The 110,589-nt window shown below is 37.1% G+C and overlaps 2 protein-coding genes across 2 annotated transcripts; both read left to right on the forward strand.

Moving 5' to 3' along the window:
- Positions 1-11,921: 11,921 nt before the first annotated feature.
- LOC129256617 (telomeric repeat-binding factor 2-interacting protein 1-like) lies at positions 11,922-68,006 on the forward strand. Its single transcript, XM_064097811.1, has 5 exons — positions 11,922-12,195; positions 50,909-50,964; positions 56,521-56,625; positions 62,011-62,067; positions 66,721-68,006. The coding sequence occupies exons 1-5, from the start codon at positions 12,070-12,072 to the stop codon at positions 66,851-66,853; spliced, it is 477 nt and encodes a 158-aa protein (XP_063953881.1). The 5' UTR covers positions 11,922-12,069; the 3' UTR covers positions 66,854-68,006.
- A 555-nt stretch (positions 68,007-68,561) lies between these two features.
- Positions 68,562-70,630, forward strand: LOC135153480 (uncharacterized). Its single transcript, XM_064096118.1, has 3 exons — positions 68,562-69,139; positions 69,222-69,559; positions 70,107-70,630. Exons 1-3 carry the CDS (start codon positions 68,713-68,715, stop codon positions 70,437-70,439), a joined length of 1,098 nt encoding a protein of 365 aa, XP_063952188.1. The 5' UTR covers positions 68,562-68,712; the 3' UTR covers positions 70,440-70,630.
- The last annotated feature ends 39,959 nt before the right edge of the window (positions 70,631-110,589 follow it).

A 110,589-nucleotide genomic window follows, 5' to 3' on the forward strand; every position in this document is an offset into this window, starting at 1 on the left:
CATTCAATCTCATGTATATGTGATAATTATGTAGGGGGCAGTTCTGGTATCCTGATAAAATTTACACAACTACACCTTTATATTACAAGGAGAATAGGGCCCTATATTGTCATTGCATCTGTTGGGCTATGCAGGTATGATATATGTTTATCTATAAGTGAATATAACATGTATGAGTAACATATTAAAATGGGTCATTGCACAAGAAATAGGCATTTTCAAAGCATTTCTTTGTGCTAGTGTAAGTGTACATATATAAAAGAATAGCAAAGTAGCTTTTTTAAAATATAAAATTCATAGGTCATATAATATAGGTTATGTCAGCCTAATTACAACAGGAAAGCTAAAGATGTTTGCTCGACCCAACCTTGTCATAAACTCAGTGAGGAATTTTCTGAAGAATATGGCATGAAAAAGGTCCATTATAATATGGAACCACTGTAAAGCAGGTATGGATCGCTTTGATTTTTTTTTTTTTTGGGGGGGGTGTGTTTTTTAGTTTTGTGTAGTTTTATAGAACTAGACTTACTCGGTGCTTCCTTTCTGTTTTTCTTATATTCCCAAATTTAGAAAGGGCAGGTTATATTACCATTGAGGCCAGAAGTTTAAATACACCCAAGAATTTTTTTTTTTTAAAGATGACACTTGCCAAACATCATAAAATTTACTGTATCTTATAAAATATTTGTGCTATCATGACGAATTTGATAGTCAATCAAATGAGTATTTCATGCCCCTGTCATCATAGCTGATAAACAATTTAGGTGCCATTTTCCCCAAAATCTTCATACTTTAGACAAATCAAAAATAAAATCATGACAAACACATTACATATCAGTGCTAGTTACTTCTCAACACAAACATTTCAGAGTAAGACTTTTTTGTTCAGTGGTGATTATTTCATGATAGAAAATGTAATATAAATCATATATTTGATATTTATTGTTTTATGAAAGAATGTTTGAAAATATAATATCAAACAATAGAATACATTTGGCACTAATATTACTTTTTTTCTTCAAAGAAAATTCCACTTGAAATATACTTTAATTCCAACGGCATCCCCATCATTGGAAAGAGCTCAATACACTCTTTCATTTGATACCAAATTCTTCATGGTAATATTTATATTTCTGAAGATATAGTAAATTTTTGCGATTTTTGGCAAGTGAACAAACTTGCCATAAACTTTTGGCCTCAACTGTATGTCGCTGTTAATAGCTCTTGGATAGCACCACTATATCGGCGGAACAATCGTGCGGGGAAAAAAGTGGGGGCCGAAATCCCCATCGCCCCCCCCCCCCCCCTCCCCGCCCGGTTCCTCGCGGCCCTGCATGATTCATGAAGAAACAGAGAGAGGGAGGGAGAGAGGGTAAGAGAGAAATCGAAACTACAGTAGAGAAAGGCGGGGGGGGGGGGGATTGGGATGGATTCCAGCCCCCCCCCCGGGGGGGGGGGGGGGCACTTCCATTCAGACGAGTGGATACCATTCTCAAAAAGCACCCGAAACACGTATTTTCCATATTCTGAAAATGCACCCCTTAACAAGTATTGGCGTGTAAAACCCTTCCCTTAACATGACAAAACGTATACCCTTGCCTTGGCAAGTATTCCCTGAATTGACCCCCTAAACAAGTACAGTGGTATTTTAATTGTTATAACACAAAGACGACGTCGGTCGTCGGTTTTACCTTATACCTACATAAAAGTGGGTATATTACGGCCCCATCTCGCGAAAATCGGACTCTAAACACGTAGTGTTGGGGCAAAAAGTACATCCTTTATCAAACTTTTAGTCTTAATTTTGATACCCCCTCAAATTTGACCCTAAACACGTATAGCTTTCCTAACGAAATAGATACCCTTTTTTTTTATATTATTTTAGTGTTTTTGACACCCTTATTACGTTACGTACGTAACGTGCCCTATCTTGAAAAAGACATCCTTTTTACGTGTTTTTTGGTCGCGCATGGTATCCACTCGTCAATATAAGTGCCCCCCTCCCCCCCCCCCCCCCCGGGGAGTCCAGCGTTTCCATGCGATGAGCAATTCATGTACGGAAAATATATTCGCTGGCCGGTGTCGTAGGCGAATTGAACCGGTCAGTCGATCGGGGCCGGAAGAACTATGCGGCTCATTTACGCCGATTATGCGACCGTCATCGCCGATTTGTTCTGACCAGGCGATACGCCGTTCATGCAACTTTGACACCCCTACAGCAAAAATGTGAAATTCCAGTTGTCCTCCAAATCAACCACACCCACAGAACAGACACAGTTAAAGAAAACCAAAACCCAAGAAGAGAAATAATCTTATTGGAAAGAGTAAAATGAGAGGAACAATTTAAAATAAAGTTCGGCATCAAAATCGGTTATGAAATAAGCAAGTTATGGGAGTTTGAAAACTCTTGTTTTACTTTCTATGGGCATCCTCAAATTGGCAAACGTGCTTCAAAATGGCTGATTTTGTGGACAACTCTCCATTTGTTTTGTACACAAATTTTCAGATTTTCCTCATTATCTTTCAAATTGCATCTTGCCTCCTTCTGAGCACAACATATATGACATGGGAAAATATAATCCACACCATATATGTCAAGGTCAGGAGGAGACAATGTGAAGTATGTAAAATAAAGGGGAAAGTCTGAAAATATGTGTACAAAACAAATGGAGAGTTGCCCACAAAATCAGCCATTTTGAAGCACGTTTGCCAATTTGTGGATCCACATAGTAAGTACAACAAGACTTCTTAATCGTCCATAACTTGCTTATTTCATAACCGATTTTGATTAAACTTTTTTTAAATTGTTCCTCTTTACTCTTTCCAATAAGATAGCTTCTCTTCTTGGGTTTTGGTTTCCTTTAATTGCCGATTTGAGAATCTTATTTTGGGACATAGAGATGTATATACGTTTTAGGAATATAATTTATGCATTATTTTAGCACACTCCAATTGATTACAGCCGTGTGGGGCCACGAAGCCATATTCACACTGATTGCTCCCGTTGTACGCCTGTGGTGTATTCGGGTGTGAACTTCGATTTTGTATAGATCTCGGTCTTCATTACTCAAGAAACCGAGACAAGAAATAGGATAGGATGGCGACTGGGGTGGGTAAATTACACTGCTGCGTGTGCTCATCGAAACCCCCAAAGTATAAATTAGAAAATAAAAATTAATATATCAATTTAAAAAAAAAAAACTAAAAATAACTAACAATAAGGCTGCCAAAACACAGGGAACTCTCATGCAGCGACACATCATTGAGACAAACACACACATGCACACATATATAATTATTATTCTTTATTATTTTTTTTTATTATTATTAATATTTTTTTATTTTATTTATTTATTTATTTATTTTTTTTTTTTTTTTTTGGGGGGGGGGGCTTTCGGGACTAAGGCCCCCGAGTATTCCAAAAGGAGTTGCTGAAAAGGAGAAGGATATATAGATGAAAATAAAAAGCAGAGAAAAAAGGGAGATTCGAAGAAGAGATCGTAAAAATGGGGGAAATTATAAAAGAGAAAATGGGAAAAAGGGAAGAAAGAATTAACGAGGGGGAGAAAGGAAATAAAGAAGGGGGAAAGAGGGGGAGATTTAAAAAAGTAATAAAAGAGCGTGGGCGGCCATTTGAAGTTTGACCTATAAGGAGGTGCCGAATTGATCATAATATATGTTCGACCTAAACTGGGTGGCAATTTGATGTTTGGCGTGGGGCGCATTGTTTCACATGGGGGGGGGGCAGGCAAATTGACATTAAACTTATTAGGGAGCATCACATTGACCTGTATAAATGAGGGGCCGACAAAATGACCTTAAACTCGGGGGGGGGGGCGGGGGAGGGATTTGGTGCTGATCGACATAAGCAAACACAAACACAGATGTATATATATTTTATTTATGACGACTAAAAACTGGTACTTGGTATGATGTTCCTCCGAAATACTCCAAGAAGAGTTTCAACAGGAGTTTTAACTGGCGGTGTGCCGGAGAGTGTGGTCTAGTTTTTGTAAATTATTGGGTCTAATTTAGTAAGGGCATTTTTTTTAAGTTGTCGTTGATGGCTGGTCTACAGTTTCCGGTAGAAGGTCATTCCACCGGTTAATAGTTCGGATGAAGAAGGAATTGGCAAATGAGTCTGAGTTTGTGTACTGCTGTTGGAATTGCATGTGTCCTAGCTCTTCTGCCTCTTGATGGCTTGGGCTTGATGAAGTTTTCATGATCTATGTCCAGTTGGCCGTTCAGGGTCTTGTAGAGGCAAGTTAGGCGATGGCATTTCCTTCTTTCACGGAGTGGGGCCCACTCTAAGTCCTTAATTAAGGGCCGTGGCACTGTTGCTATAGTGTCACGTCCGTATGGCAAGCCGTTTTATCATTTATTCCTATTTCTTGATATCAAGAAATAGGAATAAATGATAAAACGGCTTGCCATACGTCCGTACGTGTTAAGAGACAAATCTTGCCGCTCTGTTTTGGACTCCTTTACCTTTACCCGAGATTCTGGAAGAATGCTGATGATCCCAGCAGTCGTGCTTCCAGTTCAAGTCCTTCATCCTTCTCGTTAGTTAGGTATCTTCATAGCAGTCTAGCTTGGAAACCTGCACCGTCCTCAATATTAGTGTGGTTTATGCATCATAGGGTGAGCATGCAGTACCGCTGGTCTGCCCACACCTTGTCTAGCCTTATTTAACTGTTCACCGTCTGAGCAGTGACTACCTCTTCTGGCAGCGAATTCCAGTCGTTTATGATACGTTGGCTGAAAACATCTTGTCTGATCTTCGTCAAGCATCTGGGTTTTGAGAGCTTCAGACTATGCCCTCTTGTGTTGCCTGTTGCATACACAAAGAAAGTATCACCTGGAATGCGTTCAAATCCATGGATTATTTTGAACGCCTGTATCATATCTCCTCGTCTTCTGCGGTACTCAAGAGAAGGAAGATTGAGTGCTTTTAATCTCTCTGTGTATGTGCAGTTTCTGATGGAATAGATCATTTTTGTTGCTCTCTTCTGTACCTTCTCAATGGCTTTACTGTCACTCTTAAATCTAGGATACCATATAGAGTTGCTAAAGTCAATGATCGGCCTGACAAGTCCTTTGTACAGTTTTGGGATTGTAGATTTGTCTCTACATTCAAAACTGCGGCGAATGCATGAAAGTATCCCATTGGCTTTTTTGACAACATATGCAACATGGTTATGGAATTTGAGATCTTCGTCAACCAGTATGCCAAGGTCTCTCTCCACTGCGGTATGCTCAAGAACGTCTTCTCCGAGTGAGTAGGAGTGTTTGACATTTCCAGGGCCTATGTTTACACTTTACACTTTTGGGAGTTAAAGTGCAATTGCCATCTATTACTCCAGTCAACTAGTGCATCAAGGTCAGCCTGAATAGCACAGAGGTCTTGATTAGTAGAGGCTTTGCCATATAGTTTAGTGTCATCGGCATATATCTAGACTTTCCCCTGAAGGCCGTCTGGTAGATCATTGATGCAGAGTACAAACATTGCTGGGCCGAGAATACTGCCTTGCGGCACTCCGCTCCTAACCCTTGTCCAGTCAGATAATTCATTATTGACTTTAACTCTCTGCTGTCTTCCTCGGAGAAAGTCCGTTATCCAGGCTTTGATTTCGCCACCTATACCATAAGCCTCAAGTTTGGAGAGGAGGCGCAGATGAGGGACACTATCAAAAGCTTTTTGGAAATCCAGGTAGATTACATCGATAGGACTTCCTACATCCAGTATCACTGTCCATTCCTCCATAACCGTCAAGAGCTGTGTCACACATGAGCGTCCAGGAACAAAGCCATGCTGTTCATCACACAGAAGATCATTTTCTATAAGGTGGCCAACTATTTCATCCCGAATTAGTGATTCTAGGATTTTGCAAGGTACAGATGTCAAACTGATTGGTCTGTAATTTCGAACATCCACCTTGCTGCCTTTTTTGTGCACAGGTACTACATGACTGACCTTCCAGACACTTGGTAGTTTGCCCTCTTTTAGTGATGCATTGTAGATCAAGGCAAGGGGCTTTGCAATAGAGACAGCTAGCAGTTGCCTTCAAAACACATGGGTGGATGCCATCTGGTCCTGCACTCTTATATTTTGACAAACTCACTAGTTTCTTATAGACGTCATCTTCCGAGATGGAGATGGAAGTTAATGGCATTCCTGAATACTTTGATGCAAGTGAAGGGATGGATGTCTTATCCTCATCAGTGAAGGTGGTTGCAAAAAACTCATTCAAAGCATCTGCTTTTCCTTTATCTGAAGATATAGGGGTTCCGTCTGGCCCTCTGATTTCCCCTAATCTACATGATGTATTGAGCTTGCTATGGGCATACCTCCAAAATGCTTTGGGGTTGGACTTCACATTGAGAGCTATATCTTTCTCATAGTTTCTGCATAATTTCTTGGTGGTAATTCTCAACTCTTTCGCCAATCTTTTTGCCCTCATGATGTCAACAGGGTGATTGGTTCTCTGTGCTTCCTTCCATGCACGATGTTTCTGGTTCTGTTTCCGAAGCGCCTCTTTAGTCATCCATCTCTGCTTCTTACCGTACGACGGTGTTTTGGTTTAGACAGAGGTATGAATTTTTGCATTTTGTCTCTCAGGATATCACAAAAGTACTTCCATGCATCATCAACACTTTTACCATCCAAAGCAGAGTCCCAATTGTTTTGGTCAAGTTCTTCACACATCTCTTCACACATCTCTGTACATACTAACTATATTCTTCTTTGTGAAGGGGTCCCATGCAACAGCGTACTCAAGGTGGGGTCTAACGAGGGAAGTTGTACTGGAGACGTTTTCATGGATATCGTTGACAGGCGCGCCGAAACAAGTTTTATTAGGGGGCAAAATCCCGAAGGGGGCACAATATTTTTGACAGCGTGAGATACCGAAGCGATCGAGCGGGGGAGGGTGTGGGACCCCCCAAGGTAAGGACTTTGTGTAAAATTGGAGTATAAAAGTGAGCCTGACAAACGAAATTGTTTCAAACCAATGTGATATAGGCCTTTTATAGGCCGCCGATCGAGAGTGCAAAAAATCACAAAATTCACCAAAAGTGTGCACGAAATCCTTCAATTTTATTCTAGAAAATGCAAAAGCTCCCCCATCACAAACCGCCTCGCTCGAGGTCTTGCAGCCCCACCCACCCCCGGATTTTTTTTTACATTTTTGCAAACGTCCATGAATAACAAAAACTGGGATGAACCAGAGAACATAGTTGCCTCTCGATCTGATTAGTAACAGGTAATGGGAAGGAGTTTTGGAATCTAAAATACAAAGCATTTGAGCTGAAATAGTATATGAGCTGAAATAGTATGAAGGTATAGTATGAAAGTATATGAAATAGTATGAAAGTATATGAGCTGAAATAGTATCAGACAATGAAAAGGAATTATCGAGAAAAATACGGGACTATGAAATTATGTCATGATTTTTTTTTATAGCAGAGCAGTACTGTAACGCTTAGTTTTCTTTTATATTCTTTATTTACATTTTTATTCATATCTCGGATAATATGAGTCGGATCAAGTGGACACTTTCACAGATGATTTTATTTTTTCATGCATAAACATTATCTCTAAGTTGCTTTCGAGTGGGATTCACCATTTTCACAAATTATAGATTATAATCCTCTACACATAATTATTATGTGTGTAATTTTCTGATAACATGTCTATATTGAGTTGAAATGACCATGGTATTTTCTTTAGGGCACTGACTTGTTATCATTGTATTAACTCAATTTACATTTAGTTGAAAATGAAATAATTGAAATAAGTAATTTTCATAATTTAAATCTATATCTTTATTAATCTATAATTACTATTTCAGGGATGACTTACACAGACAATATATGAAATATTGACGAGCTCGAGATGATATGGTTGAGCGTTGTGGCCCAGTGGATTAGTCACCGGATTTTGAAACAGAGGGTAGTGGGTTCAAATCCCAGCCATGGCGTAGTTTCCTTCAACAATCCACATTGTGCTGCACTCAACCCAGCTGAGGTGAATGGGTACCTGGCGGGAATTTATTCCTAGAAATGTCGAGCGCGTAAAAGCTGCTTGAGCTACAGCCAGGGTAATAATATCCAAGTCCTTTGGAAGCGCATAGAGACGTTATTCATGTTATGCGCTATACGAGAACTGACTAAATATTATTATGGTTTCTGGGCTTGACAGCTATAGATTCCATATGTTGCTCGAGTAATTTAACTAGCGTTCACGCGCGTTAATATCGGGTCCAGTCTGAGCGTTTCTGTACTGGGCGACCGCGCGTTTGTTAGCCGACACAGCCAGCATGCATAGGTGAACCATGCACTTTCAATTTGCCATTCGGTTTTACAGTCAGACCGCAGGTCCCTATGCTAATGAGCAAAAAGACCAGATTCATCCAAATCATCTCGTGGCTGAATATTCCTCCTTGCAAAATCTCGTGATTCGTGAGATTTTCTTCTCTAAGAATTTACCTGTTTTAACCTCAAGTTAAATGAAATATTATTGCGTCATCAGATAGAGTAAATGTTACTCTTTCATATTGGTCATTTATTTTGTATTCAATATTTTGTTGAATAAGTAAATTTCTGGCCTGAAAATGTGCCTCAAAACTGAATTTTCTTCCTCTGTTTTCTTTTGCAAATTGTGCAAAACTTTTTATTTTGAGCCTCAATGATATCTATATCACCATAAAGCTGAACTTCTGTACTTTCTCACAATGCCACTCTTAATATGCGGCACCTTTTAATCGGGTCAAGATCACACTTTTCCCACCAAGGTACAAGACGAGATTTCTGAAATTTTGTACTTGCATGAAATCCAGAGTTCTGATTGGCTGGATAAGGTTCACAGAACAACAGGCGCGGGGTATTTGAGGAAATTACCACATGGGAAGTGTGTCCTTCCCATGAACCCACGCACTGGAACCGTTGGAATTTGCCAGTGTGTGGTCTATTTGACCAATCAGAGTACAGTATTCTTATTTTCAAGCTGCTTTATGTACTTGGCAAAGGAAAAGTGTGATCTTGACCCGATTAAACCAATTCTTATTTTGAAACCTATATCATTTTTAAGCATACATATTCAGCTTATCATGATCTAAAAATCATTTGGGCTCAAACAAAAATAAAGTGTGAAAATAGCAGCTTTTGTCAGGTGAAAATAATTATTTTGTAGCATATTTTAGATCAAAATTTTAACCTATATTACAAAATCTTGAAATAAATTCAAACACATGACCTGAAACAATGATTCTTCTTCTTTACAATGATATTAAATTCATGAAATTCGATGCACAATTAGAGCATGCAGCAATGACCGAATGAAAAGAGGTGTTTCGGTCCGCATCAAGCTCATTAAATATGCAAAACATCTCAAGTCATGAATATCACTTGGATGAAAGAAACCACTTTCTTGGGACCTGCCGTCTGACTAGTCTGAAATGTATTCATTAAAAGGTTAAACGTTATCACACTGTAATAAGATGGAAAAGAGGCTTATCAAAGGTATGTTTCTTCACAGAGGGACATGTTCGTCAAAACACGCGAGGCTTACTATTTAATTGCCCCGTCAGAGGCGAATTTTTTTCATTTTTGACAATGGAAATGACATTTTTTTAGGCAGAAAAGTGTGCCTTCATCGTTTACTTTTGTCCTTAAATAATTTATAATTTTTCTACTTTTAGGGGGGGGGGGGCACATATAGGGGGGGGGGCAAAATCTCGTTTTGCCCCCCCCCCCAATAAAATTTGGGGGGAGGCAAGTGTCCCCCTGCTCCCCCCCCCCCCCCGCTTCCGGCGCCCTTGATCGTTGATAAACATCAAGAAAAGATGGGGGCCGTGAACGGCGACTTGCTGGGCTCCGCTCAGGACAGGTGTCCATTCAGAAGGGATATACCATTGATGACCACCCTCTGAGAGCGATTCATTAAGAAGGAGGCTATCCAGTCCTTGGATTTATTCCTGACTCGTAGCTTCTTAATATCCATTTTTTTTTGCACCCGAAGCTTTCGATCATCAAATCTTGGCGCAATAAGAGATACTAAGCAGCTACAAGTGTAAAGGTGTTGTGGCTCAGTGGATAAGTCTTCGGACTTTGAACCACAAGGTCTGGGGTTTAAATCCCACCGCAGCACTACAGTGCGTATAAAAAAAAACGGGACAGATTTGAAAAGTCTATAAAATTTTAGTTTCAAATTATTATGTCTATATTTTGGTGTTAATCGGTGCTCTAAGGTCTTGTCTTTCAAATGCTATTAAAAAAATTTAGTTTTGTTCATGCTTGAGCGAACACGGGACGTTTTTGTTGGGGGTTCAAAAAGAGGCTTGCGCCAGAATTGCAGAATATGAGTAATATGATGATCGGACTTCTTGCTAATTAGCAGTCTTCCTCTTAACCTTTTCATTATCTTTGCCATAATTTTCAAATTATGTTGTCAAATTTCATTTACAAAGTTATTTATTTAATTGAATTATTTTGTATTTTCATTTAAACTTCTCTTACCTTTTAATTTTCCTTCATAAGTAACTGAGAAAAGAACATTTTTTTTTGTTAACCCAAGCAAGAAGATTTGAATTATTAATTGGGAAAACTTGTGATTATTCAATCGTTTTAATATGTGAAACAAATTATGTTATGTACCTTTAAAAGACATGAATCTATTTTTCAATGGGTCATTAATTCGTTGACCAAGTTTAATTGCTTGACAGGAAACACAGGAAGGGATTCATGTCTTTCAATGACAATGGTGTATTGAGTCAATTTTGAAGGAGCTAGATATGGCAGATCGGGTAAAATGTATTAAAAAGTTGCGCTCGCATTGTCTGTATAATGAATCCCATTCAAGAGGATTAAATGACACTTAATATATCCAGTTCTGAGATCAATTTGCAAAAAAATATTTTAGCTCGCACATCAAGCTTTCATTATTTTGTTTGATTTACTCAAATTGTTATATCAATTTTTTTTCCAAAATTCGTAAAAATGCTCCTTTATCATTTCAGTATATCAGAAAATTAAGCTCGTGCTTCGCGCTCGCATTTAATTGATTGAGACACATAGCTTGTTCCTTATTTAAATAAAAACGCGCTTAGATTGTCCAGTTTTCAGGTCGGATTATAAACAATTTTGAGCTCGCGCTTTGCACTCTCATTATTTAATTGGTGATATTTGTATCCTCTTCATTAATCACTAACAAACAGTCCTAATTGTGTCCCTTTTCACGTTACTATAATAACATTTTCGGCTCGCGCTTCGCGCTCGCATTGTTTAGTTGGATACTTATCTTTGTTCATGATTATAAAAACTGCTCAGAATCTTCAGTTCTAAGGACATAAAATATCAAAGAATTTTAGCTTGCGCTTCGCGCTCGCATTATATATTAAGACCACATGAGACACCTTATCTTGTTTATAACAATAAAAACTTACATATACTTAAAGCTTCAGTCTTTAGTTAGGACTACCCCCTGAAAAACCAACAAAAAAATCAGATTATAGCAACCAATCGAGAAAAATGTCGATGAAAATATTTTTCGGCCCCCCCTATAGCTATTGGCGAAAGCTGGATCCGCCCCTGGCAAGGGGAAAAAGGGGCACTTCCTCTTGAAAAGTGAATTTAAAACAAAGAACAAAAAAAAATAGTCTACTATCTACTACCCCAGCCGCGTATATAATGAGGCAGAAGTTTTGACGGGGCCAAGCTGCGAGCGAGCAAAATGTTGACATTTTTTAATTAAAAAAACATAACTTGTGACATATAGATCTTTCAAGCTCGTCATGCAGGGGGGGGGGGGGCACAGGGACACGTCCTTTGCATGGGTTGTGGCTCGTCAGGCAGACTGCCACCACCCCCCCCCCCCCCGTAGGTACGCTAGTGTTCCTATCGTTTCGGCCAAAATTTGAACCAGTCATTTAGCCGTTTTGTACTGGCGGTACTAATCAGCGAGCCGTTTTGGACCGCCGGTATACGTACCTGGGCCAAATTTTTTATGACACCGGCGCGGGAAGATACCTATGGTGCGCGTAAATTGAAATACGGTACGGTATAGCAGTCGAAATGGCCGGAAAGGAAAAGGAGTTCTGCAATATTTCCAGCATTTTGTTCACTGACAAGGATTGCCAACCTTTGGTATTCTGCATTCGTCCATCTGCAACAAGAGCCAGGTTGAAATTACTTATTGAAGTGAGTATACGTATAGACCCTGGCCTAGCTAACCCAGAGAGCTCCCGCCCGCGCAGCGGGCGGGAGCCCGCTGGGTTATGGCCTAGCTAGGCTAGGGCTAGACAGCTGGCAGCCGTCTGTTTCGAGGAGTTTTTTAACATTTTTTTTTTTTTTTATTTCTCCTCATACACAGACGGCTCGCTAGCGTGCAGCCACCATTAGGGGACTTGCAATGCAAAATCCCCCCGTCGGGGCTCTTCAATTTTTGTCTTTAATGAGTAAAAATTTTGAAAATTCACGCGACCAAAATGCAAATTAATATTCCCTCTTGGCATCAATTGCCAAAAAACGGAGAAAAATCAAGTTAAAAGGAACAAAAACAGTGACTTACCTCGGCTGTCGCGCAAATTCACTTCCCCGTTTTATCCGATCTTAAGTACATAAACATATGGCCATTGAGTCCCCTGTACAGATCGCGCTAGAACTTCGGTCTCTGTATTTGGTGAGTGAAGCCAACGGAGTTCAGCTGAACAACCAACATAACAGAGACCGAAGCTTTTGGTCTAGGCTAGGGCTAGCTCGAGCGAAGTTCGTGCAGCTGCAGGCTCCACTCCACTTCACTACCGCTACACTACGCTTCGGGTAGTTGAAGCTTAAGTTAGTGTAGCGGTAGTGAAGTGGAGTGGAGCTAGCCTCTTGTCGAGGCCCTGGCGGCTGCTTCCCGAGCGAAGCGAGGGATCCCGGCCTAATTCGCGAAGCGAATTAGGCCTCGCGCGAGCCAGGGCCTCTTGACATCTGAACTGAATTATATATTCATGAGGAACGTCTTCCTAATGAATATACATGAGTCATTACCGGTCACCGAGTAAACCAATGAAATGTCAGAGCTGTTTCGTTAAAACTTTTGGGTTCGGAATACTATATAGGCCTAGTACTAGGGAGACCGCGCGGACGTCAATTGCATTCCTCCTTTTGTTACACGCCGCACGGACCTTCAACGAGCAGCTCACAAAAATACGACATGTCTCTCATTATTTTGCCATCACAAAACAAAATAGTCAATATATATCAAAATAAGCCAACAACATCATCATCAAGTATATTCTCAAGCTCATCAATGTCGAAATAGAAGAGATCGTGGTGTTTTATCATGCTTTTGAAGCAACGAAAATGACCCCTCACTCACCGGTTTGAACAACGGTTCGTCAGCGCGAGCGCTAACACACGCAAATTCGCATAGGTTGCATTTCCCCTCGAAATGGTCAGAGATTTTGGAGCAAAATTCCACTTTGAAGCATTTTCGACACTTGATCCTCACATCGTATGATCATGATCTATATACCAAAAGAAAGGAAATAATTTGCTCTGTATACTCATATCGGATTACAACTCACTCGCTTTCGCCAAAAAAAGATATAATGAGAAGTAACATTCCTTCTGCGATAGCGAGAGTACGATTAAAGTAGGGACCCCTATGAAGAAAAACAAAACAAAGTCTCCTTCGTTTTACAATATTAAAATCACTTACTTGATTAAAATAAGTGGTACTAATCCATTCAAACAAGTCTTGTTATTCCAACATGTAAATGAAATGAGAAAAAAAGGGTTCAAACTTGGCCCAAAACGTTCAATTTCCCCATTGACTCCGTCCGCGCTGCTTTGTGTCAATAAGGCTTTGCGGCCAGTTTTAGACAGTTTGGGACGGAGATAGCTGCGCGAAAATATCAGGTGATTGCTGGCGCATCGCGTAAGTCCGATGACCCCAAAATATAGTCTTGTAAAAGACGTCGCCGTTATTCAATAAATGATCTCGGTCCCGAAATATTTCCACCCAGTTAAAGTCACTTTTAATGTACGTCCATCGAACATTGATAGAACAGAAAGAAAGCGTGAGTGAGTCAAGGAAATGAGAGAAAACAGAGAGGGAAAAGTAGTATTTAAATTGTTTTCAGATAGTGCTTGTGTTCCAATTATTTGTGAAGTCATCAAGCTCGAAGAAGAGCAGAATGCAGATATTTTGATCGTTAGATTATTGTTGCATTGTTATGATTTGATTCCTTACTAAGTTACTTTAAATTTGATCTAGAGTATGGTGAAATTTGACATCTAATTCATCGAACTGATAATCATGTCATGAGCTCTGTCTCTTAATTTTGGCAGCCTACTACCTCGGAACATTTGCTTATGCAAAGGCCGTCCGAAGAGTAGAAAAAAAACGCCCATTTTAACATTTTAAATAGCTCCGTGGTTTGAATAAAAATGAATAAAACGGCCGCCGTATAAACAAATGTGACCGAGGTAGAGGTCTGTTGTAGGCTCCAGTGGCGTACGCGGGGGAGGGGGGGGGGGGGTTACAGGGGCTCAACTCAACCCCCTTAAATTTTTTTATACTTCCCCCCCCCCCAATTTTGTTGTTGTTGCTTTTTTTTTTGGGGGGGTAAAGACCAAGTCGAAATAGTGATGATTATCTATTTTGCGATCTTAATTACCGCCCCCCCCCAGAAAAAAGACACCTAGCTGTTCTTACCAGATCATTCTCCCACGAGAATATGTCCCACTGAATGTCGACCTTACTCGATGTTCTCATATTTCTTTTTCTTCCCCCCCCCCCTTCGTACGGAACAAAGATATACGCTATAGGAGAATGCTCTGGTAGGGACAGGGAGCTCTGTCATGGGAGTGGGGGCGTTGAGGGACATTATGGTTGGAGGAAAAGAGTCAGATGTTTGGATTTATATAGGTTATTTTTGTTCCTCTTCCTTTTCTGTTATTTTCTGTTTCCTTTTTATATCAGATACACTACAGTCACATTTGCTCTATGGTGGCAGAACGGTGAATAAAAAAAACAGCCGTTTTAAAGATTAAAAAAAATAGCTTTATCATACTAGGTGGGTTGGTTACTATTAGTTTGAATAGAAATTAATAAAACGGCTGTGTTCGACCACCGTAAATCAGATCAAAATGTGACTGAGGTGTTACACGCTCGTAAAAATAAGGAAAGAGGGAGAGGGGGGGGGGTAGAGACAGTTATGATATTTTTATCGATCTGATTAAGTCGCCTTACCTCCCCCCCCCCCAAGAAAAAATAAAACTACCTCCCAGTCTCTACCATTAGCATTCTCCCGTGAAATTGTTCCCATTTACGAAAAGGATGGGATGTCGACCTTGCTCATGAATGTTTTTTTCCTCGGTAACTGCTATCTTTTTTTTTTTTTTGGGGGGGGTGAGTGGGTGTTGAGTGACATCATGCAGGGTTGAAGGAAAAGTTTAAGTTAATTGTTGGGATTTTGGGTTTGGCGCCCCCCCTATCCGTTCTTTGTTATTTTATATTCGTACATGATTTAAAAAAATCTCAGATAACGGTAAAAGCCAGTGATCTTATCTCTGTAGGCCTATATATAACGACGTAAACCGGGACGTATCTTCCCTTTTTTTTTTTAGAAAGGGTGAGTCGGTGTATGAGAAAAAAATGTTTTCATGGAAAAGAATCAAGTTATTAAGAACATTTAAAATTAATATCTGTATATACTGCAATTTAAAATAATTTAAGTGAGGTTTAGGGATGTTTATTTCGAATTCTCTCTCTATAACATAAAAATACATTAATAAGGTTTGAACATTTCCGCAGTGGAAAATAAAATTTGAATTACATATTAGTGCTGTAGCCGAACCGCCTAACCGAACGGTAGTTCGCCGAACATGGCACTTCCGAACCGAACAGAACCGAACCGAACACTAAGACTTGGTTCGGAAGTTCGGCCAAAAAAAAAAAACGGCTTTCAGCTAATAAATTTATAAGTTTACACCCTTTCTAATCATTATATTTGCGCATTCTCTATTTAATCTTCTTTGCAATTGTATGTTGGAAGTATGCGCTTATTTTGCGGTTACTAGAATTTGTTTTCATTCTCATGTTGACATTGTGGTTTTTACGGCCCTGATTAAGAAAGGAGATCCGATGAATGATGTTGCGCGAGCTTGCGCTATAATTATTTTACTGGCTTTCATCATCTCTCGCTCTGTGGCCGAATCGCCGAAGCATGGTAAAGAAAACCAAAACTGTATGAGTGTTCATTGGTTAAATCTAATTATCTAAAATATTGTTGTTTTTAGGTGGCGAACAAGATTCTTGTTTGAAAATCTTCAAAGTATTTTGAATGAACGAGCTCAATGAACTGAAAGTGAAAGATGAAGTACCATTAATATTACGAATTACGATACGATGTGATTAAGATCGTAACTCGTGTATTGTTGCGGCGGAGAATAAAGATCTGATTGAGGTGATTGACATTATTATTGAGGTGTCGGCTCGCTACTGTCTAGTTTTCATGATTTTAGAGAGAAGTAAAGAGTTTTGAAAACGAGAGATCCAGTGAAAGTGGGAAATAAAGTGAGTGACTGTTAGAGATGGAAAGGAGAGACGCAAAACAAATAATATAGAAATGAGATGAGGTGAAGTTATCTTTTTTATTATTAACAATCAGATGAAAATAAAAATCAAACACTCATGAATGATTACGGTATAGCATATAGCAAGATCCCCTTCCCCTCGTTGACAAGTTGAATGAAGATAAAGCCATGCGGAAACATTCATCTCTTGGGGGAAAATGACCCCCAATCAGGCCAATCTTTACTTTTTTTTCCCTTTCTTATCAACTTCTCAAATTAACCATAAACAATTCGATGATCACTCTACTCCCCCTGTCCCATTACAGTCGTAAAACTTTGCATCCCCTTGGTCTGTATGTTCATGGTCGAATGAAATCTGACCAATGAAATCATAGAAATCTCGGGAATTGCTCTTCAATCAGTGAGCTGAGCTGAGTTTCGCGAGCAGACAAAGCACGTGGCTGTATGTACCGATGCGACAATCAGCGACATGCGATTGGTGGTTTAGTTCACCCATCGAGCCAATTAGCGAAAGGCGCATTACATAAGCACGCTTTCTTCGACACGCCCCTGGCCCTACTATGCCTACAGTTCAGTGCACTGGCGCTGGCCGATGCAATTGCCAATCACGTACGTTTGGCCGGACTGTATATATAAATATTCATGAGCTCAGAGTCCCGCTAGCGCATGCGCTGGCCTAGCTGGTACGAGTGCGAGCGTAGTTAATTTGGCAAGTATCCAAAGTGTGGTCCAGGTATGGACGACTAGGAAGAGTCGCCATTTTAGAACTGTGAGTTACCCAATAAATCTGTCATCAGATAATCAAATTCGAGATAACAGTTGATTGGTTGAGCGCTATAACTTTCATAGTTTCATGTCAACAAAATGGTTTGATGTGACAGAGGTACACGCGAGCACATGCAGTCAATCAAGTACAAATTTTCTACCGGTACGCTACGTATACCTGAGAGCTGAATGAACTATAGCTTTATCAGTCTATCATTACCGAACCCCGAACCGAACCAATGTTCGGCAAATTTCTGCCGAACCTTGCCGAACCGAACCGAACCCGAACATGGCGCCTGACTTGCAGCACTATTACATATTAATAATTATGAATTGTAATGGATGACTCTTACCTGATGTGGTAAATGCCCTCGTCCATCTGGAGTATTCCCTGGACCGGAAAGGCAGGGGTACAACCAGCTCAGGGATCCCTGGGGTATTCTCGTGTTATATAATTCAGGCTAGAACACACTAACCCATCATGGGATCATTCAAAAGATCAATGGAAAGGGGTGCTTTTCACTGGTCAGCACATGAATGCTTTGACCTAATCAGAAGTGAAAACGCAAAAAAAAAACATGACTCATTTTATCTCATGAAATGTTCCCACCAAAGACGACGGAATGTCTGGCTTCCAAGACCTTATCGGACAGGCTGTTTCATGTCTGTCAACACCGCGGCAACTTCACAGAAACAAATTCTTTCACACCCTCCTTATTCCGAAAAATCCATGTAAATTACTTTCTTTTTGTTGTCAACACCCTTCTACATTGATCTTTTGAAGTATATACACCGCGGCAACTTCACAGAAACAACTTACTCTTTCACACCCTCCTTATTCCGAAAAAGTCCATGTAAATTACTTTCTTCAATATTGTGCTGTCCTGCATAAAGAGTTCATATTTTTTGGATCCTACCAACTGAAGAAATAAAACGTTGCTTTTTAATGCAGGTTCCCTCATGTTTCTATTCGCCGTATTATTCAATTTAAATAAATGATGCCATGTCTGATTTGTACGTCATGTTAATTCTTCTGATGTAATATGTGTTTGTATTATGTTCATGATTATGACTTGTGAAATAAGTGAAATAATACATATCTCAAAATTGACGAAGAGTTCCCCATAGCAACCTTCAGAATATTTTTCTTTTGGAAAACTCACCGGCACCGACCAGGGACACCGAAGGAGGGGGCAACTCTTTTCACTTAACAAAAAAAAGAATAATAATTAACAAGTGAGTATTCTCGTCTGATCGTTGTTACATGATGATACCCTTACCCCCACCCTAATTCAGAATCCAACCCCTGACCCCTACTGGGATAGCTATATAGAAGGGGTAATTAAGGGCCACCCCATCGATCCTCCATATAATATCCCATGTAGGAAGTTGAGACTCATGGCGGAAAAAGGAGTCAAATCGAGAAATGTAAACAAGCTATGTAGGCCCCCTCCCCGTGTAAAAAAAATCAATATAGGCCTATGCAGGGCTCCACACTAACCCAGTTTTTCCATTTTTTACTGGTCCGAACCTAAAATCTACTGGTCCCCAAAATAAAGAAAACATAAAAAAAAGGCGTGAGTTTATTTTGCTGTCCTTTCTTGTTACCCCCCCCCCCCAAAAAAAAATGAAGGAATGAAAGACAAAAAGAAAGCAAGACAAAAAGAAACATAGGAAGAAATAATAAAAGAAAGGAAGGAAGAACAAATAAAAGGTAAAGAAAGGATAGATGTGAAGGAAGGAAAAAAGAAAGAAAGAAAGAAAGAACAAAAGAAAAAAAGGAAAGAAAGAAAAAACAAAAGACAGAAAGTAATGAAAAAAGGAAAGAAGCAATAAAATAAGAAAGAAAGGGTATAAGGAAAGATGGAAAGAAGGAAAAAAGATAGAAAGAAAGAAAGAAAGAAAGGAAGAAAAAGGGTAAAGAAAGGATAAATGTGAAGGAAGGAAAAAAAGAAAGAACTGAAGAGGGAAAGGAAGGAAGGAAAGAAAGAACAAAAATAAGAAAGAAAGAACAAAAGAAAAAGAAGAAATAAAGGAATGAAGGAAAGAAAGAAAGAAGGAAAGAAATGAAGCAAGCAATATATAAAGAAAGAACAAAAGACAGAAAGAAGGAAAGAAGCAATAAAAAAAGAAAGAAAGGGTAAAAGGAGAGATGGAAAGAAGGAAAAAAGAAAGAAAGTATTGAAAGAAGGAAGAAATAAAGAAAGGTAAAATGATAGATAGAAGGAAAAAAGAATGAAGGAAAGAAGGAAGGAAGCAAGCAAGCAATAGAAAAAAGAAAGAAAATGTAAAATAGATGAAAGTAAGAAAAAAAAGAAAGACCGAAAGACAAAGAAAGGAAGGAATGAGGGAAAAAAAGAACGAAAGAAGAAAGGAAAGGAAGCAAGCAGTAAAAAAAAAAAAAAAAGGTAAAAGGATAGATGGAATGAAGGGAAAAAAGAAAGAACAGAAAGGAAGGAATGAATGAAAGAAATAGAGAAAGGGCTGAAAGAAGGAAGAAATAAAAAACAAGAAATGGTAAAGAAAGGATGGATGGAATGAAGAAAGAAACAAAGAATGAAGGAAAGAAAGGGTAAAAAGAAGGAAAGGAAGAAAGAAAGAAGAGATAAATATAGGATGGATGGACTCAAGAATAAAAGAAAGAAAGAAATCAAAAAAGAAAGAGAAAAAGAAATAGAGAAAAATGTTAAAAGGACAGAAAGAATGAAAGAACGAAAGACAAAGAATAATTAAAAAAGAAAGACAGTAACAAAAAAAATTAAAGAAGAGAGGGAAGAAACAAAGAAAGATTGAAAAGAAAGAAGGAAAGAAAGATAGAAAGAAAACAGAGGAAGAAAGCTAAAACTATCATAAATAAATTATCAGTTTCTTTTTGGCTCAATTAAGATATAGCTACGAAAGAAACCGAGTGTATCAACACACACACAAATGCATATGTGGGGCTATCATGTATTCAGACGATATCACTCGAAACCCGATCTCTTTGAACTAAAACAGAAGTGAAAATTTCTCCTTTTACTGCTTACAAATGACAGTTACCCCAATTTTTTGGAAATATGGACATTATAAGAGCTTTTCATTAGTGTGAAATGTGAATTTTGACCGTTCTGTGAGAGATTTCTGCCAGAGGTTTGCCAAGCTTCGCCAAGCTTCGTTCGTGCAGCCAGTAGAAAATTCACCATGTGGGCTGTGTGGCTGGCTAGCCATATGTACACTGTATGTTACCCTAGTAAAAATTGCATGCGATTCATTCTGTGTGTATTCTGTGTGTGAATGACCAAATTTAACGGGAGGAAAATGGTTTGCAATTTGAGTCATGGAATATTTTTTATGTTTATGTTGGACTAGTGAATTTGACCATTTCTGGAAAAGTTACTGGCCCAACAATGGTTTTTATTACTGTTTATGTCGGACCCATAAATCTTGCTATTTTTGGAAAAATTACCGGCCCGACAATGATATTTTCTTACTGGTCTTGTCGGACCAGTAAATCTTGCTATTTCTGAAAATCTACCGGCCCGACAGTGATTTTTACCGGTCTGGGACCGTCGGACCGGCGCTAGTGTCGAGCCCTGGCCTATGGCACATCCCTTGAAATCAGATGTAAATTAAAGTTGACAGTCGCATTGGATACCTAATTTATTTATATCGGGTTACATTGGTATAAAAGCCCCGTAATAGCGTGACCTTTTTGTCACTTTTTGTCAACGCTTTAAAAGGTCCATGTTTGAACCAGGGATATTGCATATCCCTGTTTGAACTATACTTTCACTCATGACAGGGCATGATAGACGAAGTGTTAGAAAAATGTTTCCATAAAAAAGCAGATTACGGATGTAAAAGTCAGCGGGGGTTGGGGGGGGGGGGTCTCTCACCGAAAACGTTTTTTTTCCAACTCTCCGCTCAATCATATAAATGGCCTCCAATTTTCAGGGTTTTTTTTTTTTGGGGGGGGGGGGTGTAAACGGGTTCTTTGCAGGTATTGGCAGAAATAATTATTGTAATTTAGGAGATAGGAGATACGTACGTTTTGGGGAAAATTTTCTCCAATTAGGAAAATCTTTTTTTTTAATATCCATTTATTTATTTTTGCTAAGAGCAAGGGTGCAGGACCGAGGGAACCCACCCCCCCCCCCTCCGCCTACATTAGAAAATAAAAAAATAACTGACATCTCGTCCAGTAAGTTTTGTATCCTAATTTTACAACAATCAGTACGTTACTGTTAGAAATTTAGAAATAAAATCTTAAATGTGTGTGATTGTGAGAGGGCATATATACATATATTGTGCGTAAACATTGCAACTTAAAACATTGATTTCTTAGATTTTTTAATAAACAAAATATACTTTAGTAGGCCTTAACAATAGATTACTAATCAAGCTATACACACCGGGGGATTCCCCTATTTTAATTTAGCCCCGGGATTTAGCCCCCAGAGCGAATGTCCAGTTGCAACGTACAGGTCCATGCTTTACACACGCAGTTTTTTAATCCACTCTAACTCCATTATTCCCATGCCACCATCTCGGTCACAGACCTTCTCACACACAAGTGTAAACATCCTTGTACAGAATTCCCTGTATCACACGTATATGCCGCCATTATGCCATGTGCAATATCTCACACACACATATCCAAAACATCTCTCCTTGTATCACGGCGATTACACGTGATTAAAACGGCGATTACACGTGATTAACATTTGTAACTGAGGAGGGGGGAGGGGCTGAATGTTCCTAAGAGAAAGATTGTGCTAGCCTTCATCCTTTCACATTTTAAAATTATTTTATTTATTTTATTTGGATGATATCCGTTCACAACGTTACAGAGTTTCAACGAACTTTACAAATCATGAAAATTATCTGAATCAAGACTAATACATGGTCTACGTTCGCGATAGGCCCCTCCCACCACTTCGCGCGATCTTCAACTTCATGACGATGATTACGTCACGTACATGTCATATGGAGGTTTTTGCTTTGCATTTTAAAATTTAAAAATAAATTCACTAATTTTGTTTTCTTAAATTAATCTAGATATAAGACTTCGTCTGAAAACCATCTTTTCTAAGAATGAAAAGTCCCAAAACGGGCCCCAAGATGTTTTAATTGAATATCTTTAAAGGAGAATGAAACCCTTGAAACCAGCTGAATCCATATCCAAGAGAAAAATCAAAGAAACATATTGTTGAAAGTTTGAGGAAGATTGAATGAATAATAAGAAAGTTATGAGCATTTGAATATTGAGATCACTAATGCCATGTAGATCCTCCCATTGGCAATGCGACCAAGATCTGTGATGTCACACACGTACAACTCCCTCATTACTTTAGTACTTATTTCACTTATATTCTCACTTTTAGTAGAGTCTATCACAAGGTGATGTGTTCTCTTTATGAGAGGACAAGTACAGAGGTTTCACAACATTATACCATTGATGAATCGTTTGTCATATGATTAGAACATAGAGATGTATAGTTTATAATGAGCAAAAAGAGATGTTTTGGGGTATATTTTCAGCGTCCAAAAGGGGAGAGTTGTTCATCTGTGACATCATAGATCTTGGTCGCATTGCCAATGGGAGGATCTCCATAGCATTAGTGATCTCGACATTCAAATGCTCATAACTCTTCTATTGCTAGTCCTATTTTACTCAAACTTTTGTTAATCTTATTCTTTGATTTTTCTGCTTTCACAAAAGCTAACTTGCTCCAAGAGTTTCATTCTCCTTTAAGTAGAATAGGGTGGGTCCTTCAAAAAGATTATACAGCTCAGCATGCACTTCCAAGACGGTCCCTGAGACATGAATTTAGGGAAAATCCCAAAAAATGCAGCAAATGCAGAATTTTTATTGGTCAAATTTTGGAGGGCGCCGCCCCCAAATCAAACTTAGCTCGCTCACACGCAATCCTGGTGACGTCATGGTGACGGGTCGCGTGTGCAAAACTTTGAATTTCCCCATTGACTTTATACACATACAAACTCTGCAGTTCATGTGGAATACAAGGACAAAGTACGATATTTTCCCATTCAAAGAACAAGTAGAGGTAAGCCATTCGAAAATATAGAATACTAAATAATTACTGACAAATAATTACCGATCCTTTTAATACCAAAAATATCATAGCTACCTGAAATTACTCAATTTAGGGTGAAATTATCAGTCAAGAGGGATGCATTATTGGGGCTTCGTAGGATCAACGGACGCGCTCGACGCACTCGCAATGGTATGTAGGGATTTTGATAGAGCAAATACCGAATATACCGTTGTCCCTAATTAAAGTCTCTGTACGTAAACCGAGTTCAGTTTGCACTTTCGACAATGCTGAATCCGATTATGACATCATTTTTTCGCATATCCCTGAGGATCATGTGTCGGATTGCAATTCAAAATACCCTTACCATGCGAGTTTTTGAACAGCGAAAAAAGGGCGTGGTAAACCCGATGACGCCAGATTAAATACGCGCTTTCTTAATGACGTCAAAAGTTCATCGCGGGTGTCGCTGTGCGCAATGCTATGGAGTTTCAATGCAATTTTGTCTACATGTACTTTGTGAATGATCGTGAGTGTATCGCTTACACACATGCACGTGGATGATTTGCATTTGCACGTACATGTAAACTTAGTGACTCATCACTGGTGTAATCATTCAACCGTGCATGTATTTTGATCTGTCCATTTATCATCCCCTGTTTTACATCAATTTTTGAATTATCTTTGGTCGATATATCAAAGTCTCGCGGCAGCAATCATATTCAACCAAAACAACAACGTAAGTGGAAGAAGACAGTCCAAATAATATTTCATCAAGATGCATCAAGGCCGGTGTGCTACCGAGACCTCGACATTTAAAAATATTTTTGTTAATGAATTTTCGAGCCGGCCAGACTTTGATATATTGACCAAAGATGATGCACCCAGAGAGAGGGGGGGGGGGGGGGGTTGAGAAGAGAAGAGAGGGAGCAGAAAAAGAGATAAGTTAGATGTAAGGGGAGAGGTCGGAGTAGCAGTGTGATGAGAATTTATGTAAATTGGGTAGAGACCTCGGGGTAGAGACAAGTTCACGTTATGTAATTGAACAAAAGAGATCAAGCAAAAAAAAAATTGAACGTTGACCATGCTAAATTATATAGTCCTGGATGATGTCAATATTACTTCATTTGATATGGCAATGAAATGGCATTTCTGAAAAGTCAGAAGGCAGGTACAATCTACCCCCCCCCCCTCCACCAACCTGTACCTTCATCGGCACAAGAATTTAATTGATAGAATAATAATTTTGCTGTCCGTCTTCGTATATATCCCTCGAACTTCAAAGGATGATTAAAAAAAAGCCGTCTCCAAGTCCAAATATTTTGCCCATTTCCCGGACTCATTTCAGTCATTATTTTTCTTCATCTTAATCTTTAATTTTCAATTTGTATACAATTCATACTTACAGTAGAAAGGCTCTTATAATCCTATATAAAATGATTCCACTTGACTTATTCCATAATTATGGAGAGTGTCCTTTTTTCAACCATGGTGTTGGAGGTATACCTCTCCATGATTCAACTCTGATCGTGATTCAGCTGTGCATGGACCTTTCGTTGGAATATCCGTTACCATGGTGACCGGCGGCCAAGATAACATGCAGGTGGTCATTGTTTACAAATATCTGGAGACTGAGAATGGAGGTTAAATGCCAAATCATTCCCAGGGGTCCATGTTCTGAACATGGAAACGATTGTGGTCGAGCCCCGTTCCCACGGTAGTTGCCATGACAGAGTAACTATAATCATGTAAGTTCTTTGGATCCCAGTTTTCAAAGCCTTCACAAATCATAGGAAATTTATCAATTACAACTAGCTATCTACGACAAATATAATAATGACTGTGTTGGAATCAGTTACAACCAAATGCTAAATAAAAAAGAGGGGTTAATTATATTTGAAGGGGTGAATCCAGGAATTACCAGAACGGGGGGGTACGCTGTTTGGACGAAAAGAAGTTAGCTGCCACTGTGAAGTTGACAACTCGATAATTTTCTGACAATCAAGCAAAAAGAAATCAAAATGGAGTGGATGGAAACTTGTCGCCCCCCCACCAGCCTTGATTAAAAGCATTTAAAAACAATTTTCAAGAAGAATCAACGGGATCACGAATAAGAAAGAGAATCACACATTTAAAAAAAATCAATTACATGCAGAATTAAATTCATAGAACAATAATTTTGCTGGGCGTCTTCGTATATATCCCTCGAACTTCAAAGGATGATTAAAAGCCGTCTCCAAGTCCAAATATTTTGCCCATTTCCCGGACTCATTTCAGTCATTATTTTCCTTCATCTTAATGCTTACAGTAGAAATGCTCTTATATAATCCTATATGAACTGATTCCACTTATTCCAGATCGAGAGTGTCTTTTTTTTTCAACCATGGAGGTCCCTCTCCATGTTTCAACTCTGATCGTGATTCAACTGTGCATGGACCTCTCGGTCCATGAACTGAACATACGTTGGAATGTCCGTTACCATGGTGACCAGCAGCCAAGATAAGATCATTGTTTACAAATATCTGGAGACTGAGAATGGAGGTCAAATGCCGGGTCATTCCCAGGGGTCCATGTTCTAAACATGGAAACGATTGTGGTCGAGCCCCGTTCCCACGGTAGTTGCCATGACAGAGTAACTATAATCATATTAGTTCTTTGGATCCCAGTTATCAAAGCCTTCACAAATCATAGGAAATTTATCAATTACAACTCGCTATCTACGACAAATATAATAATGACTGTGTTGGAATCGGTAACAACCAAAGTGCAAAATCAAGAAGGGGGTTAATTATTTGAAGGGGTGAATCCAATTATCAGAACGGGGGGTGGGGGTTACGCTTTTTGGACGAAAAGAAGTTGGCCGCCACTGTCAAGTTGACAACTAGATAAATTTCTGACAATCAAGCAAAAGAAATCAAAATGGAGTGGGTGGGAACTTGCCCCCCCCCCCTCCCACCAGCGCCTGATTAAAAGCATTTACAACAATTTTCAAGAAGAATCAATAAAATTAATAAAAAAGAGAATCACACAATAAAAAAATCAATCCCATGCTGAAAACTACATGCTGATTCTTCTCATTCTTTGCCTCGCCCCCCCCCCCCCGCCCCATCACGTCTCGCATTTTGGGGAATACCTTTTTCATGAAGTGATGATTAAACTTTCTCTGTCTTAGCAGATACGCACTCGATAATGCACTGCCACATCACATGCAAATCACAGAGGCTGTTCACACTGCAAGGGGGGACCGTGGGCGGACCGTGGATCGCGCTATCGTAGCGCGATCCACGGTCCGCCCATTGGCATTCGCCGGATTCACACCGGAGTGAGATAGCGCGGTCTATCGTAGCACCCCCTTTTTTGAGAGGTCCTGTTGCCATGACGCGTGACGTCATGAGGTCAGAGCGGTCAAAGATTTCGCGCGCTATTACGAACCCATACTAGTTAGTTGAGAGCTCGATATCGCTGTGCCTATTATGCTAGCCGGCCTACGTTTATTTCATGGCGTTGTATACATTGTGCATGTATTTCCGGCGTGACTTCCGGCGTGCTATCGTAGCTCGGGTTCACACCGGCAGAGATAGCGCGATCTAGCGTGCGCTAGACCGCGCTATCTCTCGTGGACCACCCCCAAGAGGTGCTCCAGTGGCACGCCGTTTTGGCTCGCCGTGGCTCGCTGTTGGGCGGACCGAAACGAAGTTGTACCTTCCACACCGCAGAGATAGCGCGATCTAGCGCGCGCTAGATCGCGCTATCTCTGCCGGTCTGAACAGGCTCACAGACAAATGCCAGACTCTCTCAGACCATGTCAGAAATAAATATAAACAAAGGAAATTTCCACGCCGTGTCGTGAGCCACGTGGGAAGAAGGTACATTGAATGGACACACTTTTGATGCACACAAATAATCCCAGACACATTTCATCATAAGCTTTTGTCTCTCTCATAACCTCTCAAGCATTGGTTCTGGACGCTACGATCGCGTCTCTTTCCCCCTCTCTCTCCCTCTCTCTTTCTATGCATTGCATTCGCTCGTGACATGGCTTGACCTAAACCTGACCTAAACGCACCCGTACGGGTGCGTAACTTTTGACATAGACGACTTTTGAAGACAGTCGGGGTCAAAGTAATACATATTCATGACCGTGCAGCGTAAAAATCATGGCGCGCTGACGTCATTAGCAACATTCGCGGAGACTCCTCCTTACGAGGGATTGGACGTGAACGCGTATCGTGGATGACCATATTTTGGGAGGTTTTTGAGCTATTATTGGCGGAAAAATGTCAATTTCTCTTCGCTTGTAAGTTTGCAGTAAAATGGAATAACTTCAAGAAATTCGGCAGTTGATATGAGAGAAATTTTCCCTATAAAATGATTACAGTCATAGCATGTAAGTCAAACCCTATCCAAAGATAAAAATTAGGTGCGGTCTGCGCGTTTCCGTTTTACACCCTGGCGAAGGCATTTTCCGCAAAAATAGCCACAAAGCGACTAGTGAAGAGTCTACACACGTCGCTGGTTGCAGCGTGCGACACAGGCGAGTCCCACACCACCGCATGCAATCTGCACAGTTACTGATCAGAGCATAGAGTTCCTCGGCACTTCATGTACAGAGAGCAGTCATATGAGTGAAATCCGAACATGCTTTTGCAGTTACGTTTTTTTAATGAAAAGTTATGAAAAAGTTTTTTTTTTCTAAATATAAATTATTAACTAAATGAATAGAATGACAGACAAAATAAAAATAAACAGATACATATATAATAGAAAGAAAATTGAAGTTTGATGGATTGAGACACTTAGATGCCGAAAGATAGATATAGAAGACTGATAAATAGATAGAGACATAGATAGATAGATAGATAGATAGATAAATAGATAGATATAAGTAGAGAGAGAGAGAGAGAGAGAGAAAGACAGAGAGATGGATAGATAGATAGATAGATAGATAGATAGATAGATAGATAGATAGATAGATAGATAGATAGATACATGTAGATAGATAGATAGATAGATGGGGGGAGAGAACTTGAGAGATGGAGAGATGTTATAGATAGATAGATAGATAGATATATGGACGGATTAAGAGAAATAGAGAGAGAGAAAAAAAGACAGACAGATGGATAGATAGAGAGAGAAAGAGAGAGAGAGAGAGATAGAGAATCTGAGAGATAGATAGATGTTAGAAAGATAGATAAAGAATGAGAGAGACAGAGAAGATAGACAAATTAACAGATAAATAGAAACTGTAGTTACATAGATAGCTAGATAAATAGATAGATAGAAGAGAGAGAAATAGAGAAAGACAGACAGATGGATAGATAGATAGAGGGGGGAGAGAGAGATAGAGAATTTGAGAGATAGGTACATGTTAGATAGATAGATAGATAGATAGATAGATAGATAGATAGATAGATAACGAATGAGAGAGACAGAGAAGATAGATAAATTACCAGATAGATAGATACTGTAGTTACATAGATAATAGATAAAAGATAGATAGATAGATATATAGATGGGGGAGAGAACTTGAGAGATGGAGAGATGTTATAGATAGATAGATATATATATATGGACGGAAAAAGAGAAATAGACAAAGAGAGAAAAAAAAAGACAGACAGATGGAGAGATAGATAGAGAATTTGAAAGATAGATCTATGTTAGATAGATATATAGATAGATAGATAAATAGATAGATATATAAAGAATGAGAGAGACAGAGAAGATAAACAAATTAACAGATAGATAGATACTGTAGTTACATAGATAGATAGATAAATAGATAGATAGAAGATAGATAGATAGATAGATAGAGAGAAATAGAGAAAGACAGACAGATGGATAGATAGATAGAGAGAGGGAGAGAGAGAGAGAGATAGAGAATTTGAGAGATAGGTAGATGTTAGATGGATAGATACATGTAGATAAAGAATGAGAGAGACAGAGAAGAGCGACAAATTAACAGATCGATAGATACTGCAGTTACATATAGATAGATAGATAGATAGAAGATAGATAGATAGATTGATAGAGAGAGAGAGAACTAGAGAAAGACAGGTGGATAGATAGAGACAGACAGAGAAGATTAATAGATAGATACTGTAGTTACATAGATAGATAGATAGATAGATATATAATTTGAGAGATAGATACATAGACGGATAGAGAGAAAAAGACAGACAGATGGATAGATAGATAGAGAGAGAGAATTTGAGAGACAGACAGACAGATGGATAGAGAGAATTCGAGAGATAGATAGACGGATAGAGAGAAACAGAGAGAGAAAAAAAGACAGACAGATGGATAGATAGAGAGAATTTGAGAGAGAGAGATATATATATATATATATATATATATATATATTGGATTTTATTGCAATAAAAACTATGAAAATACAATCACAAGCAGTCAAAGACTGAAATAAGTGAATGTTTACATACAAATAGAATCATAACAAAATATAAAGTAAACATTATAAATAAATATTAAATACAATACAAATTCATACAGATAAAAAAGAAATGTATCATAAATAAATACAAAAGGCCAAAAGTAAAGTGTCACCAAAGAAGAAAAAAGCGGAATGAAAGATTAAGAAGAAAGAGGTGAGAGAAGGGAAAGAAATTGGAATAAGACAAAAAAAAGGGAAAGCAAGAGGTGGAATTTGAAAGAGAATAGGAGGCAACCTTCAGAAAAAAAAACTCATTATGCAATACAAGACATTTAACAATGGTAACAAGTAAATAAAGTAGTAATTGAATCGAATCGAGCACAAAAAAGGGAAAAGTAGAGCTGAGGAAATAGACTCCCGAAGGAAGTCGCAGCAGTGTTGATATTGCACATGAGTAGATTAACAGATGGATAGAGAGAAATAAAAGAGAGACAGATGGATAGATAGAGAATTTGAGAGATAGATGTTAGATGGATAGATAGATAGACAGATAGATAGGTAGATAGAGACAGAGTAGATAGACAAATTAACAGATAGATATATCATGTAGTACCATAGATTGATTTATAACATAGATAGTGGATAGACAGATATGATAGATATAAGGATAGATATAATATGAAAAAAAAGTAATTATGTGTTTTATTTTTCAATATTTTAGCTATTATTCGTTTTCATTCATATAAACGATCATGTGCGATAAAGTAAAAAAAATCATGAAGCCAACGTATATAGTTCAGCGGAACAACCAAAATACAGAGACTGAAGCTTTTGGTCTATAAGCTCAGCTGCATTTGCACGTATGTTCTGCGGATATCTTTGGTGCGGACTTTTGGATCGCGCGCCCAGCTGATTATGTAAACAAACGTAGACGTAGACTCTTCACTAGTCGCTTTGTGGCTATTTTTCCGGAAAATGCCTTCGCCAGGGTGTAAAACGGAAACGCGCGTCCGGTCTCCCTAATAGTACAGTAGTCCATTATTCTGCAGGGGATTCATTTAATAGCGGGACACTAAAGGGGATATAACCAGTAAAATGCTACAAGTAGTGGTACTACTACTACTACTACTACTGGCCGTAACAGACCCATCACCGCCCCGAAACTTCCCGGGAGATACTGCTCAGCCGCTGGTCAGACTCGAGTCAACTCCCAGCAACTCCACCCCAGCTTCCCTCACTGCACTGCACAGCGGAGATCGATAATCGACGCCCCGGTTCGACCGGTGGAATCGCATGAAATATTACATTTTTTCCATATCCTGTGGGTAGATTTACAAAGACATCTCGTCCTTTCAGTGCAGAGTTAATTTCATCGACTTGCAAATCCTTAAATCGGTCAATATTCAGCATTTTAGAGTCATATTCAGCGCTCTTTGATATTTCGTTGTCACTCTTCGCCAAGAATCCAAGGGTCGCCATTCAAGATGAGCTCATGAATATTTAATATGACGTCATAGCAGCTCGCGCTCTCATTGGATGATTTTCACCGACCAGTTTTTGGTCGGTGAATTGGTAAAAACAATAAAAAACAAAAAAAAGTTGGTGAAATTCGGGTCAGATGTCAAGAGGCCCTGTCTCGCGGCGCTCTGCTTTGCTCTCTCCCTTGCTTTGCCATGTTCGCTCGGAAAGCAGCCGACAGGGCCTTGACAAATTGCTAGAGTGGAGCCTACACGAACTTCGCTCGAGGTAGGTGAAGCGTAGTGTAGCGGTAGTGAAGTGGAGTGGAGCCTGCACGAACTTCGCTCGAGGTAGGCTAACGTACCCAGAGAGCTCCCGCCCGCTGCCGCGCAGCGGGCGGGAGCCCAGAAGCTTACCGTGTATTTGACCATATTCACCGGACTAGGGTGATTTATGGTCTAAATATTTCTCCAAATGAATTGTGAAAACAGAAAATATACAATTACCACGATTATATGGATGAAGGTCTAACGAGTGGCAGTTTCCTGACATCTGGGCACAGACTGGAACCTCAAAAAAATGAAAAGTTCTCTCCTCTACCCCACTCCTAGTCCCAATGAGGTCCAAACATTACATGTATGGACCTCATAGGCGACATCAGTAGTATTTTGTGTTAGAAATCTTTGTGAAGATGATTATTTTTGTATTTTATCAAAAGTACGAGCTATCGTACTGTCTAATCATTACATTTCGATTTCATTTTCACTAATTAAATACATTGTTAGCAATAAAAAAAATTGAAAGAAATGAAGGGGAACTTACATTTTGACGAGTATTTCCAGATTTTATTGCCAGTTGCTCTTCACTTCTGACTCGCGATCGAAGCTGATATGCAGATCACGTGATACGCGTTCTCGTCAGCTGATCGGTTGGTTATTCTTTTCGCCAGACGTTGATAATTATAGATTTCATAATGCTAGCATTCGTCGCAAATTTAGGTGAAAGAGATTGAATTTAAACAGCGCAAGCTTTAATTTTCTAAAAAATAACATTTAATTGATTGCACAAGTTTCGCCTTGGACAAGTAGGATAATTTGGTCCCATGTTTGGGTAACTACGGGGGGGGGGGGGGGGGGGGGGGGGCGGGGTGTCCCTACCATACACCCACTAGCCAGCAATTATTGTTTTTTCTCTTTTTTTTAAACCAAAATACCTCCCCCCCAAAAAAAATAAATAAATAAAATAAAATAGGGTTAAAGAGAAAGAGAATTGAGGAACACAATATGCTTTATTTTTTCCTCTTACTGTTTAACGAGACTTATAATCAAATATTAAATGAGGCTTAATTAGAACAGCCTTTTTTTTAAAGTCAATTAATAAAAAATATTCCTCCTCTGGAATTGAGCTTTCATGAAATATCAATCTTTTTCATGACTACCGAAAATGCTAAAAATGTCCAATTTTTTTATTGGTATATAAAGCTTTAGCTCATGCGTTGCACCCGTCGTATTTTAATGTTATACAATTTTATGCTTTTAATGAATTTATAATTCTCAGATCTTGTCGCAATCCGATTGGTAGCTATAATGAATTATTATTATGTTTCATGAATTGTTCAAAATGTGTCTCTTTATCAGTTTTGAATATTTAAAAAAATGTCAGCTCATGCTTTTTGCTCACAATATTTTGATTAGTAAGAATTTCTTCTCTTGTATATGCGAGTTTGATAGATAAATAAATTACTAGAGAGAGAGGGGGGTCCCTCGGCTAATTGCCCTCGCTTATTCCCAATTTTTTTTATTATGCTGGTGTTCACAGTGTTTTCTGTTTTTTTTTACACTTTTTATTGTTTCGGAGCTTCCCTCTATTTCTTTTAACTATGATGTAGCCCTTTTTACTTGTTTCAATTCTTTTATGTCTCATTTCATTGAAAACATAATTATTAAACTGACTGACTTTATTACGAAATTTTGATATTATTTTGTCTTGTTTGTTTGGCTTTCTTTTTTTTCTTCTTATCCTTCTTCTTACTTTTTCCCTTTCCTTATTTTCTCTTTTATTTCATTTCATGAGGCATCCGCCAACTTAATAACAAACATATTTATTTGGTGGTGTGCCCCTCTAAAAAGGGAGGAAAATAGGAAGGAAGAAAAAGAAGAAGGGAAGGGGAAAAAATAAGAAAAAAAGAAAGATGATGATGATGAAAATTGTCTTGGTGATGATGATGGTGGTGGTGATGGTGGCGGTGATGATGATGATGATGATGATGATGGTGGTAGTGGTGATGATGATGAGAATGAAGTTGGTGATGATGGTGATGATGATGACTAGATGTAATTTTGTTATTTTGTCTTTGAAAAAATTAAGTAGTGCATAGATGAATTTATTTAAAGCTAATTATGAAAATAGCATAAAAAACAATTTGAAAAATTGGTATGCGTTCAAGAAAAATCCATCCCCCACCAAAAAAAAAATAAATAAAGGTGAGATTTTTTAAATAATTATTTGTGATGGCGTAGGCCTTTGCGAGCAGCTATATCGGATATAATTATGTTAAAAAGTAAATGGAATGTCAAGAAATACGTGATAATGACTTTTATTGTACATTCAGTATATCAATAGATAACTTCATACTCTCTCCAAAAAGAAAATAGTGGGTCATTACGGACCATTAAAAAATGGGAAATTTTGGCATTTTGTATTACATAGAATATAGAGCAACTGCTCGTTTATGACGTCACAAATCAAGCATTCGAAATTCTATTAACTCCATTTTTTTTAAATAACACCTTTACCGATATTTTGAAATTATTTTTCTTTGGCCTATATTTTCACAATCTTTTAATCAAGGTGAAATTCCCCTTTACAAAACAGTATCCGCATGATCAGTGTGTAGCGGTAAATTATTCACCTGATAACTATAGACCTATCTATAGGCCCCTAATTCATGCGGCGCGCATGAATCAAACTTTTGAAAATTAACACGTCCGAAATGCAAATTAATATTCCCTCTTGGCATTAATTGCCAAAAAACGGGGGAAAAATCAAATAAAAGGAACAAAAACAGTGACTTACCTCGGCTGTTGCGCGACTTAACCTCCCTGTTTTATCCAAACGTAGTACATAAACATATGGCCATTGAGTCCCCTGTACAGATTGCGCTAGAACTTCGGTCTCTGTATTTGGTGAGTGAAGCCAACGGAGTTCAGATGAAATAACAGAGACCGAAGCTTTTGGTCTACACTCCACCTACCCGAACTTCGGGACGGTGAACTCCATCGGATACTCCGAGTGACAAAGGTGGGATGGAAATGTTATTTATTGTAAAAATTATAGAAAAAAATATAACGAGAAAGAAAAATAGCTTAATTTCTTACTCTTTGTAATACCCGTATTTCACTCCGTGTCCATCCTCTGGTTATCCTCAAAATTGGTGATTTTGGGCTAGTATATTTCCCCACACGTATTTATTCACGGCCGATTTCAAAACATCTCATGTGATCGGTCGCAGGTCAAACAGCATAAATATTTATATATGGTGAGACTACCACATATCGACCACCTCTTTTGAAACCAACCACCTTGCGCGCGTTAAAATTATTGCGTATTACAAACGATACGCACGGGAGAGTAGGCGCAGTGTCCATAGAAACAGTAAGAATCGATTTTACGAGAAAAAAAGAAGCAACAAAAAGAAAATATTTAGTAGAATTAGGGCAAGTCCAAGAAAAGGTCACCCTAGAAGGCAAAATTTCATCTTTAATTTTAAAAGTTATCTTTGGTGGGGTAAGAAAGCCCAAATGTTGAATTTTAAAATTTCATTAAGAAAAATTTGATAATATGCATATTTATGCTAATTTGGGGCACCTAATTTGCATAATTGGTAAAATGGGCGTTACGTATGGGACAATTATAAAAACTCATAGAAAATAAAAACAAAATTTGTGAGATTTAGTCATAGGTGGGACATGGACCCCCTAACATCTTATTACTTTTTGGGGAAAAAAAGTGGTGTCATCTAATCAATTATGCAAATTAGGTCTTGTCCAAGGATGGAATGTCCCATACGTAACATTTTGAGGATGTTTTTTAAAGTTATTTCTCATAATACAATACTTGTATTGTTGCATCTCTGGGAAGTCCTAATTTATAAAGTATGAAAATGTTATACCCCAAAAAGTTTCAAAAATAGAGTTTAAAAATTGTTACGTATGGGACAACATGTTACGTATGGGACATTTACACACAATGTCAATGGGGAGATTTGTGTACAAAGTGAATGGAGAAAAACAAATTTCAAGAGTGCTCTAAAAAGTGATTATTTACCTTTTCTTTAGGTTTTAAAGACTGATTTGTTATAATGAAAACAATTGAAGAGTAAAAATTATGAAAATTGAAAGATGAAAAAAAACAAAAAAACAATAGAAATACATGAGAAATTCATGAAACCATGAAAAACAAAACAAAACAAAATGTTGAAATGGCTAATTTCCTTTTCAGTCATATCAAATATGTCTCAATAGAACATTTTAAAAGATAGACACTCTTTTGTTATTTCCATATTTTAAATTATTTCAATTTTTTGAATTATGGGGAAAATTGTGTACGTTCTCTATGGGGACAAAATGTCCCATACATAACTGTCCCATACGTAACATGTCATTAATTTTTTTAATTAGAGTCTGTAATTAGAGGGATTTGGCTTATGCCATGAAACTTGCCTAAGATATACTAGAGTATTGTGACTTCTATCACACTAAGTTACAAGTTGTCTAATGAAATACTTTCAGAGAATTCTCAACTTGAAAAAATGTTTTAAAAATTGTCTTTTTTCTGCGTCCCACATGTAACGGCCCATCTCTTCTCTCTAAAAGGTCAAGTTCAAGGTCATATGTCACCATTTTTTGCATGATTATTCTTCTAGATGTTTACCATCATGAGGGTATTCAATCTAATCAAAGCCAATGAACACTAGGATATTTCAGGTCATTAAAGCCTCTGAAATGTCCCATATGTAATGCGCGCAAATTCTTGGACTTGCCCATTAATCAAAATTGTATTGACCAGACCCTAACCCCGTTGAAAAACAAAGAAATCCAATAAGAAACAGCTTTAGAACAAATATCCGTCGTCAATCGTCGAATCATGTGCCGGAGCTCGCAGTGGAAGTAGTGAGACGATCATTTAACATGTTGACATCATAGAACTGATTTGGAAGTGTAAAAATATTTCGCCACCGCGACACGAATCGGCCGTAAACTTAGTGTATCGCGGGTGGTCGGTTTCAAAAGATGGGTGGAAATGAGCAAATTAAAATCGTTGTATTCGTTGTTCGTCGATATATACGCGGATTGAATCGGAGTCGCTGAGCGAAACATGGGAATCTGATCTGCTCAATTTTGTGCACAAATGAGACGAAAACTGGGTAAAATTTATGAACATTTTCGCAGATACGATGCTTAGAAGATTAGGTGGTCGATAAGGGGTAGTTCCAACCATATTGGATGGCTCAGAAAATACCAAAAATATTCTAAGAGTTTGGAAAAATATTCCACAAAATAATATCAGTGCTGGAAAGCCTACTTTAACTCGAACAACACATGGACGTACACAATTTACACAAAAGCTCAGACCGGCCCTGTTGACTACACATCGCGTCTGGGTTTGCTCCTCGGACATCACTATCACAAAGAAAATCTCTTCTGATTTGATGATAAAAGTGCATCATGTCCTTATAGTCCGGGTTATAATTGAGCAAGGTGCCACACGGAAAAGGAGAAATTTTCACATAGTGCTCCTAGACCAGTTTTTTACGCTGAATATGAATATATGAGGTAACCAGGCTGTATCCTGAAGATTAACCCGTGAGGGCGCTTTTTTCAAAATGGCCGCCATATTTTCAGAAAATTCAAATATTCGTACATAGAGTTTGAAATAAGCATTCAATTGCCACAAAATTAGTGTCATATGAAAGATAAATAAATTTGCTACAATTTGATACTATTTATATGGGATAAATAGGTCATTTGGCTGAGATTTTTGGTAGAAAACTTCATTTTTTAACATTTTTTTCCAAAAATTGAAAATTTTCAAAATACTTGATTTTCCATAAATCTCAGAAAAATGAAATAATTGCCACGAAACGTTCCAGAAAACTTTACTGATATACAATTATTATGTGTACAAATTTCTAAGTGGATACCATTATTAGTTGTAAACTTATAGGGTCTTAAACTTGAAAACTCTAATTTCAGAAATGTCGCATTTTGTACACTGTAGAGTCCATATGAATTTTCGTATACTAATAGACTACATGTACATAACGTATCTTGGTTTTAATTGAGCGAGGTGTCACTCGGAGAGGCGAAATTCTTATGAGGTTCTTCTAAACCAGTTTTGTACACTTAAAGGTCAAGTCCACCTCAGAAAAATGTTAATTTAAATCAATAGAGAAAAATCAGACAAGAAAAATGCTGAAAATTTCATCAAAATCGGATGTAAAAAAAGAAAGTTATGACATTTCAAAGTTTCGCATTTTTTTCACAAAATAGTTATTTGAACGAGCCAGTTACATCTAAATGAGAGAGTTGATGATGTCACTCACTCACTATTTCTTTTGTTTTTTATTGTTTGAATTATGCAATATTTCAATTTTTACGAATTTGACAATTAGGACCTCCTTGCCTGAACCACAAGATGTTAAAATAATGGAGTTCCACGTGTTCAGGGAGGCATGAAACTTCATTTCACATGACAGTGATGAGAAAATCAAAATATTTCATATTTCATATAATAAAATACAAAAGAAATAGTGAGTGAGTGATGTCATCAGTTCCCTCATTTGCATACCGACTGAGATGTGCATATAACTGTTTTGTGAAATGAAGCGAAACTTTAAAATGTCATAACTTTCTTATTTTACATCCGATTTTGATGAAATTTTCAGCGTTATGCTTGTTGGATTTTTCTCTTTTTATTCAAATCAAGTTTTTGTTGGGGTGGACTTGTCCTTTAATAAGAATATACTAGGTAAACAGGCTGTATCCTGGACCTTAACCCATGAGGGCGCTCTTTTCAAAATGGCCGCCAAATTTTCAGAAAACTAATTCTGTGGGTTAAATAAATAAAAATTAGGCATATTTGATAATCTTTTTGCATGCATATTTATTAGAGTGAACTACATACAATTTACAGTTACATCACAGACTCTAGAATAGTGGTAAAAGGAATTATAAGTATGAAAAGCAGTGAGGCGCTCTTCAAAATGACTGCAAATGTTGCTAGTATCACTCTATATTTATACACGTATTTAGTCATAAACTTTTAAATGGTTGTGAATTTGACATTTTTTTTGTAAAATACGATGAGGGTTATTCACAAGATATATGATCCATTCATTTTATTTAGCATTAAAAGGTGAAGGCACTCTTCAAAATGTCCGCCAACAATAACATACTTTAGATCTAAGTGATGTGGCAGCCAGAATTTAAGAACAATTGATCCTGTGAGTTAGATAAGTACGAAAGACGCATATTAATCACTTTTTTCATCTGCATTAAAGTGGATGGACAATTATAATCCAGACTCTAAACAAGTAGTAAAAAGGGGGTGGTTGTGAAAACTGAGGGGGCTCTTCAAAATGACTGCAAAATTTGTTGGTTAACATTATATATTTGCTCATATTGAAATGGGTGTAAATTTGACATTTTTTGAAATTGATTGTGATGAAAGTTGTTCAAGAAATGTATTATGTGCCGTTAAAATGTAATGCGCACTTCAAAATGTCCGCTTATATGTCAAATGATGTAGATGAGCCTGTTCATTTTTGTAAAGAAACATTAACGAGGCTATTTGACAACCTTTTGTTTCAATTTCGTGTAAAGTTATTTTAAAACAATATATGCAGCATTACAAATAATGTGTTTAGGGGCAAAAAAATGAGGGCGATCTTCAAAATAGATGCCACAATCCAATTCAATCCAGCTAAAAATCGAGCTAAAAACAATCAAAACCTAATCAGATTATAAGTTCTAATGTGTTGAGTTGTTTTGTATTATATGCAATGAAAGTATGCTTGGGAGATCCTTGAGGGAGTTTTCCACAAAAGTCGAAGAGCAGTGCTTTTGATAGTTTTAGTTTCCGACTAAATCGTTCTTGGTAATTTCCCGTTAAGACCATTAATTCATATGTACCATCATTAATCTTCACAATCGCTCAGATCACTGCACTCTGAAAAGTCCTCGCCTTCATTTTCAATGAAAAGTTCCTCCACATCTTCAGGCATTATTGTCTGTATCCACTTAGGTTCCATCTCTTCATTCCAACCATTAGCACAAGCATCTGTGCCTTCGTAATCTGCTTTGCCTGCTGAACGCCATTCTCTAGCTATGAAATGCGCTCTTAGTTTGTGTAATTGCAATGTTTGGAGACAGGGTGGTAGCAATGCTATATCTATTACTTTTTGCTCCCTCGTCAACTTTCGGTCGAAAATGACATGCCTTGCTTCATTGACGTTGTGGGTCTTTACCCCGTATAGCAGTGATACGTATTCATCAAGTTCCTGTGACACCTGTGATGTGAGATCTTCTGACGCTCCAAGAAGGCAGAACGTTTCAACAAACCTGGGTTTGTTCTCCAACAACTTCCAACACATCTTCTTGCCCTTGCGAAAGAAAGCAGAGTTGTAGTCATTGCCTGTAAAGGCATGAAACCCTACAAGACATAACTTTTGAGATGCTGTCAGATCAATGTCACTGAGTTTGAATGCTTTTCTGTGTTTTCCAGTGTTTGAGTCAAGGATGACCCTGTCCCCATTCTTATCAAAATATGAGAGGGCAATGATAGCAATGTCTGTGTCGCCAGAATGTGATCTAATTATTGCTATCCCTTCATCATTTCTCCTCAGGGCGTGGTCTGCATGCAATACTACCTTTGTGTCTGCTTCTTCCTGACTGCTGCTAAGATCTGGAACCAAAACAACATCATCTTTAGTTACAAGGATGCACTCTTTATAGGATGAATAGTAGATACCTTCACATCCTAGGTCATGAAGTATGCCCTCTTTATGTTCTATCAGCACATCATGAACAATTTCGATCATTCTAGTCTTGTTTTCGCCATTAGATAGAAATTTGTTAAAGTCCCGTGGCAGCTTGGAATGCTTGGAGCTAACGATGACCTTAGGAGCCATTCCTCTCTTGTTTCTTTCGGTGGTCTTGATACTCTGTGGCAAGTATGAATCGGCAACGATATCTATTCGCTTGTACCCTTTGGGGATACTTGCGAATATTTTTCTGGCAAGATCTTCATATGTGTCAGGATATGATGTGAAAGTCCTGATAAGGGCCATCAGGTCAACGACGTAAGCAATAGCGTGTTCTTTCGCTGGCAAAATACTCTCAGGTTCCATTGTGTCTCTTGCGTTGTTCTCAACAAGAATGTCCATCAGCGCACTTTTCTGTGTCACTCGCCTTGTTCCATCGGCATTCCCAAGACTTAGTGGAACAGGAGTTAGAGGATACTCTAGAGCTTTCTTGAAGTCAACAATTCTGCCGTGCTTTGTTGAAGTTGCAAGAAGCTTTCCTAATACATCTCGATTAGCTTCAATTACTTTGACCTTCCCCTGGGCCTGCAGATGAACTTTCTTTCCACTATTAGAAAACAGAGTAAGCTTGTTGCGTTTGATAGGTTCATGAAACTTCACTTTGTCTGTCTTGAGCCTGTCTTTTACAAATGTTTCATGTGCTAACCTGCCGTTTGGAAGAACTTGCAATATTGCATCAGCAATGACCTTGCTGACAGGCGTTCCAGAGCTGAGATTGTATATTTCTTCTTTATCTATGCTAAGATCAAATGGGTTCATGTATTCAGTGGTCATGACATCAACTAGCTTCTGCACCTTCATTTCCGATGAGAGGATATAAGATGGTCGTGCTTGCTTGTATGTATCTCCCTCAGGTTCAGCTTTGGAAAATGCTCGTAAAGATGCTGTATTTTCTGCTTGGTGTGCTCGGTTAAGTGTCCACTTCAGGATTGACCTATCATCTGTAGAAAATGACTTTATACCACCTGCAACTTTGGCATCTCTGTTGATGGTCTGTTCTCCACGTTGATCTACTGCTGTTCGCAATGCATATCTACCTTGCCCTTGTACTGATAGCCCTTTCACTTCAATCAACTGACGATTACCAGGGTATAGAGACTCAATATTCTCCATGCACTTTGTATAGTAGCTTCCATACCGAGCATAGTTGGTCTTATTGAGACCAAAGAAGAATGGCAACATGAACTCCCATCCATACCTTCTGAGGTCATACTTGTTCTCTTGAACTGCGGTGTGATGTAGGTGCTGACATTTCATAAGGTCTAGGTAATACATTAACCAAAACTGAGCTGTTCTTCCATGAGCTCCTTCACGCACAGCTGACCTGAAGTTCTCGTAATCTTTAAGAAATTGCTGGTTCTCCTCATCATGAAGTATATCATTCAAAGTCTTGTCATCGTTCACACTCGTCAAGGAATCAGGAATACGAGCATTCGAGTGGCCGAGGAATGCTTCTAGAAGCAATCTCTCCAGAGCTGCATGGAACAAATTGTGAATTGCCCAGCAGCGGTTGTAGTGTGTTCCACTTATAATTCCATTCAGACAACCAGAGGAGCATATATCTGCTTGAAAAACTATGTCTTCAAAGCCAGATCCAGCAATCAGACTTCCAATCACTGCAAAGTTCTCCTTCATGAAGTGGAAATCACCAAGGTGCAGCATCACATTCTTGAATTTCATCGGGAAATTCCACAAGAGCTTGTAGGCAGTCATTGCAGCTCCGACATCCATGGTGACATTCACATAAGGCATGTTGACCTCAGTACACAGTTGCTGAAGGAACAAAAACAACCTGTAAATTGTTCCATAATCAGTTATTGGTGTGGTCATCGGTGGGAGATATGTTTCGCATGTCCTTTGTACCAAGATGTCAGAAACCATATTTCTCATTTTCATCAGCCAGCCGGAGAACATTGGTAGTGTTTGGTCTCTGGATGCTACCAGCCTCAAGATACTCCACACTAACATCGCCTTATTGACTTTCCCAACTTCACTTTCATCAATTCTTTGACTAATCATGTTCTGAAACAGTGCTGGTTCTTTCTTGGAATCGACTCTTGGCTTTTCTGCTTGTAAGGGTTGGTCAATGATTAGAGATCTTTGCTTGATATCTTTGGTGACGCTTGTTCTTATTGTTTGAACAATGTGAACAGGTTTCTCTTCTTGAAAGGCAACAATGTTTGTAATATCGAGTACAGCCTTCTTAGAAATCGTATCCCGATGCATGTTGAAATTATCTGCCCAGAAAATGGTAAGTACTGGGTCATCATTGACTGGTTTGATGGGCAAAGAGACCCCTTGGATTGACATTTCTTGAGCTGCTCTTGCTTCTGCGGTTTCAATACTACAGACAACGTTATAGTCCAAAGAGTGGCCTAGATGTGAAAGAATCTGAATGGGTGTCTTTTGGCCAGTCAGGTTATGCATTCCCATTCCAACAAGAAAGTGTTTCAGTGTGATAACTTTGCCTTTTGTCACTCCGTGGATGAGATCATTTGAATAAGAACGCACAAGCAAGTTGACCCTTTCTTGATTAGGATGTCTAGGTGAGCACAAAAGGGTCTCTAGAAATGTCCTTACTTGAATTGGCATACCTTCCTCTTGTTGTTCAAGTTCATCTACAGATGGTGGCCAAGACAGATCAGGTAGCTGATTTGCATAACTCTGAATGTCTTCTCTAAGAAATTTAGCTGCAAGATTGATAATGATATCTTTGTTTTTTATTGTTGTTGTTTCACTCAGCCCCTTTGCGTTGATTATGATTTCAGGATTTATGCGATCAATTGCTACAAATTTGATAACATCATCTCCAAACCACCCTTGTACTTTCTGCTTAAGTCTATTCCTATACCTGGTGTCACCCTCATGACCATCGCTATATATTTCATGTACCTTTGCCATGGATACTGCCTGATTAAGTTCAATTACCGTTTCTTGGACAAATGCTTTAGCAGATTCAAAATCGCCAAGGATTTCTTCACCTGTATCTAAGATTTCATCATTTCCTTCTCTTACATTCATATACTCCCTATAACATATGTCATGCATTTGAAATTCTTTTGCGATTAAATCAACATCACTAACATGAAACAACATATCTTTGTCGTTTATTCTTTCAGCTTGGCATTTGATATTTGTTTCGGCTGCTTTTGTCCTGAGCAATCGACATGGAGTCATTTTCCCTTTTACTCTCTTGTTGACACATTTACAAAAGAAACAGTGTTTAGGAAATATTGACCTTGAATTTTCTTTACTCTGTCGACGAGGCCTTTGCTCAACTTCATTTCCTTCATTTTCTTCTTTTTTCTTCTTCGACTTTGAAATAAAGACGGTAAACTTCTTGTAGCATGGAGTCATATGGACACCAGAAATGCCAGGCTGGATTTCATTGGGGATAGTGGAGCATTGTTCTTCATGCCAATTCTCGCCTTTCCATTTCTCTCTTAGTTTCTTTGCTTCAGTTATTCTGGCAAATGTTTTTTCAGTCAAGGGTACTGTGGTGCTATACTTTGTGTCTGATTGGTAGTGGACAACACACTCTAAGCATTGTTGTGGGGCTTCCATTTCCTCATTTGGTAAATACCTGTGTGAAAAAATGAACACTACTTTGTCTATAGCATATGAAGAGTTTGTTGGAAAAGAAAATTTGATACCTTTGAATATTAAATCTGCTATCATATTTAAACATTTAAAATTCGTCATGTCAAAAGCATTCATTCATTTCTTTCACAACACAAACATACACATATATATTGTGAAAGAAATATTTAAATACAAGAGTTGCCGAAGCTGTTGTACGTTTATAATTTCTCACATTTATATATATATAAAAAACAATTGTAAATACCTAACTTTCTTAGGTATTTACTAAATATAATCGTGTTTGTTTTCCAAACAAATTCTTCATAACTATTTTTTGAATTGATATAACCTTCGTTATAAAGTACAATTAAAGAAGAAGTAAAAAAAATTGAAAAATGATATATTTTAATTAAGAAAACAATTCATTAAATGAATCAAAGCTAATAGAACAATACTGCATGCCGTATATCGCTCTATCAGTGTAACATAAAAATATGGTTAGTTGTAAAGTAAAAATATATGTGAATACACTCACCAAAAAAAATCCACTCAAGACAAAGTAAGGAGGCGCAAGAGCTCAATCGGTAGAGCAGGGGTTTCGGATTCCGGTGACCCGGGTTCGATTCCCACTTGGTGCGCTTTAGTGCCCTTTGGCAAGGCATCTATCCTCATTACCAGGTGCCTCATAGAGGACCTTAAGCCGTCGGTCCTCTGGTTGCTTGCTTACACGCATTCATGCTTCCTTAGCAATCAGGTGAAAAAAAATCACCAAAATCCAGGAATAAACTTAAAGTGTTATTTGAAACATTAATGCTAACAAATTAACTCAGGTTTGGCTTTAATGAAAATATTGAAACAAAACAAACAATAGTTGAATAAGTAAAACATTCAACAAATGAAAACAAATAGATTCAAACAACTTTTTAACAAATTTTAAATCATGCTTTGATGGAACTTGAAAACGTTTGCGATGAAATAGTTCAAAATACCTTAACTTCTGCAAATATCTCAGCTATTTTCCGTTTTATCTTGAAAAGTCTACACGAAGATACAAACTGTTAAAAGAATAATTAAATAATAGACACTTATGCAAGTTTTTCTATAATTATGCAGTAAAAACAAAGTAACAAAATAATTACTCTCATTTGAATTATTTCCGCAACTGATTGTTTAAGGATTAAAAACATTACAAAGCATACCGATCTATTGCAGATATGCTCTATTAACATGCACTTAATTAAGTACATGTTATCACAGTTGCATATTTTTTTTATTTTTTTTTTAGATTGATCACCTCCCCATTTATTTGAGTTCTGGGGGGCTGGGCGAAAGGGAATGATCAAAAGCGCCTGTACAAATAAATATCAATATCGTAAATAACTCATCTCATATTTAATGAAAAGAGTTGTTAAATTTGCCCCAATTCAAATGTTTATGATCAAATATAAATACTTTTTTAAACAAATTTGCAGCCATTTTGAAGAGCGCCCTCACTTGTTATCTTTTTTACCATTTTTACCACTCTTATATAGAGTCAGGAATATGATTGTAGATTGTATTGAGTTCACTTAAATACATATTTATTCAAGAAGTGATCAAATATGCATCTTGTTTACTTATGTAACCCACAGAATCATTTTTCTGAAAATTGGCGGCCATTTTGAAAAGAGCGCCTTCATGGGTTAAGGTTCAGGATACAGCCTGTTTACCTAGTTTATTCTGATTCAGCGTACAAAACTGGTCTAGGAGAAGCTCATAAAAAGTTCGCCTTCTCCGAGTGACACCTCGCTCAATTAACCCATATACATTATGTACATGTATTAGTATACGAAAATGCATATGGACTCTATAGTGTACAAAATGCGACATTTCTGAAATTAGAGTTTTCAAGTTTAAGACCCTATAAGTTTACAACTAATAATGGTATCCACTTAGAAATTTGTACACATAATAATTGTATATCAATAAAGTTTTCTGGAACGTTTCGTGGCAATTATTTCATTTTTCTGAGATTTATGGAAAATCAAGTATTTTGAAAATTTTCAATTTTTGGAAAAAAATGTAAAAAAATGAAGTTTTCTACCAAAAATCTCAGCCAAATGACCTATTTATCCCATATAAATAGTATCAAATTGTAGCAAATTTATTTATCTTTCATATGACACTAATTTTGTGGCAATTGAATGCTTATTTCAAACTCTATGTACGAATATTTGAATTTTCTGAAAATATGGCGGCCATTTTGAAAAAAGCGCCCTCACGGGTTAATCTTCAGGATACAGCCTGGTTACCTCATATATTCATATTCAGCGTAAAAAACTGGTCTAGGAGCACTATGTGAAAATTTCTCCTTTTCCGTGTGGCACCTTGCTCAATTATAACCCGGACTATTATTAACCAATCCTCGTGGTTCTTTCATGAGCATTTGCCTTACAATGTGCCCTTTATTATAAAACCAATGAAAATTCTTGATACCATCACTTGCCAATGTGACGACGGACATAATCCACCCGGGCACAATAAAAATGTCCCCAAAACCCATTATCCCAATACATATTCCTGACTTTGGATAGCTTTTAGTGGTTTTAATGTAATAAAGTGCCACATTTCCCACCCATTGAATGTAAATAATATTATAATCATCTGATAGAAGTTTGTTAATGTTCATTTCAGGGGGATGGAAACTCTAATTCTAATTCAATTCTTGCCCTTGGTACACATTTGTTTGTGAAAAAGGGGTATGATGCAAGGAAATTCTGCGTGTTATAAGATTGCACGCATGCAGCGAGGACCTTCTGTCCACTAGTTTTCCATATGTGGCTCCAGAGATCGAGTAATGGTTAGAATATGTCACATCAGCATAATGGACACCCATGGCTACATTGAGCATGCCTGCGCGATGTTGCCTCTTTGTCAGAAATAGTATAACCGTCAAACATTAGGATTAATTAAGGAGCAATTAGAGCCCAACTTATCATCCTCTTCTTCTTCTTCTTCTGATGATGATGATAAAGTACAGTCCACCGACTGGTGTATTGTCGTACTATATTTGGCAGGTCTGGTGTGGAGTATGTACAGTGCCATTTTAAAATATTCTAAAAAGTTACTAAGTGCAGCTAAAAAAAACCATGCTCCTCTCTTAGAGAAGCAGGATGCTCTGTACCTCTTGTTTGAAGAGGCTAACAGAGATGACATTGGGTAGTTCATCTGGCAAGGAATTCCATAACCTGATGGTGTCTGGAAAGAAGGACTTCTGATAGATGAGAGTCCTTGCAAAAGGTATTTGGAATCGCTTGGAGTGTCCACGGCTTGATGTCATCGGCGGAGTCAGGAATGTATGTCGAATTTCTATATGCTGATTGATGATACGATGCATCATCATCATTTTGTATTGTGCCCTGGGGGCATTTTCACGGCAACTGACATTACACGGCACAATGTTTTCACACCTTTCATTGTTTGTATCTCTAAAACAACAAATGATGGGAGTTTGCTTTTGATAGAGTTAGTAAAGTGAACCTTGCTGTATACTCTCATACTAAGTTTTCCTATGTAACCACATTTTTTTACGCATCAGCAAGCAAAAATGTGTCGGTAACTGACATTACGCAAAAGGACATGCAATTTCAGGGTGTTCATTCAAATTGAAATATCTCATGTCCCTGAGAAGATAGAGTAATAATTTGAATATGTAAATATACCTCCATTACTAGGTTAAGATGTGTCAAAATATTAAAAAATTCGTTTTTGTCTTTTGGGGGCTATGATAATTTTTCCACAACCATGCTGGTAACTGACATTATGGTGACTGACATTACACTTAATTTGCCATAGAGATAACACATGGAAGTCAAATGTGTGGAATCATTGCATTGTTTCTTCTGTGCAGGGCTTCACATGAAAGTGAGCTTGATGTGGAAGTATACCCGAGTTTCTAGGAACATTTCAATGAAAAAACTTTTTCTTTTTCTTACCGTAATTCCTTTCTTGATTTGAACATTTTTATCATTACTTGTCGGTAACATTTACAAGCGCTATATGATTTTCAAATATGTTTTCCTATAGTAATTTAATATTGCATTGACTGTACACATGGATTTTTCTGACTATAGGCTACACCCATAATATATTCATCAGTTTTATATTGACTTTTTAAACCTTTTCCTTCTTCAACCTCCCCCTCCCTTCAAAAAAAGGCAAAATGAATAAGGGTCTCCTCCCCTTAGGCTACATGTACCCCTCCCCCGAATCGCATGCAGCCATGTAGTTTTATTGATTTCTATTCTGGTCAGTGCAAGCAATGCTTGTTCATATCTGTCAGATTTCAATTCTCTTCATAATTTGTTTGATCATTTTCTTTGCTAATTTCTTTTTCAAGCTGTCAACAAAAAATAAACTCCAGCTTCTAAACTGAATCTGAATTATTTGTAAATTAGAAAAAAACCCACAGTTTTAGTAGATCCATGCAACATTGATCAGAACTGTAAAATTTCACTTTTCATCTATACTTGTAAACCAAAAACAAAAATTGTATCACACATCCACACTACTAACAGGCATAAAAACCAGGAATTTACTTTTAGCAAGGCAATGCTCAAAAGAATCCTAGAAACTAAAAAAGGGACTCTGGAAATCCCCTTCATCACAATGTTAAGCTTAAAAAATGTTGCAGATTTAGGCAATAGGTTTGGAAAAGTACCCCCCCCCCCCCGAAAACCAAACAAAAATCATCTGATACAAACAATTAGGTACTTGGTAAGTGCATGTACAAAACAATTTCATAGTAATTTTTTTTTGCACGATGGGAATGCAACTTCCATCACAATTTCATACAGTATTCCTTGTGAACTATACCTTTTAAAAGTCAATAGGAAGCTCCTTCTGGTGTGACTTTTAAAGTGAAAGACTTAAATAACAAGTATACAATATTTTTCACCATAAAATTGACCACATATTTGCATTTCAATATTGGTAACCAACGTTTTATCATGGTAACAGTCACAGTACATATCGGTAACTGACATTACATTTTCCACTTGGTAACTGACATTACATATATTTAATGGTACCCTATGGTTTCATTGTTAATTGGTAATCTTTAATTTTGGTGTAGAAGGGAGGGGTGTTACCTAGAGAGGAAATCTACCAAGTTTCATATAATATATCCTCTTTTCCAGGAAATGAGAAAAAAAGTTCATTTTTTCGGTAACTGACATCACATACCATATAACATACGTCATCAATGTTTTTTTATCAGATGAATGAATTACTGGTGTTTCTTTCTGTGGGATTTTAAAAAGTGTTATAATAGCAAGCTAAATCACAGGCGAAAACATCATGATCAAACCTGTTCTTTAAAATCTGTCAAAACAAAATATGTATCAATATACTATTTTCAACACTAATTTGTATCCATACTTTGGCAGCCATTTTGAAATAAAAAATGGCTGCCTGAGTCGGAAAAAAATTTTGTCTCAGAAACTTCAGGTCTTGTATTATTAAAAAACTTAAAGCATTTGACATGAATATCAACTTGATTTTTTTGCCTCTGTGTCCATCTGTGGTGTAAATGCCCCTACGCTCCTTGAGTGTTGGCCACTCGAGTTGACTTCGGTAAGCATTGATGTGATGCTGCTTGTGCGTTTGAAGTCACCAACAACAAACCTGGCAAAACGGCGCTGGACCATTTCCAGTCGATGGATATTCTCTTGGGTGTAAGGTTCCCACACAACACATGCATACTCTAAAATGGGGCGTACTAGAGCAAAGTAGCATAAGGTCTTAGTCTTTCTTGGACAAGGGCTAATGTTCGCTGAATAAATGCACTGACAGCGCTGGCTTTCTTGGTAATTGCTATAACATGATGAGTCCAGTTCAGGTTGCTCTTGAGATGGAAACCTAGATACTTAGCTGTGTCGGCTGACTCGAGGCTGTCCATGGATGCTATAAGTCGTCAATCCTAACCTCATTATGTTATTCGTAAGTTAATCCGAATGAAATGTTAGGCATCTTTCTTAGGAGCTGGGAGCACTGATCAATTGATGTGTTTATTCTGTTAACATAGTATTACCTCTATATACCCCAATACATTACAATAATTTCTGCTAAATGAAAATTTTTTTGTACAAAGCAAATGAAGGAAATACTTCTTTACTTATCAAAGACTAGTAAATTGAAAATGAATTGAACTTGAATTGAATTCCTAAATAAAATAAAAAAATGGAAAGAGCTGGTTGCACTTTCACATCATGAAGATGATTTTAAGGGCAATAGGGTTGTCAAGTCGTTTCAAGTTACATGTATTCCTGCAATACCATGATACCACACTGAATGTATTCAACGTCTATCTGTTTCTATTTTGTTCCTACATAAGCACATATGACCCCTTTATTTTCTTAGATAGACTTTTCAAAATAAAGAACCCACGAAAAATAAGACTTCTAAAATTCTAACTGCTTTTAGTGTATTTTGGCTACCAATGAAAGTTTGTTGAGCTTTTGACCTTGTCTCTGACCTTGTCTTCTGGATAAGGACTTCTGATGATGGACTTATCAAAATCGAAAATAAAAAAGTATGTATGTATAAAAAAAAGAAAAATGGGCTTTAACACCTTCAGTGTAATTTGCCATTTACCGAAAGTATGTTGACCTTTTGACATTTCCGGTCATAACTTTTTAACGGGAGGTCAAGTGTATATGGTTGTGAACACTTTCTTGTTCAGTATAACAAGACAATTTGATTTGTCACTTGGCAGAATTGGGGCAATTTCAAAATTTGACCCCATTTTGACCCCTAACATGGTCAAGATGATTATTAGAAATTTGTCACCAAGTTGAAACTTGTTCCTTGTGATGTCACCAATCACATAAAAGTGAAAAATCAGACTTGGCCAATTTCTCGAAGTAAATAATGACATATGCTGCCTGACTAACATTATTTCTAATTGAATTAATTAATATTTGACTAACAGAATTTTACTTCTGAATTTTACAGAGTGGTGGAGGGAAAGTTACAAGTCGACTTGATCCATCAGATACTAATGTTATCAAGTGAGTAATATGATTGTCATTCTAAGTATTTGAATTCTTCGTAGGGGTCCCCCATTGTAGAAATGTTATTATTATTAAACTTGCATGGAATCTTTGATTTTGATGGGCTATCGAGCATTGTTACCATATTGAAAGACAAAATTACCATAATATATTAACTTACAGGCAGTGAGGACCATGGCCCATATTCAATTCCATACTGCCAGAATTTGAACCATTTTACTCAGTAATCTGCTTAATCCTGAAAGGCTGGGGGGGGGGGGGAGATGGAGGCAGAATCCTCCCCCCTCAACATTTTTCGCAATACTAGTTAATCTGCTGCGTGAAATTTTTAGACCGCATCGTTCGCCAACTTTTTATTTTCAAGCCTGGTGCAACTTTTGAGACCAAATCTGCGAGGCATGGATATGCAGTTACGACATTATGCAACATTATCAGACCAAAATTTGCTCAAAAACATGAATTTATGTACAAATCCTATTCAAATTGTGTTTTTAGCCCAAATTTATGAATGTATTGATCATTATTTCTACTTTTACCGATTGAAATTAATCATAGAATAGGATCACTATTAACTTGGCATTTCTACTGATAAAACAGGAAAATGAACAATAAAAAAAAAAAAAAAAAATACATAAGAAATCAGATATAAAATTAGTCCTTCGGGCTAATTTTTTTTTCCATAATTTTTATATGCATAAATTAGCATCATATTAATTCATATAAAAAAAATTATTATTTTGGAAAAATTAACCATACAGCCTTGCTCGCATGATCCGCGGCTGAGATGGGTCCAAATAAACAACTCTATTAGGGTTATGTAAAACATGCTTAATCATTTTTGCTATTGCCATTTTAAATTCCTTAACCCTAAAAAAGAATGGGGGACCATAATTACCCCCCCCCCCTCGACGCCTTGCACATATTTCTGAAACGCCAAAAGATATTGCCACAAAATTTCATGACTTATTTCTTTGAAGTCTCGCGCAACTTTTGAAACCAAATTTGGGACATGTGGGTATAGCATCGCGACGCCACATGACCTTTTACAAGACAATGTCATGCCGAAAATGGCTCATTTTCATACTTTGTGTACAAAGTTTATAGGAGATTAAAGGGTGATTATTTTTCATTCTAATTGGTCTGATTTATTAAGGGTTTAATTTCGTTAAATGGTCTGTAATAATTTCCATTGAAAAAAAGAATGAAAACCAAAAGATGAAAAATACACAGAAATACATAACAAATTTTAAAAACAAAGAAATACATAAGAAAAAAAAATTGGCTTATGCACTTTATCTTTGAGGAAACCTTTGAATTAGATTAAAAAGATGACATCTGGAAAAAGAGAAGAAAATTTGAAGTGAAATTGGGTGTTAATTATGCAAATGTTTTTCACAAATAAATTTGCATACTTTATTCCTGATTTAAAAAAAAAGATTTTTTTCAGGATTTTTTCTTTATACTGGCTTCTAGTTTAAGCGGTGGAGAATGGGCATGCTAAATTTTGGTGTGAGTGTGAAAGACGGCCAAGGTCGGAAGGGGGTGGGGGCATCATGCCCCCCTCCCAGTTCTCAATACATTTCAAATAGCCTAGTCCTTTGGGTTAAATCTACGTCATCCCCCAACCTGGTTTGTATGCAGTTTATAATGTACTTATGTACATGTATAAAAGTCAATCATGCTGCACACAAATGGATAATTAGGCTTTATGATGTCTCACTGGAAGATGTACCAAACACTTCCACAGCATATCAGAGAATAATAATAATGCAATTTGTTAGGTCGCACAAGTGAAGGGGGGGGGGGGCAAACAAAATTACAAGTAACAGAACATTATTGGTAAAATGAGTTATAGACTAGTTCCGACATGCGTGCTATCCCGGATCTCTCATGGGAGGGATTTCCATAATAAGGGCCCCGCATGGATTATGCCCTTCCCCCCCCCCACTTTGTTTTACATTTTACAGAAAAGCTAAAAATAGTGTGAAACGCGTGCAGATATATGCTCCTCAAAGTCAATGCTGACATGTTTTTTGTGCATAAGTATGTCCCTGTAAAGAACAGTTAGAAAAGGTGAAAAAAGTGGCTTAAATTTCACTTTTCTGAACCTTTAGATCTGAAAATTCATCATGTCACAGTTTGATCTGTAAAAGCAGTCTTTGGAAATTTTGTTAGATTAATTTTTTTTAAAGTTGGTTTATAAAGTGCAAAAATGTAGAATTTTGCAAACAGAATTGTAACACCTCTAAAACCTTTGGTCATGTGACTAAGGAATTCATATTAAAGGACAAGTCCACCCTAACATAAATTGTTATGAATAAAAGAGGAAAATCCAACAAGCACAACACTGAAAGTTTCATCAAAATCGGATGTAAAATAAGAAAGTTCTGACATTTGAAAGTTTCGCTTAATTTCACAAAACAGTTATATGCACATCCTGGCTGGTATGCAAATGAGGAGACTATGACATCATCACTCACTATTTCTTTTGTATTTTATTATGTGAAGTATGAAATATTCTAATTTTCTCATTGTCAAGTGATACAACAATTCCTCCCTGAACATGTGGAATTAGCATTGTCTAATACTATGTGGTTCAGTCAAGTTGGTCCTTATTGTCAAATCTATAAAAAATGAAATATTGTATATTTCAAACAATAAAAAAACTAAAGAAATAGTGAGTGATGGACATCATCGACTGAGTCACCTACTTATGCATATCACTGTTTTGTGAAAAACAAGCGAAACTTTAAAATGTCATAACTTTCTTATTTTACATCCGATTTTGATGAAATTTTCAGCACTATGCTAGTTTGATTTTTCTCTTATTTATTCAAGTCAGCATTTTCCTGGGATGGACTTGACCTTTAATGAGTATGCAAATAGCTGCCAATGTACTTGTGTATATAGTCATCCAGATAACAATGAAATCAAATTATTTTATGGAAAATATTGTAATATTACAGTGAGTGAATAAATATTGATAAAAATATGCTAAGAAATAATTCAGACTCTGATTTTGTTTGAGAAATAAAAAAGTGAAATTTTTAGCTTGAACTTTTTTGAATTACTACTACCTTTTCAACCTTTCAACCTTTTCAACCTTATGTAGGTGAATATCTTTACTTTTTCACCACACAGCATCTTTGCAATAGGAAAGCTTTGCTGGGGACACCAATTGGCACTGGAATACTAAACGGGTCAATATTTTTGTGCGTTGTTAAGTGGGCGGCCGATTGGCAATTAGTGGTGAAATTAAAACCCCCGTAAAAATAACGGCTTCTACCGTAATTTACTTACTCAATACTTTGAAATTTGAATGAAATACTGGCCCAGGTCTATGCAGCGCTCTTGTACGTAATATTTACCGGTAGGCCTACACATTTCTTACCAAACAAGACATGCTAAACTGTTTTAGGCATCAGCCTAAAAATAGACAAGGATTCTCCATCATCTAAAATGCCGAATTGTGTGTAGGAGGAATAATTCTGCAGATACGGGCACTCTAGTTTATCAATATCATCAAAGGCTTGGTCCTACTGCACTTACAGATGCAGAGATGTAAAACGAAAAAGAATCTTGCCATCCATTGGAAAACGTTATGTATCCGTTGTGTACTCTTTGCATGGAGCATCCGTCCACTGTGATTTCATTGTTCGCCCATTTTGTCCATTGTCTGGAGCTAATGAAATCTGACGGAGCTACCCCGAAATTTTGCTTGTCTGCTGTATACGTTTTGTGTCCGTCGGCCAGTGGGACCAGGCCTTTAGATGAACTGACCTCAATTTCTTTCGAAAAAATAAGACTTTTGTTCTGAATTTTTATGATTACAATAAAAGTATAAAAAAACGCATTTAAGAGTTCCTTGTGACTCTAAGTTCATGTCTGAAAATTGATTTCAAGAAAAATGAAAATGTTATACATATAACTTAAAATAGCTCAGACTGGGCAACTTAAAACTTATATTCTTTGGTTTTGTTCTCGCCTGCACAGCAGAGCAAGACTATAGGCACCGCTTTTCTGACGGCGGCGGCGTCAACATCAAATCTTTAACTGAAGCTTAAGTTTTTGAAATGACAAAACTTAGAAAGTATATTATGGACCTATTGTTTGATTCTTGGACATAAGGTTAATCAATTACTAGTGAACATCCTTCCTGAGTTTCAGGTACAAGGTCAAAGTCATTTAGGGTCAATCAACTTGGACCATGTGGGGGAATTAACATTAACCTAAGATTTATAAGTTTTTGTCTCACCTGCTTAGCAGAGTGACTCTATAGGTGCCGCTTTTCCGGCGGCAGCGTCAACACCAAATCTTAACCGAAGGTTAAGTTTTTGAAATGACAGCATAACTTACAAATTACATGGACCTAGTTCATGAAACTTGGACATGTGGCTAATCAAGTATTACTAAACATCCTGTGTGAGTTTCAGGTCACATGATTTAGGTCAAAGGTCATTTAAGGTCAATGAACTTCGGCTAAGTTGGGGGTATATGTGGAATTACCATCATAGCTTTAAAAGTTAATCATTGAACATCTTGTGTGAGTTTCAGGTCACATGACCAAGGTCAAAGGTCAATGGACTTTGGTCATGTTGGGGTATTTGTTGAATTACCATCATAACTCTGTATTGTATAATGGTCTAGTTCATAAATCTTGGACATAAGAGTCATCAAGTATCACTGAACATCTCATGCGAGTTTCAGGTCACATGACCAAAGTCAAAGGTCATTTAAGGTCATTAAACTTTGGCCATTTTAGAGTTATTATTATATTGCTGTCATATCTTTTATATTTTATAGATATAGTGTATAAAATGTGGATATAGGGGCAATCAAGTATCATTGACAAGTTTTAGGTCATATGATCAAGGTCAAATGTCAATGAACATAGTACCGGTATTGTATCATTATATGAATGGTGTTTTTTCGTGAATAATTATTTTAGTTTTCAAAGTCAGCACTGCTGCTATATTGAATTGCGTGATGCAGGTGAGACCGCCAGAGGCATTCGACTTGTTTTGATGTTATGCCAATATTTTCCCAAATTGAAACCTTTATCTTAAGGCCTGGTCCTACTGGCAGACGGACACAAAACATACTCATAACAGATACAGAGGACAGGCAAAATTTCTGGGTGACTCCATCTATTTTCATTCGCTCCAGACAATGGACAAAATGGGTGAACGATGAAATCACAGTGGACGGATGCTCGATGCAAAGAGTACACAACGGATACATAACGTTTTCCAACAGGTGCCAAGATTTTTTTTCCGTTTTTCATCCTCTCTGCATCCGTAAGTGCAATGGGACCAATCACAAACTGGGTATTTTTAGGTCGCTTTTTCTGTTAGTGTTTTCAGATTTTCAGACTTTTAAAATGTATGTGACCATGTACAAGATATGGTTATGCACGAATCACCACCATGTTATCAGGTGAAAAAAAAGCATTGAAAATTGTTGTGAATCAATGTCAATTTCACCTTGATTCCAAATACTAAATGGTATTGATTCATGACAGCATTTTGGCACATTTTCTTTCCTTTTTTATAGGATATTAGCAGATGGAGATAAGCATTCGTCCCCAGACTATCTCTTGCCTTCATTTGTTGATGACTGTGTAGCTGCAAACACTCTTTTAGATAAATATAGTTACAGGTTTGTATATTTGGCATTTCATTTGATGTAAAAAAAAACAATCATTGTGAAAGATTGCCCTTTTTTTTTAATGGCATTTGCCCTGTTTACACATACAATGTGTTACAGAAAAAAAAGAGAATTTAAGACAAACTGACCTATTGTTTTCAAGCTTACTGAGTCCCTTTCATCTGGTATAACTTAAATGATTCTTCATTAATGCATGAGTGAGTAAAAAAAATTTGAAGAAAGGATTAAAAATGTCACTTGGTAAATAGTATCTGAATTTTAAAAAGAAAGCATGAAAAGAAATTGCATGTCTAAAACTATTCATAATACCATATCCGATCTTTGATAACTCTATCAAAGAAATTAATTTAGGAATGACAAAGTTTTACTTCCTTTTAAAATCATTTTTGCATTTCTATGATTTTGTCAAATGCATTTCATGAATTGCATAACATAGGTATTGCATTTTGAACAAAATACCTTTCTGATCATCAAGAAATCTGACAGCAAACCTGTAAAATGTCTTCGTTTAATAAAATTATTGAAATTCAAGAATTTGATAGATTTGATAGATTTGATAGCATTTATTCCATTCATCATAAAAACAAATACAAGGCACATACAAAGTTTACATAAATTACATGGGAAAATTGCAGATATTACAATGATAAAATCTGGGAAACAGTTGAATAAAGTACATGATTTATAAATGAATGAGGAGGCAACTAGAAAGGGAAAGCCTTATTAGCGCTGCCACCTTTACAAAATCTGGAAACTGAATATATATATATGATATTGTAAAATACATGATGTAATAAATACTGAATACCAGACATAAACATTAAACATAAAAGGGGGGGGGGGAAAGAAGGAAAAAAAATATAAAATAAAAAATAAAATAACCTGATCATACATTATTTGAATATTTACTGAGAAGTTGTGTTTTATATCTCCTTTTAAAAACATTTAATGATGGACTAGATTTAACAGAAAATGGTAACTTGTTCCAGATAACGGGTCCTTTGTAAAAAATACAATTCTTTGCTAAAGAGGTGCGTATTTTGGGTAAGTGGAAGTCTGCAGATCCTCGCGTATCATAAGAATGAAAATCGGCATTGTAACAAAATATTTCAGAGATATTGTTTGGAATATAGCTTTTGTAACATAAATGCATAAAAATTGCAATTTCATAATCAGAGAAATCATAAACATTCAACAAATTTAACTGACTAAACAGCGGCTTGGTATGGGAAAGAAAATTGGCATGTGTGATGATTCTCACTGCTCTTTTTTGTAGCCGGTATAAACGTTGCATTGAGTATGAAGTACAAGAACTCCAGGCAATGTTACAATATCGAAAATACGGTGAAATAATGGAATTATAAATCATTTGGAGAATCTTTTTTGGAAAAAACTTTAACTTGTTTAGAATACCTATACTTTTCGAAATTTTCATGCAGATGACATCAATGTGTTCATTAAATGATAACCTACTATCAATAGTCACACCCAGAAATTTTAAAGAAGTAAATCTATTAATAATGTTATCATTCATAGAAACAACTATATTATTATAATCAATTATCTTGTTAGAAAAAATCATGTAATGAGTTTTATTAGTGTTTAAAACCAATCTATTGGACATCAGCCATGAATTTATTTTGTTGATTTCGTTATTAAAATTGAGAATCAGATTTGCGATATTATAATCACTCAAGAACACACTGGTGTCATCTGCAAATAGTATATATTGAAGAATGCGAGATGAATTACAAATGTCATTCATATAAATTAAAAACAAAAGCGGGCCAAGTATGGATCCCTGGGGTACTCCACATCCAATGACCTGTAAATCAGACTTGTGGTTGTTAACTAAGACATATTGTATACGATTTGACAAATAACTTTTAAAAAGATCTAAAAGAACACCTCGTATACCATAATTATTTAATTTATATAAAAGAATTGAATGATCTAAAGTATCAAAAGCTTTGCTTAAATCAAGAAATAATCCAATAAGTATTTTCTTGTTATCTAGTGACTTACAAACTTTACAAACAAAATCAACTAAAGCAGAAGATGTGGAGTACCCAGGACGAAAACCGTATTGACTATTAGATAAAATATTGTATTGAACAAGGAATTTAAACAATCGATTATAAATACACTTTTCAAATATTTTGGAAAATACAGGTAACACAGAAATTGGTCGATAATTATTAGAACTTGCATGAGAACCGCCTTTAAATAAGGGTATAACTTTGGCAATTTTTAAGTTATCAGGAAAAATTCCTGTCAACATCGAACAATTGAAAATATCGCTTAACGGAAAACAAATAACATGAATAACTCTTTTAACAATAGAAATATCAATATCATCAAAGCCAGTACTTGATCGATTTTTAAGATTACAAACAATATTGATTATTTCTTTTGGAGTAATGGGCATAAAAAAGGCAGATTGGTCATTTCTATCTAAATATTGCACAAAATTACATGTGAAATCAGAAGTAATATTTTGCGTTAAAGAAGGTCCAATATTGATAAAATATTTGTTGAATTCATTAGCGATTTCATTATTTTCTTTAAATGATCGATCACCTACAATCAGTTCATCAATGAAGGTGTTTTTTGAAAAATTTCCCATGGATTTGTTAATTAATTTCCATGTTTTTTTCATATCAAATTGCACTTGTAAAAATTTGTTGTGATAATACTCATTTCGAATTCTTTTGATTTTATTATTACATTCATTTCTATATATTTTATAAGAATTATGATTTTTAGTAGTTGGAGATTTCATGTATTTTTTATATAAGCGATATTTCTTTTTGCACATTTTACGTAGATCGTCATTAAACCACAGTTTATCTTTTCTTGGCCTTATGGGTTTCTGAACCTTTGGAAAACAAACATCATATATAGACTTGAATTTGTTTAGAAAATAATTATAAGTGGCATTAGGATCTCTATTATTAAATTGCCAGTATTCGTCTTTAAGTTTGTCTGTAAATGTTTTAATATTATTTTCACACATATCACGTTTTATGATTGGAATGTATTCATTCTTATAATGACTTATAAAGGGGAAGTTCACCTGGACAAATAAGTCTATTGGACAAAAATGCAGAAAAAAAAATGATATAAATATTGGTGACAGTTTGAGCGAAAATCCATCAAAGATTAAAAGAATTATTAGGATTTAAAATTTTTGATTTTTGAGTGTGATGTCATATGCAAGCAGCTTTCCCATATGTTTAGTAAGAAAAAAATGAAATGTCATTACAAAAAAATGGAAATGGTTTTTACATCGCTCCAGTACATCAATAGAGTGAAAATGAAATTTGTGTATTTGAATTTTTACCAGTTGATACATATATACCTCAGACCAAACATTTAGAGCAGACCCTTAATAATACTATCATATGGACAGAATTACACTGTAGACAATGATTTCCTGAAAGATCAACTATATTGTACAGCATGTCCCACAAGAATATTAATGGCACTCTAAATGAGTATGATATGAAAATTACCCAATCATATTGTAAACAATTTTAAAATCGTAGACAAGCATTTATTTTATACAACTGGTTTATATATGATGTGGTCCATTGAACACAGAGATATGAGCCTTCTTTCAGCATTCATCAGAAAACCTCTCAAAGTATTAATTAGTATTTTATAACCTGAACCTTCTGAAGTTTACACCGGCAGGGCAGTAGACTGCAAATCACCAGCGTGCTGCTCACGTGTGGGTCAGAGTGTTGCTCTTAAACTTTCTACAGATATTTTTTTTATATTAGGATCCAATGAGTTCCAAGCTCTAATTGTTTTTGGAAAGAATGAATTTTTGTAAGTTTCTGTCCAGGCAAGGGCATTTCTATACGGGTACCACTATTGTTCCTCGTCTTCCTTGTCGAAATCACGTTCATGTAATCCCTTTTGTTTATATCAACAATATTATTCTGGATTTTAAACATCTTTGTCAGTCTGCTCTTTTCTCTTGTTGGAGATCTTATCCACTGACGCTACTTTCACGGCTATAATCTCCACAGCAAAATCTGGCACCCTTGCATTGAACCCGTTCTAGAGCTTTAACTTGATCGACTTTATGTTGATCCCATGCACAAGGGGCATACTCTAAAACTGGTCTGACTAATGATTTATAGGCTATAACTTTGACGTCCCTTGTACAAAACCATAAATTTCTCCTTAGTAGGTTTTGTGGTCTTTGCTAGCTGTTTTATCCATCTTTTCCATCCATGATAATTTATTGTCCAGCTGAACCCCCTGATATGGATGGGATGTTGTCATTTCTAACACCTGTCCACAAAAAGTATAGTTCCTGAGAGGAGGCGATCTCTTCTAAGATACTGCCAAATCGGTGCAATTTGAAGGATTGAAGCTCATTTTCCATGTACTTTGCCATTTTTCCAGAGACAGGAGATCGCCTTGCAAGTTGCACATGTCTTCCTCATTTGCAACTGGGGTATACAACAAGCAGTCATCTGCGAACATCCTAATCTGACATTTTAACTTGTCAGGCATGTCGTTGATTTATGCCAGGAACATCAATGGTCGGATAACTGTTCCTTGCGGAACACCCCATACATCTTTGGAGGATGACGTGTTCCCTTCAGTACCTTATCAAAGGCCTTTGTAAAGTCCAATATTGCCATGTGTTATAGTCAAGGTTCAGCTAACAAGATTTGTTACCTATTCAAGTGGTGCAAATTATGTCTATTTACATTCTGTCACTGGCGTAAATATGCGATAATATATATCAGAAGGATAGCTCATCCTCGGGTCCTGAACAATAGAAAATCCTCGCAGATTTACAACCGTCGCTGAACGTTAAAGATATAATTTTTACCACTTGAATAGATAACAAATCTTGTTAGCTTAACCTGAATACACATACTTCTTGATACAAAATATGGATGGAGAGGTTTTCTGATCCATAATGAAAAAATGCTCATATCTTTGTGATTATTGGACCATAAAAGTAATTGAATTGCAGTTTATGGGTGTAATGATATAAACAATGTAAATTGTGTAATTTTAATATTATACGGTACCCATCGAGAGTGCCATTAGCATTTTTATGGGACAGACTTTATATTTCAGGCAGAAGATTATAATGATACTCCATTCCAAATTTGTGCAAAGCAATAAACTGATATTCCAACATGTTGAGATCAGATATAAATCAAACCTACATGTATTCTTCCAATTTGTTTGACGGAAATTCCAATGTACATTAATATGTAATAAACATGTGTTTGATTACAATCTTCTCATTAAATGTTAGAATTTGAAATGTCCTTTTTCAATTTTTTCTGCTTTTGTAATGAATAAAATTGTTTAATTTTAAAACTTTGTTTGGTTCCTCAGAGTACCATCCCCAACAGAGGATCAGTCAACAGTTGTATCAGATGTGACAGCTAAAGGGTACAGTAAACACTTCTTTTATTGACTACCACTGATAAATATTGTAATATTTCATTGATGTTTCCTAATCAAGCAATGAAGAAATAGCACTATGCCTATTTGCAATACTTCTCAAACATATTTGTAACATTGCTATTTCAAAATTCATAAAGTAGGCATGTTTGTACGTGTAAGTTACTGTTGCATTATTGTGAAAAGATGGTTTGTACCATAAATTCTTGAACTTACCATGTGCCAGATGAGCTGCAGCTTTAAAGTAGAAATATATTGCAAATCGAAAAAAAAAGAGAATTATATATCAAATTTAAGGAAAAAATAAGAAGAACACGATGGTATTCATCATTTATCATGGAGACCGATGAAAGTCAGTTATTTGATAGTTTTAGAGTTCTGTCTTTCTGATGACATGTATGTGTGAACAAGAGACGTGATTGGATCTCCCACGTCAATCTCCACTTGCATGCAAAACCTGTTGCTAGGGTATGTTTCTTTACATTGTCACTGAATAATTTGATCACCATATGAAAGAAAACCCAGGTGTTTATCTAGATTCGGATTTTGAAATTGATGATTTTGAAGATGAAGTTTCTAGCTTTAGTGAACAAAAAAGTGACGTGGATGAAGGTAAATTAGGGGAATAACGCCGATGATGATGAGTCAGACAATTGAACTTGCATGTCGATTCGCTACCAACTGGTGCAGCTGCTAGCTGCACCGCGGGCCAAAATCCATGAAAATGAATTCCAGCGTAACCACATCCAGACAGAGTCTCTTCCCTCTATCAACAAAATTTACTCTTAATAAGAAGGAAAATAATGATATGACTGTACTTTCAAACAAGTGAAAATATCTGAACCTGAAGGCAAATCAACTCACGAATAGCAGCAGACGATGAACTTCATGTGGCTGGGATAGATTGTCACTCGTTCTGTTAGATCAAAATTCTATCTCATTATTTTGACAAAATTACGAAAATCTGGGATTTATTTTTCTATATGAAAATATATAAACTCCTGGTACTATTTTTTTAATTACGCTAAAACCTTTTTTGATGCAAAAGGTTTAGGTAAATTAAAATAGAGGTAAAAGATCATCCGCAACATGACTAACTTGCATGTGATTGTAAACAAACAGAGCCAGCTTGCTCGCCTTCGCTGAGATATATAGTAGATGCATCTGCTGCACAGCTCTCAATCAGCGAGGCAAGCAAGTTGGCTCTGTTTGATGCTTTGTTTACAATCACATGCAATCTAGGCATGTCGGGATGATCTTTTACTTCTAATTCTAATTTACCTTAAAGGAGAACGAAACCTTTAGACCAAGATAGCTTGTGTGAAAACAGAAAAATCAAAGAAACAGATCAACGAAAGTTTGAGAAAAATCGGACAAATAATGAGAAAGTTATGAGCTTTTGAATATTGCGATCACTAATGCTATGGAGATCCTCACATTGGCAATGCGACAAAGATGTGTGATGTCACTCTTGAACAACTCTCCCCATTACTTTAGTATATATTTCACTTAATTTGCCTCTTTTATTACATCTATCAGTAGAACGTGTATTCTTTCTATAGGAGGGCATGTAATACAGATTTTTAAAGAATACATCATGGATAAAGAGTTTGTATCACCATACGAAAAAGCAAAAAGACACATTTTCAGGGTATTTCATAGTCCATCAAAGGGAAAGTTGTTCATGTGTGACATCACACATCCTTGTCGTGTTGCCAATGGGAGGATCTCCATAACATTAGAGATTGCAATATTCAAATGCTCATAACTTTCTCATTATTTGTCCAATTTTTTTCAAACTTTCTTTGTTCTTATTCTAGATTTTTCTGTTTCGACACAAGCCTACTTGTTCCAAAGGTTTCATTCCCCTTTAACTATTTGCTTCAAAAAAGGTTTTATCATATTAAGAAAAATAATTGTAGGTGTTACTATATTTTCACATAAAAATTCCCTGAGTGTCGTAATTTTGGCAAAATAATGAGATCAAAATTCGATCTAAGAGAACGAGCGAGAATCTCTTCCAGCCACGTGAAATTAATCATTAGTGCATGTCGTCTGCTGCTTTTCGTGAATTGATTTGCCTTCAGAAATTATTTGGTTCAGATATTTTCACTTATTTGTAAGTACAGTTATATCATTATTTCCTGCTCATTAAGAGTAAATTTTGTTGATAACTGTCTGGATGTTGTCATGCTGGAATTCATTTTCATGAATTTTGGCCCGCGGTGCAGCTAGCAGCTGCACCAGTTGGTAGCGAATCGGCATGCAACAAGTTGAATTGTCCGACTCATCATCACCGGCGTAATTTACCTAATTAACCTCCATCCACGTCACTTTGTTGTTCAGTAGAATTTAGATAAACTTCTGGGTTCTTTCATTTTGTGATTGAAGTATTCAGTGACAGTTACCGCGTTCTCACTTAGCCCCAGCTCGCGAGTCAGACTTGCCTTTTCTGCCCCAGCAAAAAGGTAGGATCAGACCCGTGAGCTGGGGGAGACAGCAATTTTTTGCAGTATGGACAGAAATCCAAGTCTTCCCCTGCAATTGATTGCAAACTTCCGGTGTATCTCGCATGCTTTATTTGAGTTTTGTTATTGTACGCTCACAGTCCATCCAGAGTACAGTCCATTTTATGCAGTTTTCAGTCGTAATTTTCAAGGCAAGCGCACGCCAGAGTTTTTTTACATCATGGTTTATATACATGTATATGTGGAGGATTGTGGGTAATTGGTGGAGCAGAGTCGCCTTGCGAGTCTGCTCCACGAGCTGGGGGTGAATGTGAGGGAGAAGACCCCATGACCTGAGGCTGACTCGCTAGGCGAGTCTGCTTTGCGAGCTGAGGCTGAGTGAGAATGCGGTACGTGGAGAAAACGGTCCTCGCAACAGGTTTTGCACGCAAGTGGAGCTTGTGGTGGGAGAGCCAATCATGTCTCTCGTACACACATACACGTCAAATTTGAGTCAAATCAGAAACCAATGTGAGGCAATTTGGTGCTGTTTGATTTGCGATATCCTCATATTATATCCATATATTATTTTCGTTATTTTTGAATGACCTAATGATAATCCCCATATCATTACCTTTCCATATAAAGGCCATAGATTCATAATCTAAATATTTCTCCTTTAAGTGATCTATGAAGGGTTGTACAAACACAGAATTTTCATAAACTTTCATGGGAATTAAATAAACAAGAATTTTGTTACCAATTTTCATTGTGTCAATGCATGAACACGAATGCATAATGCAACATTTCTAAACATGATAAGGCTATAGTACTTTATATTCTACCCTTGAAATCAAAATCAATATTACAAATTTGAACTTTGCTAAGGACCCTTTTGTGATCATGAATAGCATATTATTATTTTTTTTTATAAATCACCTTTTATTCATAAAAAAAAGGGAATCGATTACAATAATGGGCCCAGGTTATCAGTTCTAGACGAATGTAATACAGGGCAACATAACATGAATGTAGTATGGTACATGTACACCTAAACAGACATAAAACAAGAGATAATAATTATTTACATATAAACACGTTGATTCAATTCATAAGAAAATTCATACTTAGAGTGATGAGAAGGGGGGAGGAGGGGATATGCTATCTCGTATTTTAACTTAGTTTGTTCTGATTTTAAAATGAGTTCATTGTACTAACATATTGGTATTACAAAAATATATAAATTATACAATTACAAATATATGAACAGATAAAGTGTAAATTCACATAATAACATGTAGGCCTAAATCTTGCGTTTGTATTTTATATCCAGGTGTGATTTTGTTCGGCACGTTTTTGAGCAAGTTTGGGTCTGACATGCACTACAAAATGTTACTTAATTTCGGAACTGCGTACCTGGGCGCCGCTAATTTAGTTTCAAAAGATGTGCAAGATTTGAAAGTAATTAGTCACCGAGCAGCGCCTAAAAAAAAAAAATGTGCGATGACGTAGTGACGAAATTTTTAAAGGAATGCTCGAGGCCCGAAGATGATATGATTTGAACAGATAAATAAAAATCAGACAAAAAAAACACAGAAAATTTATCAAAATAGGACAAGGAATAACAGAGTTATGGCATTTTAAAGATTTACATTATTCTAGTGAAACAGTTTTAGGCATGTCTTCATGAATATTCAATGAGCAAACTGAAGACTTCATATTCCCACTTTTTCTTTTGTATTTTATTACATGAATTTTAATTAGGTTTATTCAAATTTTTCTTTCAAGAGTGCATTAATAAGGAAGGGAGACATCATTCACAAATGTATGAAAAAATGAAACGATTATAATTTCATTTGAATAATATAAGAAAAAGGAAAGTGGGGATGTGACATCATCAGCCCACCTGATGAATACATGTATTTATGACGACATGCATATGACTCTTTTCACAGTATATTGCTGAACTTTAAAATTCAATAACTTCGCTATTTGTTATCAGATTTTGATAAAATTTTCAGCATTTTGTTTTGTGAATTTCACTCTATTTATTTAGATGTAAATGTTTTCAGCCTGGAGTGCCCCTTTAGAAGCAAGGGTTAATATATATTTAATTGAGATGATAATTAGTTAATTAAGGGTTAATATACATTGCATGTTATTTGTTTTTATACATGGTTGGATTTAATTACAGGAGATCATACTACTCTCCAGCTGAAGATGAAGCTATTCTTCAATATATAGCTAAACATCCTTTTCAATATTCAGGAAACAAAATATGGAAAAGAATGGAACTCATGAAGGTAAATAAAAGAATATTAAATTGAAAATAAAGGAAAATGAAATACTTGGGAAATTTTTTCATTTTAATGAAAGGAGGAGATAGAGAGCAGTAAAACAAAGGTTCCAAAACATTTAAACAGTTGAAAGTTTGGATAGTCTCAATTTATTTTCTCTATTTGATATTTAATTTTGTTATGTTGCTTCAATCAAGGTACTATCAGATAATTTATTTTTCTGATTATAAAAAAATAATATTGAGCCTAAACTGAATCTGATTTTGTGAATTCAAACTGAACATTTGGGTCGTTTATCAATAATTTGTTTTAGGAATGAAATAGCTGCTCTCACCTAGCTCTGCCTCTTGCACAAATACTAATGTAGAGGGCAGTCATATATCTTTTTGTCAAATGCAGCAACTAAAATGCAAAAGAAAACACAAAATACAGAAAAGGGAAATCACATGTTCAATTATTGTTTTGTCATGTTCAGTTATTGTTTTGTCAAAGCAAAAGTACAATCTATTACTAATTTGTTTTTAATTTTCTTGTTTTTTTTTAACAAAAACAAAAATGAAATGTTAAATTTCCATTTTGCAGAGAAGAAACAGACCACCCCCCCAAAAAAACAATCATTTTGCATTATGGTAAAGCAAACAAAAGAATAATTTGTTAGAATTTTTTTATTCGTCATTGTTCATTCCTGATTCAAATAATTGACCATGACCGTGTTTCCATTTAAAATCACAAAATTAGATTCAGTTTCTACTCAGTACTTTGGTCTTAATTTTTCAAAAACAATTTCAAAATCAGAAAAGCAAATTATTTGATATTACCTTGATTCTTGAGAGATAGGGGATATGAATTTTGTGTACAATATACTATGGCACGCATATAGGGAATCAATTCAATATATATTTCACTTAAAAAATATATGTTTCTCTTTCACTAAACCATTTCACTCAAAGAAATTTATATTTCACTTTTAAAAATATATTTCACTTTTAAAAATATATTTCACTTTTCAAAAAAAAAAAAAATTCACTTTTCAAAAAAATATATTTCACTTTTCAAAAAAAATATATTTCACTTTTCAAAAAAATATATTTCACTTTTCCAAAAAAATATGTTTCACTTTTGAAAAAAATGTTTTTCACTTTTCAAATTTTTTTTTGCAGAGAAGAAACAGACCACCCCCCCCAAAAAAAAAAAATCATTTTGCAGATGGTAAATACGGAGCCCGAGAGGGGACATGCATGAACATTTTTTTTTTAGTAAGTCGTTCCCACCACTTATAAGTCGTTACCACCACTTATAAGTCGTTACCACCACTTATAACTCGTTACCACCACTTATAAGTCGTTCCCACCACTTATAAGTCGTTACCACCACTTATAAGTCGTTACCACCACTTATAAGTCGTTCCCACCACTTATAAGTCGTTACCACCACTTATAAGTCGTTAACACCACTTATAAGTCGTTCCCACCACTTATAAGTCGTTACCACCACTTATAAGTCGTTACCACCACTTATAAGTCGTTCCCACCACTTATAAGTCGTTCCCACCACTTATAAGTCGTTCCCACCACTTATAAGTCGTTACCACCACTTATAAGTCGTTACCACCACCACTTATAAGTCGTTCCCACCACTTATAAGTCGTTCCCACCACTTATAAGTCGATACCACCACTTATAAGTCGTTCCCACCACTTATAAGTCGTTACCACCACTTATAAGTCGTTCCCACCACTTATAACTCGTTACCACCACTTATAAGTCGTTCCCACCACTTATAATTCGTTTACTGCGTCTGGACTAAATTCTTCGTAAGGCCTATGCTAGAGCGATTTAGAGTCGTCTTTTTTAAAACTACTGACTTTGTTCTGACCATTTTAGCCAAAAATGGATGAACGAGAGCAAGAACGAAATGCAGTGATAAAGATATGCTTTGAAATGGGACTCATGTACAAAGACATAGTTACGATTCTTGCCACAGAGTGTGGAATTGTAATTTCTTTCCGTCATTTGAAAAGGCTGCTCAGACAGCATGGCCTGTCAAGGAGAAAAAACTACAGTGACATCGGTGAGGTTGTAGACTTTATTCTAAAGCAGGTCGAGGGATCGGGTCGTCTGCATGGCTACCGATGGATGTTTGAAAAATGTCGGGCACATCATATCAATTGTAAAAAGGAAGATGTAAGGATAATCCTTGGAGTTGTCGACCCAGAAGGGACAACTCAGAGGAGAAGGAGAAGACTGAGGCGACGTCAGTATTCATCCAAAGGGCCAAACTTTTTGTGGCATCTGGACAGCTACGATAAAACTGAAAGCATTTGGAATATGCATTAATGGCTGCATCGATGGGTTTTCCAGGAAAATAATGTGGATGAACGCCTACCACACTTCATCAGACCCGAAGGTGATTGGAGGGTACTACATAGAAAAGGTGTCAGACATCGGAGGATGTCCATCTGTTGTACGTGGGGATCTAGGTACCGAGAATGGATATGTGCGTGACTTTCAAAGGTTCTTCCGTGAGGATGATGAAGATGGCATGGCGGGCATTTGCAGTTATCTAGAAGGTCCAAGCACTGCCAATCAAAGGATCGAGTACTGGTGGTCCTTCCTTCGAAGGGAGTGCATGGAATTTTGGATCTATTTTTTTCGCGATTTGCAAGATGACGGTGATTTCATTGGCAATTTCGTAGATGTCAATCTCCTACGGTTTTGTTTCTTACATCTTATCCAGGTAAGAGCAATGGCAATTTTTACCTCCATTTTAGATTTGCATGACCATCGACCAAAATTAAGAATCAGAAATTAAGATTAGAAGAAAATCTTTAACTTTACTTTATAATATCATATAGATCTAGGCCTTTAATTGTTCTTTTACAGTGATCAACTTTTTTGTTCGCACTGCAAATGAATTGAAGCAGCGCAAGGATCTGGTTCTGGACATTTGAGAATGTCGATCCCCAAGAAGTAACGAAGTTGGATATTGATCAAACTTTCAAAAGGATCAATGTAAAAAAAAAGTTGGGGCATTTTTGCAGGGTAGCTTTGCCCCCCCCCTCCAAAGGGTCAGGGGTGCTGCTCTCAGGGGCCTGATTTAATATAGCATTTAGTAACCGAAGCCATAGATGTTTAATCATGCTTCAGTGCCGAATAGAATATTGCCAAACATTTTACATTTTAATTTTCATGTTTCCTCCCTTGCGTCTTTTGTTGACGGTATACTGGTTTATGCTTAAAATATTAAATGACGCCGTTTTATCTCTTTCCCATCTCAATTGCAGGCTGAGCTTGATGAAGTGGTAGATATATGGGATCGGCATCTCATTAGACCATCGAGGAACGTCCAAGCTCCTAGCGGCTGCCCAAACATTATGTTCAACTTGCCGTCTTTGTACACTACAAGAGATTATCTGCATGGTGTGAGCCAGGAACGTATGCAAGCATGCAAAGAGGAATGTGTTTTCAGAAAAACAATACCATGTGATGAAGACATCTTTGAACTCTGTTGCATCGTGATGAATGAAGTTGGGTACGAGTATCCAAGAGACCGACACGGTGCTCGACTTCTTTATGTAGCTCTTCGACGTGAGATAACACACTTGCTTAACAATTAATTCTGTCTGAAGGTGCAGCAGCTATAGGTTCAAACCAACTTAACCAAGGAATACAAACAATACCTGATCATGTGGGTGTGTTTTAAGTTTTTCCTTTTTTGTTCTTCTTAAGGAAATAAGCATAGTCTAATTGCCTTCTCGCCAATCATTGGTTTTGTACACAGTTTGACCTAGATTATCTGGCCACTATCTGGCAAGGAATTTTTTTCCCCTCACTCTTTGCTTCAAGATTGAGGGAAAGTTTCTTACTTTGTTTTATTTAAATTTTGTACAAACAAAATGAAACAAGTCTGGAACAAAAGCTTGCCATTTAAATGTATAAGTTTGTTCATATACCAGTTTAATTAAGTAATAGGATATGCTCTATATAGAGACATGTTGTCTAGGACTTGTCTCTCATATATGGCCAAATCAATTATCTGGATGAAGGCCGGTCCCGACCAGATAACCGAGGTCGAACTAAAATAATTCAGCAATGAGTCAATGGAGGTTTACATTCCAAAGTGATGGACAAGTATTGATTTTTTGTAACTTTTTATTGAAAGTAGAAAAAAAGATTGACACAGATCTCGGTACAAAATCTATAAGGACTACATAGGCACTCTGTAGGCATCTTAAGGACGTTCCACAGTTATGTTTGTGCGCATTATGATCTGAGCATAGTTTACACTCTGCGCGCTGACGTCACAATGGATGAACAGGTGATTAATTAGCTGCGGGTATGAGCTGATTTTTCTCACCTTCTGCACTTTAACTGCAGATCCGGTGTGTTATTTCATGAAGCTAAAAAGTGGAATTATTCCATGGAAGATTAAAAAAATTATCTACAATTTCAAAATACTTTACTCTGCAGTGCTGCCAAGAATCACGAATATTACCCCGAGTTTGAATAAATGGTAGAGTGGTTTTGATTTTTTTCTTCACATAGATACAAAGTATTCGGCGCATTTTCTGTGTTTTAAAAAGCACATTTGCTCTAATAAAAATGCTGATAGTTTAAAAACAAGCACATTAACCCCTATTTTTTTATGTTTGTACCTCTTAGGTATACCTTCCTTTACAACTCTGCAAATTTTGGTGAAAATGACATGGATTTTGAATAAAGTGCAGCATTTATTGTATGTTTGTAGTTTGTTACTGAAATTTCAAATTTTTTAGATTAGGATTTTGTTATCTTTTACGCCATTTTTAAGAACTGGCAGTGCTGTTAAACTTAAAATTGCAAACAAATAGCACTATAAATAGATTCTCCATTCTAACGATACAATTATTAACTCTCTTGCGAAATTTGATGACTTTTTCATGTATTTTGACTGAGTAATAAAGGTTTAAACTCATTGTTGTGATCTCGTGAGGTCTAAAAATGCCAAATTCTTTTGAATGCGCAATTTTTAAGAACATCAATTTAGGTGAACTTTGAAGCTCTATAGCAAAAAATCAAGCACATGGACCTATGTTAATTTTTGCATATTTCGAATATTAAGGTTCTAAAGTATCTATGTGCAAAGTTTGGTGAAAATGACATGGATTTCACTTTAACTGTGGAACGTCCTTAAGCATTTAATTGAAGTTTTTCATACTCAACTTTCTTACTGCTTTGTTCGCCTTGGACATATTGTAATTGTTCTGTTCATGTCATATTACTACATGTAATTAAATCAACTTGATTATCTTCCAGACTTGCCTTTGATGTTCTATGTGTTATACATACAACTCGGACTCATGGACTCAGTAGCATTATGGCACTGCATGGGCCAGCAGCTGTGGGTATGCGTTACTTGTGACCATCTAATTAAGGCCCCAAAGTTTAAAACAAAAAACATATATTGACCCTATATGGAAAGTGGCACTGAACCAAACAAATTTACTGTGGACTGTGGAGCCCTACAAGTACATGTATGTTACCAAAAACACACATTCAATGGAATCTGCAAGTGGGACAATGTACATGGTTATTTTCAAGATTGGTAGATAGTGAAACACAGCAAAATGAAAGTCGTATCATTAATTCTTCTTAAACCAACTTGTTCCAATAACATATTTAAGTAAACAAAAGAAAATTATCTGGTTTTTTATAATATGCCTTGGACCAATAACAATAAAACACAAAAAACGCCATAAACGTTCTTTCACTATGGTCATTTGGTCCAGTTAAAATTAACAACATGAAGGATTCTCTTGGTACTTTATGATATGCCTTTACCAAACAACATTAAAACACAACACCATAACTGTTCTCAAAGCAGTACGCCTACCTACCATGTTCATGGTTATTTGCAAGATTGGTAGATAGTCAAAACACAACAAAATGAAAGTCCTAATAACCCGTTGAAGACTAGTCCTGATTATACTCCGGCTGGGGTCTACGGGAAATGTGTGTTATAGCAAAATAAGCTCGTCTTCAACGGGTCAATTCTTCTTTAACTAACTTTTTCCAATAATATACCGTAAAGTAAACGAATTGAAGGTTCTCTTGGTTCTTCATTATATGCCTTGGACCAATAACATTAGAACACAACACCATATTAAACCCATTTGATCCGAATAAAACATGGCATGAAGGTTCTCTTGGATCTTCACGATACATGCAAAATGTAGTCAGGTAGTGTTATGTTTATGCTGCATATTTAATTAATGATGTATGCTGCGTACGGGAAGTCAACTTTGAACTTGGGTAAGCCTTCATGTTTCTTAAAGCCAATACACCGATATATGACAGTTTCCCGCATTAATTTAAGATATAAAGCAACAAAATTCAAGATTAAACTTGAAACTGTGCAGTACCCTGTAGGAAATGTACGAGTAACCAGTAGCCATTAACCAAAATCAAAGTTCATATATCCTGATGCTAATACACAATCCCACTCTTGGCGAAATTCCCGGTAACTTCCATAGGTACTTGGAAGTTCAAGAGTAGGCCCACATGTATGTGCCACTGGTCGCCTGCCTGCACCTTCTAGAGACGTGAATTGAACCATTATTTTGGAAACGCTCATCACTTCAGATCCTGTCAGAAAATGCATTAATTTTTTCAATCCTTTCTTGTCTTGCCCCTTAATGTACTGCATGAGGAAACACACCGAGTTTGACTCTTCCTGGTTGGATGGAATAGCTGAAAAGCTCTCACAGAATTTCTTTGTTGTAGGTTGGAGCTCTTGGTATATGCTGAGAACTACCGAGGGGGTTGGAAGCTTGCTTAACAACTGAGGAGTCACAACTTCCCTCATACACTGCATCGCATAGCTCCCGTTCTGGATGATGACCTTGTGCGCCAACTGGAACATAAGTGCTAATGATTCCCCTTCTTTTGGTATGGTATGCCCACCTTCTCGGTCAAGGAGGTCAACGAGTGCTTCATGCTCTTCCTCTGTTGTGTTTCCAGACAGTGCAGACTGAACACAAGCTCGATCTCCATCATTTAGGTAAAGCTTGAAAGACTCCATCAAAGTGTCAGGCAGGACTGCATCTTCACCAAATAGCATGCCAATGACGAAAGCTGGTGCCATTCTAAGAGGGAAAATTTTGTGGTCTATGAATCCTTTCACAAGGATTCTTCCAACGGCTTTCCACTCTTCTGGCCCTAGTTCTGGGCACAAACCTGGAACTCTGAAATCTTCCCCATCAGCATACATTTCAAAAAATTGTTTCCAAAAGATTGTGTAAACATCTCTCGACACTCCTTCTGCATCAATTCCAAGTTCGTCCACAAACTCGAATTTTAGAGTGGATGTCATCATATCAGGTGCTTTGAAAATACACAGGAGTTCAGTTATAACCATGCATCTGTGCAGCTTTACCAATGAATGCTTTTCCAACTCTTCTCCCAGAATTTGTAGACCTTGTGTTAGTAGTGGTTCCTCAATAGCAAGACCTTCAGTTCTTGAGGGTGGAGCATTGCTAGTGCTCGGTTGCTCATGATCGGACTCCATTTCCTGCTCCTGTTCTGGTTGTGGCACTAATTCAAAGACGGTTAGATCAATTACTGACTCAATGGCAGTATGGCTAATACCCGTTTCCGGAGTCAACGGAATCATTGGTAATGTTTCATCCAAGTCCTCATCTGCCTCATCAGGATAGAATGAGATGTCTTCGTCAGTGTCATTGGATGTCTTTTGACTCTTTCCCTTCTTCTTTGAGCAAATATATATCCGCAACATTTTTACTTCTGTCTCTAGGTACAGATCTTCTACATTACCCTCGGAAAATAGCTTTCCTCGAAAATCTTCCACATGGAAATAGAAATCATCCACATGACCTCTGAATGACATATTATCTGGAAAGAAAAGTCTCCTCCCCTCCTTGATGACATCGCCAGCTGTTGCATTTTTCCCCAACTTTAGATGCCTCGTTCCGCCACCCTTAGATGTTCGAATCTCCACCCTCCTTTCCTCTTTTTCTGCATTCCTGTTACCAATATTTTTCTTCTGAGATTTCTTGATCTTAATTTTTAATCTGTCTGATGGCTTTGCTGCTTTTGGTGAACTAGTAGAGCATGATGGCCATGATTCACACTTGCAAAATGTTACCACTGCTACCCGGTCTCCATATGCTGGGATGTACTCGGCAAGTTTCTTATCATCAAGCAATGGGATTATTTCCACATCAACCTAATAAGAACAAACAAAAAGATAAAATCTTAGCTTTACTGAATATTGAATTAACATAAAATAATATGATATGATAGACACCTGGATATCTTCCCCAAAAGTCAATATTGTGCACCACCCCCTGCAACCAATCAGAAGCGCACATTTTGGACTTGAGATTCAATTTCAACCAATCAGAAGCACGCATTTTGGACTTGCGAATAATTTTTTTGAGGTGCAATATTAAATGTAGTTTTCCTAATTAAGTTCTTTCTTCCCCATCACAAGTCATTGTTTTTTTCTTCTCCAAATTGGTGCTGTGCGAAAGGGTGGGTAGTGTCGCGTCACGTTGCGTGGAACGTCCCCTCCACCCCCGGTTTTGCCGAATGGGTGCATTAGGACTTTTCTATTATAATATTGATATTTGATAATAGGTCTTCTGATAATAAAAATAATGATGATGATGATAATAATAATAATATTTATAATTAATAGAAAGAGAGGAGTCTAAAGCCACCCCCTCCCCTTCTTAAATTCCCATAAAAAGTATCCCTTTATCTTAATATTTATCATAATTCATTGATTTTATTCATACCTTTTTTAAATTCAAATCTCATGTGCCCCTCTGGGTTATCAAAGGGCATGGCCACAAATGATGTCAGTTCAGCATTCACTACAAATTTTGTTGGGGGAGTGGGGGGGGGGGGGGGGCGGGTAGACATTTTTTTAATTCGAAATATATTGTGTCAAGTAGACATTTGTTCCTTTGTTTTGCTTTGTACTGATGTTATAAAAAAGAGAAAATGATGTGAATTTAGTCCATAAATTACTGTTAAAAAGACATTTTATGTTTTGAATTTTTGGAAATAAAACCTCATTTGAACTGTTGAACTGAACTGTATATGTCTCTCTTCAAACCCTGCCTTAGTATCTTGTTAGATGTGTGCTTTGTCTTCTGTGTGTGTGGGTGTACATGTGTCCAGGTGTGTTAGGGTGTGTGTGTAATTTGTGGGGTGTGTGCATTTGTGTGTCTTTGACACAAGACTTGCACCCCAAGCATCACTTCTCCAACAGCATTTCATCACATTTCCAGCAGATGGATGAGATGGTACATGTATCATTTTGCCTTCTTTGGAGATGAAGCAATGTAGGGTGCTTCCCAGGCGTCCTTTTGTCATTGGACGGCAGAAAAGTAGCAACACTTCTTCACAGTTAGGCTCAAAACTCTGCAGCCAACTCTTGTACAGGTACTAACCTTATCTTCAACCATTTTCTGGATTATGTCTTCCTTCAGCCCTCTCTGTCTGAGGAAATCTTTCAATTTCTCCATGATGACTATACTGCAGATGGAAAGAAAAGTGAATAGAAATAAATAAATGAAAAGTGATGAATAAAGGAAAAAAAGTTTTGGGTATGCATAATGCATCCTTACCAGGTTCGAATGTGAAGGGATGGGATGTTATACAGCAGATATATCACATATATTCCACTAATATTTTCATAACTGCAGTATTTTCTTTCATCATTGATATGCTATGTGAGTATCCTAACAAAGTTTCTTGTAGTCACATAGAACATTAAAGATGTACTTTTCCTGTATGTTCAAGCCCAGTTACCGGTACTCGCAATGACAATAAAAAAGAACAAAAGTAACAACAATAATACTACTATAATAAGAACATTAATAGATGTGAGATATTGTGAGTAGGCTATGTACCACATGTTTGTGTACACACACTTGGGTCGACCCCCGTCAATAGCAAATAATCCCTCCAGCCCATGATCATCATTCTATCATTGTCATAAAGTATCCATATCCCCCCCCCCCTGGCTACGCAAAACACATTTCTTTACTCTTTCTCGACTGTGAATACGTCTGACTGACATTATAGTTTTATTTTCTCTTTTTGTCTTAACTGAGCCCAGGGGCGGATCCAGCCGGTGGCAAGGGAGGGGGCCTAAAAAGGGGCCCACTTCGTGCGAAAAATTGAAAATCGTGCCGGCCGATTTTTGGCTCAGTGGGGGGGGGGGTAGTGAGCACAATTTTTTTTTTTTTTTTGGGGGGGGGGGGGCACCCGAAAAAAAAATTCCCTACGAGAAGGCTTATTTTTTTTCCCACCGCCACCCCCCCCCCCTTGGGCGCCAGGGGTAGTGAGCACAATTTTTTTTTTGGGGGGGCACCCAAAAAAAAATTTACTATGAGAAGGTTTTTTTTTTTTTCCACCGCCACCCCCCCCCCCCCCCTTGGGCGCCAGGGGTAGTGAGCACAATTTTTTTTGGGGGGGCACCCCAAAAAAATTTTACTATGAGAAGGCTTTTTTTTTTTTCAAACCGCCACCCCCCCCCCCCCCCCGGTTGCCCCCTCTTTCTTTCTCTCTCCCTCTCTCCCCCTCTCTCTTTTTTTCTCTCTACCCCTCTCTCTATATTGATAGGTTCACATGGTGTGATTACCATGATAATCAGAATAGATTGATATATATGATGACGGTACGTAAATGTAAGGTGAGGTAAATGTAAGGTGAGGTAGATCTAGGCCTATATCAGTATATGTAATTAAAAGTAATATTTCAAAATGATATTGTGTGGGTTTACGTTAATTTTTAAACTCACCTAGCTGGCAATCACAACAGTACTTGGAGTTGGAAATGTCTGACTTGTTATAGTTATAACAGGACCCCCTCCCCGCCCCCCCCCCTTCTCTCGATTCCTCTCTTGATCCAACTCTCTCCCTATATATGGATCGAGGTTGATTAATCATGATATTAAGAAGAGATTGGTAGATATGACCACGGTATATAAATGTTTAGTGAGGTATTCTTAATTAAGAAAATAATTATTATGGGCCTACTCTTGATTTTGGGTATGTTTTAGTAGGATATCTCCACGCCGGAGTTATGGGTCAAATCTAGATACGATTCCGAACTAGCGTCGGCTAGGCTAGACAGAAAAATCTGTTCTGAGGAGAACAGACGGATTTTTGTGTCTAGAGCTATAGGCCTACGTCAAGGCTTGGTGATAATGTGAAATATTGATATCAATATTTCACATTATCACCAAGCCCTTAAGGCTACTCAAGCCAAGGCCAAGCCCTAGCTAGCTTCAAAACAATCAAGCTGCATACATTCGGATGGCTAAGCGCTGAAGGAGGAGCTCGCCGGCGATGGCTAACCGGCCTGGGGATGCAGCGGCACCCTCCGTTGGTACCCTTTTCGCCGGCCTGGTCGGAACGAAGTCAGTCCTAATTAGACCTAACGTTACAAGACTGTGAAGACTCTCAATTAAATATAAATCGTTCTATCCTGGGCCTATAGGATAAAGGTTTATAGTCGATCTGTAGTCACGTTAAAAGCAGTAAAATAAAGTAAACGTACCTATACATTTATCTAGGTCTTACTTGTCTCCGTCCTCGGCATGCATGACCGACCCCATTCAGAAAATCGTCAGCAGCATGCTTCTTCTTCTTCTTGTTGTTATAATGTTGGGTACCCGGGTCTGTTGACGTTGGCGCTATATCCATCGATTTCGATGATTTTCGCCAGGCTTGGTTTGAAAGCTTCGGCGTCGGAGCTTCCTGGAGTTAGGGCGTGGCGTACTGCTCCATTCTTCATAATTATATGCCATCACGTGGTAGTTATAAATAAGTGGTGGGAACGACTTATAAGTGGTGGGAACGACTGATAAGTGGTAGGGAACGACTTATAAGTGGTGGGAACGACTTATAAGTGGTGGGAACGACTTATAAGTGGTGGGAACGACTTATAAGTGGTGGTAACGACTTATAAGTGGTGGGAACGACTTATAAGTGGTGGGAACGACTTATTAAAAAAAAATTGTCATGCATGTCCCCTCCCGGGCTCCGTAGGTAAAGCAAACAAAAGAATAATTTTTGAGAATTTTTTTATTTGTCATTGTTCATTCCTGATTCAAATAATTGACCATGACCGTGTTTCCATTTAAAATCACAAAATTAGATTCAGTTTCTACTCAGTACTTTGGTCTTAATTTTTCAAAAACAATTTCAAAATCAGAAAAGCAAATTATCTGATATTACCTGATTCTTGAGAGATAGGGGATATGAATTTTGTGTACAATATACTATGGCACGCATATAGGGAATCAATTCAATATATATTTCACTTAAAAAATATATGTTTCTCTTTCACTAAACCATTTCACTCAAAGAAATTTATATTTCACTTTTAAAAATATATTCCACTTTATCAAAAAAATATATTTCACTTTAAAAAAATGTTTCACTTAAAAAAAAAATGTTTCACTTTTCAAAAAAAATATATTTCACTTTTCAAAAAAATTGTATTTCACTTAAAAAAATGTTTCACTTTAAAAAAAAAATATGTTTTACTTTTCAAAAAATATATATTTCACTTTTCAAAAAAAAATATATTTCACTTTTCAAAAAAAAAAAGAATTTCACTTTTCAAAAAAATATATTTCACTTTTCAAAAAAAATAAATTTCACTTTTCAAAAAAATATATTTCACTTTTCAAAAAAAATATGTTTCACTTTTGAAAAAAATGTTTTTCACTTTTCAAATTTTTTTTCTACGAACAATCATTTGACTTTTGTTGGAGAACACATGTGGCTGCCGTATTAGACCGTACGTAAATTCATCTATCTATCTATCTTCTACCTACATGATATGTCTAGCTATCTATCTGCCTAATATCTGTTTAAATGTTTTTCTATCTATCTATTTATCTATCTATCTATCCATCTGTCTATTTATCTATCTCTCGAACTATTTATTTTTCTATTTATCTGTCTAATAACTATCTGTTTAAATATGTCTGTCTATCTATCTATCTATCTATCCATCCATCTGCCTATTTATCTATCTCTCGAACTATTCATTTTTCTATTTATCTGTCTAATAATTATCTGTTTAAATATGTCTGTCTATCTATCTATCTATCTATCTATCTATCTATCTATCTATCTATCCATCCATCTGTCTATTTATCTATCTCTCGAACTATTTATTTTTCTATTTATCTGTCTAATAATTATCTGTTTAAATATGTCTATCTATCTATCTATGGAATATCTATTCATGTCTTTTATGTCTCTATATCTGTTTATTTATCAATCAATCCATATATCTATCTATCTATCTAATGATTTATCTGGCTGTTTAAATGTCTGCCTTTCTATCTATCTGCCTATTTATATCTATCTATCTTTCTGCCTAATATATATCTATCTGTTTAAATATGTCCATCTATCTATCTATCTATCTATCTATATATCTATCTATTGTTACATATCTATCTTCTATTAAATTATCCACCTATCATTTATCTCTCCATTCATCTATTTATCTATCTCTCTTATATGTATCTGTTTGTCTATCTGTCTGTCTATTTATCTTTCATACTTATATCCACTCATTTGATTAAATAATTATGTCTGTTTATATATATATCTATCTATCTATCTATCTACGACAGACCACCTAATTCGTCCGCACGATGAATTAAAATCTAGTTTCACTCGTTACATTTTAAATCTGAGAGAAAACAAACCCTTTCACTTTTGTTGGATAACACATACGGCTGCCGTATTAGACCGCACGTAATAATTTCATTCCTCACGTAAAAATCCATTCCTCTCGCTACGAAACAGTCAGACTGCAGGTCCCAAGAAAGTGGCTTCTTTCATCCAAGTGATATTCATGACTTGAGATGTTTTGCATATTTAATGAGCTTGATGCGGACCAAAACACCTCTTTTCATTCGGTCATTGCTGCTCTAATTGTGCATCGAATTTCATGAATTTGGTACCATTGTAAAGAAGAAGAATCATTCTTTCAGGTCATGTGTTTGGATTTATTCAAAGATTTTGTAATATAGGTTAAAATTTTGATCTAAAATATGCTACAAAATAAATATTTTCACCTGACAAAACATGCTATTTTCACACTTTATTTTTGTTTGAGCCCAAATGATCTTTATATCATGATAAAGCTGAATATGTATGCTTTGAAATGATATAGGTTTCAAAATAAGAATTGGTTTAATCGGGTCAAGATCACACTTTTCATTTGCCAAGTACATAAAGCAGTTTGAAAACAAGAATACTGCACTCTGATTGGTCAAAGAGACCACACAATGGCAAATTCCAACGGTCCCAGTGCCTGGGTTCGTGGGAAGGTCACACTTCCCATGTGGTAATCTCCTCAAATACTCCGCGCCTGTAGTTCTGTGAACCTTATCCCGCCAATCAGAACTCTGGATTTCATGCAAGTACAAAATTTCAGAAATCTCGTCTTGTACCTTGTTGGGAAAAGTGTGATCTTGACCCGATTAAAAGGTGCCGCATATCAAGAGTGGTATTGTGAGAAAGTACAGAAATTCAGCTTTATGGTGATATAGATATCATTGAGGCCCAAAATAAAAAGTTTTGCACAATTTGCAAAAGAAAACAGAGGAAGAAAATTCAGTTTTGAGGCACATTTTCAGGCCAGAAATTTACCTATTTAACAAAATATTGTATACAAAATAAATGACCAATATGAAAGAGTAACTTTTACTCTATTTGATGATGCAATAATATTTCATTTAACTTGAGGTTAAAACAGGTAAATTCTTTGAGAAAGAAAATATCACGAATCACAAGATTTTGCAAGGAGGAGGATTCAGTCACGAGATGATTTGGATGAATCTGGCCTTTTTGCTCATTAGCATAGGGACCTGCGGTCTGACTGGAAAAACATTTCACTCTTGTTGCAAAAAAATACGTTCCTCTTTTTTCTTGGCCTGTAGGCGGCACGCACCATTGTTGGCAGGACGATCGAGGTAACAGAGATGGTTGCAAAATTTTCGCTGTGCTGAGGGGAGAAATCATAAATGCGGTTGCAACACACAAACTAACCACGATATGGGGATACCAGCGAACCCAATTACGTCACTTTCCCACGTGCACGAGAATACACCACGAGGTGGGTCTATAAACACAAATCGTTAAGTTTGATTTTATCGCTGATTATGTACGATAGCCAGTGCATTTGCAATCAGCTGCTGCATTCGGCCCTACGATCAATCACGTGCCTTAGCACCGTCTGGCTATATACGTTTTGTAGGCATGAGGCATGAATACATTATACATACACTATTTACGGAGCTGAATGGTCAAGGTAAGTGTTGAAATTTCCCCTTTCTCCATTCCATCTGTCTTTTACTTCATTGACATACGATGATCGTAATGATTGATGAAATGAAGCTTACAAAAAACTACATTTCACTGGTCAATTCGCTTGTATCTGCACTGCAAAACCAAATTCTCTCCATTTTGTCCGAGACATGAATGGGGGATTTTCCAATGCTACTCTCGGCACGGGCAGTGCTTCACCAAGTTTAGAACAGACATGAAAAGTGAGAATACGGGACTGAAGTCGGGTGATGGTGTCCACCAAAAGCGATGACGTCTTCACCAATTCAGTCCTGTATGCTTTACCGTGTATGTCTGTTTTGAAAATGATGAAGCACTGCCCGTGACAAAATGATGAGAATTTGGTTTTGCAACGCAAGTACAAGCGAGTTGACCAGTAAAAAACAGCTCTTTGTAAGCTTCATTTCATCAATTATTACGGTTATCGTACATGTATGTCAATGAAGTAAAAGACAGACGGAATGGAGAAAAGGGAAATTTCAACACCTACCTTGACCATTCAGCTCTGTAGATAGTGTAGTGCCATGCGTGCTTCATACGTGGAGCTATTCATGCTTCATATCATGCCTACAAAACGTTAGTGATTGATCGTAGGGCCGAATGCAACAGCTGATTGCACTGGCTATTGTGCATAATCAGCGATAAAATCAAACTTTATGTTTTGTGTTTATGGGCCCACCTCGTGGTGCATTCTCGGGCACGCGTGGGAAAGTGTCGTAATTGGGTTCGCTGGTATCCCAATATCCTTGTCGTTTTATGTGTTGCAACCGCATTCATGATTTCTCCCCTCAGCACAGCGAAAATTTGCAACCATCTCTGTTACCTCGTCCCACCAACAATGGTGCGCGCCGCCTACAGGCCGAGAAAAAAGAGGAACGTATTTTTTTGCAATTGAGTGAAATGAATTTTGCAACAAGAGTGAAATGTTTTTCGTAGCGAGAGGAATGGATTTTTACGTGAGGAATGATATTATTACGTGCGGTCTAATACGGCAGCCGTATGTGTTATCCAACAAAAGTGAAAGGGTTTGTTGTAGATAGATAGATACCTGTATAAACAGACATAATTATTTAATCAAATGAGTGGATATAAGTATAAATGATAAATAGACAGACAGATACATATAGATACATATATATAGATAGATAGATAGATGGACATATTTAAACAGATAGATATATATTAGGCAGAAAGATATATAGATATAAATAGGCCATAGAGATATATACTAATAACGCTAGAGGGCGTACTTCTTCAAATCGCTGTGATTACGCGGAGACCGGCCGCCATTACTCGATAGGTCTTCGCAGCCTGCCATGCACGTACAGTACCTATGGGGCATGTACAGTGATAGCACAGAAACGGAACAAAATGATGACATATGAGCGCGAAAGCAAATGGAAAAGTTAAATAGTTTTGAATATACTGAATTAAAGTTTAAATTAACAAAAAAATCTAACAAAACGAGAAAAAAAATGCCTATATAGGAATATCAATAGCGCATATACAGGCCAATGATACATCCCCAATTGTTTTTGCTTTGGTCATATTAAACATTTCGATACTTTCGCTACATTTATTTTTATGACTTTTATTTTCTAATGATTTGGAAGGGATGAATATTAAAAATAACATGTAGGCCTAGGCATAACCATGATGCTGATAATAATTTATTTCTTCATTTTTTAAAAATAATTTTATATTCTAAACAAATTATATACAATGCGTGTTTAACGCAACATAAAAGAGTTTCACTTTGATCTGGAAATCTAGACTTGATCCCCTCCCCCCCCCCCCCCCCCCCCCCGGCTGAAGTAATATGCTGATCGGCTGAAATACTCTGTTGACATATCGCTGGTGTTTATGATCCTTAATTTGATTGGACAAATTATGTGAACAAATCAAGGATCGAATAATAAGGAGAGCTAGGAAGAAGGAGGAGAGGAGAAGAAACAGAGCGGGAGAGGGATATAATTTTAATTTGTACTATACTACAAGGAATATTATTACTACAACTGAGTGTATAAAAGCATTTGATATATATATATTCAAATATCCTGAAAGAGATACATCTATTGCAAACTTAATAAAACTTAAAATAAAAAAGTTTTGCAAAATTGTGAGTACAAAAACCAAACATATTAAGCAATAATAGGCCTATTGTAAAACTGACAAATACTTGGAATAAGATATTACAATTATTGTTGGCTGTTGAGTGATCCTAATTTAACCTCAAGTCCTGTCAGGGAGGGGTCCAGTCGAGCCCCCTGTACTTGAATACTTGTATTTTGATTGTGAATTTTCTTGGATGCGTATGCCACTTTAATTACACCGCACCCCATAAAAAGCGAATAAAATAAACCGATTCTAACTTAAAGAGAAGGGTATTAAAAGCAAAAAATTTTGAACAATAAAAAGACATTCTATATAATTTTCTAAATCAATATTTCATTTTCGGTGCGATATAGGCCCGCAGATTTAGGGAATATAATGTTCTTATGAAAAAAAAAAATGAAACCCAATATAGTTTTACCATTGATGGTGTAACGGGAGGCTCACCATGATGTAAAATGATAAGATGCCCTTTAAATACTCTATACTTGCTAATAAAATAGTAATCAAAGATCAAAACACTTATACAAATTATTGTACATTAAAAAAATAGTATATACTTCATACAAATTAATGCAAGTTACATGTAGTTGGCCATTCATGCTCAATTTTATAGGCCTACTGGTTTTTTTTTTATGAGATAAGAATGTTCATCTGTAAAATTGTAGGGCCTATCCGATTTATATTACTTTGTATTATGTTTGAATGAAAATGGAAAAAAAATGAATTGAAGTGAATTGAAACGGATAGAGTTGAAATGAATCAAAATTACAAACTTATATCCATCATAAACAAATTGGTCATGAGAACACGGAATCATGTGGATGAAGGAATGTGCCAAAGGATGATGTATCATTAAAGCCAAAGATTGGGAAGTCCAGAGAAGATGGGCTAATTCACTGTCTTTTGAAATGATTGTCAAAATTGACTTGTTGTATGTTTTATTTTTTTCTACTTATTTATGTCATATTATCAATATTGTTATTTTATTATTATATATAATAGGCATGTGGCAGTTAAATACACTGTATAGAGAATTTCATCCCGAGAATCCAGATAAAAAGACAAATTAATAGCATAATCCCCATGTAATCACAATAATAATTTATTGAGATGCAATTTGTCATTCATATTTTCAATTGTAATTAGGTTTGATTTTTTTTTTCAAGATAAAAGCCGGAGACAGCATCCCTTTCCACAGCGTTACAACGTACGAGCTATGGTTACATCCGGGTACTTTTGCGAATCTAGACCTATCGAGCAATGGCCGACCATGCTCCGCGCAATCATAGACGTTAAGTACGCGCGCCTATGGCGACTCCGCACTCTAGCGTAATTAGTATACATCTCTATGAAATAGGCAGATAGATAGAAAGACAGACATTTAAACAGCCGGATAAATCATTAGATAGATAGATAGATAGATAGATAGATAGATAGATAGATAGATAGATAGATAGATAGATAGATAGATAGATAGATAGATAGATAGATAGACAGACATATTTAACCAGATAATTATTAGACAGATAAATAGAAAAATAAATAGTTCAAGAGATAGATAAATAGACAGATGGATGGATCGATAGATAGATAGACAGACAAATATTTAAACAGATATTAGGCAGATAGATAGCTAGATATATCATGTAGGAAGAAGATAGATAGATAGATAGATAGATGAATTTACGTACGGTCTAATACGGCAGCCACATGCGTTCTCCAACAAAAGTGAAAGGATTTGTTTTCTCTCACACTTAAAATGTAACAAGTGAAATGATTGTTCGTAGAAAAAAAATTTGAAAAGTGAAAAACATTTTTTTGAAAAGTGAAATATATTTTTTTTGAAAAGTGAAATATATTTTTTTGAAAAGTGAAATATATTTTTTTTGAAAAGTGAAATGTATCTTTTTGAAAAGTGAAATATATTTTTTTTGAAAAGTGAAATATATTTTTTTTGAAAAGTGAAATATATTTTTTTTGAAAAGTGAAACATTTTTTTTTTAAGTGAAACATTTTTTTTTAAGTGAAATACATTTTTTTGATAGAGTGGAAAATATTTTTAAAAGTGAAATATAAATTTCTTTGAGTGAAATGGTTTAGTGGAAGAGAAACATATTTTTTTAAGTGAAATATATATTTAATTGATTCCCTATAGGCATGCCATAATATACAGTGCGTCCCCAAAAAACTATACACTTTTGAAATGGCTGCCATATGAAAAGTATATCTCTTTGGGGGGAAAGACTTAAATGTATATGGAAAGCCAATTAAGTCATCTTTCAAATGACTCCAAAATGTTGGAAAACTATTCATGCTTGAGTGAGCACTACCCACTTAAACAAAGGGTATGAAAATTAGGGTGGGCAGGAATTAGCCTTTTGGTTTCTTTCAGTTTTTGAGAGGCGAGTCCCATGGAACTTGCAAAACTTGAGGGTGTTGTGATATGAATTGATGGTCATCCATTATCAATTTAAATTGTTGGAGCAAATTTCATGATTTATCAAATTGAAATTCCATGCATGTGTGAGTGTGGATTGCAATCTTTAGTGCAGCATTTTAACTTTACAATGTGGGTCTCAGCATTGTGTTAATTGGAGTCAGGAGTATAGGGGTAAGAAATGACTTCAGTGGGTGAAGTAAGCTGATGGGGAAAAGGGTCAACCCCTCCTGTTGAGATTGAGACTGATTGCTATTACATGTTTGCATTAAGTGCAGAGCGGACTGTCAGTTTGATAATAAATTCTGAAAATTAGGTCATTAACTTTTACCTATCAATCATTCAATCAACAATCTGTTAGAAAATCAACTCAATCAATGTGATCGATGAAATATTCACTTTTATCAATCAAACATTCAGCTTTTTCAATAAATTATTTCATAAATCATCATAACTCATGCATTACATTTCAATTTAGTAACTCATGAAATTTGCCTAAGAAACCAAAACTGATCTCAATTCATCAGTAATTTAGCATAACACCCTTAACTTAAATGTGATTATAAGATAATTCAAAATCTATTTAAGGTACTTAAGTTAGCCTGGCTGGGAGGGAGTGGGCGCCATTGTTCGAAAAGTACACATGGGTGCCAAGAATCAGGTCAAATTTGGGCCCCCCTTCTCACAAAATCCTGTATTCGCGCCTGGGTTCTATAACAATAACCCAATTAGGGCAATCATTCCCTGACAACTACTTCAAGGAAAATATGATCCCCATATTTTTACCGCCGTGGACTTTTACCCCCGGACATTTACCCTCCAGACAATTACCCCAGATAATTACCCTTAGTACGGAGCCTTTAAAATGCCATAGACGTGACGACATGGCGTGATACTTTATTTTGTCATGTATAATTGATAAGCTTATTATTTCGACATGGCTATATATTCTATCTTGGCGAGATATGAAGTGTACAAGTCCCGGCGAGAATCCCGATATATCGCCATGTTGACATATAACTTGTTACAAGTTGACTTGGCAAGATAAAATATCTCATCATGTAACTTTTTATATGAGGACTTGGCAGGATAACGTATCTCACCATGCGGACATAATAAGCTTTTTTAGTCGACATGGCAAGATAAAGTATCTCGCCATGTCGTCAAGTCAATGGAATTTGAAAGGCTCCGTACTAGGGGTAATTGGCGTCTAGAGGGTAAATTTCTGGGGGGGAGGGTAACAGTCCCCGACGATAAAAATATGGGGATAATATTTTCCTTGAAGTAGTTACACTCTAAAAACAATGAGTAAAATTTTACCCAATATTGGGTAGATAGTGAACATGCATGTTTTGCTGGGTACTTTTTACCCCATATTGGGCTATTTCAATGCAACATTGCGTAAAATTTACAACATATTGGGTATCTCTCTACCCAGCCAACATGCATGTTCCCATTTTACCCAATATTGGGTAGCCTTTTTTTGGAGTGCAGGGGGCGATTGTCCTTTGGGTCATCGTTATAGAACCCCATGGACTCGTATCATTGACCTTTTGACCTCTTGATGACGTTGGATCTCACTGTATCCTGATCATAATTTTACACACACCACGGACTATCGGACCCGCGGTCTATCGTACCCGCGGTCTATCGGACCCGCAGACTATCGGACCCGCGGTCTATCGGACCCGCGGTCTATCAGGCTGTAACCTAAAGGGGGGGTGGGGGTAATAATTACTTAAAAGCTTGTTTGAATAACCAGGTTTTCAGAGAACTTTTGAAAGTGGTGAGATGAGAAATATTGCAGATTTCTTTTGGAAGCTATATATTAGTATATACATGTAGGTTAGTAGTTGATAAAATTTGAACCTTCCCTCTTAATTTCTTTTCCTTTACATTTCTTGTCCTTCACTTTTGCAATTAGTTTTCTCCCCTAGATACGCACCGCTGTAGACATGTCTAATTTTCAATCTTTATCATGCTCTGGTATAGAAGTATTAAATCTCATAATGTTTAGTAAATATTTTAGAATTGTTATAGTTCTATTTCACTTTTTGTACAGATAACAAATCATTCTTGGCAATCCATGCGTGATCATTTCTTGAAGAAGCTTGAAGGTAGACTTAGAAAATATACAAAGAAACGTGAAGAAAACCTAAAGAAGAAATATGTTCATTCAGGTATGTATAATAAAGAGCTTCTGAGATTATTATGATGACTGTGAGTGGTGATAAAAAACAAAATGATTTTGCAGGAATGTTCAGACACTCATTGACCAAATTCTTTGTGGAAATCAGACTGATCCATTAACTCATGCATGAGTATTAAAGCAATTACTTAAAATGATCATGTAACTTTTATTTTGAGCCATGAGAGTAATTTTAGTGTCTGTTTAGTAGAGAATTTTGACTGGGAAATTATTGTATTAATGATGCAGTTTGTATGATTCGATATCTAGTTGAAGCTTGGATGTGAAGAATGGTCTGCATTGTTTTGCCTTTACCTCATTTTATGGCTTCAACTTTGAAGATACAAGTAAAGTCAATGATGAAGAGGATCAGACTGAAAGCAATGATGAGGATACAAGGGAAGAAGGAACAACTTCAAACAGTGCTCCAATGCTAGCTGGACAGAATAGCAGAGGGAACAGTGATCCAGAGTTTACTAATGAAAATATGGAAGAAAATGAACATAGTGATGCATCATCATTTGATATGGATCTATTTCAAGCAGCTAATGAAGACCTAAAAAGTGAGATTCATAGTGATGTAGTACCTAATTAGAGTCTGAATCAAAAAGATTATTTCAATATCACCTCAAATATATTTACTTAAGGAAACCAAAATACAAGGAGAAAAACATGCTTCAAAATGGCTGATTTTGTGGACAACTCTCCATTTGTTTTGTACACAAATTTTTAGATTTTCCTCATTTTCTTTCAAATTGCATCTTGCCTCCTTTCTGAGCACAACATATGTCATGGGAAAAGATAATTCACACCACACATGTCAAGATCAGGAGGAGATAATGTGAAATATGTAAAATAAAGGGGAAAATCTGAAAATTAGTGTATAAAACAAATGGAGAGTTGTCCACAAAATCAGCCATTTTGAAGCACATTTGCCAATTTGATGATCCCCATAGAAAGTACAACAAGACTTTTTAAATGTCCATAACTTGCTTATTTCATAAAAGATTTTGATGAAACTTAATTTAAATTGTTCCTCTCATTTTACTCTTTTCAATAAGATTGACCCCCTTCTTGGGTTTTGGTTTCCTTTAAAAGAAAACTCTCAACTCATATAGGCGCCGCTTTTCTGATGGCAGTAGCAGCGGCGTCGTCAACATTGAAATCTTAACAAAGGTTAAGTTTTTGTCTCACCTGCATAGTAGTGTGAGACTATAGGCGCCGCTTTTACGACGGCTGCGGCGGCGGCGTCAACACCAAATCTTAACCGAGATGAATGTTAAGTTTTTTAAATGACAGCATAACCTAAAAAGTATATGGACCTAGTTCATGAAACTTGGCCATAAGGTTAATCAAGTATTACTGAACATCCTGCCTGAGTTTCATGTCACATGACCTAGGTCAAAGGTCATTTAGGGTCAATGAACTTAGACCATGTTGGGGGAATCAACATCAAAATTGTAACCTAAGGTTAAGTTTTTGAAATGACAGCATAACTTAGAAAGTATATGGACCTAGTTCATGAAACTTGGCCATAAGGTTAATCAAGTATTACTGAACATCCTGCCTGAGTTACATGTCACATGACCAAGGTCAAAGGTCATTTAGGGTCAATGATCTTAGACCATGTTGGGGGAATCCAGTCAGACCGCAGGTCCCTATGCTAATGAGCAAAAAGGCCAGATTCATCCAAATCATCCTTCTGAACCTTCTGAACCTTCTGAAGTTTGCACCGGCAGGGCAGTAGACTGCAAATCGCCAGCGTGCTGCTCATGTGTGGGTCAGAGTGTTGCTCTAAAACTTTCTACTGATGTTTTGTTTTTTATATAAGGATTCAAGTCATTCCAAGCTCTGATTGTTCTTGGAAAGAATGAGTTTTGTCTCACCTGCATAGCAGAGTGAGACTATAGGCGCCGCTTTTCCGACGGCGGCGGCGGCGTCAACACCAAATCTTAACCTGAGGTTAAGTTTTTGAAATGACAGCATAACTTAGAAAGTATATGGACCTAGTTCATGAAACTTGGCCATAAGGTTAATCAAGTATTACTGAACATCCTGCCTGAGTTTCATGTCACATGACCAAGGTCAAAGGTCATTTAGGGTAAATGAACTTAGACCATGTTGGGGGAATCAACATCAAAATCTTAACCTAAGGTTAAGTTTTTGAAATGTCATCATAACTTAAAAAATATATGGACCTAGTTCATGAAACTTATACACAAAGTTAATCAAGTATCACTGAACATCCTGCATGAGTTTCACGTCACATGACCAAGGTCAAAGGTCATTTAGGGTCAATGAACTTTGGCTGAATTTGGGGTATCTGTTGAATTACCATCATAACTTTGAAAGTTTATGGATCTGATTCATGAAACTTGGACATAATAGTAATCAAGTATTACTGAACATCCTGTGCAAGTTTCAGGTCACATGATCAAGGTCAAAGGTCATTCAGGGTCAATGAACTTTGGCCAAATTGGGGTATTTGTTGAATTACAGCCATTACTTTGAAAGTGTGTTGGTCTAGTTAATAAAACTTGGACATAAGAGTAATCAAGTATCACTGAACATCCTGTGCACATTTTAGGTCACATGACCAAGGTCAAAGGTCAATGAACTTTGGCTATAATGGGGGTATCTGTTGAATTACCATCATAACTTTGAAAGTTGATGGATCTGACTCTTGAAACTTGGACATAAGACTAATCAAGTATCACTGAACATCCTGTGCAAGTTTCAGGTCACATGATCTAGGTCAAAGGTCATTTAGGGTCAATGAACTTAGACCATGTTGGGGGAATCAACATCAAAATTGTAACCTAAGGTTAAGTTTTTGAAATGACAGCATAACTTAGAAAGTATATGGACCTAGTTCATGAAACTTGGCCATAAGGTTAATCAAGTATTACTGAACATCCTGCCTGAGTTACATGTCACATGACCAAGGTCAAAGGTCATTTAGGGTCAATGATCTTAGACCATGTTGGGGGAATCCAGTCAGACCGCAGGTCCCTATGCTAATGAGCAAAAAGGCCAGATTCATCCAAATCATCCTTCTGAACCTTCTGAACCTTCTGAAGTTTGCACCGGCAGGGCAGTAGACTGCAAATCGCCAGCGTGCTGCTCATGTGTGGGTTAGAGTGTTGCTCTAAAACTTTCTACTGATGTTTTGTTTTTTATATAAGGATTCAAGTCATTCCAAGCTCTGATTGTTCTTGGAAAGAATGAGTTTTGTCTCACCTGCATAGCAGAGTGAGACTATAGGCGCCGCTTTTCCGACGGCGGCGGCGGCGTCAACACCAAATCTTAACCTGAGGTTAAGTTTTTGAAATGACAGCATAACTTAGAAAGTATATGGACCTAGTTCATGAAACTTGGCCATAAGGTTAATCAAGTATTACTGAACATCCTGCCTGAGTTTCATGTCACATGACCTAGGTCAAAGGTCATTTAGGGTCAATGAACTTAGACCATGTTGGGGGAATCAACATCAAAATTGTAACCTAAGGTTAAGTTTTTGAAATGACAGCATAACTTAGAAAGTATATGGACCTAGTTCATGAAACTTGGCCATAAGGTTAATCAAGTATTACTGAACATCCTGCCTGAGTTACATGTCACATGACCAAGGTCAAAGGTCATTTAGGGTCAATGATCTTAGACCATGTTGGGGGAATCCAGTCAGACCGCAGGTCCCTATGCTAATGAGCAAAAAGGCCAGATTCATCCAAATCATCCTTCTGAACCTTCTGAACCTTCTGAAGTTTGCACCGGCAGGGCAGTAGACTGCAAATCGCCAGCGTGCTGCTCATGTGTGGGTTAGAGTGTTGCTCTAAAACTTTCTACTGATGTTTTGTTTTTTATATAAGGATTCAAGTCATTCCAAGCTCTGATTGTTCTTGGAAAGAATGAGTTTTGTCTCACCTGCATAGCAGAGTGAGACTATAGGCGCCGCTTTTCCGACGGCGGCGGCGGCGTCAACACCAAATCTTAACCTGAGGTTAAGTTTTTGAAATGACAGCATAACTTAGAAAGTATATGGACCTAGTTCATGAAACTTGGCCATAAGGTTAATCAAGTATTACTGAACATCCTGCCTGAGTTTCATGTCACATGACCTAGGTCAAAGGTCATTTAGGGTCAATGAACTTAGACCATGTTGGGGGAATCAACATCAAAATTGTAACCTAAGGTTAAGTTTTTGAAATGACAGCATAACTTAGAAAGTATATGGACCTAGTTCATGAAACTTGGCCATAAGGTTAATCAAGTATTACTGAACATCCTGCCTGAGTTACATGTCACATGACCAAGGTCAAAGGTCATTTAGGGTCAATGATCTTAGACCATGTTGGGGGAATCCAGTCAGACCGCAGGTCCCTATGCTAATGAGCAAAAAGGCCAGATTCATCCAAATCATCCTTCTGAACCTTCTGAACCTTCTGAAGTTTGCACCGGCAGGGCAGTAGACTGCAAATCGCCAGCGTGCTGCTCATGTGTGGGTTAGAGTGTTGCTCTAAAACTTTCTACTGATGTTTTGTTTTTTATATAAGGATTCAAGTCATTCCAAGCTCTGATTGTTCTTGGAAAGAATGAGTTTTGTCTCACCTGCATAGCAGAGTGAGACTATAGGCGCCGCTTTTCCGACGGCGGCGGCGGCGTCAACACCAAATCTTAACCTGAGGTTAAGTTTTTGAAATGACAGCATAACTTAGAAAGTATATGGACCTAGTTCATGAAACTTGGCCATAAGGTTAATCAAGTATTACTGAACATCCTGCCTGAGTTTCATGTCACATGACCAAGGTCAAAGGTCATTTAGGGTAAATGAACTTAGACCATGTTGGGGGAATCAACATCAAAATCTTAACCTAAGGTTAAGTTTTTGAAATGTCATCATAACTTAGAAAATATATGGACCTAGTTCATGAAACTTATACACAAAGTTAATCAAGTATCACTGAACATCCTGCATGAGTTTCACGTCACATGACCAAGGTCAAAGGTCATTTAGGGTCAATGAACTTTGGCTGAATTTGGGGTATCTGTTGAATTACCATCATAACTTTGAAAGTTTATGGATCTGATTCATTAAAAACTTGGACATAATAGTAATCAAGTATTACTGAACATCCTGTGCAAGTTTCAGGTCACATGATCAAGGTCAAAGGTCATTCAGGGTCAATGAACTTTGGCCAAATTGGGGTATTTGTTGAATTACAGCCATTACTTTGAAAGTGTGTTGGTCTAGTTCATAAAACTTGGACATAAGAGTAATCAAGTATCACTGAACATCCTGTGCACATTTTAGGTCACATGACCAAGGTCAAAGGTCAATGAACTTTGGCTATAATGGGGGTATCTGTTGAATTACCATCATAACTTTGAAAGTTGATGGATCTGACTCTTGAAACTTGGACATAAGACTAATCAAGTATCACTGACCATCCTGTGCAAGTTTCAGGTCACATGATCAAGGTCAAAGGTCATGTAAGGTCAAAGAACTTTGGCCACGTTGGAGGTATTTGTTGAATTGCCATCATATCTCTATAAGTGTATTGGTCTAGTTCATAAAACGTGGAAATAAGAGTAACCAAGTATCACTGAACATCTTGTGCGAGTTATAGTAGTTTTCAAAATCAGCACTGCTGCTATATTGAAACGCGTGATGCAGGTGAGACGGCCAGAGGCATTCCATTTGTTGTAAGTTTCTGTCCGGGCAAATGGCACTTCTATGCAAGTACCACTATTATTCCTCGTCTCCCTTGTCAAAATCAAGTTAATGTATTCCTCTTTGTTTATATCAACTTTATTATTCTGGATTTTGTACATCATTGTCAGTCTGCTCTTTTCCCTTCTACTTTCCAGCGTATCGAGTTGGAGATCTTTCCACTGACGCTACTTTCACGGCTATAATCGCCACAGCAAAAACGGGCTGCCTTGCGTTGAACCCCTTCAAGAGTTCTAATTTGATCAACCTTATAAGGTTCCCATGCACAAGTGGCGTACTCTAATACTGGTCTGATTAATGATTTATAGGCTATGACCTTGACATCCCTTGGACAGAACCATAAATTTCTTCGTAGAAAGCCAAGGGTTTTGTGGCTTTGTTAGCTGTTTTATGCACTTGTTCCTTCCATGATAGTTTATTGTCCAGCTGAACCCCCAGATATGGATGGGACGTTGTCTTTTCTAACACCTGTCCACAAAAAGTATAATCCCTGAGAGGAGGCGATTTCTGCTTAGATACTGCCAAAACGGTGCACTTTGAAGGATTGAAGCTCGTTTTCCATGTACTTTGCCATTTTTCCAGCGACCGGAGATCATCTTGCAAGTTGCACATGTCTTCCTCTTTTGCAACTGGGGTATACAACAAGCAGTCGTCCGCGAACAATCTAGGTTGACATTTTAACTTGTCAGGCATGTCGTTGATGTATGTCAGGAACATCAGTGGTCCGAGAACTGTTCCTTGCGGAATGCCTGATACAACATCCTTGGAGGATGACGTGCTCCCTTCACATATTACCCTCTGTGTCCTTCCAGTCAAGAAACCCCGGATCCAGTTTAGGAGATTTCCTTTTACTCCATTATGATTGAGTTTACCCAGGAGGCGTTCGTGCGGTGCCTTATCAAAGGCCTTTGTGAAGTCCAATATTGCCATGTGAATGGAATTTTCCCCTATCAAGAGCTTTTGCTACATCATTAAATGTTAAAATCAACTGTGTTTCTGTAGAACGCCTCGCTCTGAACCCATGTTGAGAGTCCACCAGAATCCCGTAGTCTTCAAAATGGTCCATGATGTGGGAGTGGACAATGTGTTCCAGGATTTTGCTCAGAACACATGTCAGAGAAACCAGTCTATAGTTATCTGGTGATTGCTTATTTCCTTTCTTGAACACAGCACAGATATTTGCCTCCTTCCATTGGCGGGGAAGGGTGCCAGTGTCCACTGATGTTTGGAACAGATCGGTGAGAATAGGTGTCAACTTATCCGCGAACATCTGCAGGAACCATGGAGGAATCTGATCCGGTCCTGGAGCTTTGTTGGGACTGAGGCTCCGAAGTTGTTTGAGCACACCCTCTTCATAGATTTTCAAATCTGGAATGTTGCTTGTGCCCAACTCTGGGATATTAGAACAGTCCTCATGTGTAAATACTCCTGCAAACTGAGTGTTGAGGACTTCTGCCTTTTCCCTTCCATCACTAATTATCTTGTTATTAACTATCAGATCTGCTATGCCTGCCCCACCATTGCCAAGTCGTTTCATGTAAGACCAAAACTGCTTGACATTATCCCTCAGTGCGTCCGAAAGTCTATTAGACACAAACTCACGCTCTGCTGAGTTTAGCGACTTTCGCAAGGCCTTCTGGGTCAAGACAAAGTTATCCCAATCTGAAGCTCTCCCTGAACGTTTAGCTCTGTTGTACTGTCTTTTACTTTCTTCGTCTCAATCGGTGATGCTGTATGTTTAACCATGGGAGTCTGTTTACCTTGGCAGCCTTCTTTTGTGGTATGTGAGCCTTCATAATTCTTTTCAGTCCCCCTTCTATCAAATCCCACTTCTCTTGCACTGAAGCTTCTTGCAATGAAAAGTAAGTTCTCCCCAAATCATCTATGCTGGAGTTGATCTGTTCCACATTTGCTTTCTTCTGTACAAAATAACTCTTCCTAGGTTGCCTCTTCCATCTCGCTTGCAAGTTCAAGTCAGCTATAACAATGTCATGGTCACTTACTCCAGCAACAACCTTGACATCACTGACAAGACCAGTGTTGTTTGTGAAGATTAAATCAAGTATATTATTTCTCCTTGTAGGTTCCTTAACAACTTGTGTCAGATCAAATCCAGTTGTAGTTTCAAGGAGAGCCTTGGCTGTCTCCTTGGAGGCAGCATGATTTGCCAAAATCGTTGACTCTTCCCAATTCACATTTGGTTGGTTAAAGTCCCCTGAAAGCAGTATGTTATGAGGCTTTCCTTTCTTACTTATTTTCCCAAAGGATTGTTCCAATTCATTGACTGTATCTTTATCATCGTGTTTGTGCTTATAAACAGTTCCTATCAACAATGTTCGTCGACCTTGAAGCTCAATCTGCCTCCAAAGAATCTCACCATCTCCCTCGAATTCCTCCTTATGTGACATCACCAAGTCATTTCTGCATACCGTCAGGATACCCCCATGCTGACCCACCTGCCTATCCCGTCGAAATACTACATAGTCATCTGGGAAAATTTCATTGCTATGAATTGAAGTAGATAACCATGTCTCGGTTCCTTGCACGATGTCAGGTTTCAACTCCTCTAACAAGACCTTTAGTTAAGATTTTTTATTACAGATACTCTGGAAATTTATTACCATTGTCTTAATCACACTTTTCCCTTTTTGCTGTTTTCTCCTTAAATGACCATGTGTGTTTCGTTTAGGTTGAGATCTACAAGGAGCTTCTTGGGCTGGAACATCTGCCAAGTTCCCATCATCACCATCCTTCAAAACAGAGAATATATTTGAGTTGGTACTTTCGGCAGATGAATTGAATAGTGAATCTGAAATGTTCATTCCACTACATATTGGGCAGATCCACACGCAGTTCTTACCCTCCAATTTGCTGTATGCTTCATCATCTATTGTACTCCACCGCAGTGTTCATGTATCCATCTGTTACATTCATCACATTGTATACCCCTATCATGCCTCGTAACCATTTCATCACACATCCCACATGGTTCCGGTTTACAGTTCGAACATATCCAAGGCAAACTATCTTGATGAATGCTCTTATACTCAGCAGCTGATACTCCAACGCATTTAACATGGAACAAGTCCTCACAATCACAGCATTTCAATCTCCTACTGTTTCTCGCAAAATGTTTACTGCAATTACTACATCCTGGCCCTGGATTTAAGCTAATATCCCCGCTCATCAAGAGAATTAAAGAGTAACCAATATGCTTTCTAGGGTTTGTGAGAGATGCTTTTGACAAACGGTTACATAAGATTATATACAAAGAAGAGTATCTCGTACAATCATATCTTGGTATAAGATGAGAAAAACCACTGTCCCATTCATTTTCCTTAGCGTTGTTTAGCGTAGCCGTAGACACATGATGAGCATCACTGACCATTCCCAAGGAAAAATATTTTCCCAGGAGACACCAGAATAAGATGTGTATGGTAATGTTAAACGAAGACATTGTGTCAATTTAGCTAACAAATTGATGAGTGAAATACTAATCTGATCCACTCTGTAGACTGCAAAACCAAATCTAAGTAGACACTGAATAGTTGCTTTATTCCTGCCAAAAGATGTCCATGGACTTTCTCAGTTTTTATGCTAAAAAGTTCAATTCCTTTCGTTAAAATGTCTTTCTTAAAAAAAGAGATGTCCAGTTAGATCCAAATGTTTTAAAACTTTTTTAAAAAATCACAGGCTAAAAAGCGTGGCATGGTGTAAAATCAAATTTTCATTGCTGATTCAGTGATTGACTGACAACATCATCGTGTAGCAGGCTGTAAAGACACTCTCAGCGACACACACTCTTCACATTGAACATGCCAAGTTCCAATAAATATTGTCAAATAATGTCAAAGTCAAATACAGCATGCATAAAGTACAAAGAAGTATAATAATAATAATAATTTTTACTTCCCTGATGTGGCCTGATTTTTGGCCTGAAAATGTGCCTCAAAACTGAATTTTCTTCCTCTGTTTTCTTTTGCAAATTGTGCAAAACTTTTTATTTTGAGCCTCAATGATATTTATATCACCATAAAGCTGAACTTCTGTACTTTCTCACAATGCCACTCTTGATATGCGGCACCTTTTAATCGGGTCAAGATCACACTTTTCCCACCAAGGTACAAGACGAAATTTCTGAAATTTTGTACTTGCATGAAATCCAGAGTTCTGATTGGCTGGATAAGATTCACAGAACAACAGGCGCGGGAGATTACCACATGGGAAGTGTGACCTTCCCATGAACCCAGGCACTGGAGCTGTTGAAATTAGTCAGTGTGTGGTCTCTGTCCAATCAGAGTGCAGTATTCTTGTTTTCAAGCTGCTTTATGTACTTGGCCAATGAAGAGTGTGATCTTGACCCGATTAAACCAATTCTTATTTTGAAACCTATACCACTTTATAGCATACATATTCAGCTTCATCATGATCTAAAAATCATTTGGGCTCAAACAAAAGTAAAGTGTGAAAATAGCAGCTTTTGACAGGTGAAAATAATTATTTTGTAGCATATTTTAGTTTAAAAATTTAACCCATATTACAAAATCTTTGAATAAATTCAAACACATGACCTGAAAGAATGATTCTTCTTCTTTACAATGATACCAAAATCATGAAATTCAATGCATAATTAGAGCAGCAATGACCGAATGAAAAGAGGTGTTTTGGTTCGCATCAAGCTCATTAAATATGCAAAACATCTGAAGTCATGACTTGGATGAAAGAAGCCACTTTCTTGGGACCTGCCGTCTGACTGGAATCAATATCAAAATCGTAACCTAAGGTTAAGTTTTTGAAATGACAGCATAACTTAGAAAGTATATGGACCTAGTTCATGAAACTTGGCCATAAGGTTAATCAAGTATTGCTTAACATCCTGCCTGAGTTTCATGTCACATGACCAAGGTCAAAGGTCATTTAGGGTCAATGAACTTGGACCATGTTGGGGGAATCAACATCAAAATCGTAACCTAAGGTTAAGTTTTTAAAATGACAGCATAACTTAGAAAGTATATGGACCTAGTTCATGAAACTAGGCCATTAGGTTAATCAAGTATTACTGAACATCCTGCCTGAGTTTCATGTCACATGACCAAGGTCAAAGGTCATTTAGGGTCAATGAACTTAGACCATGTTGGGGGAATCAACATCAAAATCGTAACCTAAGGTTAAGTTTTTGAAATGACAGCATAACTTAGAAAGTATATGGACCTAGTTCTTGAAACTTGGACATAAGGTTAATCAAGTATCACTGAACATCCTGCGCACATTTCAGGTCACATGACCAAGGTCAAAGGTCAATGAACTTAGGCCAAATTGGAGGTATCTGTTGAATTACCATCATAATTTTGAAAGTTTATGGATCTGATTCATGAAACTTGGACATAAGAGTAATCAAGTATCACTGAACATCCTGTGCGAGTTTCAGGTCACATGATCAAGGTCAAAGGACATGTAAGGTCAATGAACTTTGGCCATGTTGGGGGTATTTGTTGAATTACCATCATATCTCTGTAAGTGTATTGGTCTAGTTCATAAAACATGGACATAAGAGTAACCAAGTATCACTGAACATCTTGTGCGAGTTACAGTAGTTTTCAAAGTCAGCACTGTTGCTATTTTGAATTGCGTGATGCAGGTGAGACCGCCAGAGGCATTCCACTTGTTTAATTTTGTCACAACTTACCAAGTTCATGAAACTTAGACATTAGTTAACCCTACAAGGACTGGGGGGGGGGGGGCGGCCATGATGCCCCCTTGACGCTTTGCAGGATATTTTTAAATGCTAAAAGATAGCGCCCAACAATTTGATAACTTTTTTCTTTGAAGTCTCGCACAACTTTTGAGACCAATTTGCGACATACGAGTATAGCATTCGCGACACTACGTGACTTCACGAGACAATGTCACGCCGAAAATGGCTCATTTTTATACTTTGTGTACAAACTCTATGGTAGATGAAATTCATAAAAGGGTGATTATTTTTTGTTCTAATTGGTCTGCTTAATTAATTTAGGGTTTAATTTAGTTGTAAAATGGTCTGTAATAATTTCCATAGAAAAAAACAATGAAAAAAAAGATGAAAAAACAAAGAAATACATTTAAAAAAACCAACAAAAAAAACCATGAAGAAATACATAAGGAAAAAAATTAGGTTTTGCAATTTTTCTTTGTAGAAACCTATGAATTAGATTACAAAGATGACCTCTGGAAAAAATAATAAAATTTGAAGTGAAATTGGGTGTTAAATTTGCAAATGTTTTTCACGAATAAAAGTTTACATCTTTTATTCATAATAAATAAATAATGATTATTTTAAGAATTTTTTAATACTTGCTTGTAGTTTATATGGTAAAGATTGTGCATGCCAAATTTCAGCGCGATTGCGCAAACGGTGGCCGAGATCAGATGGGGGGATGTCCCCCCCCCCCCCTCGTCCTCAATACATCTCAAATAGCCCAGTCCTTTTAGGGTTAATGGTGTATCACTGAAAATCCTGCCAGAGTTTCAGGTCACATGTCCAAGGTCAAAGGTCACTTACATGTAGGTCAAACTTTGGTCATGTTGGGGGTATTTGTGGAATTGTCATTATAACTTGTCATTACAACTTAAAGAGTTATGGATATAGTTCATGAAACTTGGACATAGAGCAATCAAGTGTCCCTAAACATCCCTTGCGAGTTTCAGGTCACATGACCTAGGTCAAATGTCATTTAGGGTTAACAAACTTTGGGTAATGTTAGGGGTATTTGTGGGATTGTCATATTTCTAAAAGTTCATGGATCCCGTTCATGAAACTTGGACATAAGAGCAGCCATGTATCCCTGAATATCCTGTGCGCATTTCAGATCACATTGCTGGATCAATGGTCATTTATAGTCCGGGAGCAAAATCTCATAGGGGCCCTATTTAAGGAGTTCGTACAACCCACACCACAGAAAATGTTTGACACCATAGGGGGTAGTATGGACCCTCTAGATCACTGCTACATGTAGGTAGGTAGTAGTCTCAAATTGTGGTATCACTTTTTTTCTACAGTCGAATTAAAGAGCAATGTAAAATAGCAAAAAATTGGAAAAATCAATAACCTTTAAGGGTAAGGTGAAATGTAAGTTGCAATATCTCGGCTTGTATAGGCTATAAATACGTCATTCATGTATCAAAATGTTGAGGGGTGACAGCTTTAACGTTGCAAAACATTTAAAAGTGAAATTTAGATATCAAACCTTCAAAATAGGAATACACTCATGGCCAATATCCACTTCCATCTCAAGTAGATATGAAAAAATTGATACGATAAAGCGATTTTGTGTTGTTAAACATGAGGCGCTCTAAATAACTACAGTAGGACTAAATATGCGTTATTCATAACAAAATGAAGGTTTTGGCAATATTTTTAAACATTTCAGATATGCTTAACTACCATATGGGCTACTTTTCACAATCTTGTAGTGCCTTTAGTTTAAAATCCAACGCTGCATGAATCAAGTAGCATTTCTTGTTCACTGGGGATATAATCTGATCCCAACCATCATCACCATATTCCATTTTCTTTCTTCAAATTCAATTTTTTTCTTCTAATTTCCTTAAATTGTTGATTATTTTATATGGTTCACGGGCCGAAAGGCCTCCCCCGGGGGGGGGGGGCTGTCAACGTCACCCCATCCTTTTTCCGAAGTTTGTCTATTACTTGGAAAATTTGTCATTTTTAAATCCCTTTTGAGGCAGATGCGATTCTACTATGTAGTAAACCATCTTTTATTCATTTGAAACCACTTTAAGACAAAAGAGTTACCTTGTATCTATCTTTTATAAATAAAGAGGTAAAGCAACCTTCTCGCTGAGGGGGGGGGGGGGGGAGCTGCCAAAGTCACCCAGCCATTTTCAGCATTTAATCTTTTAAAGTAAAAATCTACCATTTTGAGGCCCCGATTGACGGGCAAAAAGAACATTTCTGCTATGTAGTAAAGCATTTTTATTGTCATGAAATCACTTTGGGACAATATAGTATGCTTTACTCTATAAGGTACATATAATGAAGTGCTGGGACATCGAAGCCTCTACCACACATTACACACCCCTTTTCCGTATTTTGCCTAATTATGGGAAAATCTGCCATTTTGGAGCCCCTATTCAGGCAAAAGCTGTTTCCGCTGTAAAGCAGGCAACATACATCGTCTTAAAACTACTTGGAGACAACAGAGTACTTCTTTTTCTATCAGCTGTATGTAACGAAGTGTTATGAAATTGAGGCTTACCTCCCTCAGGGGCCTGCCGAAGTAACCCACCCCTTTTTCGTATATTGCCTATTTATGGGGAAATCTGCCATTTTGGAGCCCCACTTCAGGCAAAAAGCTGATTCCGCTGTAAAGCAAGCCATATAAATCTTATCAAAATTATATGGAGATGAAAGAGTAACCCTTCTTCTATCATCTGCATATAACGAAGTGCTAGGAAATTGAAGCCTACGCCTTCAGGCGCCTGCCGAAGTTACCCACCCCTTTTTCGTATTTTGCCTTTTTATGAGAAGGTCTGCCACTTTGGATCCCCCATGCCCATTGAGGCAAAAAGTTGCTTCTGCTGTAATTCAAGCCATCTAAATCATCTTGAAACTACATGGAGATAAAAGAGTACTTTTTTGTCTATTAGCTACATAGAAATAGCTTGGAAACTGGAGCCTATCCTCTCAGGGTGCTGCCGAAATTACATTTTTTTCAGAATTTTTGCCTATTTATGGGAAAATCTGCCGTTTTTGGAGCCCCCATTGAGGTAAAAAGCTGTTTCCGCTGTAAAGCAATCCACTTAAATCGTCTTTTAACTACTTGGAGACCCAAGAGTAGTTCTTTCTCTATCAGATAACATATAAGGAAGTGCTAGGAAATTGAAGCCTACCCCCTCTGGGGCCTGCCGAAGTTACCTACCCCTTTTTCGTATTTTGCATATTTATGGGAAAATCTGCCATTTCAGAGCCCCCATTGAGATAAAAAAGCTATTTCTGATGTAAGCAAGCCACATAAATCGCCTTAAAACTATATGGAGATGGAAAATTAGTTTTTTGTCTATCAGCTACATATAAAGAAGTGCTAGGAAACTCGGGCCTACCCCCTCAAGGGGCTGCCGAAATTACTCACCCCTTTTCCGAATTTTGCCCATTCATGGGGAAACTCTGCCACTTTGGAGCCCCTAATGAGGCAAAATGCTGTTTCCGCTGTAAAGCAAGCCACTTAAATCGTCTTTTAACTACTTGGAGACAAATGAGTAGTTATTTCCCTATCAGCTACATGTAAGTAAGTGCTAGGGATTCGGAGCCTACTCCCTCAGGGGGCTGCCAAAATTACCCACCCCTGTTCCGTATTTTGCCCATTTATAGGGAAACTCTGCCACTTTGGAGCCCCTAATGAGGCAAAATGCTGTTTCCGCTGTAAAGCAAGCCACTTAAATCGTCTTTTAACTACTTGGAGACAAATGAGTAGTTATTTCCCTATCAGCTACATGTAAGTAAGTGCTAGGGATTCGGAGCCTACTCCCTCAGGGGGCTGCCAAAATTACCCAACCCTTTTTCGTATTTTGCCTATTTATGGGAAAATTTGCCATTTTGGAGCCCCCATTGAGGGAAAAAGCTGCTTCCGCTGTTTCCGATACAGCAAACATGCCATTTTGCTCCAATGGGGATGTCAAAAGAAGATTTATCCAAATACAAGTCAAGTACGAAAAAGGGTGAGGTAACTTTTAACAGGTCCCTGTAAAAACAGGCTTTAAAATGCCAGGATAATATTTTGAGCAAATATCTCTCCAATAATTTGCAGAAGATCAATAAAGTTTAAAAGCTGCTTCACTAAAATATGTGTTAAGTCTACTCCTATGTCATTTGCATCACAAGTTCATGCCCTTTCCTATTCTACTTGCTTGCTCGCTTCTCTATTTTCTTTTCTTCTCCTCTCTCCTCTCCCTTTCCCTTCTCTTAGCCCTTTATTTTTTTAATTGTTGTTTACTCATGGTTTTAAAGGTATCCCGCTTTCCGACAAAGGCACCTGCTTTCTGGGTTTTTACGCATTCTTCTATGTGCAATATTTATATACTGTATTTTACATTCATTGTTTTCTCTACTGTATCAGTGATATTATTGATGTGTTTATCATACATGAAAATTGATTAGATGTCAATTGGAATAAAATAGACGTTTAATTGAATCGAAATTAATTGAAATAATAAAAAAAAAAAACCTGCGACATTCCTTCAATTACTTTAGTCATTTCAAATGAATTGGAAAATTGAGTACTGTATAGTACATCCATCTGAGAATTGAACTTGATCATCATAAGTTGCAATGTAAACTTCGTTTGAAAATTATCACGAAATAGAGATTTTCACTTTGAAATGTTTGTCGCATCACTGGGCATATCATCCAGTATCATTTTGATGCTTGTTATTTAGGTGGTGGAGACCATCATACTTTTTGGGGGTGGGATTGATATAAATAAAGACTATGGGGGAACGACTTGGAAATATTTAAATTTTATGATGTTCATTAATGAATACTGCTGTAAAAAATGGGAAGCTTGGGGCTGTTGACCCCTAAACAAATTTCAAGATAAAAAAAAAGTGAAGTAAGAAGAAACAAAAGGAAAGGAACAGGAGGAAATGTTATATTTTGTGGATAATAATTATGTCATAATCTGTCAAAAAACTTATTTGTATATTAAAAACGTATTTTTTTGCTCGATCGCTTCGGTCGCGCACAGTTCCTTAGAGATTATGCCCCATACTCCATGTCTGGCCCAATCATTTTACCTTTTGAGAGCGGGGTCCTACGCCAGTGGTTATGAATTTGGTTTGGATCAGATTATATCGCCAGTATAAAGTAATTCTAATTGATTTAAGCAGCGTGGGATCCCAAACTAACGGCACTACAAGATTGTAAATGGTAGCCCGTGGGCTAGTTAGAACATATCTGAAATGTTTAAAAATGTTGCCAAAATCTTCATTTTATTATTATTATTATTTTATTATTATTTATTTGGCCATAAAAAACATACAAAAATTGTACAATGTAATTACATAAATACAATTTGAAATTGAATAATTAAATATAGATAAAGTAGAAATGAAAAAGAAAAGAGTAAGAAAACGGTTTTTCCATGGGCCAGGGCTCGCAAAAGTAAAATTCAGTAATATTGCCCAGAGGCATGCGAGCCCTCATGGAAAAACCGTTGAGAGAATATTGCACATTCAATATATAAAATTGTTAAAATTCAAATAAAACACATTGACAAACATTATTCTAAAAAGTATGTAACGCCAGGCAAAATACATTAAAAGAAATAATTTTGTTATGAATAACGCATATTTAGTCCTACTGTAGTTATTTAGAGCGCCTCATGTTTAACAACACAAAATCACATTATCGTATCAATTTTTTCGTATCTACTTGAGATGGAAGTGGATATTGTCCATGAATGTATTCCTATTTTGAAGGTTTGACATCTAAATTTCACTTTTTAATGTTTTGTAACGTTAAAGCTGTCACCCCTCAACATTTTGATACATGAATGACATATTTATAGCCTATACAAGCCGAGATATTGCAACTTACATTTCACCTTACCCTTAAAGGTTATTGATTTTTCCAATTTTTTGCTATTTTACGTCGCTCTTTGAATTCGACTGTAGAAAAAAAGTGATACCACAATTTCAGACTACTACCTACCTAGCAGTGATCTAGAGGGTCCATACTAACTACCTATGGTATCAAACCTTTTCTGTGGTGTGGGTTGTACAAACTCATTTTTCACAGGTCCTTGCTCCCGGACTATTAAGGTTAGTGAACTTTGGCCATGTTGGGGATATTTCTTGAATTGGCATCATAACTTAAGTTTATGGATCTAGTCCATGAAACATAGTTATAAGGGTAATCAACTATGAATAATTTTGTTTTGCACTTGTCTTAGGTCACATGATCATTTTGGGTCAATGGACATAGTATTTTAGTATTGTATGAATGCTTTCTTTTGTGAACAATTACCGTAAGTAACAGTGTATTAACCGCACCTTTTTCTCGGCGGGATATAAGCAAAAGTCGGGGGTGCGGTTTATCCACGGTGACGGGTCTGAGCCCGCCCGCGTAACCCCTCCCACGTACGTGCATAGCGCCAACTTAATGTGTTCCGCCATCTTGCTTGTTGGTTGCCGATAAAATGCGCATTTTCAGATTTTTTAACGCTTAGTCATTATCCATGACTGAAACATTGACCAATCAAAAACTAAGATTCTATAAGAAATATGAATATTCATATACGAAAGTATAGACATAGATAATTCAGTTTTATGTGAAATTTAAACCCAATACTTCAAAATATGGTTAGTTTTATGTCTCTAAAATGACCCTTAAAACCAAAATTTTATTTCTGAAAAATAAGGGTTTTCCCAAGTTGCCATGGTAACGCGGTCTGAGATAAAAAAGCTTAGCAAACACTTCATTTTAGTGATCGAGGATGTATTTGATTACGGTATATGTCTACATAAGTTATAACATTTTTTTCCAGACCATGGATGAACTTTCAAAAAGAGAAATTTTAGGCAAGTTTTTACGATTTCCGGCAATATCCTGACACAGGCATTTTGAAGACGTAATTTTTACAGAATTAGAAGAAGACATCATGGATTTTCCTAATTATCACGACGGATATGCAACTTACTTGTAAACAAATCAAACAAAGTCTATAATACATTTTCGATAATGCAAAGAGAGACATTCAAGTCTCTGATTGAGAGCCGCAGATTGAACATTCGCACGGCGCAATGGTAACGTTTTCGCCGAATTCGTCGGGGCGAAAACTCCAAGCGAACCGTACCACTCACCAGTCCCGAACGCTGCGCTGTATGTTTGATGATATATCTGGTGCCATTTCGTGCTTATAAATTTGTTTTTTCTACAATGCCACTATCTCATTAAAATTGTTTGTCATGATAAAATTGGAAATATTATCGTTTAATGGCACAAAGGATCGACTGTAATAAAAGATATTTTGAAATATTGTCAGAGAGTGATTAGTTAGGTGATGTTTATGGTCAGAATTTGTAGTCATGGCTTCGGGTGAACTTACGCGAACGCGGTCACTTGCTCACGGGGCGAGTCGGCCTGGCCCTTTGGTGGAAGGCCGTTGGGCAACGTGCAGTGCAGCTAGAGCAGAGTTGGGGAGTTAGGTAAAAATACTTTGAAATAAGTAATCTGCAAATATTTTTGTCTTATCCCTTTGGATTACTTAGATAAGAAATTCAAATTCTCAAAGTTTAAATCCAATTTTAGACAGTGATATAACAAAGAGTGGTGCTGTATGGGGGGGGGGGTGCATGCCCCCAATTCACGAACAAGAAAAAAAAGGAAAAGGAAAGAGAATCTTGCGAAATTGTTTAATTGGATTTTTGTAACAAAAACGTCAAAATTATGCTCATGCCGCTTGCTTGCAACTATATACTTTTATAAATTTTGCCTGATACGCCACATCGTATAACCCTCAATTTTTTTTCGCTCGTTACGCCGATAACAGCTAGTTTATGCCAACATTATTTGGTTGCGTGATCAAAGCATCAGCTATAGCTAAACATTTATACTTTATGCCTGTTCAACTTCCAATACAGGTTTAGGCCTGTAATTTATGAGATGTTAAGATCTATGGGTGCCTTTATTATTTTCATTTTCAATTAAAACAATTATCATTAATTATGTATTAATTTAGTATTAACCTCCATGATACATTTTATTGTGTTAAATCATACAATTTCTGTTATATTAAGCCCTTTTAAAAACATGCTCAGTAGCAGACCCCCCCCCCATATATAAACACAATAGAAGTGTATATATAATTAATTGACCCCCCCTCCCCTATTGAGGACAAAATGAAAAAAAAATGTTCAAAATAATCAACCGCCCCCCTTTGACGAGGCAGCTGTCGGTGGCATGATGTCTTCTTTGACTTTTTTTTGCTTGTAAAAATAATTTTGAAGAAATAGGGGCTCTCTAAGTGTCCCCTATGAAAATCGATCTGGATCTGCAAGTGCATGGGGCTGCGCCCTCTCCAACGTCATAGCTACCCGATATCTTTAGGTTCTAGCTCTCATATTTTTCAGCTCCCTGATTTTTTGGAAGAAAAAAAAACGAGGCGAAAGAAAAGAGTGAAATAAATCAAATACGATTAATCAAAATTTGAGTTGTTTGAAAGAATTATAACAGAGAAACTAAATTAAATTTTACAACCATGAAGAATAACAGCAATCTTGATAAATTCTGTTTGTTTTGTTTTTTTCAAAATCAGAACCAATCAACCTTTTTCTGATTATTCTGTCACTTTCCATATTTTGGAGAAAAAAATGAAGGTGTTCATCGACGCCCTGTACTGCATGATGAAACTGTATCCCCACTCGGCCCTCATAACCCCCCCCCTCTCTCTCTCTTTCTCTCTCCCCCCCCCCCCCACCACAAAGCCCCTTGCTCAATTTTCTTATCTCACCTTTACCTTAATTAATTAATCTTAACTATTTGGCGGTACAGTCAAACGTGACTGGTCGCCATCATAGTTTCATTCCCAACAAACACGGAACAAACAATAACATTAACAACAATTCTGTTTTTCGACCCAACATCATTCCTTTGAATACGCGTAAGGCTATACGTGGGCATGCACAAACAACGTAGGTTCACAAAAACTGACCCGCATTTGGACTGAAATTGTGATTAAAATAAAAATGTTATAAATATTACAAAAATATTGGTATAATAAAGGATATTTGATTGAAGGAAAAACATCCATCGCTAATTCATAAGAATTCTGGAAAAGATTTGAACGAGGTTTTTATCAACGGTAATCAAGAGGAATTAGTGTATGGGTGAATGGCGATCGAGCGTTAGCTGGTGAGGGCGCGGGCCAAATCTGGCAGTATGGCGTCGTCCATTAAGCTGACGTTAGCCAGCGGCGACTGCACGTACGTGCTCCCGAACATGTAAGAAGTCTGCCAGTTCACAACACATCGAGTGGCCGGGCGTAGCCGCCCAGTGCAATGTCGTTTAGAGGGGTATGAGCCGCGGGTAATGGGAAGCGATTATTATGATCTTAATCAAATACTGTCGTAACAAATGCACCCACCTTCATGACACTAATTTCGACTTTATTCTCGATTCAAAGCAGCGAAGTTCCCTGGCTAAGTTCAAAGAGACGCCAAGCATTCTCGGTAATAATTTGTCACAGCTGAGCGAGAGCCAAGAGCTAGCTTGCGTTGTATTGTGGTTTTAGTGCGACTTAAGCTGGCGCTATTCATTTAATTTAACCCCTCATAGTCCCGTTTCGCGCCAGCTTATTTTTTTCTTTCCCGTTTGCTTTTCATAAGATACCATGTACACCGTGCACCACGCACGAGAGAGACGGCACGAAGCCGTCAAACAACTGGAAAAAATGCCAATTTCTTGTTTCTTAAACCTTCCTGTAAGTGTAATCCCGTATCCAAAATTCATGCTAAGACATCGAATGCTAGACACATTCTGAAAGTGATTGTGAGGTTGTGATGCAGGAAATGTGAAAGACACAGATCACAATTTGATAAGATGTACTGGTAGTGGTACCGTATCGAAGTTTGCAATGTACATGTACAAGAACGCCCGGGGGGGCACTCGACCAAAAAAGTAGTGGGTATGTGCCGCGGGCGAGACAAAAAACGGGGGCCTTGGAGCGGGCTTATTGTAAAAAGGAGGGTCCTCGGAACGGGCTTCGGAACTACAAATGTTTGTGAAAACGGGGGTCCTTGGAACGGGTCGCCTGTGAATGAGTGCGTTTTCATCCCTATGGAACGGGCATACGTGCATGCAGCAAGCCCGGCGGCACGGGCGCCGGGTGCGCTAACGCAGATGCGATGG

This window comes from Lytechinus pictus, chromosome 3, assembly GCF_037042905.1.
Source record: "Lytechinus pictus isolate F3 Inbred chromosome 3, Lp3.0, whole genome shotgun sequence".
Classification (NCBI taxonomy): domain Eukaryota; kingdom Metazoa; phylum Echinodermata; class Echinoidea; order Temnopleuroida; family Toxopneustidae; genus Lytechinus; species Lytechinus pictus.

Coding starts and splice junctions, on each gene's coding strand:
- LOC129256617 (XM_064097811.1), top strand. CDS start 12,070: ATGGCCGGAAAGGAAAAGGAGTTCTGCAATATTTCCAGCATTTTGTTC. Junction 12,196..50,908: donor GGTTGAAATTACTTATTGAA/GTGAGTATACGT, acceptor TGAATTTTACAG/AGTGGTGGAGGGAAAGTTAC. Junction 62,068..66,720: donor TCAGATGTGACAGCTAAAGG/GTACAGTAAACA, acceptor ATTTAATTACAG/GAGATCATACTACTCTCCAG.
- LOC135153480 (XM_064096118.1), top strand. CDS start 68,713: ATGGATGAACGAGAGCAAGAACGAAATGCAGTGATAAAGATATGCTTT. Junction 69,140..69,221: donor CAGCTACGATAAAACTGAAA/GCATTTGGAATA, acceptor ACACTTCATCAG/ACCCGAAGGTGATTGGAGGG. Junction 69,560..70,106: donor GTTTCTTACATCTTATCCAG/GTAAGAGCAATG, acceptor TCTCAATTGCAG/GCTGAGCTTGATGAAGTGGT.